This window comes from Carassius carassius, unplaced genomic scaffold, assembly GCF_963082965.1.
Source record: "Carassius carassius unplaced genomic scaffold, fCarCar2.1 SCAFFOLD_62, whole genome shotgun sequence".
In the NCBI taxonomy this organism is placed as follows: Eukaryota; Metazoa; Chordata; class Actinopteri; order Cypriniformes; family Cyprinidae; genus Carassius; species Carassius carassius.
The window spans coordinates 50,211-194,389 of record NW_026775179.1 but is presented as its reverse complement, the minus strand read 5'-3'; the positions used below and the strand labels follow the sequence as shown (position 1 = coordinate 194,389).

General features: G+C 38.2%; 3 protein-coding genes across 4 annotated transcripts; 1 reads left to right on the top strand and 2 right to left on the bottom strand.

Annotated features, from left to right (window-relative positions):
- Positions 1–43,557: 43,557 nt before the first annotated feature.
- Positions 43,558–140,477, top strand: LOC132137517 (SEC14-like protein 1). The gene is made up of 16 exons (XM_059547549.1): positions 43,558–43,833; positions 45,124–45,213; positions 84,896–85,045; positions 85,198–85,329; positions 86,647–86,775; positions 124,408–124,654; positions 125,499–125,608; positions 126,435–126,624; positions 133,622–133,710; positions 133,817–133,887; positions 133,973–134,144; positions 134,413–134,547; positions 134,731–134,865; positions 135,065–135,316; positions 135,536–135,714; positions 140,294–140,477. The coding sequence occupies exons 2-16, from the start codon at positions 45,151–45,153 to the stop codon at positions 140,397–140,399; spliced, it is 2,160 nt and encodes a 719-aa protein (XP_059403532.1). The 5' UTR covers positions 43,558–43,833; positions 45,124–45,150; the 3' UTR covers positions 140,400–140,477.
- LOC132137519 (uncharacterized) lies at positions 72,307–75,974 on the bottom strand. Its single transcript, XM_059547552.1, has 4 exons — positions 75,882–75,974; positions 73,317–73,509; positions 72,441–72,996; positions 72,307–72,331 (listed from the first exon to the last, which is right to left on the bottom strand). Exons 1-4 carry the CDS (start codon positions 75,972–75,974, stop codon positions 72,307–72,309), a joined length of 867 nt encoding a protein of 288 aa, XP_059403535.1.
- LOC132137516 (uncharacterized) lies at positions 115,585–121,236 on the bottom strand. 2 transcript variants are annotated; one of them, XM_059547548.1, is made up of 13 exons: positions 120,841–121,236; positions 119,760–119,901; positions 119,361–119,583; positions 119,137–119,263; positions 118,549–118,847; positions 118,292–118,382; positions 117,948–118,064; positions 117,741–117,816; positions 117,413–117,664; positions 116,956–117,127; positions 116,667–116,815; positions 116,127–116,194; positions 115,585–115,972 (listed from the first exon to the last, which is right to left on the bottom strand). In XM_059547548.1, the coding sequence occupies exons 1-13, from the start codon at positions 121,192–121,194 to the stop codon at positions 115,955–115,957; spliced, it is 2,088 nt and encodes a 695-aa protein (XP_059403531.1). In that variant the 5' UTR covers positions 121,195–121,236; the 3' UTR covers positions 115,585–115,954. The 2 variants fall into 2 exon arrangements, with proteins under 2 accessions (XP_059403531.1, XP_059403530.1); XM_059547547.1 differs by lacking the exon at positions 115,585–115,972 and having other exon boundaries at positions 115,989–116,194.
- Positions 140,478–144,179: the final 3,702 nt, after the last annotated feature.

The following is a 144,179-nucleotide window of genomic DNA, read 5'->3' as shown; positions in this document are numbered from 1 at the left end:
TAAATTGTGAGTGTAGTTGCATCTGATCAAATGTGCATTTTTATTCTTTAGCTTGTGTTAAACTAATTTTACTTTGTTGGAACATCAGCTATGCTAATGATGTCTCTATTTTGTTTCTATGTTTTGCCACGGGATTTACATCCCGTGGTAACTAGGATTTACACAAGCTCCAGTCTGGATCCAGAACACCTGAGAAGAGATGATGCTGACCCTCAGAGGACCCCAGATGATCCTAACCTTGAATCAACAACAGAACTAAATAATTATTGCTACATGTGTGACTGCATTATATGATAACTATTAATTAATAATATTGATAGTTCATCGTCTAGTTGACTACGTCTTGTATTATTATTATTATTTTTTATTTTTTATAAAATCCTGTCAAACGTGCACAAACTACTAGCTACTACTAAATATTGTAGAAACATAATTTTCTGTAAAGTTGCTTTGTAACTATTTGTATTGTAAAAAGCGCTATACAAATAAACTTGAATTGAATTGAATTAATTTTGTTATGGTTGTATGTCCTTTTAACAGTGGAGACATTTTGTTCACATACTTTTGTTTTATTCTTTTAAGAGGTGATCTAAATATTTAAGGCTGTGAAACAGATGGAAAATTGATAGGCTTGTGCTGCAGTTCTGTGGATGTTTTGCCCTCCAGGTCTTCGAGTCAGTTACGTGCCTGAAAGCTATCAATATTTCTAAGAACTATATGAAAGGCTCTTCCGGTGCGAAAAAGCCCATATGCCTGGATGTGTTCTAGGGTCAGACAGAGCCCGTCTACTACATTCTCTGGGTCAGCCATGGGGGAGTGGTGCTCCGCTCTCTGAGTTCTTCAAACTTAAACTCAGGTAATTTTATCTTGGCATCGCTAAAATGGTAAACTGACGCTGTTGTGTAACATCAGTGGTGGACAGTAACGGAGTAGCTTTACTTCGTTTCTGTACTTAAGTACATTTTTCAAGTATATGTACTTTACTGGAGTAGTTTTATTTTGAGTAACTTTTACTTTTACTTCACTACATTCCAAAGCATAAGATCGTACTTTTAACTTCACTACATTTCATAAAACATATCGTTACTCCCTATAATATATCATGTGCTCTGACACGCAAAAGCGGTGTCTGATTCATCATGAATGAACTGAGTTTTTTCTAAATAATCTTTTAAATCGGATCGCAAATCGCACCAAACGATTCGTTTAAGAATTAGAATTATCCGATTGCAGCTGTTCTGGAGTCGACCACTCACTGATTCAAATGAACCCGTTTAGTGCGAGTCAGTAAGAACCGGGAGATCTTGTGAGTGCGCGTGCGTCTGATGTTGCTAAAAGTAAGTTATTAATGTCGAAATTTAGGATTAATCATTGTGACTGAAAATCATATTTAGGTCAAAATTGTCAGTTGTTTGGGAACTAAATCCGCTGTAAAGACGTATAATGGGTTTATCACGAGGAGGCACTCATGAGAGGTTGGTTAGCAGCCTCTCTACATGTTCTCTCCGTGATAGCCTACGGCTACAGTAAAAAAAAAAAGAGAATCCACGCTCTGGAGTGTATTTTCTATAGGTCGCCTCGCGTCTAACCCCAACCGTTTCACTTCTGCGGTCGCCGAGGCCCCACACGAGGTGGTGGTTTGGGGCGATATGTGCGGCTTTGACTATGAATACAGTGCCTCCCGGGTTCTGTCCGCTTGAGCAGATGCTTTCCTTGGATTCCAACTATCAGGTACATCAGGCGTGAATGAAATTTTGGCATGGAAGTTGCCACCCTAGAAATCAAAGTCTTTTTACATGTGACATTAACATGTACATATTTATTTTTTCTATTTTGTTGTTCTATTACTCTATTGTTTGACATTTTCGTTTCAGATCAAATGTATATTAAGTGTTATCCATCCTCATGAAGTCAAAGTCAAAGTCAGTTACCTTTATTTATATAGCGCTTTAAACAAAATACATTGCGTCAAAGCAACTGAACAACATTCATTAGGAAAACAGTGTGTCAATAATGCAAAATGATAGTTAAAGGCAGTTCATCATTGAATTCAGTTATGTCATCTCTGTTCAGTTAAATAGTGTCTGTGCATTTATTTGCAATCAAGTCAACGATATCGCTGTAGATGAAGTGACCCCAACTAAGCAAGCCAGAGGCGACAGCGGCAAGGAACTGAAACTCCATCGGTGACAGAATGGAGAAATAAACCTTGGGGGAAACTAGGCTCAGTTGGGGGGCCAGTTCTACTCTGACCAGATGAAACCAGTAGTTCAATTCCGGGATGCAGCAAAGTCAGATTGTGCAGAAGAATCATCTGTTTCCTGTGGTCTTGTCCTGGTGGTCCTCTGAGACAAGGTCTTTACAGGGGATCTGTATCTGGGGCTCTAGTTGTCCTGGTCACCGCTGTCTTTCAGGGCAATAGAGGTCCTTTCTAGGTGCTGATCCACCATCTGGTCTGGATACGTACTGGATCCGGTGACTGCAGTGACCCTCTGATGGACACAGACTGGATCTGGTGGCCACGGTGACCTCGGAACAAGAGAGAAACAGACAAATATTAGCGTAGATGCCATTCTTCTAATGATGTAGCAAGTACATAGGGTGTTATGGGAAGTGTTTCCGGTTCCAGTTTACCAAATTAATGCAGCCTAAAAATCCTTTAATGGATTTGGATATTAAAAGCATATTAGTATGTTATGTGTATGCCAGGTTAAAGAGATGGGTCTTTAATCTAGATTTAAACTGCAAGAGTGCGTCTGCCTCCCGAACAATGTTAGGTAGGTTATTCCAGAGTTTAGGAGCCAAATAGGAAAAGGATCTGCCACCCACAGTTGATTTTGATATTCTAGGTATTATCAAATTGCCTGAGTTTTGAGACTAGCTGTAGTTTGTTTACTAAGCGTGCAGAACAACCACCCAATAAAGCATTACAATAATCTAACCTTGAGGTCATAAATGCATGGATTAACATTTCTGAATTTGACATTGAGAGCATAGGCCGTAATTTTTCTTCACGGACCTCCACCAAGAGGTTTCGAGGTCCTGGAAGCAGCCTTATCAGCGCACGTCACAAACACAGCGGGTTTTGCCACCATTGCTGACATGGCGGACTGCTGTTATACAGTGATGCCGCTGGTGAACTATTCTCTAGCCGAACGGATCGCGCCGAACTCTGCCGCGGCCTAAAGTCTCATCGAAGGCGTGTCGAGTCATGTCTAATCTCTGCAAATTTACTTCACTTTATGGCGGTTCTTAACGAGAAATCACTTGAGCGCCCCCTCAGACACTCTGCACAATCCAGCCTTCAGAGTTGAGGGATGGCACAAGAGGCTGACTAAGACAGCCTGTTTATGACGGCTCACACAGCTGCTGTAATCACGCTAGCGGCGTGGCCCGATGTTCATTTTGTTGGATTTAATTCTGCCGCGGATACGCTTCAGGATTAAACATAACGAAACGTAGTGACTTTTTACACATGCGCTTTCCTTGCTTAGGGACGCTGTGAGCTTTCCGTGCTCGGATGTTAATGCATGTGGGAACGCTGCAGGCGGAGGCTTGGAAACCACTACGTTTTATGGGCCACAAGGTAGCGCTTGCCCGGCATTTTCACTATGGGTGTTACGCACAGTTCGTCACGGATACACCATTCAGTTCTTCTTTCGGCTTAGCCTTGGGTCATCGAGTATTTTCGAAACGCATGGACGCAGTTCTGGCCCTGTTGCGGATCCAGGGCGTTCATGTATTGAATTGCCTGGACGATTGGCTGGTGTTAAGCACAATCGCAGACTCAAGCACACTCCCATCGGGATCTTGTGCTGAATCATCTAAACAGCCTGGGCTTATGCACGAATTTCTAGAAGAGTGTTTTAATTCCCTCTCAGCGGATAACCTTCTGGAATAAACTTGGACTCTCGCGCGATGACAGCAAGACTATCTCTCCCGCGCGCTCAGTCTCCCGCGTCATGCGTGCGTCACTTCAAAGTGGGTCGCACAGTGACTGTGAGTTTGGGCCTCAGACTTTCAGGTCTAATGGCAGCGGCATCCCCTGTAATCCATCTAGGCTTACTTCATATGCACCCTTTTTAGTGGTGGACGACAAGCCGGAACATTTCACCACTTTGTCTTCCGCATCGGACAATTTCGGTGACACGGAGGAGTCAATAAGATAATGGATGTCAACCGAATTCCTTCTAGCTGGAGTTCGGCTGGGGATTTGTGTTTCCCGAGTGACTGTCACGATGGACGCGTCTTTGACTGGTTGGGGAGCTGTTTGTCAAGGGTGCTCAGCTCATGGAGTATGGACGGCGACACAACGCAGGTGGCATATAAACAGGTTGGAATTACTGGCGGTTTTTCTAGCTCTCCAGTATTTCTCGAATCTGCTGATCGGCCGTCATGTACTACTCAGGTCAGACAACATTGCGGTTGTATCGTATCTGTATCATCAAGGAGGATTACGCTCTCGCCCCTTGTGCAGGCTGGCGAGAAATATTCTTCTTTGGTCTCAGAACAGATTTCTGTCGATCCGAGCGGTTCAAATATTTGGAGAAGTAAGAGTGGACTTATTCGCGTCGAGCATGACTACGCATTGCTCGCTGTGATTCTCCTTATGCCCTCCATTGCCCCTGGGCTTGGATGCGTTAGCTCGCAATTGGCCCAGAACCAGCTTGTATGCTTTTCCTCCGATTCGTCTAATTTCAGCGGTGTTAACCAGGATACGGCTGGACAGAGTGGAGCAGCTGCTGCTGGTAGCTCCGTGGTGGCCCACACAGCCGTGGTTTGCGGACCTGGTCAGTCTGTTAGCGGGCTCTCCATGGAGATTCCCCTCAGACAGGACTTACTATCGCGAGCACAGGGAATGATTTGGCACCAAGGCCAGATCTATGGAAGCTGTGGGCGTGGCCTCTGAGTGGAGTGAGTTAATATGTCCCAGTCTTTGTTGAAACCACCGAGACTATAATGAATTCTAGGGCAGCTTCTACGAGACGCTTATATGCTTTCAAATGGAAACTGTTTACGACCTGGAGTGGAATTTGTAATTGGATCCGGTTTACTGCCCAGTGGCTTCAGTACTGGAGTTCCTTCAAGACCGTTTCTCTGAGGGAGTAACGCCAGCCACTCTGAAAGTTTACGTGGCAACCATTTCAGCTAACCACATATATATATATAGATGGTGCTTCAGTGGGCCGTCATCCGCTAGTCTCTCGTTTTATACAAGGTGCGCGACGGCTGAGGCCTTTCCGCCCTGTGCGAGTTCCTTCATGGGATTTATCCATTGTGTTGCAAGGTTTATCAGGGCATCCGTTTGAGCCCTTTGAAACCATACCAGATAAAATCCTGACTTAAAGACAGTTCTTCTTGTGGCTTTATCCTACGTCAAGAGAGTTGGGGATTTACAGGCTTTTTCTGTTTCGCCCTCGTGCATGGATTTTGCACCAGGCTCTGTGAAAGTATTGCTGCGACCGAGGCCTAATTATGTCCCTAGGTCGCTTCAAACCCTTTTCACTTTCAACAAGTGGTCTTGGAGGCTTTACCCCCTGCAGAGGCGGGGTCAGGAGATCTGAGTCTTTGCCCTGTCAGAGCGCTGAAGACTTATGTTGATCGAACAGCTCCATGGCGTGAGTCCAACCAGCTTTGTCTGTTAGGACACAAAATAGAGGCCATGCTGTCACAAAGCAGCGCATGTCCCATTGGCTGGTGGAGACTATATCTTTAGCCTATGAGGCGCGCGGACTCGCTTCGCCCTTAGGAGTTAGAGCTTATTCCACGAGAGCAGTGGCTTCATCACAAGCTTTCTCAGTGGTTCTTCTATATGATGTCTGTGCTGCGGCAGGATGTTCCTCACCGAGCACTTTTGTCAAGTTTTACAAACTGGATGTGAGGATGGCTCCTGGCTCCCGGGTTCTGTCCGCTTGAGCAGATGCTTTCCTTGGATTCCAACTATCAGGTACGTCAGGCGTGATGGTATAGGGTACCCATACGGTGACGTCACCGCAGCATCGAAGTGACCTATAAAAGGGAACATCTCGGTTACGTATGTAACCACAGTTCCCTGAATAGGGAACAAGATGCTGCGGTCCCGGCCGTTCCGTACCTTGATAGCTTTTCTTCAGTTCATGAAATCTGAGGGAAATAGCGCGCAGGACTCAGGTATACGATGCGTACGCATGCGTAAGGCGGTGCCAAGCGCTATTTGGCCAATAGGATTGGCGGGATGGTATAGGAATCCAGACATTCGTCACACCGAGGGGTGTTCCCATACGGTGACATCACCGCAGCATCTCGTTCCCTATTCAGGGAACCGTGGTTACATACGTAACCGAGATGTTTTATATTGTTTATCAACAGTAACTTTATATTGTTTGGATTACCTAGACGAGTAGATAGACATGAATGTTTATTCATAACCGTACTGAAAATAAGTAAATATTGTTAGCTGATGTTAACTGTCTAGCTAACAAGCTTGCTGGTGCTAACTTGAGGTAATTTTTATAAATAATGTCCAAATATTTTTATTCAACAACCTATATATATATATATATATATATATATATATATATATATATATATATATATATAGATTACATCTAGGGACAAAAGAAAGGATGTGATGTTCAGAACATGGTAACTACAGTAATTATCAAAGAGGGGAAGAGATGCACCCCGTTTGGCCAGGGGTGTTTTTACACCACAGACAAGATTTGAGAAGGAAAAGAATCATTATGAAAATATAATTATATTTTCCTTAAAATGTTCTTCCTAACTTCAGGCCTTATTATCATGTCATATATAACTGTGATCTTCCGTAAAACAACAAACTTTAAAATACTTTTTTCTTACTGGTGAAAATCAGATGGTCAACTCTGCTTTCTTTCGGGTAAATCACAGTGTAAGCTTCACAGTGAACATTACTCTCGTCAACGTAGTCCATATACACAACAAAAATATATCTTGACTCCATATAGTGGTTATTTTGGAAAAAATCCCAGGTATTTTGAGCAGTAGGATTATTAAAAAAAATATGTGCTAATATAAAATTAAATTAAGTAGCCTATATAAATTACTTAATTACTTAAGTACATAAAAAATTTAGTACTTTTGTACTTTCACTTGAGTAAAATTGAAAAAGGAGTAATTTTACTTTTACTGGAGTAATATTTTACTATACGTATCTGTACTTTTACTCAAGTACTTGATTTGTGTACTTCGTCCACCACTGTGTAACCTGCAGTGTAAGAAAAATGCACAGGACTGGCGTGAAATTACTCACAAAAGGATTAATATTTATAGATTTCTTTTATATCGCGAGAAATGTTGTGTCTGTCCACTAATTTATAAATCATATATACACCATATATAGTCACCTTTATTTTACCTTTATTTATATAGCGCTTTAAACAAAATACATTGCGTCAAAGCAACTGAACAACATTCATTAGGAAAACAGTGTCAATAATGCAAGTCATGTTTTTTATTTATTTAGTTATCAAGTTCAATTACAAACCTTTACGGCACATTCCAACAACTGAACACATATAAGTAGAGTTGATACAGCCAAATAGAAAGAAAAAGAGATGAAAAAATAACAATAATAACACCATAAGATAAAACTGAATAAAAAAGGGAAAGAAAAAGAAGGATGAGGGTCTTATTCTAACAGCAAAAACAAGTTCAAAGCATGCAATAGTTTCTGGGCGTTCCTGTAATGAAGAGACTTTGCAAATATCTTAAGTTCATTCTTCCATCCGCTGAAGTGAGGTTTAACCTTTAAAAACTTACATCTACGAATATAGAATTTGCACAAAGTAATTAAGTTATTTATCAAAAAGTCTAGGATCTTTTCCTCAACAATACTCCAACCTTTCATTTCATTTCATTTCTCTTTTATTCCTTTCATGAAAATGCATTATTTGTCCAAGGAACACACAATTCATATGAATTTTTCCTTTACATTTCCATGATCAGAAAGGAGCAGATGGAAGAATAATATTCTTATATTTATCTGCCCCCTTTATAAACATAAATAGATGGCATTAGCATTGTTCCCTCCACCACCACCCAAAATTTATTAACATAAATAATAGATGACATTAGCATCACCCAAAATGTATTAACATAAATAGTAGATAACATTAGCATTATTCCCTCCACCATCACCCACACTCCAACATATTTGATATTTATTTAAACGTTTTACAATGATCACATACAAACAAAATCAAAATTCAGTTTGATATAATTCAAGTTGTTTCTTTTTATAACTCCTTTTAAATTCCAAAATATTTTTGCAGCTTTTTAAATCTTTCCTTAAAGAATTCCATGCTTTTACTCCAGCAACAGACAAACACATTTGTTTCAAATTTGTTCTTGCTATTTGATGTTTAAAGTCATACGGCCGTCTGTGATTTTCATCTTCAGAAGTAAAAACAAATAACTTTTGTAAGTCATTTGGAAGAGCTTTGCTTCTAGCTTTAAACATCACTAATAGAGTTTGTAATTCTATAATGTCTTTAATTTTTAATAATCCTGACCTAATAAAGAATTGATTTGTATGGTCTCTATATCCTGCTTTAAAAATAATGCGAATGGCTCTTTTCTGTAAAATAAATAAAGGCATAATGTTGCTATGATATGTATTTCCCCATATTTCTACACAATAGTTTAAATAAGGCAAAATCATTGAACAATATAACATTTTCATTGTATTATATGGTAAACTGTATTTAACCTTATTCAAGATAAATAAGCTTTTTCCCATTTTATTTTTTATATGCAATATATGACTTTTCCACGTCAATTTCTCATCTAAGGTGACTCCTAGAAATCTGATTTCAGACACCTTCTCAATGTTTACATTGTTTATAGATAAGCTGACTTCCTCCTTTCTTTTATTGCTGAATATCATAAACTTTGTCTTATTCAAATTTAAAGATAATTTATTTACATCAAACCACAATTTTAGTTTAATCATTTCATCTTCAATATTATTAGCTAAGGTTTTCAAGTCATTTCCTGAACTGTATAAATTTGTATCGTCTGCAAATAATACATAGTGTAACATGTTTGAAACCTCACAAATCTCATTTATATATAAAATAAAAAGTTTGGGTCCTAAAATTGAGCCTTGTGGTAGTCCACATTCTATATTCATACATTCTGACCTATAACCGTCAAACTCAACATATTGTTGTCGTTGTTGTAAATAGCTGGTTAACCAGTCCAGTGCAACTCCTCTAATTCCATAAGTATATAATTTAGAAATGAGAATTTGATGATCTATAGTGTCAAATGCCTTCTTTAAATCAATGAACACTCCTATTGTGTATTTATTTCTATCTATTGCGGTTGTAATATCTTCAATAATTTTCATGATAGCCAAGCTTGTAGACCTATTTGACCTAAATCCGTACTGATTTTCATTTAATAATTCATGTTTTTCAATAAAGTTGTCTAATTTATTAACAAAGAGTTTTTCAAACACTTTGGAAAATTGAGATAGGAGAGATACTGGTCTATAGTTATTAAAAATATGTTTATCTCCAGCTTTAAAAAAAGGTATTACCTTAGCTGTTTTCATACTATCTGGGAAAACTCCTTCTGTAAAAGAATAATTAATTATATAATATAATGGTTTAATAATGCAATCAATTGTGTTTTTTATTATTTTCATGTCAATACCATCACTATCCGTTGAGGTCTTGTTTTTTAGCTTATAAACCACAGATAATATTTCATTTTCAGTCACCTCACCTAGATACATTGACTGCATAATCCTATTTTCCCTTTTCCAGACTCCCCCTAGCTGATCACTAGGTATTGGTATTTCATTTGCTAAGCTAGGTCCTACATTTACAAAGAATTGATTTAGTTCATGAACCATTTCATATTTATTTTCAATCACCCTATTGTCCTTTTCAAAATATTTAGGTAATTCCGTTCGTCCAGTCTTATTCCCAATTACATTATTCAGAATATTCCATGTAGCCTTTATGTTATTTTTATTTTCATGCAACATTCTATTATAATAGTCCTTTTTTGCTTGTCTCAATATATTAGTCAACTTATTTTTATATTTCTTATAGCGTTTTTCTGCATTCTCTGTTCTTGATTTAATAAACTCCTTATAAAGTCTGTTTTTCTTTTTAGAGGCATTTTTTAATCCGTTTGTTATCCAAGGTTTACTATTTTGCCTTTGTTTGGATCTGCATAGGATCTCAGGACAGTGCTTATTATACAGAGTAAGATAACATTTAAGAAAAGAATTATAAGCATTGTTTACATCATCTGTGTACACCTCTTTCCACTCTTGTTTGAATAAATCATTCCTAAACTTATTAATATGATCAGCACTCCTTTTTCTTTTGTATATTTGTTGGTATATTGTTTTTTTAGACAATTTGTAGTCAAATATTGCAAATATAGGCAGATGGTCACTTATATCATTTATTACCAACCCACTAGTAATGTGATTCTCCAAAACATTTGTAAAAATATTGTCTATTAAAGTTGCACTAGTTGTGGTTATTCTGCTAGGCTTCGTTATTAATGGATACAGCCCATTTTTATATAATATCTCTAAAAAATCTGAGTTTTGTATATGTGAATCTACCTTTAGAAGATCAATATTATAATCTCCACAAATTACGAGATTTCGTTTATTATTTAGACCATGAATCATTTCTTCTAATTTATCCATGAAGGTTTCCACTTTTGATCCTGGTTTTCTATATACACATGCAACAACAATATTCCTATTTTGTTCTATTTCTATTTCTACAGCTACACTTTCCATTAAATCATTAATGGCTGTTGTCATGCATTTAACTGGTCTACATTTCAATTCATTATAGATATAGAGGGCCACTCCCCCTCCAGTCCTATTGACTCTGTTGGTGACATATAAATCATAGCCCTTTAATTTCAGATCAACCTCCTTGCCTTTCTTTATCCATGTTTCAGATAAAGCAATTAACTTAAATCTTCCTTTAAATGTCTCCAAAAAATGTTTGATTTCAGAAAAATGTTTTGATAGACATCTACAATTGAAATGAATAAAAGAAAATGCCTGTTCAATTTGTACCTCATCAAGTTGTTCCTCAGTGTAATACTGACATGAGTCCCTAATATGATTAAATAAATTAATCTCTGGATCCACATTATTTTCAAAATCATATGTATCACGTTCTATATAATCAACACTTGCAAAGGCTTCAGTCTTAAATGAGAGAGTCATGAGTTCCTTATAAGAGATCCAATAATCAAGCAGAAAAAAGGAATGATGCACTCACTATTGTCATTTGTACAGATCCAGGTCCTTCATTTTTCTCACCATAATCACCTTGGCTTGTTCCGGAGGTCCATTCGTACGAATGAAAACTTTTCCATTCCTGGTCCAAGTTGATTGAATTTTATTTTCCTTTTTCAGGGTACGACTGGTCCAAGCAATTTCTGCATTTTTCTTTGTCAAGTGCTCATTTAAATACACTCCGGTGCCTTTAAGTTTCTTAGCTTCCTTCAGGATTTCCACCTTATACTTTCTACTTACAAACTTGACAATGATTTTAGGTTTAGTTTTTTTGTCCTTACTTGGAAGAATATGACATGCTGAAATTTGCTGACTGTCCAGAGGAATGGTTTTGCTCTTCATGAAGCGCACCACTTGTTGCTCCAGGGTTTCAAGCTCCTCAGATGGTGCATCCTCACCTTGTTGGTCCCCAGATGGGCCTGTAGCCCGGGCATAACTTTGATGCCTAGTCTCTAGGCCGGTGATTACAAGGTCATCAGCTCTGGAATACTGTTCCAAGTCATCCACCCTTTGTTCCAGGAGCTCAATACGTTCATCCTTCTGTTGGATAATAGTTTTTAGTTGCCTGATCTCCTCCATGAGGCCTGTCAGTTTTCTTTGTTGTCCCACCACTTCACTTATTTCCTTTGACATAAAATTCAGGGAATTTTTAATTTCCGCCATTTCAGCTGCTATTTTTGCAGTATTGGCCATTGTACTCCAAACAGTCTTGACTTTTGTTGGATGTCAGTGCAATTTGATGATTTTAATGGATTTCATCAGGCCTTTGAGCAGAGAGAAACAGTTGCAGCCATCTTACTCAAAGCCACGCCCCCCAGAAAATTAAACCTTAACTGAGATCACAGTCAGAGGGTGTATTGATATACGTTCGGAATGAAGCCAGTTTTGAAATTCCAGTCAAAAAGTCTGTACAGATTCAATATCTTTCTCACAGAACATGTATGAATTATTCTCCCAATTAAATATTTCTTGTAGGAAGTTATTAGATGGATAAATGTGATATAGAATTTTTAATGTTACTTCTTTGGCTTTTAGAAGAACTGGATAAGTAAAATAACACTTCCTTATTTTTTTTTGCCTCTTCTTCACTAAATTCTTGAAGAACATATTTCTTTTCAGTTGACTGGGGAAGTACAGTTTGGATAATACATTTCTGATAAACTTATTTGTTAATTGTTTTCTTTTTAAATTTTTACCTTCAGTACATGATGGATAACATAGGTGTAAATTAGTTTTTGGTGGCTTGTAAAAACAACATAGTGAATAATGAAAGGACATGGTCGTTTTGTATGTGTATGCCTCTAGCATTTGTTGTGTAATGTTAAAAAGGTCATATAAGGAGGTTGTTTTCATAAAAAAAAATTCATTCACTTCCAGGGATAGGATTGGCATGGAAGTTGCCACCCTAGAAATCAAAGTCTTTTTACATGTGACATTAACATGTACATATTTATTTTTTCTATTTTGTTGTTCTATTACTCTATTGTTTGACATTTTCGTTTCAGATCAAATGTATATTAAGTGTTATCCATCCTCATGAAGTCAAAGTCAGTTACCTTTATTTATATAGCGCTTTAAACAAAATACATTGCGTCAAAGCAACTGAACAACATTCATTAGGAAAACAGTGTGTCAATAATGCAAAATGATAGTTAAAGGCAGTTCATCATTGAATTCAGTTATGTCATCTCTGTTCAGTTAAATAGTGTCAGTGCATTTATTTGCAATCAAGTCAACGATATCGCTGTAGATGAAGTGACCCCAACTAAGCAAGCCAGAGGCGACAGCGGCAAGGAACCGAAACTCCATCGGTGACAGAATGGAGAAATAAACCTTGGGGGAAACCAGGCTCAGTTGGGGGGCCAGTTCTACTCTGACCAGATGAAACCAGTAGTTCAATTCCGGGCTGCAGCAAAGTCAGATTGTGCAGAAGAATCATCTGTTTCCTGTGGTCTTGTCCTGGTGGTCCTCTGAGACAAGGTCTTTACAGGGGATCTGTATCTGGGGCTCTAGTTGTCCTGGTCTCCGCTGTCTTTCAGGGCAATAGAGGTCCTTTCTAGGTGCTGATACACCATCTGGTCTGGATACGCACTGGATCCGGTGACTGCAGTGACCCTCTGATGGACACAGACTGGATCTGGTGGCCACGGTGACCTCGGAACAAGAGAGAAACAGACAAATATTAGCGTAGATGCCATTCTTCTAATGATGTAGCAAGTACATAGGGTGTTATGGGAAGTGTTTCCGGTTCCGGTTTACCTAATTAATGCAGCCTAAAAATCCTTTAATGGATTTGGATATTAAAAGCATATTAGTATGTTATGTGTATGCCAGGTTAAAGAGATGGGTCTTTAATCTAGATTTAAACTGCAAGAGTGCGTCTGCCTCCCGAACAATGTTAGGTAGGTTATTCCAGAGTTTAGGAGTTTTGAGACTAGCTGTAGTTTGTTTACTAAGCGTGCAGAACAACCACCCAATAAAGCATTACAATAATCTAACCTTGAGGTCATAAATGCATGGATTAACATTTCTGAATTTGACATTGAGAGCATAGGCCGTAATTTAGATATATTTTTGAGATGGAAAAATGCAGTTTTACAAATGCTAGAAACGTGGCTTTCTAAGGAAAGATTGCGATCAAATAGCACACCTAGGTTCCCAACTGATGACGAAGAATTGACAGAGCAACCATCAAGTCTAAGACAGTGTTCTAGGTTATTACAAGTGGCGTTTTTAGGTCCTATAATTAACACCTCTGTTTTTTCAGAATTTAGCAGTAACAAATTACTCGTCATCCAGTTTTTTATATCGACTATGCATTCCATTAGTTTTTCAAATTGGTGTGTCTCACCGGGCCGCGAAGAAATATAGAGCTGAGTATCATCAGCATAACAGTGAAAGCTAACACCATGTTTCCTGATGATATCTCCCAAGGGTAACATATAAAGCGTGAAGAGTAGCGGCCCTAGTACTGAGCCTTGAGGTACTCCATACTGCACTTGTGATCGATATGATACATCTTCATTCACAGCTACGAACTGATGGCGGTCATATAAGTATGATTTAAACCATGCTAATGCACTTCCACTGATGCCAACAAAGTGTTCAAATCTTGGACAGAAAAGGGAGATTCGAGATTGGTCTATAATTAACTAGTTCTTTGGGGTGAAGTTGTGGTTTTTTGATGAGAGGCTTAATAACAGCCAGTTTGAAGGTTTTGGGGACATATCCTAATGACAATGAGGAATTAATAATAGTCAGAAGAGGATCTATGACTTCTGGAAGCACCTCTTTTAGGAGCTTAGATGGTATAGGGTCTAACATACATGTTGTTGGTTTAGATGATCTAACAAGTTTATACAATTCTTCCTCTCCTATAGTAGAGAATGAGTGGAACTGTTCCTCAGGGGGTCTATAGTGCACTGTCTGATGTGATACTGTAGCTGACGGCTGAATGGTTCTAATTTTATCTCTAATAGTATCGATTTTAGAAGTAAAGTAGTTCATAAAGTCATTACTGCTGTGGTGTTGGGAAATGTCAACACTTGTTGAGGCTTTATTTTTCGTTAATTTAGCCACTGTATTGAATGAATACCTGGGGTTATGTTTGTTTTCTTCTAAAAGAGAAGAAAAGTAATCGGATCTAGCAGTTTTTAATGCTTTTCTGTAGGATATGCTACTTTCCCTCCAAGCAATACGAAATACCTCTAGTTTTGTTTTCCTCCAGCTGCGCTCCATTTTTCGGGCTGCTCTCTTTAGAGTGCGAGTATGCTCATGATACCATGGTGTCAAACTGTTTTCCTTAACCTTCCTTAAGCGTAAAGGAGCAACTTTATTTAATGCGCTAGAAAAGAGAGAGTCCATAGTTTCTGTTACATCATCAAGTTGTTCTGAGGTTTTGGATATGCTAAGGAATTGGGATACATCAGGAAGATAACCTAAAAAGCAGTCTTTTGTGGTAGAAGTGATGGTTCTTCCATACTTGTAACAAGAAGTAGAATTTACAATTTTGGCTATATGAAGTTTGCACAGAACTAAATAATGATCTGAGATATCACTTGGCTGAATAATTTCAACACTATCAACATCAATTCCATGTGACAGTATTAAATCTAGAGTCTGACTTCGACAATGAGTAGGTCCTGAAACGTGTTGTCTAACCCCAGTAGAGTTCAGAATGTCTATAAATGCTGATCCCAATGCATCTTTTTCATTATCAACATGGATATTAAAATCACCAACTATTAAAACTTTATCTGCAGCCAGAACTAACTCGGATGTAAAATCACCAAACTCTTTAATAAAGTCTGTATGGTGCCCTGGTGGCCTGTATACAGTAGCCAGTACAAACATAACAGGGGATTTATCATTAACATTTGTTTCTCTGGATAATGTTATATGAAGCACCATTACTTCAAACGAGTTATACTTGAAGCCTGCCCTCTGAGAAATCCTGAAAACGTTGATATAAATTGAAGCAACACCTCCACCTTTGCCTTTTAGACGCGGCTCATGTTTATAACAGTGATCTTGGGGGGTGGACTCATTTAAAATAATGTAATCATCAGGTTTTAGCCAGGTTTCTGTCAGAGTACATCTATATTATGATCAGTGATCATATTATTTACAAAAAGTGTTTTCATAGAAAGGGATCTGATATTCAATAAGCCAAGCTTAATCATTTGTTTATCAATATTGCTTCTGTTTTTTATTTGTTGAACTTCAATTAAATTGTTAGTCTTAACTTGGTTTGGACGTTTTTTTGTATTTTCTAGTTCGGGGAACAGACACAGTCTCTATAGTGTGATATCTAGGTGAAAAAGTCTCTATGTGCTGAGAATTAACTGACCTCTGTGACAGGAGGCAGCTAGCAGACGGTCGGTTTAGCCAGTCTGTCTGCTTCCTGACCTGGGCCCAAGTTAGTCAAGTATAAACACTAAGACTATTTGCCATATTTCTAGAGAGAAGAGTGGCGCCACCCCAGGAGGGATGAAGACCATCTCTTTTAAACAGGTCAGGTCTGCCCCAAAAGCTCATCCAATTGTCTATGAAACCTATGTTATTCTGTGGGCACCACTTAAACATCCAGCCATTGAGTGATGACAATCTGCTATGCATCTCGTCACCACGGTAAGAAGGGAGGGGACCAGAGCATATTACAGTTTCTGACATTGTGCTTGCAAGTTCACACATCTCTTTAATGTTATTTTTAGTGATCTCCGACTGGCGAAGTCGAACATCATTAGCGCCGGCATGAATAACAATCTTACTGTATTTACGTTTAGCATTAGCCAGCACTTTCAAATTTGCCAAGATGTCAGGCGCTCTGGCTCCCGGTAAACATTTGACTATGGTGGCTGGTGTCTCTATATTCACGTTCCGTACAATAGAATCACCAATAACTAGAGCACTTTCATCAGGTTTCTCAGTGGGTGCACCACTGAGTGGGGTGAACCTGTTTAATGTTTTGATCGGAACAGAAGAGCGGTGTTTTGACCCACGACTACGCTGCCTCACCGTCACCCAGTTGCCCTGCTGCAGGGGCTCTGTTTCCGGAACCGAACAATGTACAGGAATCCCTGAGCTAGACGCATCCAAAGCCATATCTAGAGCCCTAACATTCTTACTGTCCTCAATTAAAGTTTGGATGCGTGTCTCTAATTCTGACATCTTCTCTGTCAGCCTAACTATTTCCCTGCATTTATCACATGTGAATCCCTCATCAGCGACAGAGATAGATAAACTGTACATGTGGCAAGAGGTGCAAATAACAATAGCAGGAGAAGCCATTACTTACCGTGCTTGATGAAATATTCTTATTGCGGTTGTTTGATGAACTTGTGAAAAACACTTTAAAAAACAGAGAGTGATAGTAAGATAAAGATTCTAAAGAAAAAATAAAATAAAAACAGCTACACGGAGCTACGATTGGCTACAGAAGGCCAACAGGAAGTAGAGAAAACACTGTCCAACAGCGACCTGGTGCTCACCATCACCTTGTCTGCTTTGGGACTGTCATAGGTGAATGATGCAGTACTTTTCTGTGTTGAATTTACATAACGTCAGTACACAGACATAGTCTTGTTCCAGTTTTGCTGTGGTCATGTCTTCTTTGTGTCCCCAGCCCAGCAATCAGATGCATCAGAACAACAAAGCACAGCTGACATGCAATGTCAGTATTGTAATTAAACTTGACCCATCTGACGTAATTGTTCATGCCAGAGATTTAACAACATTGTCAGTCAGGAGCATATTTAACAGGAGGCACACTTCAGCTGGCTTGATAGTGACTTCAGTAAGTGTGGTTGACCCTCTATTTTTTTTTGTGGCTATAACAATTAGGCTAAGTAATCTCACTCTCTGCCATTTCCCTAACATGAAACTTTTGACTGAAACATGAATTTTTTTATTTATTTATTTATACTGAACAGGTGCAGTGAAGATATTTAAAGCGACACTATCACTATCTAAAGCGCAGAAAGCCTTACATCATCTCTAGGTGCAGTCGCCTACAGCGCAGCCAGCTTCACAAAGACTGTGGGGCTGGTTACCTGGAAAATGGACAACAGGGAGTGCTTTTGGGGTTTTACTCCTCAGATGACCACCCTGGCTACTGTAGCTGGGATTGCTTCACAGACAATGGAGGCCTTGAAGAGTAAAGTGTTTGTGCGTGCGCACACATTGTGTTTTTACTGTAACAATGAAACAAGAAAATATGATCATATTACCCCAATTTTACAGTCTCTGCATTGGCTACCTATTAAGTTCCGAATCAGTTACAAATTATCATTACTTACCTATAAGGCCCTAAATGGTTTAGCTCCTGAGTACCTAACTAGCCTTCTACCACGTTACAATCCATCACGCTCCCTAAGGTCACAAAACGCTGGACTTTTGGTAGTTCCTAGGATAGCAAAGTCCACTAAAGGAGGTACAGCTTTTTCACATTTGGCTCCCAAACTCTGGAATAGCCTTCCTGATAATGTTCGGGGTTCAGACACACTATCTCTGTTTAAATCTAGATTAAAAATGCATCTCTTTCACCAAGCATTCGAATAATGTATCTCTTAAATTGTGAGTGTTAGTTGCATCTGATCAAATGCGCATTCTTATTCATTAGCATGGGTTAAACTAATTAATTTTACTTTGTTGGAACAGCAGCTATGCTAATGATGTCTCTATTTGTCTCTATGTTTTGCCATGGGATTTACATCCCCGTGGTAACTAGGATTTACACAAGCTCCAGTCTGGATCCAGAACACCTGAGAAGAAATGATGCTGACCCCAGATGATGCTAACCCTGAATCAACAAACAGAACTAACAAATATTGCTACAAGTGTGACTGCATCATATAATAATTGCTGTTAATGTTCATCGTCTGGCTGACTACGTCTTGTATTAATTTTTCTGAAAAATCCTGTCATACATGCACAGACTGACAGTCACCACTTATAAGCTACTACTAAATATTGTAGAAACGTAATTTTATGTAAAATTGCTTTGTAACGATTTGTATTGTAAAAAGCGCTATACAAATAAACTTGAATTACTTGAATAACAATTATGGTCACTTGCAGTTAATATGTTTTCAGTGTAGTGTGAGATGTTTATTATTATTATTATTACTCAAAAACAATTAAAGCTGCTAAATTGTGGAAATTATTCTTCATTATTTTACTCACATTTATTTGTATATGTTGTTATTTTGCTTAAAATAAAAAATTCAACACACAAAATTCTGATTGGATTGAGGTTATGTAATTCTACGGAAAGTGTTGCCCAGATCAACATAACGGCGGAGGTGCCAAGATGGTGACCGAGTAAGTCTGTCACTGCTGAGCTCCCGCACAAAAGTACTAATTTGGTGGTATTTTAAGAAAAGCTGCATTCCTCGGATATTGGACTATTTCTTGTGACTTTGAGAATGACCTAATGTCACTGCCTGAGAGGAAAAGAATGCTCAAGAACAAGAAGAACCTCATCCCTGATACACAGCCAAATAATGCTCTGATAGCCTCGTGTCACGATTATGCTAGCACCATGCCGTCAATAGAGGTATCCATGTCAGAGGAAAACTTTTCCCCGCTACCTGTGACTCCATGTGATTCCCCAGCGGCAAAAAAGGCTCTTTAAAATGCAAAACACGAGCCCACATCCCAAGACAACATCTTCATTTCTACTCTTTCCCAGCTTATTAAAGAGCAGGCTGACTCCATAAAAATTCTGGTGAGTGAAAAATCCAAGAAAATTGATGGAAACGCAACGAAAATTGAAGTTCTAAAGAAAACGGTGGACTTTGTATGCAGTGAAGTTAAAGAAGCACAGCAGAGAGTTAAGAATGTTGATGGCCGCCTTAAAGAGGAAGAAAAAAAGTGGCAGCGCTCCAAACTCGCTTGTGTGAACTGGAGACTTACTCAAGAAGGTGGAACTTGAAGGTCTATGGAGTGGCCGAAAATACTGCAGAAAACGTGAAGGAAAATGTTACAGAGCTTTGCCGGAATATTCTGCCAGATGACAAATTGACGCCAGCGATCGATGTTGCCCATCGCATTGGGAAACTAACTCCAGCCAGCTCTCGGCCGAGAGCGATCATCATCAGATTCTCCCAGAGATCCTACAGAGATGCTGTATGGAAAGCGGCAAAAAATCACCCCGTCAAGCGTGATAACAAACTCCGTTTTGTTGAAAATCTCCCGCAACCTGTCAAGGAGGCTAGGATGAAGTTGTGGCCATTGGTGAATAAGGCGCGCAGTGAAGGTAAATCTGCTTACTTCATTGGAGCACGGGCTTTTGTCAATGGACAACATAGGCTACATGAGACAATCTCTTAGATCCCCATTTTTTGGGGTAAAATATTATATTTTTTGACACAATCCTAAGTGGGTTTCCAGGCTCTTGTGTTTTTTTTTATTTTTTTTTTTTTTTTTTTTTTTTTCTTAACCTTGTTCTGAAGCCTGATCCTTAGTTTTAATTCTTGAAGATCGTTTATGTGGGATGTAGCTTACTGACCAACAATTTAGAAGACTTTTATTTTTTGATAAACATGGTCTCCTTTCTTTTTTCTGGGACGCAAAAAATATGGTCTTAAATTTCCACCATTTAATATATATTTTTTATTTTAAGGTGCAATAGGTGCTCAGTATAACTTTGTTAATTGTTCCGTTGTAATTAAGACATAGTAATATAAGCCTTTTATTTTCTTGAAAATTTCATTGTCTATTGTTTCTTTAAACGCCAGGGGGTTAAGAAATATAACTAAACGTAAAGCGATATTTTTATTTGTTAAACAGCTGAACACAGATTTTTCGTTTTGTCAGGAATCTCACTCAAACTCTAATAACAAGAATTTTTGGAGATCTCAGTGGGGGAACAATTTATGGTTTTCTCACGGTTCAGAAAGATCAGCTGGAGTCTTAACATTGAGGCATAGATATAGTGGTGACATATTACACACAGATAGAGATCCAAAAGGGCATTTTATCTGCCAAGTGGTTGATTATAACAAGATTGTCTTAATCATATTAAACATTTACGGGTACAATTCTAGTTTAGAAAATATCCAGTTATTTGCTAATGTAGAAAATAGACTCAAGAATTGGCTAAAAAAATTCCCAAACTCTCACATTTTACTTGGAGGAGACTTTAATGTTACTCTAAATTCTGAGATAGACAGATGGCCACCTACACATGAAAATAATAGAAATGCATATTTTAAGCTTTTTATGGACAGATATGATTTAAATGACATATGGAGAGTTAAATTCCCAGATGAAGTTTCATTCACCTGGAGTAACAAAGACAACACTAGACTTTCTCGCATAGACGTCTGGTTAGTTTCAAAAAGTATTAAAGAGGAGGATATCTCAGTTAACATTCTTCCCTGTCCTTTAAGCAATCATAAAGCAGTACTCATTTCTATTAAATTATTTTCAGATAATGATTACAAAGCCAATTACTGGAAACTTAATAACTCTCTTCTTAAAGTGGAGAAAATTCTTTTAGTCTTAATTGGGAGTTATTTAAATATGAATCATCAAAATACTTTAGGATGCTTGGTAGCAAACTTGCTAAAATTTGAAAATTGGAAGAACAGAGAGTTATCACAGGTATCTCGGTAATGTCTCAAATTTCATTAGACACCTTATCAGAGGAAGAAAAAATAGAAATGCTTAATTTACAAGAGAGCCTGGATGATATATATAAAAAGAAGGCAGAAGGAGTTTTTATAAGGTCTCGGAAACGGTGGTTAGAAGTAGGGGAACAAAATTCAGCATACTTCTTCAAGCATACAACTGCATACTTCTTCAGCATACAACTGCAAAAGTATCACACAAAAATGAATACTATTAATGAATTAAAATAATAATTATAAGTGATGATCAGCGTGTAATATCTGATTTTTGTTCCTCATTTTATAAAAATCTATATATCTCAGAATATGTTGATGATAATTCTACGATATTCCTTAACTCTCTACATAATACTTCTAAACTCAACAACTCAGAAAGGGATTTTTGTGACCTCCCGTTATCCCTGGCAGAAGTCACTCCGTGTTTAGAACTGTTAAAAGACAACAAGTCACCTGGGACAGATGGCCTATCGTCTGAGTTTTATAAATTGTTTTCCCAGCAGATGGCGCCCTTCTTACTGCAAGTATTTAATGAAAGTATAAAAGCCAAAACTTTACCATGGAGTATGACTCAAGGTTAAATTACTTTACTCCCTAAACCATGCAAAGATTTGCTTTATATTGATAATTGGCGCCCAATTAGCCTATTAAACAATGATTACAAAATTTTGGCCTTAATATTTGCTAGAAGAATAAAAAAAAAGTATTAGATTCTATAATTGATGGAGCGCAATCAGGTTTTATGCCTAAGAGGCATATCCCCAACAACATAATGTTAGTCTTAGATTTAATTGACTATTCATATTTAATTTCAGATGACAGCTTCATATTTTTCTTAGACTTTTTTAAAGCTTTTGATACAGTTGAACATAATTTTCTTTATCTTTCACTTAAGAAGTTTGGCTTTGGGGATTTCTTTTGTGATGCAATCCAAACTTTGTATAGCAATGCAAGTGGCTCAATTAAGCTTAAAAATGGGTCCTCATCCAGATTTGAAATCAGACGAGGAATTCGACAGGGATGCCCTATTTCTTTCTATCTTTTTTACTTGCAGCCCAAATTTTGTGTGAGCATATTAAAAATAGTAATTTGCAGTGCATTTCCATTGCTGGAAAAACAGTTATTATTAGTCAGCTGGCAGATGATACAACTCTGTTTTTAAAAGACAGCTCCCAGGTTCCTCTTGCTATTGACATAATAGAAGCCTTCAGTAAAGCCTCTGGTCTCCGATTAAACCTTAAAAAATGTGAATTGCTGGCTCTTAAATACTGTGATGTTGAGTTAATTGCTAATATTCCTGTGAAAAGCTCTGTTTAATACTTGGGTATTATGATTGATAAAAATGAACCCCAAAGATGCAAGAATAACCTTACTCCCACTGTTGAAAAAATGAAGAAGAAATTTAACCTGTGGCTATTACGTGATTTATCTTTGAAAGGCAGGATTTTACTCTCGAAGGCAGAAGGAATATCAAGGGTAACATACGCTGCTCTGTCTTTATACATAGACCCATGTGTAAAACCATAGATAAAATCCTTTATGATTTTGTATGGAAAAATCGTAATCATTATCTGAAAAAGTCTGTTTTAATGAATGAGTACAGTAAAAGTGGCCTTAGTTTTCTGGACTTTTCTACTTTAAATTACACTTTCAAGATTCATTGGATTTAGGGGTATTTAGAGTGCCCAACCTATCTTTGGAATTTTATTCCCCATTAATTATTTTCTTCAGTTGGCGGGCTCCAGTTCTTGTTGGTATGCACTTATAATATTGAAAAAAATCCTGTTAAATTTTCTTCGTTTCATAAACAAATGCTACTGGCTTGGTCTCTAATTTACAAGCACAATTTCACTCCTCACAGATTTTATATTTGGAACAACAGATATATTTTGTATAAAAACAAATCCCTTTTCTTTCAAAAGTGGTATGACAATAATATTTTGCTTGTAAATCAGTTATTCAATCAACGTGGTCAACTTTATAACTACACTGAATTTATTCATCACTTTGGTATCCCTATTTCACCAAAGGACTTCTCTATCGTCTTCGATGAGATACCTTCAGCTGTCATCTCACTTTTTAAAGGTGCTAATGGACTTGTTGATTCCCCTACACTGGTGGATGTGAAGGAAACTACTGTTGGGAATATCTGTTTTTCACTGCAACCTAAAAGCAAGAATAAAGCAATTCGTCAACTTTTTCAACAGGATATTAGGAATACACCCACTGCTCTATCTTATTGGTCCTCATTTGTTGGAGACATTTGTTGGGAAAAAGTTTGGCTTTTGCCACACAAGTTTTTTTCAACCAACAAAGTCAAAGAGATCTCATTCAAAATGCTCCACAGGTTTTACCCCACTAACTATTACCTGAAAAAAAAAACTTGGATATCAGCTGTACTTTCTGTGAAGAGCTAAACCAAACACTAGTGCATTTATTTTGGTCTTGCCCACATACCAAAAAACTTTGGAGCAAAATGTCTCAATTTATTGTTCTCCATATTTACCCTCAATTTGCATTGCGGTGGGAAAATGTTTTATCTGGTTTTACTCGACAAGACGAAAGTTTATGTTCAGAGTATTATGTGATACATTTAATTATTATTTTAACCAAATTTTATTTGCACAAGTCAAAATTCTTAAAAAAGAAACCAAGCTTTCTGGAACTTGCTGCTAATATTAAGCACTATGTTCTCTCAATTTCTGAGTGTACAAACAAAAAAGCTGTTCAATCATATGACCTCTGTAAGCTTTACAAGATATTTGTTTAATTTTTTTTTTTTTTCATTATACTTTGTTTTCGATAACCCCTTGACCTTCTTGGCTTATTTGTAATCTGTCCATAGACTTTATTGATGTACAGAAGATGTTGTTTTCCTACTGTATGTCCTATTTCTGAATATAAAAAAAAATCAACATAGCGGCATCGTCGCTAGTGTAGGTGCCGTATTTTCGCTCTTGAGTGGAGCTCCACTCGCCACTATGTCTGCAGCCAGACCCTTCTCGGTATATTCTGGCCATAGACAGTAAAAGAAATGGACACAGTGACCCCATTGGATTCAACGGAGACAAGTGAATCAGTTAGAAGCACAAACTTCCTGGGGGTCGAGCGTACTGCGCAGACTCAAACTGAGCTTGATGACGTAGATGTGACGTGAGCAACCTATCGGACAATTGTAATTCTTCTAATAGCTGTGTCAAGAGAAATCTGAATCACCCACCGAATCTTGCAGAGACGGCGAGCGTGAATAGGAGCAAATTTTTGGTAAGTATTTGGTAAGTAATTATTTTGTCATTTTAAATAGTATATATTTATTTTAAAATTTAACGCCAGTACGCCATATTAAGTTAATGCATAATATTAAGACGTTATGATATTCAAGAACTTGTGATAAGTATTCTGATTAATTATTTTTGTCATTTTGCATAGTATTTATTTATTTAAAAATGTAATGCCAGTATGCCATATTAAGTTAATGCATAATATTAAAAAGTTATGTAAAGTGATATTCAACTTGTGATATGAAAGTTACCCAATAAGTACATGTAAGGAGATAACCAGATAACATAGGCACAGGCTAATTATTGCTAACTAAATGCTAGTTAACATTAGTAATTAATTTTAAACAGCTGAGTAGAATGTAAGATCTCCAAAATGGAGTTTGAACCTCTGCTTCATAATGTAAATGGGAATCACTAAGGAGCTGTCCCAGCAGAGGGGAAAGATTTACTCTATCGTTTTATTCCAAGCAATGGGGCCATCCCAGAACACGACATTTGCAGGCATGGGGTAGTGATGCTGGGTGTAACTAAAGGTGCCATTGTCCGGTGAGTCTTATATCGCATAATCTTATTAACTGTTTATCTCCTGAAATACAACATTCTTTACCACACTATTCAGCGCCAATCCCGCCAATTAGTCAATTTCACTGGTTAAGGTAAGGTCGGTGTGGGGTAGATTTAAGGGTTAGTGTTTTTTTTGCATAGTTTAAGAAACACTTTAACTGACACAACCAATAAAAACTTCAAAATCAGCTGTGGGGCGGAGTTTGCACTGAAGTGGATTGGGGGGGGGGGGGGGGGTTATGCATGCGTGTCATGCACCTGGGTGCTTCTCAATTCTTATTTGTGCATCCTCATTTCCTTTCCTCGCTTCCTTTCCTCGTGTCTTAGCTCCACCTCTTCAGGATGCGAGGGAAGGACGCAAGGAAAAGACGTGAGGATGGAGGACTTGAAGGGGGTTCGGCAAGATGGCGAACTGAGCACACATACTTTGTTGTGACTCTGATCATTAGTCCCAAATTTTTGCATTGAATGTCCTTCTGGTTTAGTTTATTTAGTTGATTCGGCTGCATGTGTAATTAAGGTACATAACTGCATATTGTTGGGTAGTTTTTTTTAGGACTTTTTAAACAAAAAATATGCCGAAACCGAAGACAGCTGCAGCAGGTGATGCTTCTTTGAGTGCACACGCATTAATGTCTCATGACTACGCTGTCCCTACTAGTGAAGAGATGATGGAAACTCAATCAGTGAGTATAAGGAGACCGCTGGAATCTACACCTACTAAAATTCCAGTACCTCAAAAAAAAGTAAAAGGGGATGGTCAGCCTGAGGTTTCCAACGCCGCCATTCTTGACGCCATAAATCATCTGACAGCCATGATGGAGGGTTTTGGGGACGCAACTAAAGCAGAATACGGTAATGATTGCTGAACTGGCAAAAGGTGTTGAATTTAATGCAAAGGAGATCAAAGACTGCAAATCCGCATCGAGTAACCTTGGAAAAGAAGTGTCTAAGATGGCAAAGGATAATGCGGAGCTTAAGGAGCGGGTTCAGGAATTGGAGCGTCATAAGCGACGCTTAAAAGAGAAAACAGAAGAAAGAACACAGGACGAGGTACTTGGTATCATGGTGAAGATCAATCCACAGTGGTCCACAAAATTGGAAAGTATGGTGGATTCGGTACATTGCGTGGGAAAGTTAGAGATGGGGCGAAACCGACAGGTGGTTATCCAATTCACAATGAGGCACTACAGAGATGAGTTCTGGCGTCTTACGAAGAATTCCTCAGTATGTAAAGATCTGAGCATCAGTTTCGCCAAGCACATCCTTCCAGTGGACAGGGAGGCAAGATCATTACTGTGGCCGAAGATAAAGCAGGCAAGAGAAGCAGGTCACCGAGCTTATTTTAGAGGTCCATATGGCTACATCAACGGCAAAAGAATCTCTGCTACTTAAGATTTTTGCGGCAGGCTATGTCTTTAATAAGGAACTTAAGAAGGACTCCATAATGTCTGTTTAAGGGACGATAAGCATTTCTTTCACAGCAAAGTTAATTCGTTCTTATTTACTTTATTCTTGTTCAGATGTTCTCTTTAAAATCGGATTTCTGTTTTTCTTCTTTCAATGTTAGGGGTCTTCGAGATTCTTATTCTGTAAAGGTAAAAAGGCACACTGTTATATGTTGCAAGAAATTCACTCAAGTGTTTTAGATGAGAAATTTTGGACTAATCAGTGGGGGGACAAAATTTTATTTGGTCATGGAACTAATCGTTCAGCGGGAGTTTGTCACGGTTGGTAAACGTGATCTCGGGGTGTTTAGACTTTGTGGTGAATTCTGTGTGTTCCGCGTCTGCACTGATTAGTTGTGGGTGTCTCCGTTAACTGTATCAGCAACAGCTGCCACTCATTACTCATCCACTATATAATGGCTTGTCTCACGTCTTGTGTTTGTGAGATCGTTGTCTAATGTTCGATGTGGTTCCCCTGTTCGTTTGGCTCTCAGTGTTGTTTTGCGTTTGGATGTCTGTGTTTTCCCTAGAACCTCATCCACTCTCCGCACGTTCACTCAGCCACGGACACTTACCTTCGGCTCTGTTCACCGCAGTTCCTGTGCCCTCAACTGGATTCCTCACCTCTTCACCATCACCACGGATTATCGTTGTCTCATCGTCCCTGTTTGTTTGTGTACTCAGATTCATATCATCTCATTAAACTTGTTAACTCGCATTTGCTTCCAGACTGTCCTTTCACCCACCATCACATAACGATGTCACCACCATGGAACCAGCGAGCACCAATACCCTAACCGACTTCATGCACCACAGTGTCAAGAGAATGGATCAGCAGCAGGAGAGCATCTCGAACACCGGACGCGCTCTCCAAGCGCTGGTGGCACAGGTGTCCGAGCTCACCCAGCAGATCCATCAGCTCACGTCTCCCACTGCGCCCATCGCACCGCCTGCGCTGTCCATCCCCCGGGAGATTCCCCAGGACCACTTCCGGCCAGAGCCGCGACTTCCGGCACCGGAGAACTATGCGGGTGAGCCAGCGTTTTGTAGAACCTTTCTAACCAAGTGTTCGATGCATTTCGCCCTACAGCCCCGCACTTTCGCTACTGAAGAGTCTAAAGTAGCGTTCACGCTCACACTATTATCTGGCAAGGCTGCCTTATGTGGGACGGCGGTGTGGGAGAATCAACACCCGTGTTGTGCCTCGTTCCACGCTCTATCAGAAGAGATGAATAGAGTCTTCGAGCGGGCCGCGACCGGCAGGGAGGCCGCCCATCGCCTCTCGGAACTCCGGCAAGGATCTTCTTTCGTCACCGACTACTCCATCGAGTTCCGCACTCTGGCGGCCACGTGCCAGTGGAACGAGGCGGTGCAGTGGGATAGATTCCTGCATGGGTTATCCGACTGTGTTCAGCAGGAGATCTACCTCCTCGAGCTGCCCCCTACTCTCAATGGATTAATTGAACTGGCGTTGTGAGTTGACGCAAGGTTTAATCGCCTGGGCCGCCAAACCAGTCCTTACAGATCTACCATCTCTCCTGTTAGGGGGCGCTTGAGTCGAGGAGAACACGGTCGGTTCTGTCGACGATCACGAGCCCATGCAGGTGGGTAGAGCTCGGCTGTCCCGGAGGGAGAGGGAACGGCAGAGGTCCCAAGGATTGTGCTTGTACTGTGGAGGCTCGGCTCATAACACTTACTCATGCCCGGTAAAAGAGCCAGCCCGATAGTAAATCTGAGGCTACTATCAGGTGGGATCTCCGCTGAGAAGTCCTCACCAACATTATCGACCCTCCTTCCGGTGAGACTGCGGTGGAGGAATCAACATCATGAGTGTCAAGCCCTTCTGAACTCCGGAGCCGAAGGTAATTTCATTGATTCCTCACTTGCACATCACCTGAACATTCCTGTCCTTCCTGTGTCTCTCCCCATCCATGTCACCACACTCAACGGCCAGGAACTGCCTTACGTCACGCACCATACAGAACCCATCACACTGATCACGTCTGGAAACCATCAAGAAACCATATCCTTTTTTCTCATGGACTCCCCTGTTGCTCCCATTGTTTAAGGTCACCCCTGGTTGTCCAAACATAATCCACGAGTGGAATGGGGTTCTAACACTGTCACATTGTGGAGTGAAAGTTGTCATGAGTCTTGTCTGGTTTCTGCTTGTCCAGTTGTTCCTGTTTCTGTCTTTTCAGAAGGAGACCATGGTTTTGCCAAACGTGCCCGTTGAGTATCTGGACCTGAAGGAAGTGTTCAGTAAGTCCCGTGCTGCTTCTCTTCCTCCGCATCGTCCCTACGACTGTGCCATAGACTTAGTGTCAGGTAAGTCTCCGCCTAAGGGCAAGTTATACTCTCTTTCTATTCCTGAGAGGGAGGCCATGGAGAAATATATTTCTGATTCCTTAGCCTCTGGGTTCATCCGTCCTTCCTCTTCTCCAGCGGAGGCGGGTTTCGCTGCGACCTTGTATTGATTACCGAGAGTTGAACAACATTACTATTAAGAATACTTAGCCTTTACCACTCATGTCTTCAGCTTTCGAGAGGTTGCAGGGAGCATCTATATTCACAAAATTGGACTTACGTAATGCTTATCATTTGGTCCGCATCAGGAAGGGGGATGAATGGAAAACCGCCTTTAACACCCCTAGAGGGCACTTTGAGTACTTGGTGATGCCGTTCGGGCTCTTCAACTCGCCCGGGGTTTTCCAAGCACTCGTGAATGACGTGTTGAGAGATATGGTAGATCAGTTTATATATGTCTACCTGGATGACATACTGATTTTTTCTTCATCTCTCCAGGAACACGTTCAACACGTCAGACGAGTGCTCCAGAGGTTACTAGAGAATGGGCTTTTTGTCAAGGCGGAGAAGTGCGTATTCCATGCACAGTCTGTTCCCTTCTTAGGGTATATCGTTTCGTCCGAGGGAATACGTATGGACCCTGACAAAGTTAAGGCTGTGATAGATTGGCCATCTCCAGACTCCCGTAAGGCCCTACAGCGGTTTCTGGGGTTCGCCAATTTCTATCGACGTTTCATTCGTAATTTCAGCCAACTAGCCTCACCTCTGACAGCCTTGACCTCCCCCAGTACTCCGTTCAGGTGGTCGGACGCAGCTGAGGCTGCGTTCACTAACCTCAAGAACTGCTTTGTTTCGGCTCCCATCCTTGTGGCCCCTGATCCCACTCGGCAGTTCATGGTGGATGTCGACGCATCAGAGGTGGGGGTAGGAGCAGTGTTGTCCCAACGTGCTGCTTCGGACGATAAGGTACACCCTTGCGCGTTTTTTTTCACATCGATCGCCCGGGTTCCAAAAACGTCAAACCCAAATCTTTGTCACGTCTTTTTGATCCCTCCACCCGTCCCGTTACTCCCGAGTGTATTTTGCCTGAGAAATTAGTGGTCTCAGCACTCGTATGGGAGGTCGAGTCGAAGGTCAAGACGGCCTTAGAAGGGGTAACGCCTCCGTCCGGTTGCCCACTGAACTGTTTATTTGTGCCGGAGGAGTTAAGGTTCGAAGTTGTCCAGTGGGGTCATTGTTCTAACATGGTTTGTCACCCAGGGATAAGTAGAACTAATGGGTTGGTTAGACAACGATTCTGGTGGCCACGTATGGCTCGCGATGTCCAGTGCCAGTGGTAAGTAATCTAACCGATCTCCTGATGGGCTTCTTCAACCGCTGTCTGTCCCTTCGAGACCCTGGTCTCATATCGCTCTAGATTTTGTTACCGCCCTCCCGCCCTCTAATGGCATGACGGTCGTTTTGACCGTAGTGGACTGGTTCTCGAAGGCGACACATTTCATTCCCTTGCCCAAATTACCGACAGCCAAGGAGACAGCGGTCACTGTTTTAGATCACGTCTTTCGGCTTCATGGCCTCCCGGTAGACGTGGTTTCGGACAGGGGATCTAAGTTTATATCCAAATTTTGGAAAGAGTTTTGCAAATTGTTAGGGGCTTCAGTTAGTTTGTCGTCGGGTTATCACCCCCAAAGCAATGGACAATCTGAGCGAGCCAACCAAGATTTAGAGAGGACGTTGCGATGTTTGGTCTCCAAGAATCCTTCTTCCTGGAGTCAACAACTCTCTATGGTGGAGTACGCCCACAATTTGTTGCCAGTGTCAGCTACGGGCCTCTCTTCGTTTCAGTGTAGTGTAGGGTACCAGCCACCAGCGTTTCCCAGTCTGGAATCTGAAGTCGCGGTCCCCTCCGCTCACGCGTTTGTCCAGAGGTGCCACCGCACCTGGACCAGAGCCCGCGAGACTCTGCTCCGGGTGAGGGAGCGCACTAAGGCCAAGGCCGATCGCCACGGTCAAAGCCTCCCGTCTACGTCGTGGGTCAAAAAGTGTGGCATTCTACCAGTAACATTCCTCTGCGATCCGTTTCTAATAAATTAGTTCCCAAATTTATCGGCCCGTTCACTGTCACCAAAATCATTAGTCCGGTGACAGTCTGCCTCAAACTACCTCCTGCGTACAAGAGGATACACCCCGCCTTTCATGTGTCCAAAATTAAACCCATGTTTTATGCACGTATTAATCCACCTACTCCGGTTCCCCCGCCACCGCGTCTCGTAGATGGGGAACCGACATATTTGGTTAATCGTATTCTGGACTCGAGACGGAGGGGACGAGGATTCCAGTATCTGGTGGACTGGGAAGGTTACGGTCCGGAGGAGAGGAGTTGGGTACCTGCTAGGGACATATTGGATCACTCCCTTATTGATGACTACAGTCAGCAGGTAGGCCCTTCTGGGAACTCCAGGAGGAGTTCTTAGAGGGGGGGGTACTGTCACGGTTGGTAACCGTGATCTCGGGGTGTTTGCACTTTGTGGTGAATTCTGTGTGTTCCGCGTCTGCACTGATTAGTTGTGGGCGTCTCCGTTAATTGTATCAGCAACAGCTGCCACTCATTACTCATCCACTATATAATGGCTTGTCTCACGTCTTGTGTTTGTGAGATCGTTGTCTAATGTTCGATGTGGTTCCCCTGTTCGTTTGGCTCTCAGTGTTGTTTTGCGTTTGGATGTCTGTGTTTTCCCTAGAAGCTCATCCACTCTCCGCACGTTCACTCAGCCACGGACACTTACCTTCGGCTCTGTTCACCGCAGTTCCTGTGCCACTCTCTCCTGCTGCCTACACGCTGACGTCATCCGGATTACTCACCTTCTCTCCGCCCTCAACTGGATTCCTCACCTCTTCACCATCACCACGGATTATCGTTGTCTCATCGTTGTCTCATTTCTTCCCCCAGGCAATCTACCTCATGAACAGTTAAATGTTTCCCACTTAAACTTATGCTTATGCAAAAATGTGCAATATCCTTATATTTATTTGTTACCCCTCCATCCTAGAACATTCCTGCATCTCACTCAATCCTATTCCATTATCATTTATAGCACAATTGTTTATACACTTATTTATTTGCCAATTTGTAAATCTTTTTTTTTTTTTTGTCTGTGTGTTGTTGTCTCTGTGTACTGGAAGCTTATGTCACTAAAACAAATTCCTTGTACGCGCAAGCATACTTGGCAATAAAGCTCTTTCTGATTCTGATCGTCCCTGTTTGTTTGTGTACTCAGATTCATATCATCTCATTAAACCTGTTAACTCGCATTTGCTTCCAGACTGTCCTGTCACCCACCATCACAGAGTTGCCATTTTGTTTTATAATTGCCCCGGAAAAGTAATTGTATATAAATCCAGTGACTGGCTCATTTGTGTGCTTTTCATTGATGACATGTTTATTATAATAGGGAACATATATGGTTACAATAATACTAATCAAAACAGGGAAATGCTATCAGAAGTTTCTGACGTTATAATGGGCCTGAAACTTGCATATTCCACAGACAATATTACAACCCGAATTCCGGAAAAGTTGGGACGTTTTTTAAATTTTAATAAAATGAAAACTAAAAGACTTTCAAATCACATGAGCCAATATTTTATTCACAATAGAACATAGATAACATAGCAAATGTTTAAACTGAGAAAGTTTACAATTTTATGCACAAAATGAGCTCATTTCAATTTAGATTTCTGCTACAGGTCTCAAAATAGTTGGGACGGGGCATGTTTACCATGGTGTAGCATCTCCTTTTCTTTTCAAAACAGTTTGAAGACGTCTGGGCATTGAGTTGGCATGCTGGGCATGCTGTTGTTATAGCTGCAGTATGTGGTTTTGCATTGTCCTGCTGAAATAAACAAGGCCTTCCCTGAAATAGACGTTGTTTGGAGGGAAGCATATGTTGCTCTAAAACCTTTATATACCTTTCAGCATTCACAGAGCCTTCCAAAACATGCAAGCTGCCCATACCGTATGCACTTATGCACCCCCATACCATCAGAGATGCTGGCTTTTGAACTGAACGCTGATAACATGCTGGAAGGTCTCCCTCTTCTTTAGCCCGGAGGACACGGCGTCCGTGATTTCCAACAAGAATGTCAAATTTGGACTCGTCTGACCATAAAACACTATTCCACTTTGAAATAGTCCATTTTGAATGAGCCTTGGCCCACAGGACACGACGGCGCTTATGGACCATGTTCACATATGGCTTCCTTTTTGCATGATAGAGCTTTAGTTGGCATCTGCTGATGGCACGGCGGATTGTGTTTACCGACAGTGGTTTCTGAAAGTATTCCTGGGCCCATTTAGTAATGTCATTGACACAATCATGCCGATGAGTGATGCAGTGTCGTCTGAGAGCCCGAAGACCACGGGCATCCAATAAAGGTCTCCGGCCTTGTCCCTTACGCACAGAGATTTCTCCAGTTTCTCTGAATCTTTTGATGATGTTATGCACTGTAGATGATGAGATTTGCAAAGCCTGTGCAATTTGACGTTGAGGAACATTGTTTTTAAAGTTTTCCACAATTTTTTTACGCAGTCTTTCACAGATTGGAGAGCCTCTGCCCATCTTTACTTCTGAGAGACTCTGCTTCTCTAAGACAAAGCTTTTATAGCTAATCATGTTACAGACCTGATATCAATTAACTTAATTAATCACTAGATGTTCTCCCAGCTGAATCTTTTCAAAACTGCTTGCTTTTTTAGCCATTTGTTGCCCCCGTGCCAACTTTTTTGAGACCTGTAGCAGGCATTAAATTTTAAATGAGCTAATTAAGTGGATAAAAGTGTAAAATTTCTCAGTTTAAACATTTGCTACGTTATCTATGTTCTATTGTGAATAAAATATTGGCTCATGTGATTTGAAATTCCTTTAGTTTTCATTTTATTAAAATTTAAAAAACGTCCCAACTTTTCTGGAATTCGGGTTGTATATTAGGAGGGGATTTTAACATGGTGCAGGATGATTGGTTAGACCGTTTTCCATCTAAATTTAATAGCCATCACTACAATTCTATTTTATGTAATTTTTGTAATTCTTTTGACCTGTTTGATCCATGGAGAGATTTGAATCCCAATTTATGTCAATATTCTTGGTTAAAACCAGATGGGTCAAGCAAATCAAGACTGGACTATCTGGATTATCTCTGGATCTCTGGATTATCTCATTCCACATTAAGGAACATATTTTAGATTGTTTCATATCCCCCGCACCAATTTCTGATCATTGCATGATTGGTTTAAATTTAAAGTCTCTGACTGCACAGCGTCGTAATAACGGATATTGGAAATTTAACGCCAATCTTCTTAATTCGGAGGCCTTTTGTCAAGGAGTTAAAAATATTGTTACAGAAGTGAGTGAAGATTGTTCATTCTCCTCAAATATTAGTAAATGGGAATATTTGAAATTTAGAGTTCGTAGTTATTCTATGTCCTTTGGTAAACAGCTAAAAAAATCGATCCATTTAGAAGTTAATCTTATTAGAGAGATAAGTGAATGTTGCAGTAATAGTCAGTCTACTGATTCAGATAGAACCAAGCTTTTATTCTTAAAATCCAAACTTGATACTATCTATGTTGAAAAGGCGAAAGGTGCTTATATTCATTCAAGGGCCAAATGGATAGAAGCGGGGGAGAGAAATTCAGTGTACTTCTGCAGATTGGAAAAGAGCAGGCAGGAGAAAAATAATATACGATCCTTAATTATCGATGGCAATGAATCTTCGAACGCTCATGATATTGCACAAAAAATATTTTCCTTTTATAGTAATTTATATAAATCGAAATTTTCTAAAATTAATACAGATGCTTTTTTTGAGAGTATTAAGCCATTTATTCCACAAATCAGTTTGGAGTTTAAAGAGATTTGTGATGCAAAAATCGTGTTACAGGAGTTGGAGAATGCTTTGCAATCTTTACCCTCTGACAAATCTCCTGGCTCCGATGGTTTAACGGCCAACTTTTACAAATTTTTTTGGGATTCTATAAAATGTATTTTATTCAAGGCTTTAACAGAGGTTACTGAATGTATTTCACTTTCCCATACTATGAAGCAAGGGGTTATAATTCTCATTCCTAAACCAGGCAAAGATCCTAAATTTTTAGATAATTTGCGGCCCATTACATATTAAATAATGATTATAAATTGTTAGCACACATTTATTCTAAACGTTTGAAAACCGGATTATCTCAGATTATAAGTAATACGCAGTCAGGGTTTATGAGGGGTAGATCGATTCATCATAATTTAGGTTTGGTCCTTGATCTGATTGATTATAAAGACAAGATTAACTACGAGGGTATCATGTTTTTTCTTGATTTCTACAAAGCATTTGACACGGTCGAACACCCTTTTACCTTCGCGGCTTTAGAATTGTATGGGTTTGGGAAACAATTTAGAAGTATAATTGGTCGTTTATATCGGGATACAAATTGTTCTGTTTCATTGACTGAAGGGACCACTCCACACTTTAATATAAGCCGAGGTATTAAACAAGGCTGTCCAATTTCGCCTTTACTTTTTATTTTGGCTGCTGAAATGCTTGCTCTTGCAATTAAAAATTCTGACATTGAGCATTTGAAGGTTTTTGATGATTCCATAGTGATCAGTCAATTAGCTGATGACACAGTCTTATTTCTAAAGAATTCTGATCAGGTTCCAAAAACTCTCACAGTTATTAATCATTTTTCTAATGCCTTAGGCTTATGTCTTAATCTAAGTAAATGTGAAATATTGTCATTGAAAGAATCTCTGCTCACACAAATTTGCAATGTACCAGTTAAATCTAGGATCAAATATCTTGGTATTCTAATTACCAAAGATAAAGAACTAAGTGAATCACTTAATATATCTAATAGAATTGATGAATGTAAGGCCAGATTGGATAGATGGATGCAGAGAGATATTTCTATATTTGGAAGAATTTTATTGACAAAAGTTGAATCTCTATCTAGATGTATTTACCCTGCAGGATCCCTTCCCATTTCTAAAATTAAGTTAATTAATCAAATGAATTTTAATTACATTTGGAAGAGGAAGGCTCATTATGTTAAAAAAGGGACACTAGTGAAGGATTACAAAGAAGGGGGTTTGCAGGCCATAGACTTTGACTGTATGAATGGAACTTTCAAGATAAACTGGCTCAAAAATGTTCTAACAAATAATGACAGTTTCTGGTTCTGCGCCCCTAGAAATATCTTTGAAAGCGTTGGTGGAATAGAATTCTTATTACGATGTGATTTTTCAATACCAAAACTTCCTCTCAAATTATCAGAATATCACAAACAGGTTCTTTTATATTGGAAGATGATTTATAAACATAATTTTCCCCACATAATTCACCTATTTGGAATAATAGGTACATTTTATTTAGGAATAAGTCACTTTTTATAAGAAATTGGTGGAAGAGAGGTGTCTGGTCTGTTGCTCACCTGCTAGGGAAAGATGGTTATTTTTTGGATCACAGTACTTTCTGTGAAAAATATAGTATACATTGTGATTACAAGCAATATAACAGAGTATTGAACTGTATTTCAAAGGCCTTTGTATTGTTGGTAAGTAACACATTGCCTAACCGAAGCTCTTCATTTACCTTCTTTGATAATAAATGGGCAAGATTTGATTAGTAACCGCCTGCCAAATAAGTTAATAAGGACTTTGTTGACCCAAGATAAATTTCCAAATCAAGCTAGTCAAAATAATGTTAATAATCTTTTTCCCAAAAGCTCTATTTTTAAATTAAGAACCATGTATATCTCCTTTCCTTTACCCCCCAAAGCCAAGGAAGTACACTTTAAAATTTTTAATGATGTCTACCCATCTTTAGAGTTTCTTAGATATAGATTCAATACTGATCACAATAATTGTACCTTTTGTGATGTTAATATTGAAACAACTGTACATTTATTCTTTGACTGTTCATTCAGTAGAGCCTTTTGGTCTGATACATTCGAATGGCTTAAAGTTTCAATCAAACTGTCTTCTCAATTTTCTAAAAATGACATAATTTTTGGTTTAATAATTGAAGATGTACATACTCATGTCGTTCTGAATAATATTCTCATTTTGGGCAAATTTTATATTCATAAATGTAAGTGCCTTAAAACAAAGCCATTGTTTTCTGTTTTTTTTTGTACTGTAAATCTAAACCAGGAAGAAGACTGTTTGGTTTATTGCAGAAATTTAATCTATTAGAAGACCCTATTGTATAATTCCTTTTTATTATTATTATTATTCTGTTTTCTTTTTTCTTCATCTTTTGTTTTGGTGCACTGTTCTGGTGAATCTCATTACTATCTTGTATTGCCTTATTGTATATCTGTTTTTTGCAATAAAAAAAAAAAAAAGGATGGAGGACTTGAATCAAGTGAAATGATTTATCCTCGCTCCCTTCAGCGTTACTTCAAAGTGTCATCAGCTGTGATTAAAGAGATCTGCCCTTATGTTGTTAAAGTTTGTTAATTAAGACATTAATAATAAATATTAATAAAGCAAGATGCCTTGTTTGAAATATATGACATGCATGGTTTATTTGAAGTAAAAAGGTAAAATATAAATGAAATTTATTACAACAGATGTGAAGGGGAAGGATAATTTATACCTGCGTCACGTTAAGTCGATAAAAGACTTCCGCATCTGATACACCTGTGTATCCTCGCTCATCGCTCCTCATTAAGCCTCCTGCCTCCTCGATCGTCGCCTCCTCGTGGTGCAATTGAGATGTCCTTCAAGGATGGCTGTGCTCGATCAGTTTCCTGGTCATAGGATGGAGGATGGAGGAGCGAGGAGACGAGATGACGAGAAGCACCCCCTGTCTCTCATTGGGAGGAAACCACGCCCTATTTAGGAGAGCTCCCACCCCGTTTTGGAGATCTCCAGGCTGATTCTGGCAAACGGTTTCTAAATCCGTGTGTCATTCGTTCTTTCGTTTTTCTAATTGAAACCAAAAATGAAAAAAAAAAACGACTTTTTTTTGTTATCTGTTTCCAAAACCAAAATGAAAAAACGGATAAAGCTTCGTTTTCCGATTTTCAAATGTGTGCTAATATAAAAAATAAAAAAAACCGTGTTTCACTTTGGTGTTTTCGTCTGATGCCAGTTAGTGACGGTCGTTCTTGAACGATTCGGTCATTTTAAACGAATCTTTAACGTGACTCGGGAACAACGAGTCGAGTCGGGAAGTGATTCGTTCAGTCGCGCATGCGCATAATTCTATAGTTTAAAAATTTCCAAATGAAGTACCGCTGAGGGGTGCTTAAACCGAATGACCATGCAAGTAATGCCTGTTTATGAAATTTGGTTAAATTGTAAGGGATTCTAGCAATATTATAAATACAGATCAATAGGAATCTAATTTGGAAAAGTATCCATTGGGGATAAAAATCCATATTGAGTTTGGATTACACAAACACTGTCTAATCCAGTTAATTTTTAAAGTGTTGTTCAAAGAAGAGAAATCAAGGAAATGAAACCCACCATAATCATATGTGTTCATTAATCTTTATCACCTTTGTTACAACATTCAGTGTATAGAAAATAACCATTATGATAGAAATTTGTACATTTATAAACTGTAAGAAGTAAAAAGCTCAGAAATGCAGTAAGAGTAAATAATAATTATAATAATGATGATAATAATAATGACTAGGCACCTGTTTGTATGGAAGCGTGTAAATTAATTTCTCTATCCAATGCTGTCACGTCACGTGACAAAAGAACGAATGATAAAGCCTTTTATACAGTCTTTATTGTTATTATTATTATTATTATTAAACAATACAAACATTAAAACATTAAGGCAGTAAACTTAAAATCATAAAGACAAAAAATAATAATAATAGTAATAATATGCACAGAGATTTGTGGCCAGGGTAAAAGTTTATGGGTCAAAGCTTATGGGTCTGTCACGTGAGGAGCGACTCAAGACTCAAGAGATGAACTAATCAATTCTCTTTCCGGTGTTCCGGTGAGTTCAGTTCCCCTGTTTCCCCTTCGGCGCGCATGCGTGAATTCCTGACGTCATGATTTCGAAGCGGAAAATGTGTGCTTTTTTATCCCAAGCATCAGTTTCTGATGTTATTTCCTACTTTTCATCTGTGGAGTATTGGGTTTTATTATGAAAAGGGGGTTTTATTATGAAGCGCCTTAACAGGAAGTACCGGAACTACTAGGTGCTCGGGGTCATGTGATTGAATGTGAGTTGAAAAGAAAATGACGCAATAATAAATGCTGTTCAGTTGCTCTACAATGTGTCGCTTGAATCTATGCCCAAAACCACGACATGGTGTCAGAAGTCGGGCGGCAGTAAGAGCTTAATCGCCGGGGAGTGAAAGTAAGCTGTTCTGGGAGTGAAAAAGAAGGTTTTATCGGGAGAAAATAATGTCGGATACAGAGGAAGCGGGAGCAAGCACACCGCATACGCTGCCTCGCAGGCTACTGCCCCAGCTACAGATAAACAGCGGCAACAATGCTAACGCAAATCCACCCCGAACGCCACATTCACCATACAGTCTCCCGAAGCGTTTGATTTTTCTAAGCCTCAGCAATGGGAAAAGTGGATATGGAGATTCGAAAGATTCCGTCTAGCCAGCAATCTGCATCTTAGCTCAGAGGCTAACCAGGTAAACACGCTCATTTACTGTATGGGGGATAAAGCGGATGACATTCTTCGAGGTCAAGCTTTATCGGACTTGCAGAGACAACAGTACCAAGCGGTAAGAGACACTTTGGACATATATTTCGTGCCCAGGAAAAACATTATCCACGAAAGAGCCCGGTTTAACCAAAGAGTGCAGCTAGCTAATGAGACTGTTGATTCGTTTGTCACCGCACTTTATGCTTTGGCGGAAAACTGCAACTACGGTGCACTACACGATGAGTTAATAAGAGATCGCCTCGTCGTGGGACTCAGAGACACTAGCTTAGCTGAGAGATTACAAATGGACAAGGATTTGACGCTGGAGAAGGCAGTAAATCAAGCCCGGCAGTCTGAAGTCATAAAAAGGCAACAAACAGACATTAGAGGAGAGAACAACTCGGAATTAGACGCTGTGTCTGTGAAATATAGAAAACAACAGCATCCAAAACAACAGTATCCAAAATACAAGTCCCCAACTCAGCCAAAATTCACAACGAAGTCCAAAACACCAAATGAGAAATCCTGCTACAGATGTGGTAAAACACCTGCACATGCTAAAGTTCAATGTCCAGCAAAAGATGTGACCTGTCATACTTGTGGTAAAAGAGGACATTTCAGTAAGGTGTGCAAGTCTGTTAAATCCGTGCATGTGATAGAAACAGAGAAATATAATGACACACCCATGTTCCTTGGTTCTGTGGATGCAGGTTCAGATCCTTGGTATGCAGATCTTACTATCAGAAACCACAAAGTCAGATTTAAGATAGACACTGGAGCAAATGTGTCAGTTATCCCAGCCCAGATGTACTACAGCATAAATCAAAATGTGACAGTTACGTAAACCAGACAGACCATTGTTTGGACCTGGCGGCACTCCTCTCAATGTATTGGGTATGTGCAGAGAAACATTGTGCAAAGGTGAAGAAGAAATTGAAGAAAACGTATATGTTATCAAAGATTTGCACATAGCGCTGTTGAGCAGGCCGGCAAGTGTCAAGCTAAACTTTGTGTCTAGAGCAGATAGCATAGACATGAAAGAGTTAAATGAGAAATATCCAAAACTGTGTCAGGGTTTGGGGTTAATGCAGCAACCTTATACTATTAAGCTGAAACCTGACGCTGTTCCTTTTTCCCTGGCCACACCAAGACGTGTCCCCATTCCTTTGCTGGGAAAAGTGAAACAGGAACTGGAAAAAATGGAGTCCATGGGAGTAATCAGCAGAGTTGAAGAGCCAACTGAATGGTGCTCAGGTATGGTCCCTGTGCCAACTAAAAATGACTCAGTGCGCATTTGCGTGGACCTCACTCACCTCAATGACGCAGTGTGCAGAGAGAAGTACATCCTACCCTCAGTGGAACAGACACTGGGATCCCTGGCTGGAGCAATCGTCTTCAGTAAGTTAGATGCAAACAGAGGGTTTTGGCAGGTCCCGTTGTCACCTAAGTCAGCACATTATACAACATTCATTACCCATTTCGGACGCCACCATTTTAACAGACTTCCTTTTGGTATAGCCTCAGCCCCAGAACATTTTCAGCGGAGAATGTCAGTGATTCTGAATGGGCTACCAGGCGTGGTTTGTCACATGGACGACATACTTATTTGGGGTAAGGACCAGCAGGAACATAATGTCAGAATTCACACAGTGCTTCACAAACTGCAAGAGGCTGGTGTCACATTAAATATGGAGAAATGTGACTTGAGCAAACAGGAGGTAAAGTTCCTTGGACATATTTTGTCTGCGGAGGGAGTCCAACCTGACCCGGACAAAATCAGAGCAGTCAAAGCAATGAAAGAGCCGTCAAATGTCAGCGAAGTGCGCAGCTTTCTTGGGATGGTCAACCAGTTAGGTAAATTTATTCCAGGACTGGCTGAAAAAGATAAGCCCCTAAGAGATCTCCTTTCAAAGAAAAACCAGTGGGTTTGGGGCTATGCACAACAAAAAGCATTTGATCAGCTGAAAAGTGAACTGACATCAACTCCTGCTCTCACACTCTATGATCCAAACAAAGATCTTAAGCTGTCTGCTGATGCCTCATCCTACGGGCTCGGTGCAGTCCTCTTTCAAAAAGAAGGTGAGCAGTGGAGACCGGTAGCATACGCCTCACGTTCCTTAACTGAGACAGAGCAGAGGTATGCACAGGTGGAGAAGGAGGTGCTTGGATTAACGTGGGGATGTAAAAGATTTAAAGATTTCCTCATCGGGAGACACTTCTCCATGGAAACTGATCACAAGCCACTTGTTAGTCTGCTGGGACTACAAGCCCCATACCGAGCTTCCACCTAGGATTCAGCGGTTCCGACTCAGGCTCATGAGGTACAGTTACTCCATCACACACACTCCAGGCAAAGCACTCTTCACAGCGGACACCCTTTCACGTGCACCTGTCGAACAGGATTCAGATTCTAAAGCTGCAGCAGATCTAATGGCTGACACAAACATCTACGTCGATGAAATAATCAGAAGCCTACCTGCTAGCTCAACGTACATCACACAACTGAAAGAACAACTAAAGACAGACAGCACATGTTCTGAAGTCATGTCATTGTGTCAGAGAGGCTGGCCAGATTACAGCCATCTCACAGGTCCAATCAAAGCATATTGGCCTCACAGAGACACTTTAACAGTACATGATGAACTGCTACTGAAAGGCACCAGACTCGTGATTCCTATCACTATGCGCAACTCTGTTCTCATAGCCTTACATGAGGGACATCAGGGAATGTCTAGGTGCAGAGAGAGAGCTAGAGAGACAGTGTGGTGGCCTGGTCTGAGTGGCCAAATCAACGAGCTTGTAAATATTCCCTTCTGAGGCTTCATAAAGCACTGCAGTGATGCTGGTGATGTATTTAAGGGTCATCATTATGTGTAAAAACTTTAATTTACAGAACTGTCCCATACACCAAAAACACAGGGGGAACAGATTTTCCCAAAGACCTGAGAAATATGGTTCCCCCTCCCGTATTCCCTTCTGAGGCTTCATAAAGCACTGCAGTGATGCTGGTGATGTATTTAAGGGTCATCATTATGTGTAACAACTTTTAATCTACAGAACAGTCCCATTCACCAAAAACACAGGGGGAACAGATTTTCCCAAAGATCTGAGAAATATGGTTCCCCCTCCCATATTCCCTTCTGAGGCTTCATAAAGCACTGCAGTGATGCTGGTGATGTATTTAAGGGTCATTATTATGTGTAACAACTTTAATTTACAGAACCGTCCCATACACCAAAAACACAGGGGGAACAGATTTTCCCAAAGACCTGAGAAATATGGTTCCCCCTCCCGTATTCCCTTCTGAGGCTTCATAAAGCACTGCAGTGATGCTGGTGGTTTATTTAAGGGTCATCATTATGTGTAACAACCGGAACACCGGCTCCCACTGCATTGACTGAAACAGGTGAACTAGACTAATTCCTGTGCAGAAACTATAGAATGTTGCGCATGCGCGTCTGAACGAATCACTCCACGAGACGACTCGTTCTTCTCGAGTCACATTAAAGATTCGTTTAAAATGACCGAATCGTTCAAGAACGACCGTCACTAACTGGCATCAGATGAAAACACTAAAGTGAAAGAGACACGCTTGTTATCTGTTTTTTTTTTTTTTTTTTTGATATTAGCACATATTTGAAAACCGGAAAACGAAGCTTTATCCGTTTTTTTATTTTGGTTTTGGAAACAGATAAAAAAAAACAAGTCGTTTTTTTATTTTTCCATTTTTGGTTTCAATAAGAAAAACGAAAGAACGAATGATACATGGATTGCGGAAGTTAATTTTCTTGTGGTTTTTGTTTTTCGGACAGCCGCGTGGTGGCGATGACAACTAACGTGACAGAAAACTAGACCGTTTGGAAAAATACTGAGACAAGGAGGCGGAGCAGTGTTTTTCTCTTCACTGACTGCGGCCAGTCAGTGTATGATGGGGCAGATTGAGCAGCAGCGGACGTGATACCGGACTTGGTTTAATCGGAATCACTGCTGGGTTTTGATTCAGAGAGATCACCTCAGTCATGGATATTTCAGAACCCACAAATCCGAACAACTAAACCTACTGTTTTATATTCTTCTACGAATTATCTGTTTTCAGTTCCTCATATTTTGTTTCAGTAAGTACATTTACAAATTAACGTTACGTTGACAAAAAAAAAAAACAAGCCGTTTCAATCACTTCTACAAAATCTGTATGGAATTAGATATTGTTTGAAAAATTTAATAACGTTATATTTTTTTCAACCGGCAGATCAACGCTAAACTCGCTAATTCTGTTTGCTAACTGTTAGCTAACAGTTAGCACGTTAGCCGTCTCTCATAATAATCGTTAATGAATGCATGTGCCTTTTTTAATAACGATATATTAAATTATAAAGGTATTAAATACATTTTTAAATGAATAAATCAAAGTAGTTTTGTGTTTGAGTTTAAAGTGAGGGACGTTAAGAGACGGTATTGGGTGTGCTAACCGGCTAATTTCATTAACTACAGAGCTGAGACGTTATAACATAAAAGTTTTAAATGTGGAGAAACAAGCAGTCTATTCTGAGAAACAGTTTTATGACTGGCATGCTGTAATGATAAATTGTTTCTCGGTTTAGACAACGCAGGTTGAGTTATGATTATTATATGTCGCTGTCATTTTGTTTTTCACAGATCACACCCAAAACATGCTAGTATATATAGTTTCATCCAGTTTAACGTCAGTGTAATTCAAATGAATGGGCTTTATTTATTGATTGATTTTTTTTAGCGAGAGCAGCAGTTATTGTACTAGATCATTGTGTTTTTATGGTATATGATATTATTGACAGTAACGTTAATATAGCTGCTTTAGTTCATCATTGGGTAGTGTGGGTTTTTTCTTCTTCATGAATTACCAGTTGTACTCCCTTGTAATCCTTTGTAATCTGTAAAAGACGATGTACCTTGATTCAGGGAAGTATTTCTTGCATTCCCAATAAGATATCCACATAGTACATGCCATAGAAATAACAAATCACAAGTCTGTTTGTGTTGGCTTTGGGAAGGTAGGTTTGCAGTTATAACATTTAACTTGGTTTTTTACTGGGAGAGACAAGATTTTTTTACAAGTATTTTCTTATTCTGACATCTGTGTGTATTATCAGGCAACAAAATCAACATAAAATTGCCTGAACAGGACATTTCTAAAATTTGTTTCCTTCCAACATGCCACTAGACATTTGCTCTTTAAATATTAATGTTCTTGCATTCTTTGCTCAAATGTAAGTATTCGCTTATAGAAATTGATGTATTTCCATATACTGTGCTTGTTTACACGTGTTATATAATATTACTGATTCTGGGAAATCAGGCCAAATCTGCAGGGTTTATTACATAAGATGGAATGTTTGATTTGCTTTTTCTGGCTTTTTTCTTTTTAGGTTGCCAGCGCCATTGTAGGCTCCACCATGGTGCAGAAGTATCAGTCCCCAGTGAGGGTGTACAAACATCCTTTTGAACTGGTCATGGCAGTAAGTGTGAACCGCAGACTCAATAGCATTTTATTATTGTGGCCACACAATAATAATACATTAGCCGCTTTTCCACTGTTGGGCCAGTGCGAGCCAGTGCTTTAAATGGTCCGGGCGGGGCTAATAGCGTTCCAACTTCGGGCCAGAAGCTATGCTGTGCTTCACTAAAACCCCGCCCTTCACGCGCCTCTTAGGAACAACGTCGTGCAACAAAATTTCACCAACAAAGAGAAGTTATCAGAAAACTAATAAGAAATAAGTCACTGAAACTAGTGCGAACACAAAACTAACATGATAAAAGCGGCCATTTGTTTGCATGCTTTGTTAAATATTAAAATCCAAAAGCATCAATGTTTTACAATAATAAGTGATAAATTTATCATAATTAATTAATTTATCAGGATTGAAAATTTGTACACAGAAATATAGAGTTAACATAGCCTGTTATTCAGTCGAGTCTGTTTCTGTTTGTAGTCAAAGCTATATACAAAACATTTAGAAAGAATTATCATTAATATATTTTTTATAAAAGATCCCAAACAAAAAAACATATTTTTTTTTATGACATGGGTTACGCGGAGCTAAAAGTTAGAGACGAGACTTATGAGAGATAAAATATGTTACTAAATAAATACACGAGGCACAATCAAGCACCGGAAGTGCCAGTGGACAGTGCCAGCTTCCATTACACTTTGAAATAACAGCCTTTCATGCTGTTGGTTAATACCCCACTTTCAGAGTTTTCCACATTTAGTAACCAGTTAACAGTATTGTTATCTTTAGTTTAGCAGCAAAACGTGTCAGAGCAGCTTAGTGGAGTGTTTCTTCGCCTGCTTAATTGCTCTGATGGCAGCAATGAGCTTGTTGATAATTTGTTGTCTGAAAAACAGAAAGAGCAGAGAGCTAAGTTGTTTTTTTAGCTTTATTAGACAATTCTTTCTTATCAAAAGTTGAATAAATTAATCTGCAAAAATCTAAATATAATAGATTTTTCAATTAGGCTGTTGCTATGTTCCAAAAATCTATGGAGGCAGCAAAGGTCCTTTCTCACCAAATTCAAATATTTAGTGTTAAGTATTTGAATAGAAACAACGGATTCTTATGTAGTTACTCCCATTAAATAAGAACATTTACTTGGCAAATGTTTTTTTTTCTGCAATGAATGTTGCATTTTTTACCAGCATATAAAATTTGAGCTTCACATGTCCATCTACGCTGCTGATTTAGTGACATCCGTATTTTTTTTTTTTAAAGGTTATTACTGAAATGAGTTACTCTTGTTTCTCCTGTTCTTCTTTTATCCAGAATGGCAGCTCTTTATATTGTATGGACATGAGTTTGCATATCCTATAGCTTATTCATTTTGCTTTTGGTGTGTAAATGTAGGTAATTAAACTGTTGACTCCAAGAAGGCGATCTCAGAATACACTAGATTAATTTTATAAATATATATATGTGTATATGTGTGTGTGTGTGTGTGTGTATCTATATATATATATATATATATATATATATATATATGTGTGTATGTGTGTATGTATGTATGTGTGTGTGTGTGTGTGTATACATGTTTATTTTAAATAATTTTATTTTCTTCAATACTTGAAAGTATGGATAAAAACAGTTCTGGTTTTAATCACAGTATTGCTACTAGGTCCTGATACCATTTGATATTTCCAACATTCCAGCTCCGGTTTGGTTCTGCTCCCCAATAATATGGGTTTAATTCACATCTTTATTCTGAAGACCTTGAGATGACACCCAAATGCAGCTGTGTGCTTTCTGCTCATGCGCACATTACTGCTGTCTAAAATAGCTGTGGGTGCTTGAGGGATTTGTGAATTAGGCGATCTTGCTCATGGACATGTCTGTGGTGTGATAAATAGGCCACTAAACACAGGGAGCAAGAAAAAAGAAAAACCTTGTGTGCAATTTTTTTTTTTACAGCATTCTAAACATCTATACATAATTTTTATTAGTGTGAATATTTCATATATATGAATATTATATAATGTATATACAGGTGCATCTCAAATTAGAATGTTGTGGAAAAGTTCATTTATTTAGGTAATTCAACAGGTAAATGGGTGCAGTGACTTTGGTTTTCAACAAAACACAATGGACAAACACCAGCAGATGACATTGCACCACAAATCATCACAGACTGTGGAAACTTAATACTGGACTTCAAGCAGCTTGGGCTATGAGCTTCTCCACCCCTTTAGACTCTTGGATCTTGGTTTCCAAATAAAATGTAAAACTTGATCTCATCTGAAAAGAGGACTTTGGACCACTGGCAAACAGTCCAGGGGTCTCATTAATAAGACTCTCCGTAGATTTAATCCTAAAAGTGTACGTAGGCACAAAAGCCAGAACCTACGCAAAAATTTCTTTATAAATCCGTCTGGAAGATTGTGTGTACTTGCATCTCCACCTTGTTTCCTCCCCGCAATAACCATATATGGAGCTTACAACACCTTGTTTTACTATGCATAACCTCATCTGCATTTAATTTCCATGCATATTCATATTCACATGCACGTGACACCATGTTTAACACAGAGATAAAATGATAAAATATGACTTAATTCCCATCATATTTCTGATATTATCTATCAATCATATCTGATTAATTTGATCATTCTCTTTTATTTTAAATCCGTGAGTGCAGTGCACCTGCATCGCGTTAGCACTCGTTAGCTTGTCATTAGTGTTTCCATTCATGCCTATTGCTTTTTTCTTTTCTCCTACTCTCTCTCGCTACTCTCTCTCTCTGGTTTTTCACAAGTTCATCAAACAACTGTAAGAATATTTCATCAAGCACGGTGTGAGTAATGGCTTCTCCTGCTATTCCGGCGACAGAGCCCCTGCAGCAGGGCAACTGGGTGACAGTGAGGCGTAGGGCTGTAGCTATCGAATATTTTAGTAATCGAGTATTCTAGCAAAAATTCCATCGATTAATCGAGTAATCGGATAAAATGTGTTTTTGCTTAATTAAAGTGCAATATTAGTTATGCAAGAGAAAATAAGACTCCTGGGTCTCTTAAAATGAACAACTAAGTTTTCTTTTGTAGAAAAAAAAATATTTTTATTTTTTAAATGCATAGAATGCAAGCATAAATCAAAAATAAACATTTTATTATTACCCATTTTTTCTCTGTCTGTACTTGTACTGTGAACAATGACAATAAAGTTGACATGAATTAAGTGCATTTAAGTGCCATTCAGTTGGGGTTTTAAATAAAGCATTTTCTGAGATGCACATTAAACATTAAACACATAAAACATTAATTTAATTTATCTTTTAATTATTGAAACTTAACTTTTAAAATTATTGAACTTAACTTTTTGGTACTAAACCGCTTTCGTGTGTTTAATGAATGAAGACGCGTTTCTGCTCCATTCATTAGCAGAGACAGGCAGAACATGCAGGATTCATATTTAAATAGACTGTTCCGGCTTAATATTTACAGATATTAGTCCATATCGTGATTTGATGTAAGTGCAATGACCTATTTTTGATTAATTCATTCAAAATTTGGCAAATTCTGTGCCATTCCGCGTTAAACTGGGAATGTTTAGTTTTTATGACTGGATTCCCCGTTTCCCTCCGCGTTTTCTGCATCGCGGAAATCGTAGGGTCCTAGTTGTGGTATGTCAGCTCTATCTTGCAATGGACACACACCAGGACGTTCTCTTTACGTTTGCCCGCACTCTCAAATCAAAACACTGCTGACTCCTTGCAGTATGCAATTTCGGACTCAGCGCTTGTGTCTCCTTCTGCTTTGTGGGTGACGTAAACGCGTTGTGTCACATTAAAAAAATTATTGCGAAAGAACCTGACGTGAGATTTAAAATAAATTAAAAGAGGCTTCGAGGCAGAGGAATTTACTCGAGGAATCGTTTCAGCCCTAGTGAGGCGGCATAGTCGCGGGTCAAAACAACGCTCTTCTGTTCCAACCAAACATTAAACAGGTTTTCCCCACTCAGTGATGCACCCACTGAGAAACCTGATGAAAGTGCTCTAGTTATTGGTGATTCTATTGTACGGAACGTGAATATAGAGAAACCAGCCACCATAGTCAAATGTTTACCATGAGCCAGAGCGCCTGACATCTAGGCAAATTTAAAAATCCTGGCTAATGCTAAACATAAGTACAGTAAGATTGTTATTCATGCCGGCGCTAATGATGTTTGACTTCCCCAGTCAGAGATCACTAAACATAACATGAAAGAGGTGTGTGAACTTGTAAGTAAGATGTCAGACACTGTAATATGCTCTGGTCCCCTCCCTGCTTACCGTGGTGATGAGATGCATAGCAGACTGTCATCACTCAATGGCTGGATGTCTAAGTGGTGCCCGCAGAATAACATAGGCTTTATAGACAATTGGAAGAGCCTTTGAGGCAGACCTGACCTGTTGAAAAGACACCTCCAGGGGTGGTTCCGCTCTTCTCTCTAGAAATATGGCACATAGTCTTATAGTTTATACTTGACTAATGGGGGCCCGGGTCAGGAAGCAGACAGACTGGCTTAACCAACTGTCCGCTGGCCACCTCACGCAACCGAAATCAGTTAATACTTGGCACATAGAGACCATTTTACCTAGATATCACACTATAGAGACTGTGTCTGTTCCCCAAACTAGAAAATACAAAAAACTTAATTGATGTTCAACGAATAAAAAACAGATGTAATACGGATAAACAAATGATAAAGCTTGGCTTATTGAATATCAGGTCCCTTTCTACGAAACCACTTTTTGTAAATCATTTGATCACTGATCATACTCTAGATGTGCCCTGTTTGACAGAAACCTGGCTAAAACCTGGCTGATGATTACATTATTGTAAATGAGTCTACCAAGATTAATATTATGATCATGAGCCACATCCAAAAGGCAAAGGGGGAGGTGTTGCTTCAATTTATAACAATGTTTTCAGGATTTCTCAAAGGGCAGGCTTAATAATAATAATAAAAAAAAACATGCAGCAAACAAAAATAGGTGATTAATCCGTTAAAATACAACCTATACACGACTCATATATTTTTTCCTCTCACAAACTTTGTTTTTTAGCGTGTTTAAAAAAAATAAAATAAAGAAAACATGCAGCAACTGAAAATAGGCAATTAATCCATTAAAATTTGTTACTCTGGGTTAACAGTAATTATAATTATTATATACTTCAGAGCAGAGCCTGCATGGGCCTAATCTAGGCTATCCAGGTTTTTTTTTCTTCATTGCATCTGAAAATGACTTTGTGCAGCATATTCACTTCACACGCTCTGGCGCAGATCAGCCTCCCGCGATCCTCCACTGTGGATGATTTAAAAATGTTTGATAAAGGTTGCTGTCCCATTTTATACAGGAATTGTTAATTTAAAAACATCTAATTATATTGTTAGTTCTAATTATATTGTTAACACAAGTTCATTTAGGCTATTTAACATGCACGGTGACATTTTATCCTTTTTAATTTATAAACTACTTGAGATTTTAAAGTTAGTTTAATTTAAATTCAAGTTTAAAAATAGGTTTTAACTGCTTAAATTATTTCTATGAATTAGTAATATGTTATCATGTTTATTCTTGTAAAAAATAAGTGTTTATTGTTTAAGAAAATAAGGGACGATCCAAATATTTGTTTTGCTTCACCTATTTATGTAGGCTACAATTATTCAAACACAAATAAATAAATAATAAAATGTCATTAAAAAATACCATCGGCCTGATTAAATTTGACCATTATAGAATTGTGACTTTAAAGGTTAGTGATTTAGGAGGTGAAAATACTGTGAAATTACAAATGGCATTGGATTTTAGAGCATAACAACTGAAGGTTTATGAAACGTTAGCCAATAAAGCATTTTTTAAACAATGGAACTTAAAGTTGAGAACTAAAGTATCATTTCAACCATACAGCATGTGAATAAATAAAATGCATACTTTTCATAAAATTTCACCATTCATAAAATGCATAATGTTTCTGGTGTTTGGATGTTCTCTCTCTCTCTCTCTCTCTCTCTCTTTTAACTCTCTATTTAACAGCATAAGCTCAATGAAATACATCTTCCTTCAGGTAGAATGAATGTTTTCCTGCTTGCTAAATGTTGGTCTTGTGATCAATAAGTTGTATTCGCCTCAATCTGATTCAGTAAAGTCAAACCGCTGACGGTGAAGCTGGGTCAGTTAGCAGAGTCCCATGGGCTGTGAGGCAGAGCAGCTGCAGAGGATTCCGCTTGGTCTTAAAGCCTTCTGCAAACATCTACTATCACAAATAACAATGATTTTCGTAAAATAATGATTCATTATCAATTGATAATTTATTATCATTATGGGCTTTGGGAAATAATAACATGGGCTGCGAGAAAATAATGAATACAAAGAGTAGTGCTGCTGAGTACAGGCATGGTTCAAATCAGTAACATGAAAACACATAATTCCTCACAGCCAAAAAACACATCGAATTCAGTTCAGCTGGAGGGGGTTGGGTTTTTTGGTTGTAGTTTTGTATGTCTTGTGGGGGTCGAGATAAAGGCGTGAATCTCTTGCTCTTTCATATGGACAGTGTCTTATGAGGGTTTCCAACTTGCTGAACAGGTTTATATAAGACTGTTGTTTTGGTTATAGACTAAAAAATGGTCTGCCCCCCACGTAAGATTTTTCTAGTTCTAGTTCATTTGTTATATTCAACTAATCAGAGGTTTATATTACATTTACATAAAGTCTTAATATATTCTGCGCTCAAGCACGTGCATTAAGTTTGCCACAAAGCACATGCAGAAGTAGCCTAATAATTGTGAAAAATTAGACATTTTAATTAATGCAAGATGAAATTCACAGTGCTGGCTCTCTCCGACAAGAGAAATGCAACATTTACAGATTGTTGAATGTTGAATATTAATGCGCCCTGTCATTAATGCGCATTAATAATTTTTGCACAAACACTTGAATATAAATATTAATTCACAGTTGCATGTGCATTACAACGTAAATTATTTTTTACATGCAATTATCCACAATAAAACCAAACAAGATTTGTAATGAAGATAAAACAAATAAGAATACAAAGTGCAGTACAAATCTTGCACAACAACAGAGTCAGTCTGTTGTTCGTTATCTGGCTCAGCTCCTGTTCATCTTCAGTTCTTTCTTCACAGCAGTTCAGTCGGTGTACTGTTTGAGTACATGAATTACTCTGGGATATTGGTTTGTTTGAACTCAGAGGGAGTGTCAGCCACATTAAAAAAGTTAACAGCTTAAGTCATTTGTGGATTAATGCGTATTGGAGACGCGAATCGTTTAAAACGATTCAGTTCGATTTGGTGAACTGGTTCAAAAAGATCCGGTTACATCGAATGATTCGTTCGCGAACCGGATATCACAAACTGCTTTGTTTTGAACTCTCTCTCACAACAGACACAGAAGAGAAGACAATGCTGAATAAAGTCGTAGTTTTTGCTATTTTTGGACCAAAATTTATTTTCGATGCTTCAAAAAATTCTAACTGACCCTCTGATGTCACATTGCTTTGATGTTTTTCTTACCTTTCTGGACATGGACAGTATACCGTTCACACAGCTTCAATGGAGGGACTGAGAGCTCTTTGACTAAATCTAAAATATCTTAAACTGTTTCCAAAGATAAACGGAGGTCTTACGGGTTTGGAACAACATGAGGGTAAGTTTTTAATGACATAATTTTGCTATTTGGGTGAACTATCCCTTTAAGAGTCTGAGCGTCATGGTTTTCACTCGCTCCAATTCATGCCAACAGCCCGTAATATAACTGCATATTCAGCAAGAATTCATGTTAAACATATTTAGCTATGGCTTGATCAGGTTATAATGACTGCAAGAGTTGAACGGGGTGTTAAAGGCTAAGGAGTTTGTCTGTTTCTTTTACTGATTATTTTCTGGTTAAAGCATGATTTAAACCGATAAAGGACATTCACGCGCAATCGCTTTAGCAATAATGCATTCAAACAAATGTAATCTTACAGTGCTGACTTTTGAAAATCTTGAAATCTTGAAGAAATTCATTGATCTGTTAAGATAAGATAACTGACAAAAATGTACTGTTATTTTCCTCACAAATAAGATTTGCACAGCAAAAAAAGCAGATAATTAAAGATTTAATGCTTACATTGTTATTAGTTTGGCATGTGATAGGGAAAAAAGTTTACACACAATAGCCTAAGCCACTTTGAAACTCTCCTGTTATTTTTTTTTTTTTATTATTGTATTTTTTTTATAGGCTACGTTATGAACATAACATTTCAAACATACTGAAATACTTTATCCACGGAGTGAAGGCGGAGCGGTGTTTCTGGTATCAGTGTGCACGGAGGGGAAGTTGTTGCTCTTCACAGACTCTGCTCCCGAGTGAGAGAGATGTTTCACCTGATGAAATAAAGACGACTGCGGCAGCACAAGCACAGCATATCCGCCAAAAGCAACCTTCAGAAATGCTCGTTGCTCGCCAAGCTTTACTTTTGTAGGTCACATGGCAGTAAATAATACGATGATATGACCATGCAGTCAATACAGATATTTAATAAAAACCATTAAAAACTAGCAGGGCTGTAACATAACCCATTAAAAAACACACACCAGGTCTACACTGGACACAAGTGGCGTGATCCGACAAAAGACAACAGAACACAGTGATGGATACACTGGACACGATCCCCATCAGTCAACTGATGCTCGTTCTGTTTATGACGAAATGTTCTGACACTGCGTTCAGATGATTTGACACTGTAGTGTGATGTCATCAAGTTTAGACACACTTTTAGCGCAGTGGGGCACAGATGACAACTCTCGCGTCCAGTGTAGACACAGACAGTGACTGCTCTATTTACAAATAAGTTATATAAGAAAAAAAAACCTTAACCAGCGGCGTAACGAGATGGAAATATAGACTAGAAAAATATGACTTACTGCGGACCTTTCAGTTTTAATCTGAACAGCTCTTAACAACCGAGTGGATGGTGAGATGCATGATGGGCTAGTATTAACAAAATAAAATAAAAAAATAAAATAAAATAATGGTATTTTCAGCATTAAGGTAATAACATTACAGTTTTTTTATCATCTTGTCTCAGTTATAGTTTTTTTAGGCCATATGCTATCACCCAGCACTAAAAGCAAGTAAAGAAGGCTCCCTTTAACCTGTTAACCAGCACCCCCCATTATGGGACTCGCAGCTGAAAGTGCTCTACCTAACTTATAATTGTAACAGTTTCCTACTTCAGTGTGTTACAAACATAATTTTGTTGTCTTTTTGAAAGAAGACCCTTTGGGCTTTACTTTTTATCAACCAGATTTGATAATGCTCAAAAATATTAAAAGTTATAGACACTGAAGTGCCTTGAAATTTTTTTACCTCACTTAAATTTTTTTTATATTTCATATAAAAATACATGAAATGAGTCCTGGAGCAATCTAGGAAATGTTATGGGTTGAAAGCCACATGTCTCATGAGTTTCTATTTCAAATCTGAATAAGATATCATGAAAAATGAGACTCCTGCAAATATTTTTTATGAGACTATGTCTAGACCCCCCACCCCCCAAATATACAAAAATATATTTCCCTATAGTATTGAAGGCTTCTACAAACTATTTAGTCAGTAAGCATACCACTGCATAGTTTTTTTTTCAATTATAAAACACTAGACAGAAACTTAGACATTATATATGTGATTTATTTGAACACCAGAAAAATACAATAAGAATAATTGGAGTAAGAAAAATAAGAATAAGAAAAATAAAAAAAGATTTAACTTTGTTTGCCAATTACGGAAAATCATGAGATTACTAGAAATGCTGCATTTACAATGAATTATGATGCAAATAAGTGCTGATGTGCTGATGGCCACTTATACAGATGGTAATAACACAAAGTAAATAATCCACTCTCTCTATTCATATAGACGCGTTCACTTTGATAGCCGTGATCATAGTAGTAGTAGTAATTGCACAGGAAGATGTTACCACCTGCTGGGCATTGCTGCCTGTCGCACCTCCTCCAGTGCCCATGGGTCAGCTGCAGGGTCATAAGCCAGAAACCACCATTCACCAACGTTTCGCTCCTTTATTTCTGGAACGTCTCCTGGTGGCGGAGCAGTGACAGGGACGTCTCCCTGTCACCCCCTGCAGCTGATCGCTGTTCTCCCTGCAGCTGTTGTCTGGGGTTAGGTGTTCTTCCCCCAACACCTATCTTTCCTCCTCAGCCAGAGCCAAAAGCTACCTTTCTCTGCCTCCTCTGCCAGATCCTTTGTTGCCCTCCTTAGCCTCCCTCCGGTCACTCCTGCTTCCCTCAAGAGGCGTATGGTTGACAACCCAAGGAAACCTCGGCATCCGACCTCCACTGGGTAGATGGTCGTCTTCCAGCCAGCCTCCCGGCACTCAGCAGCAAGTTCTGAGTACCTGGCCTTCTTCCGTTCGAAGGCGGACTCGTTTCCCTCCTCCAGTGGTACAGTGAGCTCAATGAGGTGTATCGATCTTGCCTTGGTTGACCACACCACTATGTCTGGCCGGAGAGATGTGGTGGTTATCTCCGTGGGGAACTGGAGCTGCCTGTCCAGGTCAACCCTCATGTTCCACTCCTGGTTGGGGGAGAAGGGCCTTGCTGTTTCTCTTGATCTGGTGCTTCTCCTTACCCCTCCTTCCGACACAAAGATGGTGGGGTCCTCTGCTGATGGTGGTTGTTTGCTACCCTGTCGACACTCCTCCAGTACTTCGGCTAGCTTTCTCAGGACCTGATCGTGGCGCCATCTGTAGCGTCCCTGTGAGAGAGCAATCTTACAGTCTGACAAGATGTTCTGGAGACTTGCGTTGGGGGCATTGCAGAGTACACAGGATTCTTCATTCCCAAACCACTGGTGGAGGTTCCGAGGGCAGGGAAGCGTGTCGTAGGTTGAACGAATGAGGAAGCTAAGTTTTGCCTGTGGGATCTTCCACACGTCTGACCAACTGATGTTCCGGTTCATGATTCCCTCCCAGGTTGTCCAGCTTCCTTGTCGACCCTGCGACACGGCCTTGATTTTGTAGCGATCTTCCTCCATCCTCGTCACCTCTGCTACCACCATCTCCTTCCTTTGCTTGCGATTGGCCTTGGACCAAAAGCATGGTGTCTCTCCCCATCCTAGCCCTGCTCTTCCTGTCTGAACTCTGCCCATGATCTCCCGGTGTTGTAGCCGACCGAAAGCTTGATCGACCTCGGTTTGGGCATTCCACTTGCGGCCGGTAGGAACCTTGACATTTGCGTTCCTTACTGACTCGTCTGTGGACTCCCTCAGCTCGAGAACCAACCTGGTTTTTTCTTGCATGTAGCCCAACTGTATGGACTGTAGTGGCAGCTGCAGCATGTTTTTTCCAAAGAGACCGGTTTCAGATAGGCACCGTGGCAACCCCAACCACTTTCGGATGAATGAGTTGGCTTTTCCATCCATCTTACTTACGGTTGATGAGGGAATCTCACTTATTTTCAGGGGCCACATTACCCTCCTGTAGAGTCTAAACTGGTAGCACCAGACCTTATACTTCCCAGGGAGTTGGCTTTGATCGATCCTTGCCAGTCCGTCAGAGAGCTGCTTCATGACTGTTTTCCCCATCTGTTTGTCAGATAGGTCTGCAGTGTACTGCCTCCCCAGACTTTTGATGTGTTGCTCTGATAGGAGTGGGATTTTTTCCCTCCAATGACGAAGATGGTATTGTCATTGCTGACTCCTCTTCTGAGGGACAAGCTCCGGGACTTGGAGGGCTTGATCTTCATTCTTGCCCATGATATTAATTCGTCCATCCTCTTCAGCAGTCTTGATGTGCATGCTGCTGTCTGAAGGAGGCTGGTGACATCATCCATGTAACTCCTCAGTGGAGGAAGCCTCTTACCAGTTGGGAGTTTGGTCCCCCCAACCATTTGCCTTGCCCCGATGAGGATTATCTCAAAGGCTGCTACAAACAGTATTGGAGATATAGTACACCCCATCGCGATTCCTACTTCGAGCAGCTGCCACCCGGTGGTGAAGTCCTGGAGGGAGAAACACATCTGCAAGTTGCTAAAGTACTGAGCTACCAAGTTCTTGACGGAGGTGGGCATGTGGAAAAATTCCATGGCATAGTTGACCAGCTGATGCGGGACTGATCTGTACGCATTGGCAAGGTCGGGCCAGATGACATACAGGTCGGTCTTCTCCCGCTTGGCCTTTTGGATCTGGTCCCAGATCATAGTGGAGTGCTCTACACATCCTGGGAAACCTGGAACTCCTGTCTTCTGGCAGTTGGTGACAACATAGCCGTTCTCGATCAGATAGTTGGTCATCCTCCTGGCTAGTACTGAGAAGAAGATCTTTCCTTCTACATTCAGTAGTGCAATGTTTCGGAATTGGCTAATGTCTTCGGAGTTCGTTTCCTTAGGGATGAAGACTGCTACCGCTCTTTGCCACTCCGATGGAATGATTTGCCTTTTCCAGGCAGTTCTCATCAGATACCATAGCAGCTCTAGTGACATGCTGTTCCAATTTCTCCCTGGTGGTTTCAAGCTTGCCGCTCTTCTTTTCCTCCAGTAGCTGTCTGGCATGCTTGAAGGGATCCTTGAACAAATTGGCACGCTCTTTCTGCTTCCGCTGGCTGCGCTTGTGGATGCGTTCAGCTCTGCGAAGCCCGGCTAGCCTTTTCCGGACTTCCTCCCACAGGACTTTCAGACCCTCTCTCTCTGCATGGGTTGCCTTCCTCCAGTTCTTACGGAGTTGCCGACGCCTTTGCACAAGTTGGAGGATTTCCCTTTCCTTCCTTCCCTTCTCTCTTCTGGCTGTCCTCTGTTTGGGGACAATTTTGCCAAACCTGTCTTTACAGGTCTGGTATATTATGACTCCAATCAGGTTAAGCTTAGTCTCGGCCCCTCCACGCAGTGATCCCTCTAGGGTCTTGATCATGACCAAGTCCAAATTGGGCCATGCCTCTGCTTCGTTTGACTTCGGCCTCTTCAGCTTGCTCCTTCTGGCTGGTTCTTTGGTCTCTTTATTTGGCTCTACAAAGTTTCTACAAACTATTTAGTCAGTAAGCATACCACTGCATATCTTTTTTTCAATTATAAAACACTAGACAGAAACTTAGACATCATATAAGTGATATATTTGAACAGAAAAATACAATAAGAATAATTGGAGTAAGAAAAATAAGAATAAGAAAAATAAAAAAAGATTTAACTTTGTTTGCCAATTACAGAAAATCATGAGATTTGCAGAATAGAAATGCAGCATTTACAATGAATTATGAAGCAAATAAGTGCTGATGTGCTGATGGCCACTTATACAGATGGTAATAACACAAAGTAAATAATCCACTCTCTCTATTCATATAGACGCGTTCACTTTGATAGCCATGATCATACAGTAATAGCGAGCTGATTTGGGCTGATTTGCACTCAAACAGATGGTAATCATGCGGTTACATTCACATTCAACATAAAACACACTCACATATATAAAAACTGTTGAAAAATAAAACAATCAAAGAAAAAAGGCGATCGCTATAAGTTGTACTGGTATGTACAGCGTTTGTTCATGTTCATGTTTTGATGAGTACTGCTTACACAAATGTAGCAAATAAAGTCTTTATAAGCTTTCCATTGAAAAACCGCGATCTGTCGTCGATGCTTGAGGCTTAGATCTTTATAATGATACATAGTTTGTCAAGATTAAATTTTTCCCTTTTCATTTAATCTATTCATAAACACTGACACGTGCAAGTTGAAAGGTGTTCAGGATGAGGGCATCTTTGTGCTGGCTAACAGGTTAAAATCACTGAAGTTGTCAATTAATAAAGTTCTTTTTTACATCGTGTGCATTTTGTTGATTATAATGAGAGAACTTGAGTTTAATTGTGAGGACGTTTTATAAATCCATCAATTCTTTTGAGTCTCAAAGATTTAGCTAAATGTTGCAGGTTTAATTTATTCATTTCTTGTTTTAGGCTAATTAGGCATAAATAATGTGAACGAAATTATACAGTGCTTCATGTTTAAACATGCAACAATTTCTTAATCAGTTTAAAGGCCAGGTAACGAATAAAAAAAGTACATGTTGTTTTATTAAAGGAATTTTAAAATATGAATTAAAATATAGGCATAATAAAATATTGACATTTTGCATATTAATCCATGTAGCCTACCCCCCTAAAATAGGCTACCACTTTTAGTGCTCCGATGCAAAGTAAACCACAGTTTCTTTTGAATGATATAACACATAATTTGTATAATATAAATAATACTGCACACCTTTTAAATGCGTCCAATCTAAAATATGGTTTAATACTATGTAACTAAGAGAAAATATAAGCACAGGCTCAGGAACAGGCTTGACATTTAATCCTGCTTGAATTCGTTCTATGAAATGCACATAACTTCATAAGTACCAAACTTTCATCTGAGAATATTACATATTAAATATATTAAATATTTTAAATATTTGAACTATAGTGTTTTTCTTTCATTTTCCATGACTGAAGCCATCAAATGTAACACATCAGCGAGGCAAAACTGACATCTGTTTGCGAAAATGTGCTTTAATGCGCTTGTTTGATAACTTGTTGTTAAAGCGCCTCTCAGCGGTCAAAAGCTGCAAATGCACTTTACAGACGCTTCGGCGTCGGTACGTATGGCTGTAAAAGGGGTGTTTTGGATGTCTACCTACTGTAATTGCATCGCTGTATAAAAAGAGTCTCGGCATGTGATTTTTCTTCTTCAAGCCTCGGGGGCACTATATATGACCTGGCGGCCGGTGTAAATAGTTGTAACTGTCAGCACAATTGTTCGTTCACTTAAGATGTTAGATATCATAATGTTTGGTCGCATGGAGATACACTTTCAAAATCCCATTCTGTATAATGCACTTTATTCTCTCGCTCTGAATGGCGGGGCTCTATATTATTAGTTGGAATGTACGCAGGCTGAATTCTCCTATTAAGTGCACAAGATGCTTGGAATTTTAACACTGTAAATCTGTTTCATAGCATTAATTAAAAGAGCCGTGTTTAAAATCTGTAGATGCCCATCGTTTTCAGAACAGATAATTCAAGTTGGTAAGCGCACTCATGTGCTGACACTAAAACAAAGGGAGTCCTAATTTTAGTATGTAGGAAATTACAGATATCAATAGACTATACAGAGAATCTGATTAATGGAAGATGTGTGTTCGCTTTTGTTAAAAGTAATAATACTAAGATGCTTTTAGCTTCTGGCTATGCCCCAGAAATATTTCATACATCATTTTGTATGTCACTTGAAAAAAAAGTTTAAGCAAATTTCCTTATTATAGGTGACTTCAATTCTTATCTAGACCCAGTGATGGATCGATCATCCGGAGGACAATCCTCTCCCTCAATTTCATTGCTTGCATTTAAAACATTTATATCCAATTTAAACTTAGCTGATTTATGGTGTTTTAGAAACAACAAATTGAAAGATTTCTCTCTCTCTCTCTCTCTCTCTCTCTCTCTATATATATATATATATATATATATATATATATATATATATAAATAAAAATTTACATTATGAATGAATAATTATGCATTTATATACCGTCACCATGACTCACAGCCACTCACACGTGTTTTGAGCATGAGCCGCACGCAGCCCAACATTATGTAGGTTAACCGACCATCATAGCTTTAATTGATTGCATCTCTTATCGACAATTAATCGATCATTGATTAAACATTGACATCCCTAGTTTGCAGACAGTTATAAGAGTTGATGTAACAAATACACCTTTTGAAAATACTGTTTATGAAGTCATTGCCCTTTAGCTCGGAGAGCTTTATCCCCCTCCCTCCCAAATAAGTTTTGTCAGTTGTTTCGTTTATTGGTCTAATTCTTGTTTCTTGGGTTGCATTGGTTAGTCTCTCAATTCTCTTGTGCTTCGTTCCTCTCTTTGAATTATGTTGTATTGATAAGGAGTTATCACAAAATAAGTGTTTAGTTGTGCCATCTTACAATCAATATAAAGTCAATGTCACCTTTATTTATATAGCGCTTTAAACAAAATACATTGCGTCAAAGCAACTGAACAACATTCATTAGGAAAACAGTGTCAATAATGCAAAAATGAGTTAAAGGCAGTTCATCATTGGATTCAGTTATGTCATCTCTGTTCAGTTAAATAGTGTCTGTGCATTTATTTGCAATCAAGTCAACGATATCGCTGTAGATGAAGTGTCCCCAACTAAGCAAGCCAGAGGCGACAGCGGCAAGGAACCGAAACTCCATCGGTGACAGAATGGAGAAAAAAACCTTGGGAGAAACCAGGCTCAGTTGGGGGGCCAGTTCTCCTCTGACCAGACGAAACCAGTAGTTCAATTCCAGACTGCAGCAAAGTCAGATTGTGCAGAAGAATCATCTGTTTCCTGTGGTCTTGTCCTGGTGCTCCTCTGAGACAAGGTCTTTACAGGGGATCTGTATCTGAGGCTCTAGTTGTCCTGGTCTCCGCTGTCTTTCAGGGATGTAGAGGTCCTTTCTAGGTGCTGATCCACCATCTGGTCTGGATACGTACTGGATCCGGGTGACTGCAGTGACCCTCTGATCTGGACACAGACTGGATCTGGTGGCCACGGTGACCTCGGCACAAGAGAGAAACAGACAAATATTAGCGTAGATGCCATTCTTCTAATGATGTAGCAAGTACATAGGTTGTTATGGGAAGTGTTTCCGGTTCCGGTTTACCTAATTAATGCAGCCTAAAAATCCTTTAACGGATTTGGATAATAAAAGCATATTAGTATGTTATGTGTATGCCAGGTTAAAGAGATGGGTCTTTAATCTAGATTTAAACTGCAAGAGTGTGTCTGCCTCCCGAACAATGTTAGGTAGGTTATTCCAGAGTTTGGGCGCCAAATAGGAAAAGGATCTGCCGCCTGCAGTTGATTTTGATATTCTAGGTATTATCAAATTGCCTGAGTTTTGAGAACGTAGCGGACGTAGAGGATTATAATGTAAAAGGAGCTCATTCAAATACTGAGGTGCTAAACCATTCAGGGCTTTATAAGTAATAAGCAATATTTTAAAATCTATGCGATGCTTGATAGGGAGCCAGTGCAGTGTTGACAGGACCGGGCTAATATGGTCATACTTCCTGGTTTTAGTAAGAACTCTTGCTGCTGCATTTTGGACTAGCTGTAGTTTGTTTACTAAGCGTGCAGAACAACCACCCAATAAAGCATTACAATAATCTAACCTTGAGGTCATAAATGCATGGATTAACATTTCTGCATTTGACATTGAGAGCATAGGCCGTAATTTAGATATATTTTTGAGATGGAAAAATGCAGTTTTACAAATGCTAGAAACGTGGCTTTCTAAGGAAAGATCAAGTAGCACACCTAGGTTCCTAACTGATGATGAAGAATTGACAGAGCAACCATCAAGTCTTAGACAGTGTTCCAGGTTATTACAAGCAGAGTTTTTAGGTCCTTTAATTAACACCTCTGTTTTTTCAGAATTTAGCAGTAAGAAATTACTCGTCATCCAGTTTTTTATATCGACTATGCAATTCATTAGTTTTTCAAATTGGTGTGTTTCACCGGGCTGCGAAGAAATATAGAGCTGAGTATCATTAGCATAACAGTGAAAGCTAACACCATGTTTCCTGATGATATCTCCCAAGGGTAACATATAAAGCGTGAAGAGTAGCGGCCCTAGTACTGAGCCTTGAGGTACTCCATACTGCACTTGTGACCGATAGGATACATCTTCATTCACTGCTACGAACTGATGGCGGTCATATAAGTACGATTTAAACCATGCTAATGCACTTCCACTGATGCCAACAAAGTATTCAAGTCTATGCAAAAGAATGTTGTGGTCAATTGTGTCAAACGCAGCACTAAGATCCAATAAAACTAATAGAGAGATACACCCACGATCAGATGATAAGAGCAGATCATTTGTAACTCTAAGAAGAGCAGTCTCAGTACTATGATACGGTCTAAATCCTGACTGGAAATCCTCACATATACCATTTTTCTCTAAGAAGGAATATAATTGTGTGGATACCACCTTTTCTAGTATCTTGGACAGAAAAGGGAGATTCGAGATTGGTCTATAATTAACTAGTTCTTTGGGGTCAAGTTGTGGTTTTTTTGATGAGAGGCTTAATAACAGCCAGTTTGAAGGTTTTGGGGACATGTCCTAATGACAATGAGGAATTAATAATAGTCAGAAGAGGATCTATGACTTTTGGAAGCACCTCTTTCAGGAGCTTAGATGGTATAGGGTCTAACATACATGTTGTTGGTTTAGATGATTTAACAAGTTTATACAATTCTTCCTCTCCTATGGTAGAGAATGAGTGGAACTGTTCCTCAGGGGGTCTATAGTGCACTGTCTGATGTGATACTGTAGCTGACGGCTGAATGGTTGCAATTTTATCTCTAATAGTATCGATTTTAGAAGTAAAGTAGTTCATAAAGTCATTACTGCTGTGGTGTTGGGAAATGTCAACACTTGTTGAGGCTTTATTTTTCGTTAATTTAGCCACTGTATTGAATAAATACCTGGGGTTATGTTTGTTTTCTTCTAAAAGAGAAGAAAAGTAATCGGATCTAGCAGTTTTTAATGCTTTTCTGTAGGATATGTTACTTTTCCGCCAAGCAATACGAAATACCTCTAGTTTTGTTTTCCTCCAGCTGCGCTCCATTTTTCGGCCTGCTCTCTTTAGGGTGCGAGTATGCTCATCATACCATGGTGTCAAACTGTTTTCCTTAACCTTCCTTAAGCGTAAAGGAGCAACTTTATTTAAAGTGCTAGAAAAGAGAGAGTCCATAGTTTCTGTTACATCATCAAGTTGTTCTGAGGTTTTGGATATGCTAAGGAATTTGGATACATCAGGAAGATAACTTAAAAAGCAGTCTTTTGTGTTAGAAGTGATGGTTCTTCCATACTTGTAACAAGAAGTAGAATTTACAATTTTGGCTATATGAATTTTGCAAAGAACTAAATAATGATCTGAGATATTATCACTTGGCTGAATAATTTCAACACCATCAACATCAATTCCATGTGACAGTATTAAATCTAGAGTATGATTTCGACAATGAGTAGGTCCTGAAACGTGTTGTCTAACACCAATAGAGTTCAGAATGTCTATAAATGCTGATCCCAATGCATCGTTTTCATTATCAACATGGATATTAAAATCACCAACTATTAAAACTTTATCTGCAGCCAGAACTAACTCGGATGTAAAATCACCAAACTCTTTAATAAAGTCTGTATGGTGCCCTGGTGGCCTGTATACAGTAGCCAGTACAAACATAACAGGGGATTTATCATTAACATTTGTTTCTTTGGATAATGTTATATGAAGTACCATTACTTCAAACGAGTTATACTTGAAGCCTGCCCTCTGAGAAATCCTGAAAACGTTGTTATAAATTGAAGCAACACCTCCACCTTTGCCTTTTAGACGTGGCTCATGTTTATAACAGTAATCTTGGGGGGTGGACTCATTTAAAATAATGTAATCATCAGGTTTTAGCCAGGTTTCTGTCAAACAGAGTACATCTATATTATGATCAGTGATCATATTATTTACAAAAAGTGTTTTCGTAGAAAGGGATCTGATATTCAATAAGCCAAGCTTTATCATTTGTTTATCCATATTGCTTCTGTTTTTTATTTGTTGAACCTCAATTAAATTGTTAATCTTAACTTGGTTTGGACGTTTTTTTTATTTTCTAGTTCGGGGAACAGACACAGTCTCTATAGTGTGATATCTAGGTGAAAAAGTCTCTATGTGCTGAGAATTAACTGACCTCTGTGACGGGAGGCAGCTAGCAGACGGTCGGTTTAGCCAGTCTGTCTGCTTCCTGACCTGGGCCCCAGTTAGTCAAGTATAAACACTAAGACTATTTGTCATATTTCTAGAGAGAAGAGTGGCGCCACCCCAGGAGGGATGAAGACCATCTCTTTTAAACAGGTCAGGTCTGCCCCAAAAGCTCGTCCAATTGTCTATGAAACCTATGTTATTCTGTGGGCACCACTTAGACATCCAGCCATTGAGTGATGACAATCTGCTATGCATCTCATCACCACGGTAAGCAGGGAGGGGACCAGAGCATATTACAGTGTCTGACATCGTGCTTGCAAGTTCACACACCTCTTTAATGTTATTTTTAGTGATCTCCGACTGGCGAAGTCGAACATCATTAGCGCCGGCATGAATAACAATCTTACTGTATTTACGTTTAGCATTAGCCAGCACTTTTAAATTTGCCAAGATGTCAGGCGCTCTGGCTCCCGGTAAACATTTGACTATGGTGGCTGGTGTCTCTATATTCACGTTCCGTACAATAGAATCACCAATAACTAGAGCACTTTCATCAGCTTTCTCAGTGGGTGCATCACTGAGTGGGGAGAACCTGTTTAATGTTTTGATCGGAACAGAAGAGCGGTGTTTTGACCCACGACTACGCTGCCTCACCGTCACCCAGTTGCCCTGCTGCTGGGGCTCTGTTTCCGGAACCGAACAATGTACAGGAATCCCTGAGCTAGACGCATCCAAAGCCGTATCTAGAGCCCTAACATTCTTACTGTCCTCAATTAAAGTTTGGATGCGTGTCTCTAATTCTGAAATCTTCTCTGTCAGCCTAACTATTTCCCTGCATTTATCACATGTGAATCCCTCATCAGCGACAGAGATAGATAAACTGTACATGTGGCAAGAGGTGCAAGAAACAATGATAGGAGAAGCCATTACTCACCGTGCTTGATGAAAATTCTTACTGCGGTTGTTTGATGAACTTGTGAAAAACTGGAGCGAGGGAGAGGAGAAAAGAAAACAGCGATAGGTTCGAATGAAAACGCTAATGACAAGCTAACGAGTGCTAACGCTTTGCAGGTGTACTGCACTCACGTAAATAAAATAAAAGTGAACGATCAAAGTTAATCTGATAAGATTGATCGATAATATCAGAAATATGGTGTGAATTAAGTTATATTTTACCACTTTAAAAAACAGAGAGTGATAGTAAGATAAAGATTCTAGAGAAAAAAATAAAAACAGCTACACAGAGCTACAATTTGCTACAGAAGGCCAACAGGAAGTAGAGAAAACACTGTCCAACAGCGACACCCGCAGGCAGTCAGTAGACCTGACTGCAAAGTAAATAAGTTAAAGTGTCACCGATGTAACGGTTAAAACTTGTGGAGTGGCGATGAGGTCTTAAAATTTATGTAAAGAGTCTTAAAAAGAGTCTTAAAATGTATTAAATTTAACTCCATGATTCTTGCATATACCCTGTAAAAACATGAATAAATATACTTTGATAAATCAACCATGTCCCATTTTGCAAAAGTCACATTACATGATTATACTGAATTGGACAGGAAATTGGGCTATTATAGAGGAAAGAGTGCAGTGCTGCAAAAGGGGGCCGAATGGGATACATTTTATCTCGATTATTGTATTTTCATAATCGTTGGAGGCCAAAATCGAAATCTAAGCTATTTTGATTAATTGCACAGGCCTAGTGTGTAGTATTATTTTTTTGTAATTTGTAAGATTTGCAACATTTGTCAAATTCATGGATTATTGGGGATTTATGAATAATATTGAAACTAAATTCGTCCCATATATACATGTTTGATCCCATAATAACCTTAGTCCCATAAATTTGCTTTTAAATTTTTGCCTTTAAGAAGAAATGGAATGGAAAACATTGTGTTGTTTGGTGTTTAGTTGCTTTTTTTTTTTTTTTTTTTTTTTTACTGTTGTGGAATGGTTTGTGTGAGAGATTGTCCTCTGAGTGGGAGATGTCAGCATGTTTTGAAGCCCCATGATGAGCCTTAGACAATGGTCATTATTGTTACTCTGATGCAAAATAGCCCCATTATTTACAGTTTGTCATGGCTGTTCCAGAATGCTGCTGTCAATGAGAATGCAGCCTGATGTCCACACTTTGCCCCTATCTAGATGCCTGGCTTTGTTTTTGTGGACTAGGGCTGTCACTTTTGTGAAAAAATAATTTTCGATTTTTAAGACATACGTGTTCATTGAATCGATTGTAAAATCGATTTTCCTTGTCTAAAAAAAAAAAAGAAAAAAAAAGACGTTTCCTTTTTCAATGCTAAATAATGGACGAACATAAAGAGAGCACTGGAAACGCACAAGGCAGCAATATTTCTTATTTATTTGCATGAGGTTTCGTGCAGAATAACGAACAGCAACAGGAGTACAACATTCTCTAATAATAATAATATATATGCAGAAGGGACGGCTGCCATAAGAAAAACATCACTGCAGGCTTCAACCCGGCTGCATTTATGATTTAGGTAATTCAAAAATCTCCAATATTTTAAATAATGATTCAATCCATTTCAAACAACTGTTCAAAAAAATGAAACTTTAAATTACTTGAAGTTGAGAACAGGCCTTGTGTGTAGGGCTGCGCCGATCACAATCGGCCGATCTTTATGCGCATCTCGTCAGTGAAGCCGGTTCTCTAATCAGCGGTAAATTCCATCAGGTGCGTGATTTCACATAGAGCAGCTGTTACTACACGGAGCTGGTGTTACCTGACTAGCTGCGCAAATAAACGCTGATAATGAACGTGGATTTGCACAGCTATTTAACAACGGCTCTGTTTAGTAAAAGCTGCTCAAGTCAATCAGCATTTTTGGGGTCCAGAGCAGAGCGTTTTTTATATGTCCAGCTGTTGAGAAAATGCTCCCAGCGACACTCAGGTACTTCATTGCCAGCTGCGCAAGGTGGGGGTATTACTGCCAATCTTCCACCACAAAAGCGGGTCGTTGTCAGCTGGCAATGGTGGCTCCTTTTCATAACTCAGCACATCCTGTAAGAGGTCGCTTTTGACGTCACTGGGTCTTATAGGTGCGTAAAATTTGCATTTCGGAGTTCTTTTTCTTTTTCTGCTTGTGTGTGAGTTTTGTTACATCTATTTTTTAATTGTTTAATTCTTTTAAAATTAATAGTGTACATATTTGGTTAAAATCGATTCCCTACTTTCATTTTCGAAACTCTTTTTGGTTGGTCCGATCAATTGTGCAATCGATTTTAGAACGAAAAGTGACAGCCCTATTGTGGACATATGTATGTTGAGTTGCAGGTGTAGGTCAAGTTGACCAGGTTGTTTTGTTATCAATAGGTGTTACATTTTTTTCAAAAAAAAAAAAAAGTGTGTTTAACTGGATATTCGTCAAGGCGGGCATTTTACATAATTTTGTATGTATTTGAACTTATTTTACTGTTTGCGGCTCACAAGCTGTTTAAGACTGAGTGCGGCTTGTGTGCTCCACTAATATAGATCAGTGGTGGTCCCCATGCTTTTGGTGTAAGCGCGAAACCTGTGGAAATTACTAAAATAATGCTGAATACAAGCACCATTTAACCACAGCGAATGAGACGTGTGTTAAAGAGAAGTGGTTGTCATAGAGAAGAGAGGGAGGATGTGCAGCTAAACGGATCAGCTTGAAATGGGAAATTCAAAAGTCCTTTAATTTTAAATATGTACACAGTTTGGATTAAATGAAAGTATAGTCAACATTTTAATTGGATTGTTTTTGTGTTTTGCTTTTTATCGAAATTCATACCGAGAACTGATTTTCACTGGTATTGGTACCGGATACTGAAATTTTGGTACCGTGACAACACTAGTGCAAGGTAAATAAGGGTGACATCTAGTGGAGGACACTAAGGATAAGATTCACATTAATCAGATCTTGTTTTAAAGGGTTAGTTCATCGAAAAATTACAATTATGTCATTAATGACTCACCCTCATGTCTTTCCAAACCCGTAAGACCTCCATTTATCTTCGGAACACAGTTTAAGATATTTTAGATTTAGTCCGAGAGCTTTCTGTCCCTCCATTGAAACTTGGTGTACAGTATACTGTAGGGCTGTAGCTATCGAATATTTTAGTAATCAAGTATTCTACCAAAAATTCCATCGATTAATCGAGTAATCGGATAAAATGTGTTTTTGCTTAAGTAAAGTGCAATATTAATTATGTAAGAGAAAATAAGACTCCTGGGTCTCTTAAAATGAACAACTAAGTTTCCTTTTTTTTAATAAAAAAAATATTTGTACTTTTTAATTGCATAGAATGCAATGCATATATCAAAAATAAAAATGTATTTATTACCCATTGTTTCTCTGTCTGTACTTGTACTGTGAACAATGACAAAGTTGACAGATGAATTAAGTGCATTTAAGTGCCATTCAGTTGGGTATTTAAATAAATAAAGCATTTTCTGAGATGCACATTAAACATTAACACTAGAAGTCCCAGAGAGCAGCCATTTGGCTTTTCTACCTATAAAACCCGCAGGACAGCCGATGGGCTGGAAGGCTTTAGGCTAATATCCTTAATCAGCTGTGAACAGTTGCTTTTGTTATGTAAACAATGTGGGGCCATGCTGAGCCACTTCAAGGAAACTTGTGTTTCACTTTGCCATCTTAGGGAGAAATCAACACACGTTTTTTTTCCCTTTGTTGCTGAGATTTATTGATAAAAACAGTACAAAATAAAATAAAGAAACCAACCATTTGTACACATATTTACAAATAATATTAAAAAGTGAGTGAGTACATTCCAGCAATCACTCACAATCCTGGCACTGCCATGGTATCTCCCATCTGCATTTACCACATGTGTATCTGTAGCAGTGAACACATCGCACAGTGGCATGATTGTTCTTGCATTGGTGTTTGACCTAACACATGGCTCTTTTTCCAGGGCTAGGTGTGGAGGGTTCTGTCCGAAGCAGTTGTTCTTTTCTTGCCGCCTTCGCACACATATGAGAGTTAGCCAACTCTCTTGCAAGCTCCACCAGGAAGTCCACCCGTCTTTCCTGCCTTCCGGTGCATGCTTGATACAGCACATGTGCATTCAGTGCTGCCATGTCAATCATGTTATAGAACACGGCAACTGGCCAGCGCCGTGTCCCTGTGCGGACAGTGTACTCCTGCACCATCTGGTCCATCACATCCACGCCGCACTTTGTGGTGTTGTAAAGGGTGACAGTGTTTGGCTTCCTTTTGGTGGTATTATCAGTCTGAATCACGCTGTGCATACTGCTAAGAATGTAGACGGTCTTCTTCCGTTTGGGCGCATACGCTGTCAGCGTAGCAGCAGTGGTTGAAAACAACTAATAAATAAATTATTATTTAATAGCACTTTTACACACAATGACACAATGACACACTTGGTGGTGTTGATTCTAAAAATTAGAAACACATAAACATAGAACCACAAAAGACCTGCAACATACCTGAGTGGTGAATTCATTGCGATCTGTGTGTCTAGCGGATTGAGGGATTTCCCGGCGAATCTTGTTGACTGTGCCGAGGATGGTGGTTTTCCGGCTAAGAAGTTTATGCCCAAGTGACAGCGATGTGAAGAAATTGTCCATGGTAACATTTCTGCCCTTGTCTAGGAATGGTTCCATCAGCCTCATCACTACATTTTCAGACAGTCTCTGTCCACTGGGACGACTAGGGTCCTTGCCAAGATATGGGAGGACATTACAAATGTACTTGGATTTTAGGTCGCAAGCCACCCAAAACTTGATCCCAAACTTGTCAGGTTTAGTTGCAATATACTGCAGGAAACAGCAGCGAGTCTTTGACGGGAAAAGCTGTTCATCAACGGTGATATGTAGACCAGGATTGTAGGACCAGAGATGTATAAAGTACTAGAGACCCAGACTTGAGTAAAAGTACAAGTGCTCTGTCAAAAAAATGACTTGAGTAGAAGTTGAAGTGCTCTTTAAGCACCACACTTAAGTAGAAGTACTAAAGTATTCAACATTTTTTGTACTTAAGTATTGCAAGTAGTCTATTTGAAAATTTACTACTCAAGTACTGAAAGTAAAAGTACAAGTGTTGTGTTATGTAGTTATTAAAGAAAGTAGTCAAAAGTTTGAACATATTGCTTTTACTATTTCAAATGATTAACCTAAAGGACAATCACAATTCCTTTGACTAACTTTTTGTAAACAAAAAAACAGATTAAAGGGTTAGTTCGCCCAATTTGCAAAATTATGTCATTAATAACTCACCCTCATGTTGTTTCAAACCCGTAAGACCTCCGTTTATTTTTGGAACACAGTTTAAGACATTTTGGATTTAGTCCGAGAGCTCTCAGTCCCTCCATTGAAATTGTGTGTACGGTATACTGTCCATGTCCAGAAAGAAAAACATCATCAAAGTAGTCCATGTGACATCAGAGGGTCAGTTAGAATTTTTTGAAGCATCGAAAATACATTTTGGTCCAAAAATAGCAAAAACTACGACTTTATTCAGCATTGTCTTCTCTTCTGTGTCTGTTGTAAGACAGTTCAAAACAAAGCAGTTTGTCATATCCGGTTCGCGAACGAATCATTCGATGTAACCGGATCTTTTTGAAACAGTTCACCAAATCGAACTGAATCGTTTTAAACGGTTCGCGTCTCCAATATGCATTAATCCACAAATGACTTAAGCTGTTAACTTGTTTAATGTGGCTGACACTCCCTCTGAGTTAAAACAAACCAATATCCCGAGGTAATTCATTTACTCAAACAGTACACTGACTGAACTGATGTGAAGAGAGAACTGAAGATGAACGCCGAGCCAGATAACGAACAACAGACTGACTCGTTCACGAGTCAAGAACACTGATCTATATGTATAACTTATATTATAGATCAGTGGTCAAGAACCGTTTCTGTCAGACGTGTCCGATTCGAGAACCGAGGAGCTGATGATACTGCGCATGTGTGATTCAGCGTGAAAGCAAACCGACACACAGAGCATCTGAACCGAACTGATTCTTTTGGTGATTGATTCTGAACTGATTCTGTGCTAATGTTATGAGCTGAGCCCAGGTAAACCGAAGGCTTGCAGTCAACGCCAATGACGCCATTACGTCGAGCGCAAAAGAACCGGTGAACTTCAACTGGTTTATTGAATCGAACTGTCAGAAAGAACTACTGGTGATCCGAAAACCGATGCAACCGGTTCTTGACTCGTGAACGAGTCATTATCTGGCTCGGCTCGGTGTTCATCTCTCTCTTCACAGCAGTTCAGTCAGCACGCGCAGTCGTGAAGTTTACTGAAGTAAAAGTGGAAGTAGGAGAAAAAAATAATACTCTAGTAAAGTACAGATACCGCTTTTTAGTACTTAAGTAAAGTAGTGAAGTAGTTCTACTTCGTTACTATACATCTCTGTGTAGGACGTGTTGCAATTGGTGACAAATGATCCCCACACACTGGAAATTGCAGCAAACTTATCAGTCTTTGCTCGATCACTCCGGGTGGACCTGTCATCAAAGCGTAGGTGTCGCATGATGTCTTGGAAGCGGTTTCGCGGCATTGTTCCAATGATATGTGGGTTTCCCAGGTTTGCTGACCAGCAGTCACGTAGTGATGGAACCTTGGTAAGCCCCCACAAGATGACAATTGCAATAAATGCCATTAGTTCAGGGAGGGCCATGAACCAATGAACATGCTCCGTTTCCTGTGCATGTTGAATAGTCCATTCTTGAATGCTATGAAGCATGTCAAGAGTGATGAAACACAGGAAGCTCTGAAGGCGACTCGAGATACTTTTCCTGGCCTTAGCCGTTGGCTCTCCATCTACAGCGTACGCTTTGATTGGGGTGAAAGGGAGACGCGTCTCCACCTGTTCTTCACGCCACACTGTGCCATCTTTCGCTGTCTCTGTCAGGTCAGTCCCCAAACGGGCTCTCTTTTTTGGTTGAGGAGCAGTCTCCTCATCTGCAGTGTGAACAAATTCAAATTGTGAGCAATGGAAAAGTCAAATAATATCACAAATGCATGCATAGATACTAATAATAATTCCAGTATCTCCTTCTCTGTATCGGAATAATGTCTGAAATATCTTCCTAAATAAAAAGATACAACTAAAGCAAAGAAACAACTTCAGATGGCAGTGAATGTCTGTAGTAGTACAAACAAAAAAGTGGACAATACAAAAAAGGCAGAGTAAATATTTATGTCACTCCACTCTGCTTTTTTGGTGTTTTCCACTTACTGGTTTGAAATGAAATAGGAAATAATATGAAATGAAACTTAACCTGAAGACAGATCAGACAGCTCTGAGTCCGAATCCGGCTGAAGTTCTATATCTTCTCCATCTGAGTCACAAGGGTTTATTTCACTCAGGATCATTTCCAAGGCCTGCCGAGTGGTGAGTCTTCTCTGCATTTTCTTTTCTTGGAGAGGAGGTTCGTACACCATAGAATTCTTGAGGGCACTGAAGTAGTAGGGCTATGTGCAGTGAGATTTTATCCACCTCAGCACAAAAGGAATTACCTCTCATTTGAGAGCAAGCTGCATGCAATTAGATGTGCTAATTCATACCTGTTTACACCTGGGCAAGACCCTACATGCCAATGTGAGACATGGTCAATCAAGTTCTCTGCTTTTAGTAGCCCTCCCTCCCCCACACATACAAACAAGCCACCAGCAACCATTCACACACACACCCCCAACCCCCCTGCAGATTGCTCAGGTAATGACCACATTTACACATGAATTGATGCTAATGATAGCCAAAAGAATAGCCAGTTAGCATCCACTTGGCTAAAGGAGGGTTACACATCGCTGGGACTTCTAGTACACATAAAACATTAATTTTATTTATCTTTTAATTATTGAAAATTAAGCAAACTTAACTTTTTGGTAAACAAAGGGGATTTACTATTAAAAATAAAACATGGAAGAAATTTTGTGTGATTAAACCTTAAAAAAAAAGTTTTTTTTTTAGTAGTAGGCTATGTACATTCTGCTGAACAATAGTAATACAGGACTTTTATTTTGACCGGTTGACGTACCTTTACAGCTCTGTGTATGTGATGTGACGCTAGTTTTACTCAAATCAAACGGTCAAATGCTTTTGAAGTGACTGTCAGAGCAGTTCTGGAGATGTTGTTCATGTGTTCACGTCCTTATTTAGTGAGACAGCAAACACTGAATTTACTGCGAGCGTCACTCGCGCTTTCGTGTGTTTAATGAATGAACATGCTCTTCTGCTCCATTCATTAACACAGAGACGCAGAACATGCAGGATTCATAGTTAAATAGACTGTTCCGGCTTAATATTTACAGGTATTAGTCCATATCGTGATTTGATGTAAGTGCAATGACCTATTTTTGATTAATTCATTCAAAATTTGGCAAATTCCGTGCCATTCCACATTAAACTGTAAATTCAGTTTTTATGACTGGATTCCCTCCGCGTTTTCTGCATCGCGGAAATCATAGGGCCCTAGTTGTGGTATGCCAGCTCTATCTTGCAATGGACACACGCCACGACGTTCTCTTTATGTTTGCCCGCGCCCTCAAATCAAAACACTGCTGACTCCCTGTAGTATGCGATTTCGGACCCACGTGTTGTCAAATTAAAAAAAATAATTGCGAAAGAACCTGACGTGAGATTTAAAATACATTTAAAGAGGCTTCGAGGCAGAGGAATTTGCCTTGATCATTTTTTGTAATAGAGTTACTCGAGGAATCGTTTCAGCCCTAGTATACTGTCCATGTCCAGAAAGGTAATAAAAACATCTTCGAAGTATTCCATGTGAAATTAGACACTAGAATTTTTTTAAGCATCGAAGATACATTTTGGTCCAAAAATAGCAAAAACTATGACTTTATTCAGCATTGTCTTCTCTTCTGGGTCTGTTGTGAGCGAGTTCAAAACACTGAATTTTAGTGATATCCGGTTTGCGAAAGAAATCACTCGATGTAACCGGATCTTCTTGAACCAGTTCACCAAATCGAACTGAATCATTTTAAACGGTTCGCGTTTCCAATAAGCATTAATCCACAAATGACTTTGGCTGTTAACTTTTTTTAATGTGGCTGAGACTCCCTCAGAGTTAAAACAAACCAATATCCTGGAGTTATTAATGTACTCAAACAGTACACTGACTGAACTTCTGTGAAGAGAGAACTGAAGATGAACACCGAGCCGAGCCAGATAACGAATGAACGACTGACAAGTTCTCGAGTCAAAAACGGTTTTTGTCAGATGCATCCAATTCGAGAACCGAGGAGCTGATGATAATGTGGATGTGTGATTCAGCGTGAAGCAGACTGACACACAGCGGATCTGAATTGAACGGTTTCTTTTGATGATTGATTCTAAACTGATTCTGTGCTAATATTATAGGGCTGGATGATTAATCGAAAAGTAATCGAAACTGAAATTCAGAACCTCTAACCGACGTAATTTTCCCATGTTGGTTATTTCGGTTTTTTAATCCTGCTAATACTTCCCCCTTAAAAGCATACTACCGCGTGTGTAGCCACATGACTCTGCCCCGTCCAGTCAATGGCATAAAAGCAAAACACGGAGGTGAATGCCAGTTCAACACATAGTGATGGCCTTGCGTCTTCACTAAACTTTGTCAGTTGTATTTGTTTTATGGTTTGGACATTCAAGTGATTAGATGATCGGATGTGTATTATTATATCGAGCTACCATGTTAGCGCTAGGGCTGTCAAAAAAAAAATCGAATTTCGAATATTCGTGGAATAAAAAAAAATAAAAAAATCCACATTCGAATGTAAAAATGTTGCATTCGAATTGTAGGTGTCCGTTAAGGAGGCAGCTTTAAGACCCGGCCCGGGTATACTTCACATTCCGCGTTCTGTTCCGTCTCACACAGCCTCATCCGCACAGCTTTCAGAAGGCGGATGAGCTCGATGAGCAGTACAACTTCTGTCATCGTTCACCTTGTGCAAGCGCTGTTGACAGCTGCGCACCCTGTCCACGTGCAGGCACTTTTTGAGACAGCGTGGACGGATGCGCGGCTGTCCGTGAGCCCACTTGATGACGAAAATTATATAATGCGGACATGATGCGGATGGTAAAATTATACTTTTGGCCTTTATCAGTGGCACACGAGATGCAATGACAATATAAAAGTGTCATTGCATTATAATGTTTTTGTTAACCTATACAGTTGAAGCAACTAGATGCAGCGCTGCTGCGATGTTCAATCAAAATATCGCGGAAAAAGAGAATGTGGAGAAGATCTTGTTTACGTCAAAACTGAAACCAAGCCATTCACACAGAACACACATTTCACGCATTTTCTTGATAGGGACGTCTTCTATTACCCTTGCACTCGCGTCTCACACAATAGAGCCGCATGTTTAGAAAGCAATGTAAAATTAAGGTGGGTTCAGTTTTTTAAAAACCAATCTTGAGACTTTATGGTGGGTTTTCCCCATCTTACTGCATCTCATGTTTAAATGAAAAATGTACTCTGTGTTATTGGCTTTCACCCCTTTGAATTAAACTACAGTAGGTAGACAGCCTAATTGGGCTTCACCGCCACGTGTACCGCCGTAGCTGTCAGTCGCGTGTTAAAATCATTCACGAAACTACCGCCAGGTGGTGCAAAGGGACGGATTGCGAAATTAATGTAATTGTAAAATGAGATAAAAGGAAGAAGTAAAACAACAATAACATTATGATATAACATTGTAACGTCTTTAAAAAATATTCAAACATTTACAGTGAGTTAATTTTAAAACATAAGATAGTCTTAGGCTACAGTCTACTCATCAAAAATTAAAAGAAGACCTTTACAGGATCATATGCATGCTATTGTTATTAAACAACAGTAAATAAAAGACCCATGTATATGGAATTTTTTTTAAATGTTTTCATTTCATTTTCATTTCGGTTCATTCTTGGTTTTAAAAAAATCTTCAGGTTCCATATTCCGAGCGAAATGGGAACGGTCCAGCATTAAGCAATAATTATTATTAACTCTGTTTTTATTCTTGATATTTTCAAACTACTAACATTTACATTTTTTAATTATGCCTTATGGCCTTATGTGTGACCAAAAATTGAGTATTTTCTGTTTCTGCTGTTTGATCGTGCTGGTGTCTCGTGCACATATTCACTGAAAACAGCAGTCATTCACCAGACATTCAATGTTAGCAGCGATCCACTTACTCCGCATATTGTTAATTATGATTTTTTTCCATCTATACTGAAACACACGTGAACAACAAAGCCTATTTTACCTCACGAATAATACTTAAGCTTCAAATGGGCAACATCACGAATATGGAAACGGATTTCTCCCGAGTGAGAGAATGAGAAAGCCAAACCTTACCTTATGCTTAGCTTTAAATTATTGTTTTTTGTTTGTTTATAGCTAAGCCTATATTATTATATATTGCAATTATATTTATCCATTAGAATTCTATATTTTTAATTCTTGTTTTGTTTTGATATATTTGAAAAATTTAAAGGATTTGTTGTAAAGTGAAGGCAATTAAATATATCCTGTTTGTACATGATAATATTATTAGGCCAGCCGTTATTATTTCTTAATGTAATAAAATGCAATTTATACATGAATTATATAATATCAAAAAAAAAAAAAAACATGCAGCAAACGAAAATAGGTGATTAATACATTAAAATGAAATCTATACACGACTCATATATTTTTTTTTCTCTCACAAACTTAATTTATTTTTTAGCGTGTTTAAAATTAAATAAATAAAGAAAACATGCAGCAAATGAAAAAAGGCGATTAATTCGTTAAAATTTGTTACTCTAGGTTAACACTAATTATAAGTTAGCGGCAGCCATATCACCCTGGAGCCCAAGACCGGTTTCCCACTGAAGCTAAGCAGGGCTGAGCCTGGTCAGTACCTGGATGGGAGACCTCCTGAGAAAACTTGGTTGCTGCTGGAAGAGGTGCTAGTGAGGCCAGCAGGGGGTGCTCACCCTGTGGTCTGTGTGGGTCCTAGCGCCCCAGTGTAGTGATGGGGACACTATACTGTCAATAAGCACCGTCCTTCGGATGAGACGTTAAACCGAGGTCCTGACTCTCTGTGGTCATTAAAAATCCCAGGATGTCTTTCGAAAAGAGTAGAGGTGTGACCTCGGCATCCTGGCTAAATTCGCCCATTGGCCTCTGACCATCATGGCCTCCTAACAATCCCCATATCTGCTGATTGGCTTCATCACTCTGTCTCCTCTCCACCAGTAAGCTGGTGTGTGGTGGGCGTTCTGGCGCACTATGGCTGCCGTCGCATCATCCAGGTGGATGCTGCACACTGGTGGTGGATGAGGAGATACCCCCAGACTATGTAAAGCGCTTTGAGTGCCTAGAAAAGCGCTATATAAATGTAATGAATTATTATTATTATTATTATAAGTATAATATACTTCAGAACAGAGCCTGGGCCTATCCAGGTTTTTTTTTTTTTTATTGCATCTGAAAATGACTTCGTTCATCACATTCACTTCACGTGCTCTGGCGCAGATCCACCTCTCGCGTTGCTCAGCTGTGGACGATTTAAAATGTTTGATATAAAGGTTGCTGTCCCATTTTATACAGGAGTTGTTCATGTAAAAAAATCTAATTATATTGTTAGTTCTAATTATATTATTAACACAAGTTCATTTAGGCTATTTAACATGCACTGTGACATTTTACCATTTTTAATTTATAAACTCCTTGATATTTAAAAGTTAGTTTAATAGTATTTAAATTCAAGTTTAAAAATAGGTTTTAACTGCTAAATACCAACAACCATACTGCATGTGAATAAATAAAATGCATACTTTTAATAACATTTCATTATTCATGAAATGCATAACATTTCTGGTGTTTGGATTTGTACGTCAATATAATGAGCTCCAAGTTTAAGAATAGCCCTAGACTGGTTCTCTCTCTCTCTCTCTCTCTCTCTCTCTCTCTCTCTCTCTCTCTCTATTTAACAGCATTAGCTCAATAAAATACGTCTTCCTTCAGGTAGAATGAATGTTTTCCTGCTTGCTAAATGTTGGTCTCATGATCAATAAGTTGTATTCGCCTCAATCTGATTCAGTAAAGTCAAACTGCAGACAGTGAAGCTGCCTCACTGAGCGCGAGTCCCGCGCGCTATGAGGCGGGAACAGAGGATTCCGCTTGGTCTTAAAGCCTTCCGCAAACATCCACGATCACAAATAACTACGATTTTCGTAAAATAATGATTATTAATTGATGATTTGTTATTATCATTATGGTCTTGTGAAAATAATAATATGGGCTGCGAGAATATAATGAATACAAAGAGTAGTGCTGCTGAGTGCAGGCATGTTTCAGCCGAGTAACACACCGTTCCTCAGAGCCAAAACACAGACCGAATTCTGTTCAGCTGGAGGGGGTTGGGTTTTTGGGGGTAGTTATGTATGGCTTGTGGGGGTCGAGATAAAGGTGTGAATCTCTTCCTCTTTCATATGGACAGTGTATGAGGCTTTCAAAGTTGCTGAACCGGTTTATATAGGACTGTTGTTTTGGTTATAGACTAAAAAATGGTCGCTTCCCCACGTAAGATTTTTCTAGTTCTAGTCATTCATTTGTTATATTCAACTAATCAAGAGGTTTATATAAAATTTACATAATCAAATCTTAATATATTCCCACTCAAGCACATGCATTAAGTTTGCCACAAAGTACATGCAGAAGTAGCCTAATAATTGTGAAAAATGAGAAATTTTAATTATTTATTAATAAACAAATGTTTTCTTGTCTGCTGCAAGATGAAATTCACAGTGCTGGCTCTCTCTCCGACAGAGAAATGCAACATTCACAGATTGTTGAATGTTGAATATGAATGTGCCCTGTCATTAATGCGCATTAATAATTTTTGCACAAATACTTGCATATGAATATTAATTCACATTTTGCATTACAACGTAAATTATTTTTTACATGCAATTATCCAAAATGAAATCAAACAAGATTTGTAATGAAGATAAAATAAATAAGAATAAAAGCTGCACATCTACCATCACACGTGCAGTGCAAATCTTGCACATATTTTACACACCTGCATTTAAATGCAGCTGCATTTTTTTTTCATTAAATAATATGAAAGCAAGTAGGGCTGGGTGGTAAATCGATTTTATCAATTAACTCGAATTTGTAATTTACATCGGTTTGTTTGAATGAAAATCGGTTTTCTTTTTAACATCCACCGACGCATCACTCAGTTCTCCCATAGTTCAGAGTGGCTCAACCCTCCTCCGCGAGTCTGACAGAGACATGCCGCCACGCAAAAGGATGAGCGGAGGCTATATGAGTTTGTCTGTTTCTTTTACTGATTATTTTTGGGTTAAAGCATGATTTAAACAGATAAAGCACATTCACACGCAATCACTTTAGCAATAATGCTTTCAAACAAATGTGATCTTACAGTGCTACTACATTATCAGTAGGCTATTTGATTTTGATCTTGAAGAAATTAATCGATCTGTTTAGATAAAATAACTGACAAAAATGTACTGTTATTTTCCTCACAAACAAAAAATAAATAATAATAAAAATAATATATAATAAAAAATGATAATAAAATAAATTTCTTTCCAGCATTAAGGTAATAACATTACAGTTTTTTATCATCTCGTCTCAGTTATAAGTTTATAACTATATTAAAACTTGTTTTGAAGTTTCTTTGTCATTTGAATATTGATTTTAAAATCGATTGAAATCATAAATCGGAATTTTTTTTTTTTTATTAGGCCATATGCTATCGCCCAGCACTAAAAGCAAGTAAAGAAGGCTCCCTTTAAAATCACTTATGTTGTCAGTTAATGAAGCTCTTTTTACATCGTGTGCAATTTGTTAATTATAATGAGAGAACTTGAGTTTAATCATGAGGACGGTTTATTAATCTGTCCATTCTTTAGAGTTTCAAAGATTTAGCTAAATCGTGCAGGTTTAATTTATTCGTTTCTTGTTTTAGGCTAATTAGGCATAATTAATGTGAACGAAATTATACAGCGCTTCACGTTTAAACGTGCAACAATTTCTTAATCAGTTTACAGACAAATGTTATCTGTCAAAATAAAGGACAGGTAAAGAATAACAAAAATGCATGTTGTTTTATTAAAGGAATTATAAAATATAAATTAAAATATAGGCATAATATATGAAAATATTGACATTGCATATTAATCCATGTAGCCTACCCCCCTAAAATAGGCTACCACTTTTAATGCTCAGATGCAAAGTAAACCACAATTTCTTTTGAATAATAGAACACAAAATTCATATAATATAAATAATACTGCACACATTTTAAATGTATCAAATCTAAAATATGGTTTAATACCATGGAGCTTAGAGAAAATATAATCACAGGTTCAGGCACAGGCTTGACATTTATCCTGCTTGAATTCGTTCTAATAAATGCACATAACTTCATAAGTACCAAACTTTCATCTGTGAATATTACATTTTAAATATATTAAATATTTTAACTATAGTCTTTTTCTTTCATTTTCCGTAACTGAAGCAGTCAAATGTAACACATCAGCGAGGCAAAACTGACATCTATTTGAGAAAAAATGTGCTGTGATGCGCTTGTTTGATAACTTGTGGTTAAAGCGCCACTCAACGGTCAAAAGCTGCAAATGCACTTTAAAGACGCCGCGGCGGCGGAACCCGCGGCGGTAAAAAGGGCCTTTAGGCTGTCTACTTAGTGTATGTATGCACACATGGTGCTGTTTTGTTTATGGTTATTTAAGCTACTTAATTATAGTTGGTTTATAAACATTATTTTAAATATTATGCACTTTTTTTTCAGTCATATTTTCTTATACTTTGAATAAACGTGCATTAGTAATATTTTGCCCAATGCGCCCTCTTGTGGCCTAAGAAGCCAAAAGCTTTTCTTCACCCTAACTAAAATTATGCATTTTAAATTTGAATATAATTTGAATTTGCATATTTAATTGCAAATTTGAATTAAGTTTTTCAGCCATTTTGACAGCCCTAGTTCGCACAGGTGCATTGTGGCACAAACACTCATATAAACAGTAGTTGTGAAGATCGCGGGCACAGAGGAACGCAGGAACTAGTTGTCAGCGCTGTCCTGTGATTTATCACTAAAGTAGCTTAGAATCTCAAAACTTACTATAGCATATTTTTCTACTTTTGAAGGAACTAGGCTATTTACAACCCACAGCTTCACAATAATATAGCGATAGTATGACTAATTCACACACACAATCACTGGTTCTGGTACTGTGCTAATTTATCTTTATCTGATCTTTATTTATCTCTTACACCGAGCAATAATCTGTAAGAAATGATACGAACATAGATAAAATAACTGCTGATAGTGAGCTATGATGTCAGATAGCTCTTTCAATAGGAAAAAATATCTCACCTTTAACCCTCTGAAGTCGATTAACGCGTATACGCACTATTAGTCATTTTCTCCTGATAACCCCGAAAAGAACTTAAATTACACTTTCAGTTTTAATTGTACAGATAAGAGCAATACATCAATCGAATCTGTAAAGGGTCTACTTTTTTTTGGATACGGACATAACAACAAAACTTTGTGCACTTATAAAATAAAGATAACAAACAAGGTGTGCTGTCTGCAGCCTTTGTCTGCGCTGATCTTCATTTACAAACAAGTCATTAAAATGAACCGTAACTCAGTGAATACTAACAAAGAGACATGCGAGAGATATCTATAGAAAGCTTAACATGTCTACTTTTAAACTAAAGTGCTGCCGAAAACAAATATTCTGTGATAAAGTAATCCATATGAAAACAACGCAATGTCCGTTTTTCACGTCTCCCTTCATTATATCTAATGTGACCACGCCCCCGCGCTGAACGTGCTATTCAGATTCAAACTGAAGCGCGTGGCTTGAATACGCCCACACAGAAGAAAAAGCAGCGAGACTGATCTTCAAGTTCTTTTTATTTTACTGTTTGCTTCGCGATGAGAGGAATAAGATATAATTCACCCCAAAAAGATATGATGTGGTTGAGGATTTGAGAAATGGATTTCCTCAGAAAAAAAAAAGAATGAAGCACTTTATTCAGCAGAGATCATAAACATGAGTAAGTCTCTTTTTATTTATTTATAAACTTGTACTAGTTTTCAAATAACGTGTAAACATTTTACTAGTTAGACTTTTTCCAAAGACTTTTTCCAAACTATAATTCCTGACTAAATGTATAATCAAGTGAAATATTATGAAGTTTCAATAACAATATACAATACTATACCATTCAAAAGCTTGATGTAAATAATATAAATGTAACGAATAAAGATAACTGTAACAAATGTAAAAACAATGCTGTTCTTTCAATTTATCCCCCCTAAAAAACCTGAAAAATATTCTCAGCTCTTTTCAACATTAATAATAATAATAATAATAATAATAAAAATACATGTTTTTTTGTAGAAAATAAGATTGTTAAAAGGATTTCTGAAGGATTGTGTGACTGGAATAATAATGCAAAAAAATTGTTTGAAAGTCAGCTTTGATTGTTCCTAATAAACTTTTTAACTGCTCCCCCAAGTGGACATAAAATTATGTTGTGAGATAATTAAATATATTCTAAATAAACTACAAACATAAAATTATATACATTTATTTTGTTCTCACATTCCTTCTTGTAACTCTTCCCTCTCAGTGACACAAGCTGACTTAAAGGCTCATTATGCGGGCCTTTGTCTTCTCAGGTGTAAATCACAATGATATTCATGATAGTTGACGCCTACTCGCATATGACTTTTACCAACAAACAGTGTCTTCGAAAATTTAATCAATACATTGTTTTCTGTGAGTGAGTAAACAAGATGATTTTCACATAATTTAGACAGAACATTTCTAGGCGACAAGCTCCAGTTCTCAAAAGTCCCGGGAACAAATGTTCTTTATGTGTTTTTTTTTTTGCCTTATTCAAGTGATTTAACATTTTTAGTTTTTGACTAACCACGCATAACATTTTTTTTTCTCAAAAACACAATCATGTACATACATGCTGCTCACATATTAGACAGATTAGACTTTACCCGTTTAGATATTTATAAGAAACTGAAAAAAGCACAAATGTCAGGGCATGACAAAACTTCTCCAGGCCCCAAAAATACCCTTAGACTCCAGAGGGTCAAACAATAATCAGAGGTTATGGCTAGCACTGTAAAATATGCTATTCCAATCGTGTTTTACCTAGCCCCCTATAATTAATCTAATTATATAACAACTTGAATATAGTGATACAATAACCAGAGGTTATGGCTAGTACTATGAAATATGCCAGAACCATGATTATACTCCAATAGTATTTTGTCTAGCCCCCCATAGTTAATGCAACTGCATAACAACTTAACTAAAGTCAATCAATTAGTTATGAATCTATAATCTCTCATTCCGGCTACAGAAGGCCCAGTAATGTTTTGCCAATTCGCTTATATACCCAGACCAGAACAAAGAATTCTTCTAATCAGTTGTAAAAAAAATAAAAGACCTTTTGGTTGTTAGGGTCTCATAACCCAAAGAAAATGGCAGTATCGGAGTCAACACCATTACTGAATATCGGATCGGTGCACCCCTACATTAAACAAATGACGCCGTGATGCCTGGAATTGTTGCTCATGTTTCTCTGAGACAGTGTGCTAAATAGTGATAATACCTGATTAATATACTCCCCACTGCTCTCTTTCTGTGCAACACGTGGCGCTCAGTGACTTTATGCTCATGCTATTTTTTTTAAAATAAATACTCTTATCTATTTTCTCCCATACAGGAAAGCAGGTGGGTTTTCAGTTCTTGTCTGTTCTTCAGTCAATTCTTCTGTTCTTCTCTCTTCCTCAGGCATATGAGAGGAGGTTTCCCACCTGTCATCTGATTCCCATGTTTGTGGACAGTGATGTGATCAGTGAGGAGACCAGTGAAGATCAGTCTTTTCATAAGATTGAGAGGAGGTGTAAACTTGATGTGGATGCACCGCGACTCCTCAAACGGGTAAAATGTAACCTCCCAAAGTCCCTTCGCTTTCCCTTATTCCCTCCACATTAAGTGATGTGTTATGTCTTATGATATAAGATGTGAATAAGCTTGATCAAATTTTCAGCTTTGATTTGTAATAAAATATTAAATCCTGTATTTCTGTGTAGATTGCAGGCGTGGATTATGTCTACTTCATTCAGAAGAACTCTCTGAACCACAGAGAAAGAACTCTTCATATTGAATCTCACAATGAAACCTTCTCCAACAGAGTCATCATTCATGAAATCTGCTGTTACTCGGTGAGAAAAATAACCCTCACATCTCGGAATTAATGTTAAGTATGTCATTAACAACTTAAATTTAGCTGTGTAATATGATTAAACACCAGCATAATACTGGTAACTATGAATCAGTAAATACAACTTATTTCTTTGACAACAAATAAAAGGGAAAGGAGGAGAAAAAATCTTTCAAACTCTCTGAAGTAGAACAGTAAAAACTATGACATAGCTACAGCCAGCACCACATCATTTTTTTTGATTATTCATAATGAGTTAGTATTATGATGTAAATGGCTGAAAAATGTGGTTAAGCACTCAGAAGCGGAGTGATATTTGGCTACAATGTGTGTCTGGCCTCTAGGTATACCACAATTCTCAATATAATATTGAACGGTTTCGCATTTAAATAATTTCAGTGCATTTTATTTGTCTCTGAATTGGCTGTTTTTGCCTGCCCTTGAGTCTGTGTACTGATATTTCCTTGTAAATACTTTTTTTTTTTTTTTTTTTACATTTTAGCAGACACTTTTATCCAAAGTGACTTGCAAATGATGACCGTTGACGCAATCCAACCAACAGCAACATTATGTTAGTGCTGTGACAAGTCCCGGTTAGTCTAACACTGTAGCAAGGCTTTTTTTTTTTTTTTATGATAAAAATAATTAATAGTAGGTACAATAGAAAACCAATAGAGGATGCTATTGTGGCTGTGGCTAATGAAACGCATGTTGTTTTGTTCACAGAGCATGCAACTCGTACCATTCTGATTTGATTTTCAAATTTTAACTTAAATGTCCAGTGTTCTTTTGCTCAGATCTGATCTGGTTGTTTAAATAGCGTATTCAGTATCTGTTACTTCAACATAAGTTGTTGTACTACTCTCAACTACTTAAACTGATGTAGAAATATTGGAAACTGACAACATTAAAACTGATACTGGAGGGAAGTCCTGGCCTAATGGTTAGAGAGTCGGACTCACAATCGAAGGGTTGTGAGTTCGAGTCTTGGGCCGGCAGGAATTGTGGGTGGGGGGAGTGCATGTACAGTGCTCTCTCCACCCTCAATACCATGACTTAGGTGCCCTTGAGCAAGGCATCGAACCCCCAACTGCTCCCCGGGCGCCGCAGCATAAATGGCTGCCCACTGCTCCGGGTGTGGGTTCAGAGTGTGTGTGTGTGTTCACTGCTCTGTGTGTGTGCACTTAGGATGGGTTAAATGCAGAGCACGAATTCTGAGTATGGGTCACCATACTTGGCTGAACGTCCCTTTCACTTTCATTATTTTTATACTATTTTATTGGGAGTTTAACAAAGTGTGTCCTGTTGTCCAATGTAGGTTCACCCAGAAAATGAAGAATGGACATGTTTTGAACAATCTGCCAGTCTGGACATCAAATCTTTCTTTGGTTTTGAGAGCACAGTGGAGAAGATCGCCATGAAGCAGTATGCCAGCAGCATCAAAAAGGTGTGTAGCCACACTGATGTTCTTCTAAAACCATATACACATGTTGGGTTATTTTTCAGTTAGCCGTAGATGATAAGTTGCTAAACCCTGCCTGTACCTGTAAATCTGAGGCTTAACCCTCTGAGGTCTAGGGGGTTTTGGGGGCCTGGAGAAGTTTTGACATGCCCTGACTTTTGTACTTTTTTCAGTTGCTTCTAAACATATACATGGCTAAAGTCTAAAAACACTGTATTCAGCACAAACTAGGACTACAATAATATGCAAATAGCATGTATGTACATTATTTTGTTTTTGAGAAAACAACGTTTATGCATGGTTAGTGAAAAACAAAAATGTTGAAGTCACTGAAATAAGGTCATAAAACACATACAGAACATTTGTTCACAAGACTGACAAACCTGGAGCTTGTAGTCTAGAAGTTTTGCTTCAAAATGATGTGAAAATCATCTTGTTTACTCACTCACAGAAAACAATAGATTAATATAAATTTTCTAAGACACTTTTTGTTTTGAAAGGCCATATGTGACTGGGCATCAACTATCATGAATATTGTGATTTACACCCTAAAAGACAAAGGCCCACATAATGAGCTGCATAATGAGCCTTTCAGTCAGGTGTGTGACTGAGAGGGAAGAGTTGGAAGAAAGAATGTGAGGACAAAATAAATGTATATATATTCATTTTGTAGTTTATTTAGAATATATTTAATTATCCCACAAAATAATTTGAGCTCCACTTGCAAGTGCAGTAAACCTGTTAGCCAGCACCCCGACGCGGGCATCCTCAACGCCCCTCAACTTACACATGTCAGTGTTTATGAATAGATTAAGTGAAACGGGACAAATTTAATTTTGACAAACTATATATCATTATAAAGATCTAAATTCTAAGAATCATAATTCCTTTGTTTTTGTTTCAGTTCTTCAGCGACAGAACTGTTTGTGTCCGTTATGGAATAACTCACGCTCAGAAACTGCATCTTGGTAATAAAAAAACTGCCGCGAGAGGGAGCTCTATGCTGCTCAGTGCTCCTGTAGCCTACAACTGAAAACATAGAGCTCCCTCTCGCGGCTGGAGACGGTAATGTTTTCTCTTGGTTCTTATAGTCGACTTATATTAAAAGTTTATTAAAATAGTTAAATAGTTAAAAGTTTATTAGGAACAATCAAAGCTGACTTTCAAAGCAGAATTTTTAGCATCATTACTCCAGAAACTGCATCTTGGTAATAAAAAAACTCAGAAACTGCATCTTGGTAATAAAAAAAACTGCCGCGAGAGGGAGCTCTATGCTGCTCAGTGCTCCTGTAGCCTACAACTGAAAACATAGAGCTCCCTCTCGTGGCTGGAGATGGTAATGTTTTCTCTTGGTTCTTGGTTCTATTTTTGGACTGATGCGACTTATACTCAGGTGCGACTTATAGTCCGATACGGTAGTCATACATTTTTTTGCATGAGTCTCATTTTTCAAATAGAAATGACTGATTTCATTTTCATTTTTATATCAAATAAAAAAATATTTAAGTGTGGTAAAAAAAAAACTCAAGGTTAAAAGTTTATTAGGAACAATCAAAGCTGACTTTCAAAGCAGAATTTTTAGCATCATTACTCCAGTCACACGATCCTTCAGAAATCCTTATAATATTCAGATTTTCTACTCAAAAACACCCCAAAAAATTTATTGTTATTATTATTATTAGGGGCCAAGCAGCGAATGTGCGTAGGCACCTATTGTTTTCGTTGGCGTTATTGTTAGGGGCCAAGCACCGAAGGTGCGTAGGCACTAGGGATGGCACGGATCGCTGAAAAAAAAAAATGCCACACACGTAGGCCTGTTGGGATTAGTCGATAAATCAATTAATCGCACAATTTTTAAAAAATTAGCCTCGATAATTTTTTCGGCTGCGATAGTTTTTGTACATTTTTATTTAAGAAATGTAACAAGTCATGATGTGGGGTTAGTCTGGAGCGCAGCTTGTGGACAGCCCGTGGTAGAAAACACCCTCTCAGATGGCACAGATGTCCCGGGAATAAAGAGATAACATCTCGCTAGAGTGACCAGCTTTGGGATGCGCCTTTCATTAGCTTGTGGATGTTTGCGTCTCAAGTGACACAGCATTGTACTTGCAATACTGCTTTATTTTAATACCACGTTGCTTATTTTGCAAGTAACTTCGTTGCCCTTTCTCTCGAAATGGGCCTACTTTTCGCTCGCTTCATTTGGCTTGCTCAGCTAAATATGTCTGTAGGCGTGTGGTTGCGTGTGTCAACGCCCAGTGAGTTCACGCACACACACGCGAACGTGGCTTTCTCCTTTCCAAAGTGCTCGGGCAGGGTCGCTCCTGAGACGTCTGTCATTGATAAGCATCTATCAGCTGCGATCTCCGCTACATCAAGGAAATTTCAGTAATGGATTTCCACCACCGAAAAACCCTTGCTGTAACTCTGCTACAAGATTTATTTTCAAAGAAAAGTAAAAAAAAGCTCTGCAGTGTTTCACCCTGAAGGAAGCTGATTGACTTTGTCACATGACCTGGTGTGCTTGCGTCATTCTGAAAAGCTGTTTTTAACTAGATGCGGTGTGGAATGTAAAGCCCTGCATTTCAGCCCGAGCCCGACAGGCCCCGACTTATTTATGCCCCTAGGGCCGGGCTTCGGGCCAATTTTCACGTTATAGCTCACATGTGGGCCGGGCCTCGGGCCTTTTTTGGGTTATCCTTCTATTTATATTTTTAGACATTATTAAAAAAAAAAAAAGAGAGAAGTTGACGTAGAGGATAGAAAAACAAACATAGACATTTCATAACCTCATAACTTTCATAATCTGATAATTCAACCCGTTATAATTATACTGACATACTGACATGACAGTCTCACGCATGCACGCTTTTCCGTCAGCGTGACCCACGATTACACTACACTCATATCCACTTATTGTAGTAGTAGCTATTATAGGCCTCTAAATTAATGTATTAATCATAGCCTAGTTGGCCAACTAATAATTATAAAATGATGATTCATGCAGCGGCGAGCATTTCTGTGTCTGCACCTGTTGTTGCGGGCCACGCAGGAAAGAAGAGAGCGCTGGCCGAGTTTGAAAACATTGTGGAGCAGGACGAGGATGACGACGATGAAGTACAGCAATACATGCGCCTCAATCACAACATGGAAGGTGATGGACGAGATGTGCTGCTATGGTGGAAACAGCAGGAGACCCTGCTACCGCAACTGTCAAGACTGGCTCGCTCTGTGTTTAGTGTCCCGCCAGCAGCAGCAGCGAACGTGTCTTCAGCGCAGCGGGAAGAGTGATGGAAGAGAGGAGTGGGTTAAAACCTTCCACTCTGGATGCTATTCTTTTTCTCCACGATGCTCTGTAAGAGACTGTTCTAACTTTTCATTTGACTGGACTTTATTTTCGTTTAACTGTTGGAAACTAATGGAAAAAAGAATGGACATGTTCTGTGGTGCATTTTTGAGGTAAGATAACCTGTTTGTTTTTAATTAATTTAATTTGTTTAGATTGTAGGCTATTTCTCATTTCGTTTGCGAGCGCTGTTGCGAGCCTGCCTCAGTATTTCAATTTTTTTTTATTTTACTCACTGTGGTTTAATAAATAAACATATATTAAACTAACTGTCTGTGTGATATGCTTGAAGTGTTTTATATCTATGGATTTTATTGTAGCCAAGTAAAGTATTAGCGTTAATTTGAGAGGCTTAATTGATTAAATATGTTTTAGGCTACTTGCTGTCGGCTCGGCTGATTAACGTTAATCGTCATTTAAAAAAAAAATGCTCCAAACATTTTTCTAAATTAACTTGATAAAGAAATGAAAAGAAACATAACACACTGACAAACTGACCCCTTTTTAATTGTTGCAAATAGGGCAGGCTTCTGCTGTGTAATAAAATAAATAAATAAATAAAAACACGGGCTCGTGTTGGACTCGGGCTGATAATTCTGATGAGCTGTCGGACACGGGTCGGGCTAGGGCCTGAGCGTCTCGGGCCAGGGCCGGGCTCGGGCAATGGCCTGGAAAAAACGAGCACGTTGCGAGCGCTTCGCTTCCACTATAAGCGCAAATAACGCATTTGAAATAACGAACCTGATAAAAAAAAAAAGTTACTTTCGGTTAAGGGTTAAACGGTCAATATGATCATCCCTAACTGGCATATAAACATAATATAACACAAAATTTACTAATTTTAAGCCACACAAAGACAACATGTTGGTATTTCTTGCTCTGAATCTGCCATAAAATATGCTAGAAGCATAATAAAACATGCTAGCAACCCTTAGCTAAGTGTTAAAGCATGCAACTATTGCATTAAGGAAGTTGCTCTAACTCAGGCTAGCAACATCTTATCTGCCACAAACTTCACACGTTTGACAAAAGTCCTGTACTGAACATATCAACATGCCCGTATTCGGTTATAGTCATAGCGCCACCTGTTGGTAACAGGAAGTTACATGGTTAACACTCTTATGGACTCCTCCTAGCAACATATTCAAAAGTGCCAGCAAGTGATAAATACACTGGCGTCATGGTAGAAACATACTAAAACATGCTAGCAACTCTTGCTAAAGCATGCTACTGATTCAGTGAAAAAGGAAGTTGCTGTAACTAAGTCAAGCAATGTCTGATCTGCCCCAAACTTCAAATGTTTGACAAGAGTCTTGTTCTGAAGACATCAACATGCCCATATTTTATTATATTCATTGCGCCACCTGCTGGCAACAGGAAGTGATGTGGTCAACACTGTTTTGGACTCCTAGGAACATATTAAAAAGTGTCAACAAGTGGAAAATAGGCTGGCAACATGCTAGATACATACTAATACATGCTAGCAACACTTAGCTAAGTGCTAAAGCATGCTACTAATGCAGTGAAACAGGAAGTTACTGCAACTCAGGCATATAGTTTCCAATCTGCCCCAAATTGAACAAATTTAATAAGAGTCCTCTCCTGAACACATCAATATGCCCGTATTCGATGATCGTGCCACCTGCTGGCTACAGGAAGTGGCATGTTTAAAACTGTTATGGACTCCTTATGATAAAATAAAAAGCATCAACAAGTGTTAAATAGGCTGGCAAAATTCTAGAAGCATAATAAAACATGCTAGCAACACTTAGCGAAGTGTTAAAGCATGCAACTATTGCACTAATTAAGGAAGTTGCTCTAACTCAGGCTAGGAACGTCTGATCTGCCCCAAACTTCACACATTTGACAAGTACTGTACTGAACAAATCAACATGCCCGTATTCGGTTATAATCATAGCGCCACCTGTTGGTAACAGGAAGTGTCATGTGTAACACTGTAATGGACTCCTAGTAACATTAAAAAGTGCATTTAAGTGATAAATACAATGGCGGCATGCTAGAAACATACTAAAACATGTTAGCAACACTTAGCTTAATGCTACAGCATCATATTACTGCACTGTCCTTTCCTGAACACCTCAACATGCCCGTATTCGGTTATAATCATAGCGCCACCTGTTGGTAACAGGAAGTTTCATGTGTAACACTGTAATGGACTCCTAGTAACATTAAAAAGTGCCATTAAGTGATAAATACAATGGCGGCATGCTAGAAACATACTAAAACATGTTAACAACACTTAGCTTAATGCTACAGCATCATATTACTGCACTGTCCTTTCCTGAACACCTCAACATGCCCGTATTCGATTAAAGTCATAGCGCCACCTAATGGCAACAGGAAGTGGCATGTTTAAGACGGTTATGGACTCCATGCAAAATAATAAAAAGCATCAACAAGTGTTAAATAGGCTGCCAACATAGTTCATAGTTCAGTGGTGCCTGGGGCAGAAGAGGGGAGGAGGGGCAAGTTCGGGAGGGAGTTCAGCTTCCTGACAGCCTGGTGGATGAAGCTGTCCTTCAGTCTGCTGGTCCTGGCCTGGAGACTCCACAGTCTCCTCCCTGATGGTAGCAGACTGAAGAAGCTGTTTGATGGGTGAGTGGGAGCACCGGTGATGCAGAGCGCTTTGCGGGTGAGACGGGTTCCATAAATGTCCTGGAGGGAGGGGAGAGAGACACCAATGATCTTCTCAGCTGCTCTCACTATGGGTTGCAGAGTCTTTCGGCAGGATGCGTTGCAGGTGTCATACCACACAGTGATGCAGCTCGTCAGGATGCTCTCGATGGTGCCTCTGTAGAAGGTGTACATGATGGGGACGGGTCTCTGGCTCTTCTCAGTTTGCAGAGGAAGTAGAGACGCTGTTGTGATTTCTTGGCCAGTGCTGCGGTGTTTTCAGTCCAGGAGATGTCCTCTGTGATGTGCACACCCAGGAACTTGGTGCTACTCACTCTCTCCACAGTCGCACCGTTGATGGTCAGAGGAACCTGCTGGGTGTGTGCTCTCCTGAAGTCTACAACAATCTTCTTCTCCACGTTGAGAGAGAGATTGTTGCCACTGCACCACTTGGCCAGGCGGCCAAACAAAGTCCAAAATGTTGGACTCTTACAGTCTCAACAGTCTCTTACAGTCCTCTGAGTTGAACGTAGTAATCAAATGTAATCCAGTTTATTGTCCAACGAGCGTACATTAGCCAGTACGATGGTGGGGATAGATGGCTTGTGTGGGTTAGCCGTTAGCCTAGCCCGGATACCTCCGCGCTTACCCCTCTTCTGCTTCCTCTCACACCACTTGTGGCACCTCCTCTGTGGGCGAGATGCAGTAGTGGGGGTCGGTGATGGTGAAGGCCTCCGTAGCAGACCCGAGATCCCACAGCTGTTCCGCATCCTCGGAGTTTAACTGTAAAAATGCGGTTCTACCGACATCGAGCAAAAACTCACGACTGTATGCATTTACATTTACATTTAATCATTTAGCAGACGCTTTTATCCAAAGCAACTTACAAATGAGAACAATAGAAGCAGTCAGGTCAACAAGAGAACAATAACAGTATACAAGTGCCATGACAAGTCTCAGTTAGTCTAGTATAGAACGCATAGCCAGGTTTTTTTTTTTTTAATAAATGGAAAGACAAGGGAAAGTGCTAGTATTAGTTGGTTAGGTGCTGTTGAAAAAGATGAGTCTTTAGATGTTTCTTGAAAATGAGTAAAGATTCAGCTGTACGAATTGAGATTGGGAGGTCATTCCACCAACTGGGCACAGTCCAGGAAAAGGTCTGTGAGAGTGATTTTGAACTTCTTTGGGATTGCACCACAAGGCGTTGTTCACTTGCAGAGCGCAAACTTCTGGAGGGCACATAAGATTTAACCAGTGAGTTTAGGTATGTTGGTGCCGTGCCAGTGGTCGTCTTGTAGGCTAGCATCAGTACCTTGAATTTGATGCGAGCGGCTACTGGTAGCCAGTGTAACCTGATGAGGAGAGGAGTAACGTGAGCTTTTTTTGGCTCATTGAAGACAACCCTTGCTGCTGCATTCTGGATCAATTGCAGAGGCTTAACAGTACATGCAGGAAGGCCCACCAGGAGAGCATTACAATAGTCCAGTCTGGAGAGAACAAGAGCTTGGACAAGAAGTTGGGTGGCTTGCTCTGACAGGAAGTGTCTAATCTTCCTAATGTTGTATAAGGCAAACCTGCAGGACCGGGTCGCTGTAGCAATGTGGTCTGTGAAGCTTAATTGATGATCCATCATAACTCCTAGGTTTCTGGCTGTCCTCGAAGGAGTAATGGTTGACGAACCCAGCTGTATAGAGAAGTTGTGCTGAAGCAATGGGTTAGCTGGAATCACCAGGAGTTCTGTCTTCGTAAGGTTAAGCTGAAGGTGATGGTCATTCATCCAGCTAGAAATGTCACTCAGACAGGCTGAAATGCGAGCAGCTACCGTCGGGTCATCTGGTTGGAATGAGAAGCAGAGTTGGGTGTCATCAGCGTAGCAGTGGTAAGAAAAGCCATGCTTCTGAATGACAGATCCTAATGACGTCATGTAGATGGAGAAGAGAAGTGGTCCAAGTACTGAGCCTTGAGGAACCCCAGTAGCAAGGTGTTGTGACTTAGAAACGTCACCCCTCCAAGACACACTGAAGGATCTGTCAGAGAGGTAGGACTTAACCCACAGGAGTGCGGTTCCAGAGATGCCCATCTTTCTGAGGGTGGACAGGAGAATCTGGTGATTAACAGTGTCAAAAGCAGCAGACAGGTCCAGTAAGATGAGTACTGAGGATTTTGAAGCTGCTCTTGCTAGTCGCAGGGCTTCAGTAACTGAGAGCAGAGCAGTCTCAGTTGAGTGGCCACGTGCTTACAGACAGGTAGACGCGATGACGATGTACAAAAACACTGCGACTCACAAGACAAAAAACACGAAAACACCGTTCTGTCCGGACAGAGATAAGCCGCCGCCATCTTGGTAAATGCTCAGAACGCTCAGAACGAATGCTTTAAATGTATAAATAGTCCTAACTTTAGATGAGCTCACAAAAATAGGTAGCTTTGAACTACAAAATGTTTTATAAAAACCTGACTTTACCATGAATTACAGAAGGGATATGTTAATAAAGCAGTTATTAACTCACTGACCAACTATTATCATGTCTAAATAATAAGATTTACATATTTACACTAAAATAGTTTATTAATCATTTAATTTCACTTTCTTAATGATCTCATGAACCACAGACAACTCCTTAATAACTGGTTTGTAAGTAATGTAATTTATGTAATTAAGTATGAAAATACAATAATTGAACTTTATAGATATGATCAAGAACGAAACATTTATAACCATATTTATGAACTGCTTAATAATGCCTATTATTAAAGGTGCCATCTGTCATATCTGGCAAAAAAACGGCAGTCTCTGTGCTCCGCCCCTACCTTCACAACAACCCTAGAGCATAGCTGAAGCCTATAAGACAGCGGTTCTCAATTGCAGTCCTCGCGCCCCACTGCTCTGCACATTTTGAACGTTTCTCTTAGCGCCTCAGACATTTGTTCTATTCGAACATAAGTGCCCTGCGAAGTGGACATCACAGGATATTCAGCCATGATTCCAGTTCGAAGTGAACGTAACTATATGTTCCAATCAAAGTGCATTGAAGTGTGCAAGACGTGAATTTAAATTGTATTGATTTACAGAGGTATATGATGTCACAGTTGTCCATGTTTAAAGACGCTGCACAGCACAAATCAGTGAATGAATGTTTCGATGTGAGGTAAACTTCAACAGATTTCCCCTGCTCAGAGAGTAGGGAGCAATGAACATTTGAAAAACAGTTCATTCACGGAGTTCATTTCTAACGAGCTGATTATCTGAATCAGGTGTGTTAACAAAGAGAAACGTGCAAAATATGCAGAGCAGTGGGGCGCGAGGACTGGAATTGAGAACCGCTGCTATAAGAGGACGTTTTGCCTCCAGAGGAACGTTGGGTGATGTCAAGTGATTTTGAAACATGACATCTTCAAGCTACTCCCCTTCACCTTTACCAGTGAATATGTTCATATTCGTTTTGTTCATATTGAGTTGTATATACACATTATTTGAATTAAATTAATTTGACAGACAGCACTCTGTCAACATCATTGGTCAACATCAGACAGCTGATGTTGACCAAGCTAGCGCCAACCAACGTAACCAGAGCTGCCAACTCTCAAGCATTCACCGTGAGACACACGCAATTGACTCTTTTCACACGCTTTCATGCAACACATCAATTTTCTCACGTACAGAAAAACCACGAAGCAAAGAGGACACGGAGACCAACAGACTAGACAGAGCAGGTTACTTATGATATAAAAAAATTGGTAAGTTATAGCTAGCTAATTATCAAACGCAGCTACGGTTAGCCATCGCTAACATTAGCACGTTTATAGAACAGCCTTCGATACATTTCTATGTTATAACTTCCCGAAAAAAAATACACAAACATATAAAACAAACTTCTAGTGAAATACTAACAGCATCTAACTTACCAATCCAAAAGAAATGTTGCAAGTTCGGTGTCGAACCTCATTTCTTTCAGGTCCATCAGATGTCTCCAGCGATTGAAAGCAGTGCCGATGTTTACTCTGGTTCGGCTCCTTTTCTTATCGGATTTGATTTGTGATTCCGAGCGCGGTTGTTTCCCTGTAGCGGGTGGTGGTCTCTTGCCAAGGGCCCAAGTAGGGCTGGGCGATATACAAAAAAAAAATATCTCGATATTGTCAAATTTTTTACGATATTCGATATATATCTCGATATGTTTGCATTTAAATAATAAAAAATAAAACATGATTTTCTTTTGCCCATTAAAAAAAAAAAAACATTTAGATTAAACAGCTAATTTAAGCAGTTAAAAAATCTAGACCAAGAGATCACTTACTTCTTTTTATTAATGAATACATGTAGGCCTATATGTAACTGAAGCAGTGCAAATTAAGTAACAGTTACAGAAAGTGCATTCTGTCAACTTTTTAGTGCATGCAATTCACAATTTAAACTATGCAACTGGGATAAGTATTTTATTTTAATTTTTTAACAAGTTTTTAAGCTAAGAACACAAGTCTGTCAACTTTCTGTGGTTTTAAGAGAGGCTCTGTTGGCATGAAACTATGTTCCTACTGACAGTAAAAACCCTCTTAGATGGGGAGCTAGTTGCTGAAGCACATAGCTATTTCTTATATATATATATATAAATGAATACCAAAGACTTTTGCATTCTCTCTGTCTATATTATGGAAACTGGTAAACATATCAGTGAAATTCCCCAATAGTAATTCCAAATGGCCATAGCCTATGTTTCTCTATTCAAACATCAGCGGTCGAGTAAGTGCATTTATTTTGCGATCACAAATGCAAACAATACAGTTGAGATCTCACGACAGAACACAGACCGGCTGAACGACGCTTTCATTAGATCGCTCAATTCCAGCTTGTTAGTGTTTTCAGATTATCATCGGCGGCTCTTCCGCAATGAGGAGTGAGCACGTGCGCATGGTTGCCAGATTGCTTAAAATAAGCAAACACCGGGAAGAAAATGTATCCTTGTAACAGTGGAGCTCTGATTGGGAGATTTAAACTCTTGTTATCTGGCAACCGCTATCATTACAGCTCTCGTAGTAGAGGGGCGTAGAGCAGTCAGCAGTTACAGGTTCCTTTTTTGGACATTCGGCGCGTTCTTTTGGGAAAGTATGCTTGAATTTGAAATATTCGATATTCCCGATATATTCAAATTGTACATCGTCGTCAAAATTATTCCGATAGTATCGCTAATATTCGATATATCGCCCAGCCCTAGGCCCAAGTTATCCTTCCGCTCTCTTCCCTGAACTGAAATGAAGTAGTGGGCTGTACTTTCCACATGATTGACATCAGGTTAGATTACGCCCACAAGCCGTGCGAGTTATTCGTGTATTGCAGGTTGGCTGGTGGTTATGTTGCCCGCATACCGCCTCCCATGGCCGAAACTGGTATTACGACACCTGTCGGGCCGGGGCTAGTAATGCTACTGCTAATTAAGGTTGATATCTCTGCAGCACTATAACTTTAAATTTTTTTAATGACATCATCGCCCTTATTTCTTCTCATACTTTTGATGCGTGTAGGTCATTTTTTTTAATACTTTTAGCTCAATTTTTGCACATGGCACCTTTAAAGGAGTGCTATTATGCTTTTTCACTTTTTCAACTTTAGTTAGTCTGTAATGTTGCTGTTTCAGCATAAAAAAGTTCTGCAAAGGTAAAGCTGAAAGTCCAATTCAAAAGGAGATATTTAACAAAAAAAAAAAACTTTTTAAAAACTATAATGAACAACTTGTTTGGACTACAACAGATATTTTCTGTGATTTTTCTGATATCACAAATATGGACGAATGGGATGAGAATTGGTTGAGCTGCACTAGAGAAGGCAACGAGTGTGATACATATATGTAGTTGGCCATGAAGGCTGGAAGAGAAAAAAAAAACTCCTTATATTCAGGTGTGAAGAATTATTAGGCATTTTTTCCTTTACTGATAAAATGAGCCAAAAAAGAGGTTTAACTCGGACTGAAAAATCAGAAATTATTAGATGCCCATGAGAAATATTCAAAATTAGAGCAGTACAGTAATTGCAAATTTAAGACATGATCACTGGACAGCAAAATGCATACTGGGATATAAGAGTCAGAAAGAAAAATAGGTGGAGAAGAACAGAAACACATTAACTGGAAAATAATTAAGAATTAAAGTGAATAATTAGGTGTAAAACTATCATGGAGCATTTAGTCTACAGCGCCACCATTTTCCAGAACTGCAACTTTCCTGGAGTCTCCAGAATTACAAGGTGTCAGGTTCTGAGAGACTTAAAAGATCCCAAAAAATGACTTAGAGTAGCATGAAGTATTGTAAAATGAAATGTATAAAGACTTTATATATAAGCTTCATGAACAGATTTTGAGTGACTCTTGAAGAACCAGCACCACCTTCTCTTCTACAACGGTTTGAGGAATATATCTTTCAGAATCTGGCATTAAGATTTAGGAGCTCATTTTAATTCCATCTCCTATCCTGAAAAGTCTGTCATGCACAATTGACTAAAAATGAATCTTCATTTTGTCATTTCTTCACCTGTTTTTTTTTTTTTCCTTCTTTTCTGACTCCGTGACCCAGTCAGCATTTTTTGTCCAATGGTCAAGTCTTAACCTTGCAATTTCCGTATTGCATTTGTTTTTGATATTTCTCATGGAGATTTCATAATTTTCGACTTTTCAGTTTTTTGGCTCATTTCATCTGTAAAAGAAAACATGCCTAATAATTCTGCACACCTGAATATAAGGAGTTTTTCTCTTCCAGCATTTATGGACAATTATGTATCACTCATAAATGATTAAATAAAAAATAATGGTAGTTATTAAGATTGATATGGTTTGGAATTGGTAAAATGTGCTTGGAAAAAAATCCCAATAAAACAATGTTTTAATGTTTAAGTTTGCTATATAATTATTGTTCATGTTAACATGGGTAATGTTTATAAATGAAATCTTATTGTAAAGTCTTACTAAAGTTATATATATATATTGTTCTCTGAATGTGATTTCAAAGTCTAGATGATTCAAATTAACCCTATAACTGCCGTATCCCTTATAACCTGACTGCCAGGGGGTTATTGTAAATGAATGTGCCCGCTAGGCACAGTTTACCTGATGCCACCGGGTGGCTTGATGGCTTGAGCCCGCCATCGCTGCTTGTTCGTATTTTTTTTCCAACGTCTTGGGGGTTTTTGGGGGCCTTAACATGTTCAAAAAATCTTGAAAATTTGCGCACACCTTGGAATCTGTGGCCTTTAGGAGCCCGCAGACGCTGGGACCTGGGCGTGGCAGAAGCAGCTGGTAAATGCGGTCACTTTAATATTCAAATCCAGTAGATCCACTTCAGATTTATTTCTCAACAGTTTATGTTCACGTGGCTGTTTCCGTTTATATTCGCCAAGCTATTATGTATCTTGAAATAATCTTGTCCGTGATGTGTTCGTTCGTACGACGAAAGGCAGAATCCTGCAGCTCGAGAGATAGTTGAGATGTTATTCTGCCCGTCGCGCTTTCAAATAGTCTTTCACACTTAAACGGGTAACAAACACCTGCATTTAGCTCTTGTTGTGTTATAATGGGTGTATTGTGTGCATTTGTGGTAATATTTTATATTAAAAAGCTCCTGCTCCTGCTCCTGCTCAGAGCGGTGATTCATATGTCGTATTTCTCACGTATCACTGACCACACATCAATTATTAATGAGCCCTGACCCGGTGGTAATCAAATATGTTGGTTTAGCTTGTCAGTGTGAATTAAATCTAAGTATTTATTTGTATTTTTAACCGATTTAAAAGAGAAACTAAAAAAGAGTCTCCTCCCTTTTTAGTCCGGGAATTGCACCTGTAGGGGCGCTATTTCTCTCAGACAATGGAAGTCTAAGCACGTATACTCAAACAGAGGGACAGAGTGAGATGAGATGTCTGACAGTTTTTTAAATTTCTGTTATCCATACAGTGTTGTAAAGTCGTGAAACTATGCATATTTCCTCATAATGACTTCTATATCTGTATGAAAAAATTATTTGACGTGTTTGGAATTTAAAAATACAATACAATTAATAATTCCCTTTTTACGTTCATTTAAAAAAATCACCACGACAAAACCATTCAAGCTATCCAAAATCCATTCGCAATTTAAGTTCCTCAATGTTTTTGCATCATGTAGACAAAGTTTGGTCATCATGTAGACAAAGTTTGGACTTCCTGTTGCTCGTAGCTGATGACTGTGAATTAGAAAGTTGTCCGTCTTGATAAAAACAATTTATGTACCGAGTTTGGTGTCTGTAGCTAAACTAACCCCCCCACTTTTGACAAGAGGTGGTGCTTTAGAGTGCCTCTTCCACACCCTCTTATGAACTTTTGCCAGTGTCTAGTTATCATTAATACTGATATGTGTTCTGAGTTTGATGAAATTCTAAGCATGTTATATGCCTCAAAATCATCTGAGAAGTATTCCAGTTTGACATGTTGCCACGGCAACAATATTTTTAGATATCAATATCCCCCCAGCAGATTTATATCGGCTGTGTTTTAACATTATTCTGATGAAGTTTGAAGCAAATAGAGTAAAAATAAGATGCTGAATTCAAAGCATTTTGAAAATGACACACTTCCTGCTGCCAGTTGGTGGTGCTATAACTTTGACTCCTAATAGTCACATATATGCGATCGACATCATACAACGAATAATCTGATGAAGTTTGATTAAAATCAGGAAATGTATGTGGATGGTATTAAACACTTCCTGTTTCTCATTTCTCGCCATAATTTCAACACCTTGCCACGAGCAAACCGTTCGAGATATCAAAAATCCCCTGGCAATTTTTCATCCCCAATGTCTTGAGATCATGTTGACCGAGTTTGGTGGCAATCGGGTAAAAAACCTATGACAAGTATATCAAATTCCAGAGCATGCGCTTTTTACATAACTCTAAATAGCTGACTTCCTGTTGGGCGGGGGCCTATGACATGCAATACGGAAGTTGTTCGGCACAATGAGATCTATATGTGTACTGAGTTTCATATTAATACGTGCAAGTATGTGTGAGCTATACATCAACATTTCTGACTGTGTTCCAGGGGCCGCTGTAGAGCCCCTGTGCCACGCCCGTGTATCAGTCTCCGCCCGGCCCTAATGGCCGCAGGTTCCAATGTGTGTGCCAATTTTCAAGACTTTTTAAGCATGTTAAGGGCCCCAAAACCCCCGAGACGTTGGAAAATAATAATAATAATAATAAGAATAATAATAATAAAAAATAATCCTAAGGAAAACAATAGGCCTCTCGCCCTTTGGGCTTGAGCCCTAATTAAAGCTGCAAGCAGCGATGAACGGGCCCTTGCACCCGGGCTCACCGGCAGCGAGTGGCTTTAGTAAATAGATGATCGGTGAAAAATATGCATTTAAACTCATAAATATAAGTAGAATATATCAATGTTTATTCCATATATGTGCCAATCTTCCTGTTGCCAGCAGGTGGCGCTATCATTATAATGGAATATTGGCCTTCAGATGTGTTCAGGGCTGCACTCTTATCGAACATGTGAAGTTTGGGGAAGATCAAACATTTTATGCCTGAGTTACAACAACTTCTCTTGCTTAAATTTGAGACATCAAATTTTGTCATTTTTGCCATGGACACGCTCTTTAACAAAAACTCAAGATTGCCACAATTTAACATTACACAGGCCTTTAGATTAGACTGACCACAAAAATACAGTCAAAAAATCTTCTAGGAGTAGTTTGTCTCAGCGTAAAATGTCACTTCCTGTTGCCAGCAGGTGGCGCTATGACTATAATTGAACATGGGCATGTAGATCTGTTAAGGACAGAAGACTTATCTAACATGCGAAGTTTGGGGCAGATTGGACATTGTATGTCTGAGTTACCGCAACTTCCTTTTTCATGGCGAAACATCGAAATTTGGCAGGCCGCCATGGACACTCCCTTCAACGAAATCTCAAGATCTTCCCAATTTAACTTCGCAAAGGCCTTTAGATTTAACTGACCAATGTTTGATGTTGATCTGAATAAATCTCTAGGAGGAGTTCGTTAAAGTACAACCCCTGAAAATGCCAAAAACAACACCAATTTTGCAGAGATCATTCTAAATAACTGACTTCCTGTTTGGATTCGGATTTCGTGCCAAGAGACTTTTTCGTAGATATTGGTGTGTTACATGTGTGTACCGATTTTTGTACATGTACGTGAAACATAGCTTGAGGCGCACTCCGTTGAAAGTGTATATGCACTCAGTTGAAAGTGTATAGGTGGCGCTAACGAGCCATTTTGCCACACCCAGTAGAATATTGGCCTTCAGATCTGTTCAGGACAGGACCCTTATCACACATGTGAAGTTTGGGCAAGATTGGACATTTTATGCCTGAGTTATAACATCTTTTATTCCCATGGCGACACATCAAACTTCGTCACGGCGCCATGGACACGCCTTTTAACGAAAACTCAAGATCTTCACAACTAAACATCACACAGGTCTTTAGATTAGACTGACCACAAAAATAACATTGATGTCATAAAATTTCTAGGAGTAGTTTGTTGCAGTGTAAAATATTTCACTTCCTGTTGCCAATAGGTGGCGCTATGACTATAACTGAATATTGGCATGTAGATCTGTTCAGGTCAAGAGTCTTATCCAACATGTGAAGTTTGGGGCAGATTGGACATTGTATGTCTGAGTTACAGCAACTTCCTTTTTCATGTCTTTTTTCACATCCCATTTGTTAATATTTGTGTTATCACAAATCCCAGAAAATGCTTTTTGTAGTCCAAACAATTTGTTCGTTGTAGATTTTAAAAAGTGATTTTTGTTAAATAAAATATCTCCTTTTGAATTGGACTTTCAGCTTCGTAAATTTGCAGGACTTTTTTACATTTATTCACTTAGCTGATGCTTTTATCCAAAGCGACTTACAATTGCCACATATGTCAGAGGTTGCACACCTCTGGAGCAACAAGGGGTTAAGTGTCTTGCTCAGGGACACATTGGTGTCTCACAGTGGATTCGAACCCGGGTTTCTCACACCAAAGACATTCGTCTTATCCACTGCGCTAGCACCACCCCTGCACCACCTGCTGTTTTTATGACGAAACGGCAACATTACAGACTAACTAAAGTTGAAAAATTGAAAAAGCATAATAGCACTCCTTTAATAGGCATTATTAAGCAGTTCATAAATACAGCTATAAATATTTTGTTTTTGAGCATATCTATAAAGTTCAATCATTGTATTTTCATACTTTAAGGATCAATTCATCATTTATAAATTATTGCATTTACAAACCAGTTATTAAGGGGTTGACAGTGGTTTATGAGATCATTAAAAAAGGGAAATTAAATGATTAATGAACTATTTTAGTGTAAATATATAAATCTTATTATTTAGACACATGATAATAGTTGGTCAGTTTGCTAATAACTGCTTTATTGACATATATTCCAGCTGTAATTCATGATAAAGTCAGGTTTTTATAAAACATTTAGTAATTGCCAGCTATCTATTTTTGTGAGCTCATCTAAAGTGAGGACTATTTATACATTTAAAGCATTCACAAAGGAGATTTAAAGAATCATTGATCTTCCAAACTGAAAAGTTAAACACAACACAGAGGGATAAAGAACACAGAAATATTTTTTCAAGATTCAAAAAATGAAACCGTACAGCTGTACACTTGATAAAAAAAATTTAATATAAACTTATGCAATTTTATATATATATATGTGTGTGTATATATATATGTGTGTGTATATATATATATATATATATATATATATATATATATATATATATATATATATATATATATATATATATATATATATATATATATATATATATATATATATATATATATATATATGTCTCATTTGTTAACATTAGTAAATGCATTGGTAACACTTCATAATAGCTGCACTCATTAGCTAAGCATTAGTAAATAGTCAATTCATGTTTAATATAGCCTTCTCCCAAAATTAATAGTCATTAGTAAGCAATTTATAAATACAGCTATAATTAAATTGTTCATGGTTTATATGCACATTTATTTTGAGGAGATTAAAAGCTGTAATCTTCCTAAAAAATAAATAAATAAATAAACACAGAACTCAGAAATATTTAAATAAATGTTTCTGAGTTCTGTGTTTATTTATTTATTTATTTATTTATTTATTTATTTATTTATTTATTTATTTTTTAGGAAGATTACAGCCTTTAATCTTCTCAAAATAAATTTGCATATAAACCATGAACAATTTAATCATAGCTGTATTTATAAAATGCTTACTAATGACTATTAATTTTGGGAGAAGGCTATATTAAACATGAATTGACTATTTACTAATGCTTAGCTAATGAGTGCAGCTATTATGAAGCGTTACCAATGCATTTACTAATGTTAACAAATGAGACATTATTTTAAAGTGTTTATTTTAAATAATTTAAAAGTGTTTTGTTATTATTTTATTGACCTATAAGCATTTGTGAAATAGTTTTGCTTGCATTACAGCTTAGTCTTCATCTGTGAGCTGAACAGTTTTACTGTTACATCAATTAGATTATGTAAATTCAAATAAATGTCATGTCACAGGGTGTCAGAGGTCAGTATCAAATGAGTTTGAAATTATTATTTGCAGCACAAATAAGTATTTTTAGATTTTTTTTTTAAATTCCTGAAACTGTCAGAAAAGGATAAGGCCTAAGAGATTTCTTAAGCTGTAATGAAAACAGCACAATTAGCAACAACAACAAAAAAATAAAAATTTAAAATAGTTTTTTTTTCTGGTGATTAAAGAGATGTTTAAGTCTCTCTCTCTCTTTCTCTCTCTCTGTCTGTCTGCCACTCAGCTCATGCCCATCCCCCACTCACACACACACACACTCAGTCAGCACACATACATTCCTCAAACAGAGGGACAGAGTGAGTTGAGATGTCTGACAGTATTTTAATTTTCTTTTAATCATACAGTGTTGTAAAGTCATGAAACTATGCATATGTCCTCAGAATGATTTGATCTCTGTATGAAAAAATGCTTTTAAGTGTTTGGAAGCTGCAATTTAAAAATACAAGACAATTAATGATTTCCTTTTTACTGTCATTTCAAAAAATCACCACGACAAAACCATTCAAGCTAACCAAAATCCGTACGCAATTTACGTTCCTCAATGTTTTTGCAACATGTAGACAAAGTTTGGTGAGTATAGTCAACTTTTCCTCTGAGGAGTATGCATTAAATCACAGCTCAATCAAAAAAAAAATCCATATTCAAATCAAAATAGCTGACTTCCTGTTGGTCGTAGCTGATGACTGTGAATTAGAAAGTTGTCCGTCTTGATAAGAGCAATATACGTACCGAGTTTGGTGTCTGTAGCTAAAACTAACCCCCCCACTTTTGACAAAAGGTGGCACTATAGAGTGCCTTTTCCACGCCCTTTTAAAAGCTTTTTCCATTGTCTAGCTATCACTAATACTGATATGTGTTCTGAGTTTCATGTAAATCTGAGGTTGTTATCTGCCTCAAAATCACCATAACAGAATATTCAAGTTTGACATGTTGCCATGGCAACAATATATAAGATATCAATATCCCCACAACAGATTTACATCGGCCATGTTTTGTCATTATTCTGATGAAGTTTGAAGCAAATAGAGTAAAAATAAGATTCTGAATTCAAAGCATTTTGAAAATGTCTCAATTCCTGCTGCCAGTTGGTGGCGCTATAATGTTGACTCTTAATAGTAACATATATACGATCGGTATCATACATCGAACAAATCGATGAAGTTTGATCAAACTCAGGCAATGTATGTGGATGTTATTAGGCATTTCCTGTTTCTCATTTTTTGCCCAAATTTCAACGCCGCGCCACGGGCAAACCATTTGAGATATCAAAAATCCCCTGGCAATTTTTCATCCCCAATGTCTTGAGATCATGTTGACCGAGTTTGGTGGCAATCAAGTAAAAAACCTATGACAAGTATATCAAATTCCAGAGCATGCTTTTTTTAAACAGCCCTGAATAGCTGAATTCCTGTTGGGCGGAGCCTATGACATAGAGCGTGAAAGTTGTTCAGCTCAATGAGATCTATAAGTGTACTGAAATTCATATAAATATATGCAAGTGTGTGTGAGCTATGGTTCAAGATATCTGACTGTGTTCCAGGGGGTGCTGTAGAGCCCCTGTGCCACGCCCGGGTCCCAGTCTCTGCGATGTCCTGATGGCCTCAGGTTCCAATGTGTGTGCCAATTTTCAAGAGTTTTTGAGCATGTTAAGGCACCCAAAAACCCCCGGAAGGTCTAATAAAAAATAATAATAATAATAACAAGAATAATCCTTAGGGGAACAATAGGGCTCTTCGCCCCTTCGGGCTTGAGCCCTAATAACAAGAATAGTCCTTAGGGGAACAATAGGGCTCTTTGCCCCTTCGGGCTTGAGCCCTAATAATAATAATAACAAGAATAATCCTTAGGGGAACAATAGGGCTCTTCGCCCCTTTGGGCTTGAGCCCTAACAAAGCAGATACAAGAGGGTCCTTGCACCTCGGTGCTTGGGCCCTAAAAATCGCAAGGTTTAGTTTTTTCACTCTCTTCAGTTGTTCGAAAAACATACTTTTTCGAACTCTTCCTAGACAGGGATCATGCCGAGTCGAATGATATACAATTTTCCCATGTCAGCCATTTTTTTTTTAAATTGGCCATACTTCCTGTCCGCCATTTTGATTAATGTTGGAAACCTACTTTTTCAAACTCCTAGACCGTTAGTATAATTTTCCTTTTCAGACCCCACTGGCCAAAAGTTATGGATTTTGTGTCAATATACGAAACCGTTCTCGTTTAGTGCATTAACAAATTTGCTGGAAAGATGCCAACATGCATCTGAGGCTGTATTTCTGCATCCCTTTGACATTTTTGCACCAAACTTTGTTTGTGCCATTGTCACCTCACACTTGACCATGCCACATCAATTTAGTAACAGTGCCTCCTATTGGTCAAGAATAATAAACCATTAATTAACCATTAATAATTACATTTATAAAAATGTTAATAACTTTTTATTGCATTAGCCTATTGCAATGAAGCTTATGCCAACAACATAGATACCAAATATGCCAGAATAAGCTGAACTTCCTGTCCGCCATTTTGATTTGTTGAAAACCTACTTTTTCGAACTCCTCATAAACCGGTGGTCCGATTTTCACCAAACTCTAATCAGATGATCTTCAGACTGTGCTGACAAAAAAGTTATGGATTTTGTGTTTTGTGTTGTGTTGATAGACAAAACCGATTTCACATACCACAGCGAAGAATTTGAAGCATAATGCCAAAATGACATTTCAGGCTGCATCTCTGCAATGCTTTAGCATATTGACACAAAACTTTTATGTGTGCCATTATCACCTCACACAGAACACACCAAAAGGATTTGATTACAGCACCACCTTTTGGTCAAAAGTGGTAAGCCATTAAATTATATTACTAGTGGTTGTATTTCATTTTTCAGCCATTTCAATTACAGCCATCCTAAAATTGCTGTAATTGCTCATTGTTCCTTTGGTGTGATGCTCCATGCCATGTTTATATCCTCAATTTGCCGGTGGAGTGCTTGGCCCCATTATTGCTGCTTGCAGCTATATATTTTTTTTATATATTTATTTTTTTTTTTGTATACAGACTTAATAACAACAAAACTTTGTGCATTTATAAAATAAAAAATAAATAAAATGAGGTGTGCTGTCTGCAGCCTTTGTCTGTGGTGATCTTCATTTAGACACGCGTCATTAAAATGAACTGTAACTCAGTGAATACTCAACGAAGAGACATGAGAGATACATCTATATAAAGCTTTACATGTCTGCTGCCAAAAACAAATATTCTGTGATAAAGTAATCCATATGAAAACGTGATGTCCGTTTTTCAAGTCTCCCTTCATTATATCTAATGCGCCCACACGCTGAACGCGTTTTTAAGATTATAATGTTTCACTTGAAGCTCGTGGCTTGAATATGCCCACACAACAGAAAACAAAGCAGCGAGACTGTTCAAGTTATTTAATTCTACTGTTTGCTTCGCGATTAGAGGAATAAGACATAATGCACCCCAAAAAGATGTGATGTGGATTACCTCAGGATTTGAGATTTCCTCAGAAAAAAGAATGAAGCGCTTTATTCAACAGAGATCATAAACATGAGTAAGTCTCTTTTTATTTATACACTTGTACTAGTTTTCACATAACGTGTAAACATTTTACTAGTTAGACTTTTTCCAAACTATAATTCCTGACTAAATGTATAATCAAGTGAAACATTATGAAGTTTCAATAACAATATACACTACTATATACTATAATTCAAAAGCTTGATGTAAATAATATAAATGTAACAAATAAATGTAAATGTAACAAACAAAAAAAATTCTCAGCTCAGAAAATCAGATTGTTAAAAGGATTTCTGAAGGATTGTGTGACTGGAGTTATGATGCTAAAAATTAAGCTTTGAAAGTCAGCTTTAAGTGTTCCTAATAAACTGTTTAACTGCTCTTGCAAGTGAATATTAACCCTCTGGAGTCGATTAACGCGGATACGCGTTATGAGTCATTTTCTCTTGATAACCCCGAAAAGAACTTAAATTACACTTTCAGTTTTCATCGTACAGATAAGAGCAATACATCAATCGAATCTGTAAAGGGTCTACTTTTTTTTGGATACAGACATAATAACAAAACTTTGTGCACTTATAAAATAAAGATAACAAACAAAGTGTGCTGTCTGCAGCCTTTGTGCTGATCTTCATTTACAAACACGTCATTAAAATGAACTGTAACTCCGTGAATAGTCAACGAAGAGACATGAGAGAGATATCTATAGAAAGCTTGACATGTTTACTTTTAAACTAAACAAGTGCCGCCGAAAACGGATATTCTATGATAGAGTAATCCATATGAAAACAACGCGATGTCCGTTTTTCACGTCTCCCTTCATTATATCTAATGTGACCACGCCCCCGGGCTGAACGCGCTATTCAGACTCAATCTGAAGCGCGCGGCTTGAATACGCCCACACAGAAGAAAAAGCAGCGAGACTGTTCTTCAAGTTCTTTTTATTTTACTGTTTGCTTCGCGATGAGAGGAATAAGACATAAATCACCCCAAAAAGATGTGATGTGGTTGAGGATTTGAGAAATGGATTTCCTCAGAAAAAAAAGAATGAAGCACTTTATTCAGCAGATATCATAAACATGAGTAAGTCTCTTTTTATTTATTTATATACTTGTACTAGTTTTCACATAACTTGTAAACATTTTACTAGTTAGACTTTTTCCAAACTATAATTCCTGACTAAATGTATAATCAAGTGAAACATTATGAAGTTTCAATAACAATATACAATACTGTACCATTCAAAAGCTTGATGTAAATAATATAAATGTAACAAATAGATAACTGTAACAAAGGTAAAAACAATGCTGTTCTTTCAATTTATTCCCCCTAAAAAGCCTGAAAAATATTCTCCGCTCTTTTCAACATTAATAATAATGATAATAATAATAACAATAAATGTTTTTTTGTAGAAAATAAGATTGTTAAAAGGATTTCTGAATGATTGTGTGACTGGAGTAATGATGCAAAAAATTTGTTTGAAAGTCAGCTTTGATTGTTCTAATAAACTGTTTTACTGCTCCCCCAAGTGGATATTAAATTATGTTGTGGGATAATTAAATATATTCTTAATAAACTACAAACATAAAATTATATACATTTATTTTGTTCTCACATTCTTTCTTGTAACTCTTCCCTCTCAGTGGCACAGCTGACTGAGAGGCTCATTGTGCATCTCATTATGCAGGCCTTTGTCTTCTCGGGTGTAAATCACAATGATATTCATGATAGTTGACGCCTACTCGCATATGACTTTTACCAACAAAAAGTGTCTTAGGAAATTTAAATCAATATATTGTTTTCTGTAAGTGAGTAAACAAGATGATTTTCACATAATTTAGACAGGAAAATTCTAGGCTAAAAGCTCCAGTTCTCAAAAATCCCGGAAACCAATGTTCTGTATGTGTTTTATGGCCTTATTCAAGTGATTTAACATTTTTAGTTTTTCACTAACCACGCATAACATTTTTTTTTTCTCAAAAATACAATCATGTACATGCATTCATTTCACATATCACTATAGCCCAGTTTGTGCTGATTACAGTGAGATTAGACTTTACCCATTTAGATATTTATAAGAAACTGAAAAAAGCACAAATGTCAGGGCATGACAAAACTTCTCCAGACCCCAAAAATACCCTTAGGCTCCAGAGGGTTAAATTATGTTTTGAGATAATTAAATATATACTAAATAAACTACAAACATAAAAATATATAAATTTATTTTGCCCTAACATTCTTTCTTGTAACTCTTCCCTCTGTCACACACCTGACTGAAAGGTTCATTATGCAGCTCATTATACGGGCCTTTGTCTTTTTCAGGTGTAAATCCTAATGATATTCATGATAGTTGATGCCTACTCGCATATGACTTTTATAGACAAAAAGTGTCTTCGAAAATTTTAATCAATATATTGTTTTCTGTGAGTGAGTAAACAAGATGATTTTCACATAATTTAGACAGAAAAATTCTAAGCTACAAGCTCCAGTTCTCAAAAGTCCCAGGAAACAATGTTCTGTATGTTTTTATTTATGATCTTATTAAAGTTATTTAAAATTTTTAGTTTTTCACTAACAGCGCAAAAAATTTTTTCTCAAAAACACAATCATGTACATACGTGCTGCTCGCAAATTATTATAGCCCAGTTTGTGCTGATTGCAGTAAGATTAGACTTGAGCCATTTGGATGTTTTTTTTTTTTTTTTTTAACTGAAAAAAGCACAAATGTCAGGGCATGAAAAAACTTCTCCAGGCCCCAAAAATACCCTTAGACCTAAGAGGGTTAAGGTATTTTTTTTAAATATTCATGGCAGTATTATGTTCCAAGAAGAAATTGTAGGAGAAAATTAACGCAAATGTCAACCTTACCATGAAATAAGTAAATAGTTATTTTATTATAATAAATAAATAACGACCTATTTAAGTTCCGCATTTAGGTCTGTATTTTACAGCATTAATGTGCTTCAATAGAAATTTGAAAGAATACATCATGTTTATCCACCATAAATTAGGTACTATGAACCAATAGTAAATTTACATTTTCATCCAACTTTATTTCATATTTTCATAAGAGAGGTCAAAGTCCACACTTTTTAAAAAAATGTATGTCAACAGTAAGCATTTTGTAGAAAGATGGAGGCCTGACTGAAAAATAAATACACTCACATTTTTAATAGCAATGATTTTTGGATTTATAAGGGCTAGATTTATGAAATCATGACTCCTCAGTGCTGTCACGTCTCTTGACAAGTTAATATCATATAATTATTATTAATACTAGAAAACTAGAAACTTTCTATACAAAGGCAAATTATATCCACAACTCATCTCCCTTTTTTGTTCTGAACAGCCATGATAAATAGCGATCCATGATACTGGATTTTTGCCAATATCTGATATGGCGATATTTTTCAGTTCATTTTGGCTGATAACAATACTGATATATTTCCTTTTGTTTGGAAATGAAAGTCTCTCTAGTGCAGAAATTATAAGCGAAATATGTTTAAATTAGGTTAGTTTTTAAGAACTTATTTGTTAGAATTAAATAATAATGAAGGTTTTTTGACAGTATATTGAAGCTTTAAAAATAACTATACCCTAAGTTATATATATATATATATATATATATATATATATATATATATATATATATATATATATATATATATATATATATATATATATATATATATATATATATATATATATTCTTTCCCAGAAAGATGCCGTTAACCCTAACATTTTATTTTAAGATTTAACATTTGTAGATGGTCTAAAGCAAAAGAGTTGTTAAAAAAAAACTATTTTTAGAGCTTATGATTTCTTTAAGGGAAAAAAAAACATATTACACTAGTAAATTAATCCGTATACCATATTTTTCGGACTATAAGTCACACCTGAGTACAAGTCGCATCAGTCCAAAAAGCCGTCATGATGAGATAAAAAAACATATATAAGTCGCACTGGACTGACTATAAGTCACATTTATTTAGAACCAAGAACCAAGAGAAAACATTACCGTCTACAGCCGCGAGAGGGCGCTCTATGTTTTCAGGGGTAGACTACAGGAGCACTGAGCAGCATAGAGCTCCCTCTCGTGGCTATAGACGGTAATGTTTTCTCTTGGTTCATTTCTCTCGGCTCATGTCAAATTAATTTTGATAAATAAGTCGCATCTGACTATAAGTCGCAGGACCAGCCAAATTATGAAAAAAGTGTGACTTATAGTCCGGAAAATACGGTATATAAAATTAATTTACACGTGTCAGTTTTGATTTTTATTTTTATTTTTTCATGTAAGCTGTAGCTTCTGACCTTTTAACCTTACTCATTATTTGACGACATTACTGCTTTTTTCTGTTTCTGCTATTTTATCAGAAACTCAGTCTAAATATTATTTGGCTAGGCTAATTTACTTTTAATTTCATTAAAAATAAGAATTTGAACTCCTTACCGAAAGGGCGGTAGGACCTGGGAGGCTCCCGCTGCTGCCACTGCGTGTGCACCGAACACATCATTCTATACATGCTTTCACAGATTAAATGCAGCAATCCAAAACAGTCAATCTAATCATCATTCAGACAAAAATTTGCCACACTGCTGACGTGATCTAATCACTAACACACCCTGAGCACATGTGAGTTAAGGTATTACTCTTATCGGCAAGACACATTGGTTTAATTTTCCATATTGGGCCAATGCAAATATTAATATTTAAAGCCATCATTGGCCGATTCCGTATCAGTCCGATAATATTGTGCATTCCTAATAATAAGGTGATACAGACATGACAGTTATGGATGCTTCAAGTCAAGTCACCTTTATTTATATAGCACTTTAAACAAAATACATTGCGTCAAAGCAACTGAACAACATTCATTAGGAAAACAGTGTGTCAATAATGCAAAATGATAGTTAAAGGCCATGGTGCAGGTTAAACACCACTGTCGATTAATGGGTACATAAAGCAGTCAAGATATGTATATAAAGTTAGAAATGTCTCCAAAATGGTGTTAAAGTCCAGTTTTTGTAGTTTTTGGTTAGTAACGGTTATTTTTTACCCAATTCGGCGATGACGTCACATGAGGCAGCCGTGGTGGAACGTAGCCTCCTCAGCCTTGCTCAGCTACTAGAACTAGTTCTAACACTGACTATGGCGTCTAACTGGGATGAGGAAGAGGTGGCAAGACCCACAGTTAACATTTATGATGGCCCACAGCCATATAATTTCGAACCGTTTAGACGTGAGAGGGCGAATGAGGAAATACCGAGAGCCGATGGCCGTCAAAGACAAATAAATGCATGGTTAGAGGAGAATGACTGGAGAGTTGGTGAAGTGTCCTGGTGAGTTGCTACCATTTAGAAACCCAGCAATGACTGCTGGAGATAGTAGTCTATGAACAGCAGTGCATACAACAAACTTCTTTTTGCGTTCAGTGAATAGCATCGAGTGAAAGTCAACGTTCTCTTTATATCTAGTGAGAGTGATTATGTCGTTGGCTCAGATAAGTAAACTTAGTCAGACGATCTATAAATAGAAGGCATATTATATTTAATAATTACATTTAATAATCACCTAGTGTTTATTTATAAGCTTTTACCTCTTTCTCCGGTGAAAATGTTGTTTGCAAACGTATCTGACGCCGAGTAGGCTGGTCATGTCTTCAGTGTGATTATTGTTGATAGTGCTAACTAGTTTTCCTCGTGATTGATTGTCATTGACACCGTCAGGCTTACCGGGAGAGGGAGTGAGTAGTAAGCGTCTGTGTCGCTGTGTTTGTCAGGTGTCTGTGTGGGCGGTGTCGTCCCATGGAAACGGTGGTGGAGAGCTTGTGTTGTAGGGAGGTGAGCGCGTTTTGGTCGCTGGTCGAGGACCTCACCCCCCGGCCAGCAGATGTAACGTGCCTTACGCAGCATCCTGGATTTGAGGCATGCTGCCTGAATCCGTTTGTGCTACACATAGCATACTCACACTTCAGGCAGGATCATGGTCCCCTTCAAGCCAGCACGCACGAGTATGTTCATGGTTTGTTTACTTTACCAATCTTTTTACACTGAGTCCTTTGAACAACAGCTAATTGGTGTCAGGAAATATGTTGCATACACAATAAACATGCATAAGAGACAGGCTTAAAATGACGTTTACAACTTACTTACAGAGTTTTAAACTTAAAAATCTTTCCTACTTATTCCTAGGCAATACCGGTACACTGCGTACAGACAGGCTATACGCTGGGCTTATGGAGTTTTAGGCAGGAGTATAAGGAAGCCTATACCCTCTTGTGTGGTTTCAACCATCAGACAAAAATTCCAAAGTGGTGACCAGACCTATCAGGGCTTTCAATGGCCTCGTTTGGATGAAAATGAATAAAAATAATTGCTTATTCTGTTGTGATCACCCAATTACCCTTAAAATGTTTTAAAGTACACATAACACATGAATTTTGATAAGAAAAAACTGTTTATTTGGCATTTCTTGTAATGGTTACTGAACATTTAAACATTTACTGAACAAAGACACAGGTTGGAAGTAAACAAATCTATATAAAAAAAATGGTTAGGCACAAAACCTACAAGGAACACTGATGAAGGGCTAGAACTGAAATGTTTGCACATTGTTTCTTTTGCCTGCAATATTGTGGTCTTACCTGAGGGTCAACTGATCTTTCTCTTTCACACACACACACACACACACACACAGTGATGCATGCAAAAGCACATCAAGCAGACACACAGTGAGCCCAGACAACACCGCACACAGAGGTTGACAAGGCACAGGTAAAATGATTGGTAAATTATTTTTAATTACATACAACAAATTCCATGCAAATAACAGACAGAGGAGCAGACATGCAGCATGCAGGACCCCTTGAATGGGGTACAGCGACAATTATTGCCACAAAGACGAAAAAAAGTAATTTTGTGCAAAGTAAAACCAAAGCAACAGCACACAAAGAAAAAACAAAACATGCAGCATGCAGGAAACCACCACCAAATGAGAGGACAGGGACAGAAGGAAAAAAAGATAAATACTTACAGCTAAATCATTGGACTTGTCTGTGAAAAAAAGAAAAGAAAAAAAAAAGTGAAATTAGTTTTTTTTGTAGCGTGACTGCCGGGCTAGGTATAGGCTGACGGCCTCCTCCTTAGGAACCTGTTCGAAGGATTTGGCGATGGGGGCGGGTGCATCGGAGGACAAATTGGCGCTAACCTCTCGAAGAGCTGCAGGTGATTTGGTGTAGCTTTCCCGAAGGGCCTTCATCAATGATGTTGCATAACCTGTAGACATAATAATAATAATGCTGTATAAAGATCATTGCCACTGATCACGGATGTCTCGTGCAGTATAGCTTTAATTCTCTGCCCGAGCCCGGACTCGCCCGGGTCGGGCCGATATTTCCCGCCACTGTCCTCGGGCCCTTGATAAAGCATGTCACGTGTCATGCGCAGCATCTAGTCCACTCGCACTCGCATTAAAATAATTGAATATTGCGTGGCCAATTTTTGCTCATTTATAATATATATAACTGCACAGCTCCCTCCTGTAGCCTAAATGAGCACAGCAGCACCTGCTTAAAAAAATTCTGGCGCCGCCCCTGGTTATAACGGCCCACATATTAAAAATGGTCGGGTTTAAATCGGGCTCGGGCTCATAATTACAGTGAACGTGTCGGGCTTGATTTTTTGGGCCCGATTTAAGCTCTATCGTGCGGCATCTCAAAATATGATAGACCTGCATGACACTGCTTACCGTATGAGGCTGCCTCTTTGATGGGACGCACCACATGGGCACCTTTTCTGAAGCGCGGATACCGCACGCAGTACTTCTCCGTCCCATCACTTCTCCGTGCTGTCTCGCGGTTGGCATTGTAATTGTAATGCAGCGCCGCTAAGAGAAGCCTACAAAATAACACATTTGAGAACATTTTTTAAACTTGGTGTATGTATGATAAAATACTACAATAGTCATGATAATAGGTACTATTACTACTATAAAAGGCATAATAATTGTCAGTATTATTCCATTGCATAGCACTGACCTGCTATACATCCCAAGGTATGAAAACCCTGTGTGCTTGGGCGCGAAGTGTAAGATGAGGGAGTGGTAAGCCTCAAGGGAGAAGGTCTGATGCTGTGGAGACAGCTGTCGAACATCTTTTAGTAAGGCAGTCCTCGTGATTATGTTCTCCAACTTTACTGCTGCCAATGAGCCTGCAAAGACCAAGACAGGTAGGCAGACAGTCACACAGATGGAAAACGTACAAATAGACAAGAAGATAGATAGACAATTTTTTTTTTTATGGAAACACATGAAATTGTCCTGCATATGAATTATAGCAAACATAAACAGTAAACAGAATGTTATGAGATTGCCAGGGAATGAAAAAATAATTTCATCACAAAGGTCACATGTCAAAGCATCCAGACAATCACTCAGACAGCAAATAGAACAAATCTGTAGAGCGTGCATAATACCACATACTGTGTGTACTGTACCTGGGTCCAGCCACTCTTTGTTGCGCTGATCCCCGTCTAGAGGGCCATGGGCACAACTGGAGAAGGCAGGGGTGTCATGGTCATGGATGTCCTGGATGTGGTTGACTAAACTTTTCCATTTGGCCTCCATGACCACTGGGTTGCCATCTGGGGTTGAGGCTGCAGTCCAATAGAGGTGATTCACTATAGCAGGCCTCCACAACTGTAGTTGGTCACACTCTTTTGAAGCTGCATCCAATGCCTTCCCCAGACCTGTTTTTAGAACAAATGGTATTAATTGATATGCACTAAAAAAAACTGCTTCAAGGTTCCAACAATGGATACATACTTTTGGCAATGTGCCACACATCAAAATAATGCTGTGTCCCTTCAGGGCTTAGCTCCTCTCTCACCCATTTGGCAACCTAAGGAGAAATAAACAAACTTTTGTGGGTGATTGACCTGTGTGGCCCTCAGTGCATCAGCAAACCACAAACATCCAGCTTCAGTGCAATTCAGATATTTACATTCTATACTGCATTTTTATTGTAAATACCTGGCGATGACGGTCCGTGATCAGCGTTGCCAAATGCAGGTCCTTTCCCCTCAGCAGGCTAACACTGCGCTTAAGCCCTTCAAGCTCACACCATGAGCTGTTGGGGACCTCTGAGCTCTGCAACATGACATAACAGTGTAAGTGTAGAATGCTGCTGTTGTTGAAGGAGACGTCAATGAACCGACGCGTTGCTGGTCCAGGCATTATGATACACTGTACTCTAGTTAGGCAATACACAATAAAGCTCTATGCATCGTTGTACTAGTGGAAAGATGTTATATTAAGATACAATCAGTTTACCAAATTGCAGAGTTAATTTCTTTGTCTAATAACATCAGGTTTACCTGAACAAGCTGAACATCCACCACCTTGTTCACTCTGTCCTCTATCAGAGAGTAGGATCCATACTTCGCGCAGTGCCCAGGAGAATCTGACCTGGAATTAATTACAAATTTGAATTATGTTTCAAGTTTTTAATAACCAAGGTCTGTAAAGACAATCCACCATGTCATCTGAAAATGCCAACTAAAGCCACCCTACATGATAACAACTAACAAAATCAAAACGTGCAACTGGTCTATGAGCTCTCACACTGGTTTACCTGCAGTCACCAGCAAGAACTAGCCCGCCATCCATTGCCCGTAGGTCACTAAAATTCTTTGCTTGATCGTTTTGCCAGGCCTGAACGATTACAGGGATGGTGTAGCGGCGTTGATGGCGAAAGAAACTGCTCGCACTGATGCACTGCAGGCCAAACAGAGTCAACATTCTTAGTGTCTGGGTGGCCAAACATCCAGTGAAATGAATGGCCCCACTTAACAGGAGGTTGCAGGTTGGCATGTTCCTGTGGAGCATTGGCTGGTTTTGCCAGAAACGGTTGTAGCCACATGATGCACAGTCCTAGATATGTAGAAAAAAAAGAAAAAAAAAAGTAATCAACAGTATATCAGGATTCAATATAGATTAAGTACTGTACATTACTGGTCAAAGGTTTCATGTTTTCAATGAAACACACATGACCAATACAGTATAACACTCAAATATGATGCCATCACAAACCAACAGACTAAACCCAGCCTGGTACATACATTGTAAATTAACTGGCAAGACAGTCAGAGCTATCAGATTGCAATTAGATATTCTGATTTATTATATATTCAGATGGCCTGCTGCGTAAACAAAACTGTACCTGCTTGATCTTAACAAAAGTTCCTTCCTGCTGCACGATGCTACTATCTGACCTCTCACAACAGGCCGGACAGATGGCAAAAAGGGCCATCAGCTCCTCTTGGCATACAATAAATTTGTCAATGGCACTACAACAACAAAAAAAATGGGGGGGGGTCATTCAAACTACAGTACACAAAAAAAAGAGCATTCAAAATGGTATATATTGGTTTTAAATTATCTCACTTGTGGTGGGGGTCACAAGTGTAAGGTGGCTCCTCATCAAACAAGTCCTCCTCATCCTCCTCATGCATCGGCTCTTCGGGCGCCCATGATAATTCACTGATGACAGAGGCATTATCATCTTCATCTGTCTGTTCTGGACTAGCGAGGGGAGTGGAGGTTTGTGGGCTAAATGACGTCTGTGTGCCCACACTGACCATCTTGGGCTTCAGGTTAACCTGCACAGCTGTGGAGAGGCAGTAAACATACCCAAACATGTGACAATTATGGCAAATCTAAGCGGCTATGTTTTGGTGTAGGCTATGTATTAATTTAATCAATGTGTATGGAAATGTCCTGCTTGCATAGATACTGGCAATGTTTTAGACAGAATATCTACCCCTTAAAATACCCAAGATTTACCGTGAGACCATCGGGGGGGCTTCAGATAACACTGTGTCTCAGCATCAGAAGTGGAGGAGGGCAAGGGCTGATCCCCAGTATCGACACCCTCCACAGTGTCTACACTGTCCACGGTCTCCTGCTGTGAGACGTCTGTCAACATCTTGTGAAAACAAATATAAAAAAGGGTCAGCGAAATGCAAGGGTGTAGTGGTGAAATAAGAGGTGGGTACACTATGAATACTTAGATCAGTGATTAGCAACCAAGGGTACACAAGCACATTGCAGGGGTACATGGAAACATTTAATCATTTATTTTCAACTTGGAAGTACTAAGAATTATTTACTTATCATCTTTGAAATGCCAAGACGATAAGTAAATATTCCCAGTCATTGCATAAGTTCATCAATAAAATGGGACGTGTGTGCTACAACTAGTTTCCCAGTGGAAACAATAACCTATGGCACAGCTTTACCAAAATCAAAACAGTGTGAGTGGGTGAGAAAAAGGCTAAGAGGGTACACAAGAGAAAAAACTTAGATTACAGTACAGTGGACCCTGATATGCGCTACTCAATGTTTTAAAAAATACATAAAAGACATTCAGAACATATTTGATGATGTTGAAGGTTACTGTTAAATGTTTACACCAATACTAGTGGTAATAGATGTCTAGAGTACATGTGGTGCATAAACTCTATGAGGTAGTGAATTTACTGAGAGGTAGCTAAACTCTGAAGTGAGAAGTGGATAAACTGTTTCTGACATTGCGTTTAGCCTCCACTACAGCCCTGGCGACACGGTCACGGTCAAATATATGTGAAAGAGAACCGTAGCAGACTAACACAAAACGCAAACACACTATTGTGAAAGCCGCTTGATGATCATCACCACTGATCCAAACACTAGCCATGAAGCTTTCATGACGATATGGACATTTACTACAGGGCAATTTGGTTTTGGCTCATATTCGTGAATCACGAAATATGCTCTTCTAACGTCTGAGTGATCTTGTTTGTAGTGGAGGCTGTGTCAAAGGGAACATACACACAGAGCTAGCTAACACGCAACTTGTAAACATTAACGTTAGCATGATGCTTACCGTGGCAATAGCTCGCTTGCGGCAGACGGTGGTGTCTCTTGACCTCGGGACAGGGCAAGCAGAGAGGTTTGGATTCACAGACGGCACGGCGGTAGGAATTAACTTTGCCATTTTCTCATTCTTTAAACCAAGTGCGACCATCTTGGCGTCCCCTGAGTGGTAATCCTCCTCCTTGAAATGCGCGCTGCATATTCTCGAGTAGGCGGTGACAGAGCTAGCTGAAAAATCTGCCCGCCTAATCTTGACAAATTGCACCCAGCTTCGGAAGATCCCTTTGTCCTTAGGGAAACAATGGACCCTATGTCCAGTTTTGCTGGAGTTCTTGCACCCGGCACAAACACAGCGATACACCATTTTATCTATTTATTATCTACTCTTTCTCTAAGCTATCTGTTATGCTATCTCTCACTATCTATCTATTTTATGTTATGTTATTATATCTATCTGTCTGTCTGTCTGTCTGTCTGTCTGTCTATCTATCTGTCTATCTGTCTATTTACTTATATATCTGACACTGTCACTCTTTCACTAGCTGCTACTCTCACTACTCGTCTCACTCTCTCTCAATGGCGGGCTTTCGTCTGCTAGCTAGTGCCTCATGTGACGTCATGGAATGCATGCGGGAGAAATAAGAATCATCGCTAACCGCTAAAATATCACCTACTTTTCCTTATTATATTTCTTTTTTGTAATACTTTACAACATCAAATACAATGGATAACTGTTTAAATGTTTATTACCAACTAGAAAAGTGTAAAAAAAAAAAAACCTGCACCATGGCCTTTAAAGGCAGTTCATCATTGAATTCAGTTATGTCATCTCTGTTCAGTTAAATAGTGTCTGCGCATTTATTTGCAATCAAGTCACCGATATCGCTGTAGATGAAGTGACCCCATATTATATCAAATATCCATATTGTATGTATTATATATGACCAACACAAATGTTTGCCGAGTTGCTGATGACTGATACAGTGTAAGCCTAATGAATATGGCATAGGCAGACTATAGGACAAATAACCTAAACTATTTTCAAATTACAAGTAATGTTGATTGTCTATATTTTATTTACACCTTTTTATACGTTTTTTTTTTTTTTTTTTATTACACCTCTTTATATGTTTCAAATAACTCTTGATGCTTGATGCATGTTATTTAGCGTGACTGAGTTCTACAGGTATGTGCTAAAGATGTGCTATTGTCTTACCTGAAAAACATAATTTATTCTTATTATTGTATAATGGTTACAATTAACAGCATGAGAGATGGTGTGAACACATGCTACTTAATCGCACAATCCATAACCTTTTGCATTACAGTTTCAGTTTAGTTTTGGGTGATGTGCTCCATAGTCATATCTAGTATCATCGTATCACCAGCCTCCAGGCAGGGTAAGACTAATAGTCTAACATCTATCAACTACACATGTATCATTTTAGTCAAGTTAGGATCTCATGTCTCAAAATATGTTTAACATGATAACAGTTTTATAGAAAAATTGTAACACTATGATTTGCGAGAGAGCAGAATTCAGTCAGCGAGTGTGCACAATGATCAACTAAACTCTGGTGTTTGAGTGATGACTCATCTGAACATCTCTGATTGGTCGCTGCATTCGTAAGCTCAACGGAATCATGTGTGATTAGTTGTAACTGTAAAAGAAATATGATGGGACAAATAAGCCCTAATATTAAAGGGGTCATATGAGATTGCTAAAAAAACATTATTTTGTGTATTTGGTATAATGCAATGTGTTAATGTGGTTTGTTTAAAAAAACACATTATTTTTTACACAATGTACATTATGGTTGCTCCTCTATGCCCCGCCTTTCTGAAACGGGTAGATATTTTTTTTTACAAAGTTCATTGTTCTGAAAAGTGGGGTGTACGCTGATTGGTCCGCTATCCAGTGCGTTGTGATTGACTGAATGCCAAATGTATATCGCACTGCGTAAACATAAAACCATGTCTGCATTTGTGATCGGAGAAACTACAAACAAGCAGCGCTACTCTACACTGCTCAAAACTTGCAATCATCAGTGGCAAATTCTTTTAAGTATGTATACTTAGACTGTGAGCCAGAAGCACCAGACTGTCCTTGCAGAGTTGGAATTGCCCAAATTTGTGCACAGAAGCATTGTAGGCTACTAGTTCAGGAAACACTCCTCGTCCTCCATAAATTGCACTGCACACATTTGAATGTTTGGATTTAACTGTTCTGGAACAATGTTGAAACTACAACTTAACCACTGATTTCTAGTTGTGTCCTCTTTTGAAAAGGCCAAACAAAGTAGTTTTGTTTTCGCAAACAAAACACACAGGGTCTCCACAACATTGTGACAGCAGTGAGAAAAAAGTTATGCTGCCTTTCTTTGCTTTAACATTTGGGCGGTGTTATGCAAATCATCCCACATCATGACGTAGACATGTAGGGGCATGTTAGAATTAGCAGTTTTAGGTAGGTGTTGTTGACTCTTTTAACTTTTATAAGAATATATCTTTGGTTTTGAGACTGTAGTCTTTGCAGCTTTACAGATCTTATTTATGCACCAAGAGCTTGTAACACTCCAAATAGAAATGAAAAATTCAATTTGCATCATATGACCCCTTTAATTAGATGGTATTGCTAGCCTGATAATAGTAATAATAATAATCCTCTTGCTATTGTGAAAGGCATCATATATCAGATATCTCTAACTTTTATTGGTACACAATACTATCGGCTATCAATACAACGCTATTTCAGTTTTTAGTTGATTAATTGAAAGTTCAGAGTTTAAATACACAGTAGAGGTCCCCTTTAATATATATTTTTTTATAAAAAAATTTTTAATGGATTTTATATGGGTTTCCATAGATAAATTACAATTTCAGAACGGTCACGTCTTTAACAGAGAGATGTCACATCCCTAAGGGGCCATTCTCATATCGCGCCTAAAAACGCGTGGAAAACGCTAGGCGCGCCACTTTCTCCTTCTTTCCAAAGCGCTCGGGCAGAAGCGCTCCTGAGGCGTCTGCCTTTGCTAAGCAACCATGACGTGCTCTTTCCATGAAGACGCGGAAATTTCAGCAAAGGATAAATGGATTTGCAGCTCTAAAAATCGCTTGCAGTAGCTCTGCTACTAAATTTATTTCAAAATTGCAATCCATATACAACTATGATCAGCTGTTCCTTCATCTTGGCTGAGCTTTCAACATTGTTACGGGAAAGGATGAAGCTGGCTGGTTAGTTCTTGTCACATGACCCGCGGTGCGCTTGCAGCATTCTGAAAAGTTGAGATGTTTTTAACTCTGTGGTGCGGACGCGCCTGGAAAAAACATTATGAGCGCGCATACCGCGCGCCTACATTGGAAATAACTAACTTGAGCGCGCAAAAGACGCGATATGTGAACGGCCCCTAACAGTGTTTTTTTCCTCCAAATTGCAAAAACGGTTTGTGCATTGTAATTCAAAGAATTGTCTTTCATCATTTTTTTTTTCACGTCTGTAACGCATGTGTATTGAAATCCATGTAAAAAAATTCAAATACAAAAAGTGAATTGTGAGTGTGTTCTTATTTCTCTATAGGGTAAGGAGATTATTGAATACTACTTAAGGGAGCTAGAAGAAGAAGGTATAACTTATCTACCTCGGTGGAGCCCTTGCCCACCATCACCCACAAAGGCAGTGGTGCCAGTTGTTATTCCTGCATTGCCCATCACTCCCACAATCTCCATTGAAGCCCCTCCTGAGTGCATGAATGAGATTCAAGTGTGTAAAGAGGGCAGCAGTCCTCCAGGCAGCCTGAACGACGCCCTTGTAGCCAGTCCAGATGGTTAGTACCAACACTGTTAACACTCTGGCCTTTTCTACACTCTAAAAAAATAATGTTACGTCAAACAAAAAATAAGTAACGCCACATTTTGCATAAATTATTTTGAGTTATGACAACTTCTAATGAAATTATGTTCAACCAACAAACTACACTGAGTTCAAATTCACAGCTATGGCACATGCTAAATGTATGCTAAATTTATATTTAATTAACAAGATGTTACTTGTTACTGGCAATAGTGAAGTCATTGCTAAAAGAGTCAATGTAATGTTTTACATCATGTTAACATCATAACAAAAACAATTTTAAATGTCAAACATAACAGCATTAAACTCTTACAGGTCTAACATTAAAAGCCCCCGCCCCAATAAAATACAATTTCATTTCAACATCTACTCTCCTTATCCAGTCCTATGCAAAACATACTGGGAACTAAAAACCCACTACCCAATTTCCAAAGTTAACAAATACAATTTTATTGAGTTACTACAACTTAAACACAGAAATTTAAGAGTTTAAATTACACACAATATTAAGTTAATGTAATGATCAACATAAAACTATAATTTTTATCTTGCAACCATGCATTTAAGTTGTGGTAACTGGACCATTTGAGTAATTTTTTAGAGTGATACTTAATATTGAAGAACACTCTATTCATTTTACCTTCCTTTTTGTACTTTGCCTCAAAACACGTCTATACAACAAATAAAGCATCATTTATTCATTTTATTAAAACTTGGCGTAAAAAAACTAACAAACAAAAAAAACTTTAATTTAACTTTACATATAAACAAAGTTTATTTAAGGTGTACTAGATGTCTTTTTTTCAATCGATGTTTAGATAAGCTGGATGCAGACTACATCAAACGGTATCTGGGTGATCTCACACCGCTTCAGGAGAGCTGTCTGATTCGCCTGCGCCGCTGGTTACAGGAGACACACAAGGGCAAGGTGAATTGTGCACGCATATTCAGTCTTTTTGATGTTCAGTCAGATGGATCATTATCTGTTGAGATGTGTGAGTAATGCCTGATATGTGGACATTGAGATTATTGGCATCTGAACGCAATTTAAGATATTTTGGATGAAAACCGGGAGGCTTGTGATTGTCCCATAGACTGCCAAGTAAATTACACTCCAGAAAAGTATGAAAAGCATAGTCAGAATAGTCCATCTACAATCAGTGGTTCAACCGTAACGTTATGAATCGACGAGAATACTTTATCCATGAAAAAATATATATATATTCACTTCATAACGTTACCGTTGAACCCCTGATGGCAGATGGAATATTCTTACGAGGTCTTTTGTTCTTTACCCGACCTTGACAGTGTTATTTACTTGGCAGTTAATGGGATGGTCACAAGCCTCCTGGTTTTCATCCGAAATATCTTAAATTATGTTCCTAAGATGAACAAAGCTTTAACGGTTTTGGATAGACATGGGGGTAAGTGATCAATGAAACAATATTCATTTTAGGGTGGAGTAACCCTTTAATGCATAATTACATATAAAAAATATATATTGGATCCATCTAAAAATTATTACTCTAATAATTAGATCCATCAATTTAATATATAATTTTTTTATGTGATAAAGTAATTTTTTCTTTTCTTCTAAACTGCACATAATTTATGTATTAAGGATATATAGCAGTATAGCACCATGTATTCCGAAAATTCATCAATGATCAGTTTTACGATCTGGTCACATTTAGTCAGTGGCAGTCTAGAAACCTACCTGTCTAGCTTAGTTGTTTATCCTCCTTTCCTATCAGATCCCAAAAGATGAGCACATTCTACGGTTCCTGCGTGCACGGGACTTCAACATAGATAAGGCACGGGAGATCCTTTGTCAGAGTCTGACCTGGAGGAAGCAGCATCAGGTAGACTACCTCCTGGACACCTGGAGCTCTCCTCAGGTGTTGCACGATTACTATACCGGAGGCTGGCACCACCACGACAAGGGTAAGTGAGCATAGTGATGCCCTGTCAGCTAATGGTATTTCTATCATTCATGCATAGCCAATACATACATGTCTTGCATTTTTAATGCATTTAACGCACACGACCCGTCCCTGCCCCACATGCATTATTTTACATTTTATAAGGTGTTTAACTTGAAGCACTGCTCAGACCGATCAGTTTATGACATCAAAAGTAATGAGATTTGAAAGCATGCAGAGCCATGTGCTATCTAAAGCTCTCACAGTACTTGAATGTCATACACCAATTAGTCTGCACAGTGCAACAACTCAGTTCGTAATATATAGCCTATAAAATGCAGTTATATGCCCCTAAAATTCAAGATATTTAGGAAAACACCCCTGTACGACACTTTCTCATATTTATATTATATATGAATGATATGGTTAAGCAATATCATTCAATCAATGAGTGCATTATCACACGAGTGCTGTTTTTGTCCCTAATAGCATGTGTGCATATGTGATATTGATTTTAAAAAACAATTCAATAAATAAGAACTTAATGTTGTGTTATATTTTAAACACAATATTGTCTGTATTTGCTGAGGTTTGCCAACGTAAATATTAAAGTCGCAGCATAAACGTTTTACGTCTCCAAGCAACTGCAAATGTATTATTGACTCATTTTGACAGTGCTTCTTAATCCTGGTCCTGGGGACCCCCCGCTCACATTTTCTTTCGCGTTTCCACTGAACAGGGTTTCCGCAGGGCCATAAAAAGTCAAAAATTTAACAATAAGAATTTAAGGCCATAAAAAGTCATAAAAACGTCCAGATTTTCCAAACATTTAGCCATGTCTTAAATTGATATGCTAGTCCATTAATTTGTTCTTCCATCAAAATGCGCTAGCAATGGCATTCATTTGTTTCGCCTGTTGTAGTTCTGTATGAGGAATCTGGTATCACACTGGTATCAGAGCGTTCCAGAACTACAAGGTCCATGCGGCAGCATACAGACTTGTCAAAAGGACTTTCACAGAAACCCGCACGAACTCCGATCATACTGTATCATACTGAGTCACTGCTTAGCTTAATTGAAATCATCCTGGCTATCACAATGGGAAAATGTACCTTTAACGATCTATGGCTCGAAGACGGTGCGTTTAGTAGCTGGCTCAAGCTTGTCGCTAACAATCGGTATCAAGCATCCAAACACAAGACGCGGAAAAGCTGAACTGAGTAGCTGGTTACTCGCGCGCTGTGTTCGGTGCGGAGAGAGAGCCGCGTATCACGGACAGTCCCTCCTGCACATGAACGAACAAATACTAATCGCAGTTTTGAACAAACAAAAGGATGTGAAAGAGCCCAATGCAGTACCACGGTCTTCAGGTCTTCAGGGCTCACGCAGAGAAAGGTGTCTCAAAACGCTTGTACACCGAATTTGCTTCTTTTTGCTCTTGTGCCGACATATACATACAAAATGTCAAAATACCTGCCTTGGAAAGTCTGCTCGAAAAAACTTTTTTTTTTTCAGTTATTTGTCAGTTATTTCTTAAGTGAAAGTAAACAGTTGAGGAAAAAGATGCGTTCATCGTCTCTTCGAGTGACCGCGCCTAATTTAGCTATAGCTGCTGTAATGTTAATCCAAGAAAATGAAAGAAAAATCACTCACTGCTCTTGACTGAATTACTTTGTAGTTTTAACAAGAATTTATGCACAGTCAAACCAAAAATTATCCAGACTCCAGATATAATTTTTGATATATATATTTTACTAGTAGGTACAGTACACTAATACATTTATGTAAGTGACTATAAGCAAACTGTGACCTATTATACCCAAAGAATTTTCATACAGTGAACTACTAGTGAAATAGATAGATATAAATGTTTTATCTAACTATCTATATATAAAATTGGGAACAAAAATTATTCAGCACCATGCATTGCTTATGTGTTTTTTTTTTCTTCTAAATTGCTAATGCAACCTTTTCACACCACAGTCTGAACAAAATGAAGCATTGCTTGGTAATTGTTCAACAAAGTATTGAAGGTTGTGTAAATATTGTCATAATAACAGTTGTCTGTAATTTTGGTTGATTGTAAATCCATTACGGAACATTTCTATCAAAGTTATGACATTATCAAGACGAATTTGTTCTGACAGAGTTTAACTCTAAGTTCTTGTCATAGTTTATAAACATTTTAGAAGCAATAGCAAATAAACTGTAATAATGTGAGAAATGTTCAAGGTGTCTGAATAAATTTTGGTTTGATTGTATATTTAATTTTTACATTGAAGACTATCCAGTGCTATTTTACATTTAATTATTCGGTTTCTGTACCTGGACACCTACAAACTTGAAAAAAACTTAAACATTGTGTAAATAGCAAAAATAAATAAAAATGAACGAACATACAAATTAAACAATTTCAAACAGGGCCCACTGGTACAACCTTCAACGGGGGGGCCCTACAAACCCCAGCTACGGCCCTGTCTGTGGGTGTTGAAAACTGTGACCAAACACCAATAACACTTGTTATTTTGGAAAGTAATGCCATAAAATAATTGTTAATTTACAATGTTACTTTACAATGTTACAATTGTTAAGTGTTCCTGTGTTCTTGATACTCAAGAAAAAGGCGGCGAAGGCTTCAGTTTCTTAATCTTAAGAAATAATAGAATAATTCTTTAAATAATAAAACTTGTTTCTTTCAATGAAAGTCAATAATAAAAAAAGACTTTTGAAAGGAATTTTAATGACTGAAGTTATTTATCCTAATTCGTGTAGGTCATAAATTCAAATCCTAATAGTCATAAAAAGGTCTTAAAAAGTCTTAAATTTGACTGATTAAACCCTGCAGAAACCCTGACTGAAGGAACTTTACCCAGGAACTAGGGACTTTGGGGCGGTACTCTGTGTGTTTCCACCACAGGAAGCAGGAACTAAATAAAGTTCCGGGTAAAAAAAATTCCCCCCGAGAAAGTCCCTGCTGGCGAGGTAGTACTTTTTTAAAGTTCCAGAACTTCCGGGGCCGGACTTGGGCGCTAAACATGCTGATTGGTTGAGTTCCTGATTGAATCATTTTCAAAATATTACTGTTATTGTGTCATGAAATGTAATTGTAAAAGTATTTCAGGCGAGAATGTAGTTGTTTAAAACTCAAAAACAGTGCCTATTTAAAAATGTTTCACCAATTTCGGAGACTGTCAGCTCCTTGCGATCAGCGGGAGCTCAGTGATCATGTATCCACTGAGAGCACTCTCACCTCGGCTAGACCTTCTGATATTTGTCGCTGGCTCTGATGTCTCTTTAGTGGTTAAACAAAATATAATTCGTTTTGGGTTAATCTAACAGGTAATCTTTGGTCTGTATTCAACTTACCTGCGTGGTTTAAATCATCTAGAACTCACGTCTGCCCTTTGAATACAAGACTCACCAGATGTAGGGCTGAATGGAAAAGTTACCAATGGATCTGTCTAGTAACTAATGATGAACGAACAGTTTGCAGAGAAGAGGTTGTTCACGATGGACTGTCTAACTTAAAGGGATGGTTCATCCAAAAATTTAAATTCTGTCATTGTTTACAAACCCAAAAGTTGTTACAAACTTGTAATAATTTCTTTTTTCTATTAAACATAAAAGAAGATGCTTTGAATAATGTGTGTAACCATGTGTGGTTAGTCTAATATATTCATACATTATCAGAGCTTAGTAGACAAAATTATTTTATTTTTACGAATTATTAGCAAGATCAATTAATATATTATATGCCTATTTTATGTTGTAAATTGTAAATTCTATGTTGCATTTGGACCAATCAGAGACAACTTATTTGTTATATTTAACAAATAATATCTAATGCCCCCTCATCTAACCAAAGGGTCTTTGGACCCTTCCCCTGAAATGCAGACACTTTCTCTAATACGTTCATTACAAAACCTCTTTTTAAAATGAACACACATATCGTTCAGGTCATTGTGTAATTTATTGCTGTTCTTTTATATTGTCTGTTGAATTTGACTGTTTTAGGCATGCTTATGATTAGGGCTGCAACTAACGATTATTTTGATAATCGATTAATCTGTCGATTATTTTTACGATTAATCGATTAATCGGTTTATGTACTTATATTTTAGTGTTTTCCATTTTTTCCCCAAGTAAATTATTAATAAATGGTCTTTATCCTTCAGCATAGATTTTTAAGAGCTTTTAACCATTTTGCACTGTCATATCCTCATCAAAAATATACCTGGAGTTGTTTTATTGTGTTAGTAATCCTTTGTCGAACTCTTCTGCAATCAGAACACTGACCCATACTCTAGCAAATTTCACAAGTAGATTTCAAATAATGTTTTCACCATGGCAGTCCTTAAAGCTCCTAAAGTAGTTCAACATCCCAAAAAAGCTTAAGGAATCTTTCAGAACATGTTTTCACGAAGAATAAGGATAAAACAATAAAATTGCTGTGCATTGTATTTTATTATTTACTGGGAAACAGCTTTATAGCTTTTGCTGTAAAATTGTAAACAATCCTTCGAATAAAGTGCCAATGGCATGAAACCTGAATGGAACTCACAATTTAAAGTAAAATCCATCAGAAGGTTGTCCAGAAAAAAAAATTGGACACACACAAAAAACCTGCTGTGTGAAAAAGAGCAGTGAATACTTAAATATCTTTAAACATTTACCTCTCATTCAGTCATAATTAGGCTGCACGACTGAATTATGAACTGGTAAACGACAAACTGATCACAGAACATGTTTGTAAAGCTTTAAATGTTAACTGTTAAAAAGCAATGTTATCAGCTTTTACGACTAAACATTTGCAAACAACATTGTACTGGAAAATCTGCACAAATGAAAGTCTTAGGGGCCGTTCACAAATCGCGCCTAAAAACGCGTGGAAAACGCTAGGCGCACCGCTTTCTTCTTCTTTCCAAAGCGCTCGGGCAGAAGCGCCCCTGAGGCGTCTGCCTTTGCTAAGCAACCATGACGTGCTCTCTCCTTGAAGACGCGGAAATTTCAGCAAAGGATAAATGGATTTGCAGCTCAAAAATCGCTTGCAGTAGCTCTGCTACTAAATTTATTTCAAAATGGAAATCCATATACAACTATGATCAGCTGTTCCTTTCATCTTGACTGAGCTTTTAACGTTGTTACGGGAAAGGATGAAGCTGATTGGTTAGTTCTTGTCACATGACACGCGGAGCGCTTGCGGCATTCTGAAAAGTTGAAATGTTTTAACTCGATGCGGTGCGGTGTTGGAAATAACGAACTTGAGTGCACAAAAGACGCGATATGTGAACGTCCCCTTAAACAGTTCAGTAGTGCAGAGTTTACAGGTTACTCTTCTTTTTTGAAGGCTCAAAGTAAAGTACTCCCACATCACGCTGAATGCTGCAGAGACGCTGTTCCGCAAGCACGTGACATAAAACGAGGCCAGCTATTGGCTATTCGCTACTTCTCCTGCTGTACTGGCTGAGTAAAACCTCCGGTGGCTCATTACTGCCACACTTTGGTCACCGCAGATTTGAAATATGCACGAAATGAGCCGCTTACGGCAAATAAAAGTTATTTAGCAACGAATCGATGACTAAATTAGTTGACAACTATTTTAATAATCGATTTTAATCGATTAAATCGATTCGTTGTTTCAGCTCTACTTATGATAGAACCACTTGTTCATGTAATATTACCTATATGTAATCTTACCATGTTTAGTATCTATGAATTCTTCTTCTGATGATCTAAACGGATGTGTATATGTTAGTTTATAGGCAATATATTAGTTTTCTAAGAATCTTTTACCCCCCAACTTGAGTTCCATTTGCAAATTAATAATAGCCAAATGGCCACTGGACGTGAACTATATAAATAATTTCAACAGCACGCCATTCAAAACCCAAGGATCTACCATGTGCGATCATTCTGAATAATTTTTGGAGGGAATTATGTAAACACATATTGGATACCAGTCGTATCTAAACTGAATTTAAACAGATGGGCCTAAAAATCGGATATGGTCAAAAGATCGGATCTGTGCATTAAGACATGCAGTGTTAATGCAGCCATAGGTTCTATTTCTATTTTGTTGTGTCCGGTAAGACTTATTTAAATATTGCGTGGGAAAGAGAGATCTGATCAGTTATCCAGGTTATCTAAGTTTAAACGCGTCGTTTCCTGATTGAGTTATGATCCTATCTGCTTGATCGGATCACGGTGATCGCATGTTAATGCCAAGTGTAAACACAGCCTCAGTTCAGTTGATGGAGCTCTTCTAACTTGCTGATGATCTGAAACAGGTGTGTTAAGCAAGAATGCAAAATGTGCAGAGGGGTTACCATTAAGGACCACTGCATTAAGACATTTACTGCCACCTACTGGCAGTTTTAGTCTGTCATTTAGAGTATAATTTCATTAGGATTTTTGTTGACGATTTTTGATGATCATATTTACACATTAATAAAAAATCTGGAGGAAAAAAATCTATATTAATAAAAACAATTATTAAAGACCTGTTCATGCTTTTCTTGTCAATTATGATGTGTGATTAATGTGCCATTAATTAGATTAACCCCTAGTTTATGACAGTTCATAAAATAGTTTATTTAATTTGGTACAGGATCTTGAGAAATTATATAATGACAGGACTGCTCATTTTTGCAGTCAGTCCCCTGTGGTGAAAAGATACCACACTGTGACCATGTGTATCCTCCATAGTACAGGGCCATCTGCTGTCCATGTGTGTTCACATAGCATATATAATTTCATGTATAGTAATAAATTGATATCCAATAATAAACACACAAGGATCAAAATAAAAAAACACAAACCATCATTTGATGCTACACAACAAAATATACAAGTACTGTGAATCACTGAATTGGAATAATTTAACAGGATTTTATTATTATTTAAATTTTCTGTTTACAAGACCGCTCAGCTGGCAGAATAGGCACCTACTTTTGAAAAGTGCAAGACAACTTGTTTGTTGTTTGAATCTTAAACACTCGTATTTGTGTTGCTTTCTACAGATGGCCGTCCTCTGTATATACTACGCCTAGGACATATGGACACTAAAGGACTGGTTCGAGCACTTGGAGAAGAATCCCTGCTCAGACATGTAAGAGATTCAATAATCTACATTTTCCATCATGCTCTCTGGTGTGTTAAATTCATATAAATTCAAATGAATAGTGCAGAGTCTAACAGCATATATGAATTTGAAGGTGCTGTCAATCAACGAAGAGGGTCTGAGACGCTGTGAAGAGAACACCAAAGTCTTTGGTCGACCAATTAGGTACTGACAGGACTAACAACAGTTTTCTTTGGCAACCAGAGGCGCCCTAAAAATGTGTTTGTATTCACATTTTCTCATCCTGTAGTTGTTGGACATGTCTTGTCGATCTTGAGGGGCTCAATATGAGGCATCTGTGGCGTCCTGGAGTCAAAGCTCTGCTGAGGATTATTGAGGTGGTGGAGGCCAATTACCCAGAGACCCTGGGCCGTCTACTCATCCTCAGAGCTCCCAGAGTCTTTCCTGTCCTGTGGACGCTGGTTAGAGACACCGCTGTTTGCTTTTGCTTTAAAATGGTTATTCTCTGCTAAAATCTAGAGATAGGAATGGCATTTTAACATGACATGCCATATTTATTTGTTCAAGTTATTAACCCTCTTATATTCGCTGTCCTTGATAAAAAAAAAATAATTCCATAAAGTTATACGTCTCATTTACGAAGTTTAAACTCTCAGTAGCCTGATTTAACTCAAAGCAAGCATATTATGTATGTATCAATCTTGCTTTTCTTCTCTTATCTCTTCACAGGTGAGCCCTTTCATTGATGAGAATACACGAAAGAAGTTTCTGATCTATGCAGGAAATGACTACCAGGGCCCTGGCGGTCTTGTGGACTACATTGATAAAGAGATCATCCCTGACTTCCTTGGAGGAGAGTGTATGGTGTGTAATTTTATTTTCACTATATTTTGCAACTGAATGGTATATATTCACTTGCATAATACTGCAAAACTGGCTCCAAGTAAGATCTGCATGCATTCAAACTTGGGTATTATGTGTCTCACCTTAGTATATCGTTTTAGTGGCTTATTGAATTGAAGTTATGGCACTGTGAAATATGTGCAGTGTGAAGTGCCAGAGGGTGGCTTGGTTCCCAAGTCTCTGTACAGAACTGCAGAAGAACTGGAGAATGATGAGATCAGGCTGTGGACGGAGACAATTTACCAGAGTGCCAGCATCTTCAAAGGAGCACCACATGAGGTCAGACTCATGCATTAAAAAAACAAAACTTTGAGTTTTTTGTTTGGTACATTTACAAAGTGTGAACACACAATTTATGATTTATGGATTATTTATTTATTATTAATTTTTTTTTTAAAAAGCAAAATACCACCTGGACATCAATGAAACTACAGTTTTAGTTAAAGAACAATTTCCTTTTTTATATCTCCCCCTACAGCTACTTATTGAGATCATTGATGCCTCCTCAGTCATCACTTGGGACTTTGATGTATGTAAAGGCGATGTGATCTTCAATATCTACCACTCTAAACGAGCTCCACAGCCGCCAAGGAAAGATCCACTGGCTACCCATGGCATCACCTCTCCTGCTGGCAACAATGTGCAGCTTATAGATAAATCCTGGCTGCTGGGACAGGACTACAGCATGGTGGAGTCACCCCTCACCTGCAAAGAGGGAGAAAGTGTGCAGGTATCTCAGTTGCAACCAGCATCCAGTTATATGCTGATAAAGATGCCATAGTAAAGGTTTATAGTAGTCATACCATACTTTGCTTCTGTACCTTTAAGGCAATGTTAATGCATGTGAGAGAGAGAGTTAAGGGTTGTCTTCATAATTGCGTTTCATTTTTTTTTTCCTTCCTTTGTTTTAATCACTCTGCTAATATATTTACCGGTATAAACCCTTTAGGGATCACATGTGACACGATGGCCAGGTTTCTATATTTTGCAATGGAAGTTCCACTCTATGCCAGCATGCGCCACCACAAACCTACCTCGGGTAGACGATGTTCTGGCTACTCTGCAGGTGTCCTCTCACAAGTGCAAAGTCATGTACTACACTGAGGTTCTGGGCTCAGAGGACTTTAGGTAAACATTCTGAACAGTACTGAATTGTGTGATATTTGTTGTTATCATTTCATCACTGCCTAGTTATTTTCATTTACAATTGTATTTTAATCAAAATAACTTGAAAGTGTGTGTTTTTTTGTTTTGGTCGGAATTCCAGCATCTTTATTTAAACTGGCTATTACTTTTCTGTTTTGGTTGTCTATGTTTTACCTGTATTGCCTTATTAAGCTAAATAGTTATGAGCAGTGTCCAAGCCTGCTGCTTTTTTTTCTCTTTCTCTCCCTTCTGCACACGACCACCTTCCTTTCTTTTCTCCTTGTAAAGAACGGCTTGCTGCGATGTGCAGAGTTTGTAAGTGAACTTGTTTGCTGTTAGCTTAACAACTGTGCTGTGTCAGTGGATGGTGATTGTTAGCATTGTCATCATGCTAACAAAGCTCCGTTAATTCTGTCTGCTCAATGCTTGGCTTGAGTTTCACCCTCTAACTCTGCATTCACTGTGTGCAGGCAGATGTAGTACAGCTAATGATATGCCTACATGAATATGACATAAACGTTTCCTAATAAGAGCCTTCCTCCAAAATTACTTCTAATAGTAATTTGTAAACTGATCATATACACTATGGACAAATGTATTGGGACACCTGACCATTACACAAGCAGGGGTTTATGACATTATAAATTAATATGGAGTTGATACCCCTTTGCAGCTATAACAGCTTCTGGGAAAGCCGTCCACAAGATTTTGGAGTGTGGAACTGTGGTCATTTTTGCCCATTCATCCAAAATAATTTTTCTGAGGTCAGGCACTGATGTTGTATGGGAAGGCCTGGCTTGCAGTCTCTTTTCCAATTAATCTTGAAGGTGTCCGATGGGGACTTCAATGGAGCTGTTTCCATCAATCTTTTGGAGTTATGACAACCCTTAAATTAAATTATGTTCAACCAAAAAAACTACATTGAGTTAGAATAACATCATAGTTTGCAGCATAAACACAAACGCAGTTTTTGAGCTAATTTTAATGCCAAGGGAAGTTTGGAACGCTTCAACCATGAAATCAGGATTTGTATACACCATGCGCCTCAGAAGTCTGTGACCCTGCTGTGTGACTTCATGTGGTCTTCTTTATGGCTGAATTGCTGTTGTTCCTGAATGCTTCCACTTTCCAATAATAACACTTACAGTTGACCATGGAAGTTGTAACAGGGATGAAATTTATGAACTTACCGTAGCACAGTACCACACGTGAATTCACTGAGCTATTCAGAATGACCTTTTTTTTTGGGGGGGGGGGCGTTAAATGTAGACTGTGTGGCTAGGTGTTTGATTTTATACACCTGTGGCAATGAATCTGATTGAAACACCTTCATTCAATAATAAAGAAGTGTGTCCCAAAACTTTTGGCCTTATAGGGTGTCACTGAAAGCTTAGGCAGTTGACTTGATGCCTCACTGCCCTCTGAGGCAATGACTTTGCAGGTAGAGTTTGTGCATGAAGGTACCTCACAAAACTGATTTTGGACAGACTTCTGAAGCAGCAACCATTTAAACATCTGTAGCAAAACAGAGAGGGCTTTGGTGATAACAAAATGAATATTCAACTCCTATAATTCTAATTTATCACTACAAATGACAATATAAATCGCATACAAATTGAGCATCAGCCGTAACATGAATTGTTACAGAATTGAACAGCACGTTTGTGGAATATGAAAGGTAGAGAAGAATAGGTCCACATCACTGATCTATAATATAGAACGGGATTGCTCATGACGTCATGAAAGTGAAGCCGCCGCGCCACCATATTGGTAATCCCTAGTGTGCATAAACGTTCTGTTGAATTAATAGGAAATTGTATGATTTTGAGAAAACATCACCTAAGAAGTCAGCGTTTTTAAATCTGATTTATCCCTGTACATTCTTACAATGCAAACACCCTAGGCATGTAAACGGTTATTTTTTTAAATGTCGGGAATTTCCCCTACTTATTAAAAAGCTATGTTCATTACAGTAGCGAACATTATGAACATGATAAACATCAGACGGACACGACCTCAACATATAACAAATGACAAAGTGCTCATTCTGAAATCTGAAGAAAGATTTATGCTTTGTATACACACATACCTTTATTTACAGTTATTACAGTTATTCATTGTTTATATAGTGTTTTTATTCGTACAGTAGCTAACTGCAAATATTGTAACAATTATTTCGTTAACAGCATTCATTTTGAAGCAGGTAATGATTTAAGTGGTGGTAAATTTTTATTATTTATTTAGCGTACAAAATTTACATGGAAATGGTAATAAACATTTGCGCGATCTTGGAGAGAAATCGATGTTGCTCAATCAGGACAGTAAAAATATACACAACATAATTTATTCAGAGAAATAACTGACTATATACAGTACTGATTGAAAGACATAAAGCTTTATTTACAAGATGGTAAGTCAAGCTTTTCATTTCATTATAGAGCAATATTAACAGAGGCTATTATATTATTCAAATGTAAAATATTAAAATCCATTTCTGATACTAATACGTTCTTGTTTAATAATTCCTGAACAATTGTTCATAAAGAAAAGCTATATTTTGTGTTGGATCAATTACCCATGTCTGCAGCAGACACACCCACCTAAATGATTTAAATATATCACTTATCCTGCCCAAAAAGACCATAAACACTGCAGATAACATCTAAAGTAAACATTAATTAACATACACAAAACATAAAAACTAATCCCGTTTGACTGATTTACTTCAGATCAGGTGATTTTAAGTCAGCGGTTTGCATGTGACTTAATGGTGCTCTCTGCTGGTAAGGATTAGTAAAATGGCGGATCGAACACTTCCGGTGGCTTCACTGCCTGCGATCCAGTCATAGATCAGTGGTCCACATCTAATCTGCCTTCAAAAATCTATCAGATTAAGTTATTTCAGATGTGACACGATCATTGGATTCGGACATGCCTTGTTGCCTTCCTACCCCGCCTGTGTAAACAACATTTTACAGCTTTCGGACACAGCCATACTGTGTTTGTGTGTATGTATCTTTTGTGAAACTCCAGTATGTTCTTGGCTGTGTTCAATATTTATTGCATTGTCCAGTTTCAGGGTAATATTTATAAAATGTTTTATAAAGGTTTTTTAAAATGCCTGTTCACACCAAGTCTGACCTTTTGTCATTTTTACCTTTCGTTATGGAGTGTAGGTTGAGTTTACATGGAACTTTTACATGGGACTGTATGATGAAAGACGGTGGCAACAAACAATCAAGGAAAATGTGATATGGCAAGGGGTTTTAATATACTTGCCTTATATCATGTTTGTTGCATATGTGTTAATATTAGTATTAACCATTTATGTATAATAGAAGTATTTGACCACTTATTACCAAAATACCTTGGTATTCCTATATCACAGTGATTTTTAGTCACACTATTTTTACTATTTCCATAGTTCTATTCCAGAAGAGTGACAACATTTCTTTTTAAGTGGTGGGTTGTATTTTGCATTAAAGCATGTGAATGACTGGAGTGCATTTTGATTCAGGCATGCAAATTTGTATTTATTTCAGAAAATTGTGAAGATTTAAATTTTTTCTTCGTCTAAAAGGTTTGTTTGCAAACTTTTGTGTCATTTACTGCATCAGACTTGGTGTGAAAAAGCTTTAACATGGCATTTATGTGAGCTTTATCAAGGCAGTCTGATTAATGTGTTCTCAAATCCTGAAGAACAGGAACATTCAATATTAATAAAATGTTCTGGCTAGATGCTTGCCAGATATTTCTGCTGATGAAAGGCTATTGGATTGTTTAAGCAGGGTATGATACAGTATTTACTTTTTGCCCACCAGCCAACAAATGCCCAAGATTCGTGGTGCCCAAACTTGGTCCTGGAAGGTCAGTGTCCTAAAGAGTTTAGCTCCAACCCCATTTAAACGACCCAGCTAATCAAGCTCTTTCTAGTCATACTAGAAACTTCCAGTCTGGTGTGTTGAGGCAAGCTGGAGCTAAACTCTGCAAGGACACCTGCCCTCCAGGACTGAGTTTGGGTACCCCTGCCCAAGATAATCAAATGTGTTAAAGTGTGCGTTTATTGTGTAAGCAATGGCATTTAATGTAAATAAATGTTTTATTTTTATTTATTTTTTTAAGAAGTCTTATGGCTGGTTAATGGACAGGGAAAAAAATCATACTGTGCCTATAAGGTTTACATAGTTTTTTGTGCATATTCTAAACACACTTGGGCTTTGATAACTTGAATATTTATACTAATTACCTTTTTATTCTGAGATAAATGTTTATTTTCTGCACATGGAACTTTAATGTCAAATATGAGAAAAGGCAAATACTTTTCTTATTTGCCTTAGTTTGGCTTTTTTCTAACTGCATGTCCTGCTTAAGCTCTATTTGTTTAACTGTATATGAACACAGATAAAACCAGTATGCATGAGGTCGTGTAGCTAACAGGTTTTTATTAAATTGTTTTATCTAGCCATTTTCCTTAGACCTTTTTTTATATATATAGAATTATATTTATAGTCTTCAGGCTTATTAATTTCTCACATGCTATTCTATTCTGTTCTATTCTCAGGGGCTCAATGACCAGTTTGGAATCCAGTCACAGTGGTTTTTCTCAGCTCAGCGCTGCCACCACATCCTCCAGCCAGTCACAGTCCAGCTCTATGATCTCCAGGTAGAATGTAAAGAAATTTAGGCTCTAAAATGTTTTATTAGTTCAGTTTCTTGATTCTCAATAAACCTCATTACTACTCTTACTCTGTTATCAATCCCAACCCTGTATCAATCCATGTCAAAGACCTGAAGCATGCTCGCACGACTAAAAAAAAAAAAACTAAAAAAAACAAGAGAGTATAAAAATATCCTTATTATTATTATTATGTTGTTGTTGTTGTTGTTTTTTTTTGTTTTTTTTGAAGGGCTTGAAGCTGCTTTTCCATAGTGCTCAGCTGGGCTGCAGGTCAGTTAATAGGCCGATTGTGCTTTGTGTGAGTGTCCAAATGAACTCACACTTTAACATGCATTTCTACATTTCCCATGAGCTGCATGCTGAACTAAGCAATACATGTTCTTCAAATTGGGAAAGACCCTGAAATGCGCCCACTTACACATCTCAAATACTCCAGATACATACTTATATGCACTTAGTTTTGCCATATCACTAGGAGCTCATCCTCTTGGTACACTGTTGTTAGGTCATTGGGTGGGCTTCTGCAATAATTTAGAAGAATTTGTACTATTTGAATTTGTATTTTTCATAAAATATTGGGGGAGACTGGGTTAAGTCTTCTTGGGTGCTACAAGCTTGTTTCTTCATTGTTAGTTTGTGGCTAGACTTGCGGTTTGAAAATGGCAAAGTGTTTAGTGAAATAGTTACAGTACTGCTTTAGTGCTTACTACTAGTGTTAGCTTGAATTTTGGCTTTGTGGAAATGCCTTGATATCGAACCTCAGACTTGCTGCTGATCAGTTCCTATGCAGTAAGCCAATCAGTGCATGGGATGGACATTCATATTAATAGGTCAAAGCATTTTTTAATCACAGCTTTACTGGAAGAGAGGCTGTGTAAATTTTGTAGTGAATTTTATCATTGCACCAACATAATAGGTAAATTAGTTTTATTTTTCTTTTATTTTTTTCTGTATTATAAAAAGGAAATAAAAGTTTGTTAGGTTTTTTGGGGGGGTATTTTGCCTCTTTGTTTGACAGTTTCTATTAGCAAAAACTTGAAATGGAGTGAAGTTACACACTCCAGTGAAACAAGACTCTTTGTTCAGCTTAGAATATCTATTACAATTTAAAACAAAATGCTCAGTAATTGTCTGGATGAGAGCATGTCCATTAATCCAGGTGACTTTAAGATGTTTGACAACCTGCACAAGAAACTAGTGTCACCCACTTAATTAATGTCCTGCGAGAATATGTGTCTGTGTCTAGATAAAGGTTTACCTAAGGACATTGGATGAATTCACATTTAACATGAACCAGTTGTTTGAATGATGCTGGAGCCAGTAGTCTGAAGATACTCCTCTCCTTCATTTCTCTGCATTATTAGTCCGGGTCTCATGGACAGGACACTTTAGGGAAAAGGAGATTGTTACAATTAACAACTAGTTTTTACATGTTATTCCTTGAAGGTTGATCGTAAAATGATACATTTGTAGTGTACTAGTATTCTGGAACTGTAATAATAGTAAAAAAAAAAAAAAAAAAAAAGTAAAGGAGAAACAAGTAATATTTTGTTTGATGGTTAAATTTTATTTTGCAATGAAGGCTTTTTATGATTATTTTCCAACTGTTAAGTTTGAGTGGATGTTTTTTTTTTAGCATGCCATGTGGTCGTAAATGCAATACAACTTTAAATGCTATTTGGGTTTCTATGGAAATCCTATATCAAGCTACCATCCCTTAAATCTTCTAAACACCCGTGAAGCACATATTCTGAACCATGTGTACTTTGAAATCCTGTCATTTGACTACAAACTGCCAGTTAGGTAGGAGTTTCAGAGCTTACGGTTCTAGAATTTAACATTAACCATGCACCGGTTAGTAGACTCGTTTTATACTAGAGTTCAGGAAAAAGTGAGAGATTCTATTTACAGTACAATTTTTTTTTTAACCTTTAACAAATTGCTGTTTTAATGCAAAAAACAACATAAGACGAATGTGTCAGGTGTAACTCTGTAATGCTTTACTGTGAAGAGAATTTTGTGATTTGTATGAATGTTTGTTTTTTTCCCTTTCTTTCACTTATCATTTTCAGCCATCTAATGTGGTATGTCTGTGCTAACAGAAACAAACATATATACAGTAAATGTATAAGGGCCACTGATGTGTCCAAAAACACACACACTCTCTGACATGCGTCCACACACAAACAACACACTCACTCGTAGTCTTCCTTATACACCTATATACACAATATATGTTTGAGAGAAGTAAATATAGGGGCTTTCACATCCACCCAGCATTCCACAAACAAACACCAATAATTCTCATTGTGTAAGTTGATCTTAGAAAGATTAGAAAAGGATGAAGCAGCTGAATGAAATTGTGTGTTTGCGTTTTGATCTTTTAGATTTACATGATCATAGAATCTTTTCTTTATAATGATAATGCTCATGTGGTTTAGTGATCTCATCTGTATATGAGGGCTATTAACTGTTTGTCTATTGTTTTCTCCCTCTACTTCTATACTCCTGTGTTACATATGTTTAAACTCTGTATGTCAAATAATATTGAAATAATATACAATTTTAGCACCTTTACATTTTTCAAAGTTATTAAATTTGAATTAAAGAGATGCTTATGTTGTGTTCCTCCTTTGTGTGTGTGATAACTAATAAAACTTTAAAGAAAGACACAAACAGATATTGCTTTGCTTAATGTATAGTATTGAGCTCAGTAATGTATGTTTACTTAGATCACAATTCATACTTCGTGTTAACTAAATAAAGTTGTTCACTTTCTCTGTTCTCTTCTTTTCAAACAAGGAAATCAAAGTCTTAATGATCCAAATGAGTTCAACAAACTTAATTACAGGAATATACAAAAATATTCTTTACTATACACCAATTAACCTAATTTGATAAGTTTAAGAAACCCTCCAAACATGGGCAAGACCTCGCCATCTCCAAGAAATGTTAATTTTCTAAAGCATTTTTGGAGAAGACTTCTACCAGCTGTTGCAAAGAGTCTGCATGAAGTAATTTTGCCTCAAGTTCTTTCAAAATAAATTTTGGATTGAAAATCAAACTTTACTCTTAGACCATTAGATATCTTATGTTTATTAGGGTTGTATGTTACATATAATTTTGTTAAATTAATGTTTATTGCATATTTCAGTTTAATGAGTCTCACCATGATGGTGCTTGTGTGAACGACACTGTGCACCTTCTTTGTATCTTATTATTTAAAAGCTGTTTGTGATGGGCCTTGTTTCATCATGTGACTTTCTCATCACCACCTGCTTTTGGTGGTTACCAGTGTACTACAAAGGTACAAAACATATTTCAGTACTTCAATAAGTTGGTATTTTAATATTATATCAGTTAAATTATGGTATTAATCTGTACATTTAAGGTAATACTGTTAAACCTGAAATGGTGTTACCGTATTTTTTACGGTATAAAACCATTAAACCTAAAATGGTGTTACCATATTATTTACGGATTCTTTTTTACAGTGCAAGCTCAGCATACTGTTATGTTTTATTTTAAGAGATAAAACACACCAGCTACACCCCACTCATGATTTTAAGACTGCTAAGTTTATTTAAAAAGTCATTTGCATAACAAGGTTTTTTTTAATTGCTAAAATTTACATATAAATCAAGACATCCAAATAGACCACATAAGACATTAGGAACAGGGGTTACAAAATTTGCATCAAGACATCACAAAAAAAAAGAGAGACAGCAATTACAATTATTGATAATAACTTTTAACTTTTCAGCAAATG

What these genes read in the sequence shown, in the direction of transcription:
- LOC132137517 (XM_059547549.1), top strand. Translation starts at nt 45,151, where the DNA reads ATGGTGCAGAAGTATCAGTCCCCAGTGAGGGTGTACAAACATCCTTTT. An exon ending in CCTTGTAGCCAGTCCAGATG is followed by an intron (nt 124,655 to 125,498) that starts GTTAGTACCAAC and finishes ATCGATGTTTAG; the next exon opens with ATAAGCTGGATGCAGACTAC. An exon ending in CTGGCACCACCACGACAAGG is followed by an intron (nt 126,625 to 133,621) that starts GTAAGTGAGCAT and finishes TGCTTTCTACAG; the next exon opens with ATGGCCGTCCTCTGTATATA.
- LOC132137519 (XM_059547552.1), bottom strand. Translation starts at nt 75,974, where the DNA reads ATGACAGAAGTTGTACTGCTCATCGAGCTCATCCGCCTTCTGAAAGCT. An exon ending in GCTGTCTGATCTGTCTTCAG is followed by an intron (nt 72,997 to 73,316) that starts GTTAAGTTTCAT and finishes TTCACACTGCAG; the next exon opens with ATGAGGAGACTGCTCCTCAA. An exon ending in AACACGTCCTACACAGAGAT is followed by an intron (nt 72,332 to 72,440) that starts GTATAGTAACGA and finishes CTTTTACTTCAG; the next exon opens with TAAACTTCACGACTGCGCGT.
- LOC132137516 (XM_059547547.1), bottom strand. Translation starts at nt 121,194, where the DNA reads ATGGTGTATCGCTGTGTTTGTGCCGGGTGCAAGAACTCCAGCAAAACT. An exon ending in GCAAGCGAGCTATTGCCACG is followed by an intron (nt 119,902 to 120,840) that starts GTAAGCATCATG and finishes TGTTTTCACAAG; the next exon opens with ATGTTGACAGACGTCTCACA. An exon ending in CAAAGAGGCAGCCTCATACG is followed by an intron (nt 116,195 to 116,666) that starts GTAAGCAGTGTC and finishes TTATGTCTACAG; the next exon opens with GTTATGCAACATCATTGATG.